We start from the raw sequence: 139,141 nt of genomic DNA, 5'->3' as shown, positions 1-139,141 counted from the left end.
AGAAAGGTTGAGTCAGGTGAAGAATAGAAGAAAGGTTATGTGATAAGTAGGGTTCTAGTTGGGGGGGGTGGAAGGGGAGGACGGGAGGGAGAGGGAACTGGGATTGTCATGTAAAACAATCTTGCTTCTAATTTAAATAAAAAAATCTGAAAAAAAAAGAAACCCTGAGGTGGCAGGATTTTGGGGACGATTGTGGTGGCAACTGACCTTTGAATACTCAGAGCTCAGTGGGCTGTCTGTGGGAGCCTGGGGATCAGAGTGCTAGGAACAGGGCTGGTAATGGAGGCCTGACTTGTGAAGCTACAGAGTTGAGAGCCCCTTAAAAACAACCAGGGCTTCCTGGGTTGATGATACACACCTTTAGTCCCAGGCAGAGGCAGGTGGGGTTCTGTGAGTTCAAGGCCAGCCTGCTCTACAGAGTGAGTTCCAAGAAGACAAAGACTATAGAGAGACCCTATTTCAACAAAAACAAAACAACAACAAGACTGTGGGGGATATTTGATATTGGAAGTAAGATTCCCTAGTTCTTCTCAGCAGGGGCTGCAGAGTCGGCTGTGATGGAGAAGAGACCAGCTTCGCTGAGGTGAAATCTTCTGGGAAGTGTTTTCTAAGAGTCAGCACACAGAAGCTGTGTATAGAGAAGCCCAAGGTGTATGCACCTCATGCTGGCAGCGGGACTTTGTAATGTGTAAGCATCACCCAGGTGGTGCTCGTTTTAAAGGCATGAGGGAGTCAAGGAGAGCAGCTGAGGCCTGGCACTGTGAGAGGCCAGGAGAGGCCGTCGGTGGAGGTGCAGCCTCAGTGTGGGCAGAATGGGATGTCAGTGCCATGGGATGGCCGCCCAAAACAGCAGCAGCAGAGGAATGGAGCCTTCCCCAACTTAGAAGACAGGCTGTGTGTGCTGCAGAGGGTGGAGCAGAAGTGACCCAAGCCTCTTAGAGGAACCCAGAGGTCCTGTGTGAATTCCAGTTATTGAACATTCAGTTATTTACACAGTTGGAGTTTGGTTTTGTTTTGTCCAGGTTGCTGACTGCACCCTGGTTCTTCCGTTTTGAAATAGGGAAGTATTTAGCTTGTTTTCAATTTTACAGGAGCCCACAGTTGAGAAACTAAAGATCTTAGACTTTAAACGAGATTTTGGAGCGTTAAAGAAACTAAGTTTTGCTGGGTGTTTAATCCCAGCACTTGGGAGGCAGAGGCAGGTGGATCTCTGTGAGTTCAAGGCCAGTCTGGTCTACAGAGCGAGTGCCAGGATAGGCTCCAAAGCTACACAGAGAAACCCTGTCTCAAAAATAAAAAAAAGAAAAGAAAAGAAAAGAAAAAAAGAAAAGAAAAGAAAGAAAGAAAAGAAAAGAAAGAAAAAGAAACTAAATTTTGAAAGTGGTTGTTGAATTTGTAAGTCTGTGGGACTTTTTTAAGTTTGCAAAAATGTTTTATATTGTGAGGTTGACATTAATGTATTATGATCTTGGGAATGAACAAAAAAAGGAAAAGTTGTGACTTAATAGTGATGTGTTAGTGTGTCAAGGTGACAAGGGGTCAATTGTGCTGGATGTCAACTTGACACAAGCTAAAATCATCTGAGAGGAGGGAACCTCTAAAGAGAAATGCCCCTGGAAGATCAGGCCACAGGCAAACCTGTGAGGGCAGGTTTTTAACTAGTAATTAATGAGGAAGACCCAGCCCACTGTGGGTGGGGCCATCCCTGGTCCTGGGTCCTGTAATGAAGCAGGCTGAGCAAGCCATGGGGAGCAAGCCAGTAAGCAGCACCCTCCTTGGCTTCTGCCTCAGCTCCTCCCTCCAGGTTCCTACCCAGCATGTGTTCCTGTCCTGACTTTCTTCAGTGATGGACGATGAATTGGAACTGTAAGCCAAAGAAACCCTTTCCTGCCCAAGTTGCTCCCAGTCTTGGAGGTTCATTGAGGCGGCAGAAACCCTAAGACAGGGAGGAAGGGTTCGTCTTGCTGACAGTTATTGGGAAGAGACTGCTATGGTGGGGAAATCAGGGCAGGAGCGAGTTGGCTGCTCACGCCAGGTCCACAGTGGAGCAGCAGAGAGAAGTGAACGCTGGCCTTGGGCTCACCTTCTCCGTTCCACTGAGGACCCCACCCGGGGGATGGTGCAACTCATATTCAGGGCAGGTCCTCTCCTTCGGTTAGCGCAATCTAGACAATCAGTGACAGACGTGATTAGAGGATTGTATCCATGGTGATTCTACATCCTGCTATGCCGATACTCTAGATTAATCCACACAAGTGCAGCCTGAGGGTGCTGGGCAGGGTTCAGAGGAGCACAGGGAGGTGCAGGGGATCCGAGGCAGGTTCAAGGGAGCCCATGGGGAAGTAAGACCATGAGTATCAGCTCTCACGAGTGAAAAGGCAACAAGCTGTTGCTGAGGAAACCAGTGAGACTCAAGTGTGTGAGAACTGAGAGTGGACATGCAAAAATGGGTGTGGACGAGATGCCTGACTGCTAAAAGCAGGTGTTGGGAGGAGGAGCACACCTTGCAAGTCGGGTGCTTTTGCTTTTCCTGGGGAGACTATTTCCACATCTCCTGGCAGATAATGGGGAGAATGAAGCACAAAAGATAAGGTCCCACCTGAGTCAAGTTCAGGGAACCAGTGAGTTTATCTGGGAGACGGAAGCATGGGTGAGGCTTCCTTACAGGAACCAAAGTGATTCAAAGATGCTTGTATCACCAAAATACCAGCTGAGCATGGGCTATGACCAGTGAAGGCTGGCACTCTTGGACTTCAGGCAGTTCCTGTGTGTGTGTGTGTGTGTGTGTGTGTGTGTGTGTGTGTGTGTCTGTGTGTGTGTGTGTGAGAGAGAGAGCGCGCGCTCGAGAGAGCACATACAAGTCTGTGTGTGTGTGTGTGTGTGAGAGAGAGAGAGAGAGAGAGAGAGAGAGACAGAGAGAGAGACAGAGAGAGAGACAGAGAGAGAGCACATACATGTCTGTGTGTGTGTGTGTAAGAGAGACAGAGAGAGAATGAGTGCAGGCCCGTGTGTGTGTGTGTGTGTGTGTGTGTGTGTGTGTGTGTGTGTCTGTGTCTGTGTGTGTGAGAGAGAGAGCGCGCGTGCTCGAGAGAGCACATACAAGTCTGTGTGTGTGTGTGTGTGTGTGTGTGAGAGAGAGAGAGAGAGAGACAGAGACAGAGAGAGAGACAGAGAGAGAGACAGAGAGAGAGAGCACATACATGTCTGTGTGTGTGTGTAAGAGAGACAGAGAGAGAATGAGTGCAGGCCCGTGTGTGTGTGTGTGTGTGTGTGTGTGTGTGTGTGTGTGAAAATGTGTGCATGTATCTGTGTGTACATGTCTGTGGAGGGCAGAGGCTCACATTAGCTATCTTCCTCAATGGCTCACAACACCACAATATTTTATATTTATTTTTACCTATGTGTGTCCTTACCAGTGTATGTATATGTGTGCCTGGTGCCTGGAGAAGTCAGGAGAGGAGGTGGAGTTATAGTTCAGTGTGAACTTCCAGACTACAACAGCCTTATGAACTTTGAACCAATGAACCCTAAACCCATCCTCCCCCTTTCATCTCCCCATCCTACCCTCACATCTCCCCATCCTCCCCTCACATCTCCCCATCCTCCCCCTTTCATCTCTCCATCCTCCCCCTCACATCTCCCCATCCTCCCCTCTCATCTCCCCATCCTCCCCCTCACATCTCTCCATCCTTCCCTCACATCTCCCCATCCTCCCCTCACATCTCCCCATCCTCCCCTGTCCCGCGCGCTATGTTCTCGCCGGCAAGAAACACACAGGACATTCGGATCCTTCTGCAGGAAAGCTTTAATGCATCTTGAGAGAGAGAGAACATAAGCTTACCAGAGCAGAGACCCCGAGCCAAGAATCCCGTCCCTTAATAAAGGCTGGCAGCGGCCGCCTGGGACGTGTTACCCTATGAATGGCTTCAGCTCCTCAGGCCAAATGAGCCACCGGATAGGCAGAGATCAAAGGAATGGAAATTACCCAGCACCTGTGAAATAATTTACATTCGGTGCCTGCAGGCACCATCATTGTAATGGAGAATGCAAGGACGGCTCCCTACACTCCCACTTTCATCTCTCCATCCTCCCCCTCACATCTCCCCATCCTCCCCTCACATCTCCCCATCCTCCCCTCACATCTCCCCATCCTCCCCCTCACATCTCCCCATCCTCCCCTCACATCTCCCCATCCTCCCCTCACATCTCCCCATCCTCCCCTCTCATCTCCCCATCCTCCCCTCACATCTCCCGATCCTCCCCTCACATCTCCCCATCCTCCCCCTCACATCTCTCCATCCTCCCCTCACATCTCTCCATCCTCCCCTCACATCTCCCCATCCTCCCCTCACATCTCCCCATCCTCCCCTCACATCTCCCCATCCTCCCCTCACATCTCCCCATCCTCCCCTCACATCTCCCCATCCTCCCCTCACATCTCCCCATCCTCCCCTCTCATCTCCCCATCCTCCCCTCACATCTCCCATCCTCCCCTCACATCTCCCCATCCTCCCCTCACATCTCCCATCCTCCCCTCATCCCATCACATCCTCTCTCTCCCCACATCTCCCCATCCTCCCCTCACTCCCCTCACATCCTCCATCCTCCCCTCACATCTCCCCATCCTCCCCTCTCATCTCCCCATCCTCCCCTCACATCTCCCATCCTCCCCTCACATCTCCCCATCCTCCCCTCACATCTCTCCATCCTCCCCTCACATCTCCCCATCCTCCCCTCACATCTCCCCATCCTCCCCTCACATCTCCCATCCTCCCCTCACATCTCCCGATCCTCCCCTCACATCTCTCCATCCTCCCCTCACACATCTCCCCATCCTCCCCTCACATCTCCCCATCCTCCCCTCACATCTCCCCATCCTCCCCTCATCTCCCCATCCTCCCCTCACATCTCCCATCCTCCCCTCACATCTCCCCATCCTCCCCTCTCATCTCCCCATCCTCCCCTCACATCTCCCGATCCTCCCCTCACATCTCCCCATCCTCCCCTCACATCTCCCCATCCTCCCCTCACATCTCTCCATCCTCCCCTCACATCTCCCCATCCTCCCCTCACATCTCCCCATCCTCCCCTCACATCTCCCGATCCTCCCCTCACATCTCCCCATCCTCCCCTCACACATCCTCCCCTCACATCTCCCCATCCTCCCCTCACATCTCCCCATCCTCCCCTCACATCTCCCGATCCTCCCCTCACATCTCCGATCCTCCCCTCACATCTCCCCATCCTCCCCTCACATCTCTCCATCCTCCCCTCACATCTCCCCATCCTCCCCTCTCATCTCTCCATCCTCCCCTCACATCTCCCCATCCTCCCCTCACATCTCCCCATCCTCCCCTCACATCTCCCCATCCTCCCCTCACATCTCCCCATCCTCCCCTCACATCTCCCCATCCTCCCCTCACATCTCCCCATCCTCCCCTCACATCTCCCCATCCTCCCCTCTCATCTCCCCATCCTCCCCTCACATCTCCCGATCCTCCCCTCACATCTCCCCATCCTCCCCCTCACATCTCTCCATCCTCCCCTCACATCTCCCCATCCTCCCCTCACATCTCCCCATCCTCCCCTCACATCTCCCGATCCTCCCCTCACATCTCCCGATCCTCCCCTCACATCTCCCCATCCTCCCCTCACATCTCCCCATCCTCCCCTCACATCTCCCCATCCTCCCCTCACATCTCCCCATCCTCCCCTCACATCTCCCCATCCTCCCCTCACATCTCTCCATCCTCCCCTCACATCTCCCCATCCTCCCCTCTCATCTCCCCATCCTCCCCTCACATCTCCCGATCCTCCCCTCACATCTCTCCATCCTCCCCTCACATCTCTCCATCCTCCCCTCACATCTCCCCATCCTCCCCCTCACATCTCCTCATCCTCCCCTCACATCTCCCCATCCTCCCCTTCACATCTCCCCATCCTCCCCTCACATCTCCCCATCCTCCCCTCTCATCTCCCCATCCTCCCCTCACATCTCCCGATCCTCCCCTCACATCTCCCCATCCTCCCACTCACATCTCTCCATCCTCCCCTCACATCTCCCCATCCTCCCCTCACATCTCCCCATCCTCCCCTCACATCTCCCGATGCTCCCCTCACATCTCCTGATCCTCCCCTCACATCTCCCCATCCTCCCCTCACATCTCTCCATCCTCCCCTCACATCTCCCCATCCTCCCCTCTCATCTCTCCATCCTCCCCCTCACATCTCCCCATCCTCCCCTCACATCTCCCCATCCTCCCCTCACATCTCTCCATCCTCCCCTCACATCTCCCCATCCTCCCCTCACATCTCCCCATCCTCCCCTCACATCTCCCCATCCTCCCCTCACATCTCCCCATCCTCCCCTCACATCTCCCCATCCTCCCCTCACATCTCCCCATCCTCCCCTCACATCTCCCCATCCTCCCCCTCACATCTCTCCATCCTCCCCCTCACATCTCCCCATCCTCCCCCTCACATCTTTCCATCCTCCTCTCACATCTCCCCATCCTCCCCTCACATCTCTCCAGCCTCCTCATTTTTTGACCCTGAGTTTCTGCAATGCTTATTCCCGGTTGAGAACTCCGGCTAATACAGTCCTCACCAAATACACCAATTCTTTAGACTGGCTGAGCAGTCTAGCTCCTATGGTGCTCCTGTCTCTACTACAGCTGGCGGGATGACAGACAAAGGAGCACCTGCCCAGCTTGACTATGGTGTTCGGGATTGAACTCTGGCCTTCCTGTGTGCCTAGCAAGCGCTCTACCAACTGAACCCTCTTCTCAGCCTCACCCCTGGTAATTTTAAATGTTCTATAATTATCTATTTATTTGTCAGTGTGTTTTAGTTACTTTTTGTTGCTGTAGTAAAACACAGAAAGACTGACATATTTTATGTCGATATTTGTAGATGCTAGCTTTGAGTTTCTAGATACATGTTTTATTTGAAACACTCATGGAAGCCAGGAAATTAGTGAGGGGCCACAGGCAGTGGGGAGGGCTTTCCAGGGACCAAGGAACAGGGACATGGGAACCATGGTACAAAGACTTACAGGGGTTTAGTGGAATGAGGAGGGGCATTCCGAGGTAGGGATGGAGGTTATTGTCAAGGAGAAAATATGGGAGGTATACATAAAAGGTGGTTGAAACGGTCCTGTGGAAACCTATGTACCTATGAACCTATGTTCATGCTTCATATACATATATGTGTGTCCTATAATAAATGGGGTGGCATCACTCCTTTAGATGCTACTGACTAACAAATAAAAAGCCCAATAACAGAAATGGCTTACTTCTTTTGGGGTTGCTGGCTAGTGAGGTCCATAGACCCCCAAACATCACATGCTAGTGTCAGTGCTTTTGGTTAACCCCAGGACTTCACAGTAAGAGCCCATTGCTGAAGACACAGTGTACTTGAGTCACAGAACATGGAGAAGTCAAGGTGATGTGCACTGGAAGCTTCATTCCTTTTGTATAGCTTTCACAACACTGGAAGGTTCTTTGTACTCCCCCAGAGGAGAAGAGTAACCTCCAGTCCTTCCCAGCTGTGAACCCTGAACAATCTGAAATGTTTTTGCACTTTTGCCTTTTCAGGCTTTTCTGAGGGACCCGCCACCCTGCTCCCAAATAAATCACACACGGAGTGTTATTATTACTTATGAATCCCAGCCCTACTTTGGCATGTTTCTAGCCAGCTTTTCTTATCTTAAATTAACCCATCTACCCTTTTCTCTCTGGGCTTTTATCCTTCTTAGTTCTGGATGTCTTACTTTCCCTTCTTACTGCATGGCTGTCTGGGTGGCTGGCCTCCACGGGATGAAGCCTGTACCTAGCAGGATTACCAGGCCAAGAGTCTGTGGCTTGACAGGTCATGTGACCAAGGAGAGACCCTACTACTGTTATTCTGCTAAAAGGACACAGTTTTGAATGGACCCCCTAATGACTCATTGTTATACCCTCAGATCACCGCAGTACTCCACTGACATCTGAGAAATTTCTATTCACATTAGTTGGTGATTAGCACAGAGACCATAACTGGCCAAGATGCAGAGAATAGGAGAATGAAGACTTTATCCCTAAGTGGAACATATATTCAGTACCCCTTCTTTCCAAGACTCAGGGGCCATTGCAGAAGAGGGAGCAGAATGACTGTAAGACCTGGATCCAGGTGAGTCAGCAGGTGTGTGTGTGTGTGTGTGTGTGTGCTCCAGGTGAGTCAGCAGGTGTGTATATGATGTGTCTGAGCTCCAGGTGAGTCATCAGGTGAGAGAGAGAGAGAGAGAGAGAGAGAGAGAGAGAGAGAGAGAGAGAGAGAGCTCCAGGTGAGTCAGCAGGTATGTTTGTGTGGGAGGAAGTTTGTGCTCCAGTAAGCCAGCAGGTATGGGGGGGTATATGAGCTCCAGGTGAGTCAGCAGGTGTGTGTATGATGTGTCTGAACCAGGTGAGTCAGCAGGTGTGTGTGTGTGTGAGCTCCAGGTGAGTCAGCAGGTGTGTATGATGTGTCTGAACCAGATGAGTCAGCAGGTGTGTGTGTGTGTGAGCTCTAGGTGAGTCAGCAGGTGTGTATGATGTGTCTGAACTCCAGGTGAGTCAGCAGGTGTGTGTGTGTGTGTGTGTGTGTGTGTGTGTGTGTGTGTGTGTGAGCTCCAGGTGAGTCAGCAGGTGTGCATGGTGTGTCTGAACTCCAGGTGAGTCAGCAGGTGTGTGCATGGTGTGTCTGAATTCCAGGTGAGTCAGCAAGTATGTGTGTGTGTGTGTGTGTGTGTGTGTGTGTGTGTGTGTGTGTGAGCTCCAGGTGAGTCAGCAGGTGTGCATGGTGTGTCTGAACTCCAGGTGAGTCAGCAGGTATGTGTGTGTGAGCTCTAGTTGAGTCAGCAGGTGTGTGTATGGTGTGTCTGAACTCCAGGTGAGTCAGCAGGTGTGTGTGTGAGCTCCAGGTGAGTCAGCAGGTGTGCATGGTGTGTCTGAACTCCAGGTGAGTCAGCAGGTGTGTGTGTGTGTGTGTGTGTGTGTGTGTGTGTGTGTGTGTGTGAGCTCCAGGTGAGTCAGCAGGTGTGCATGGTGTGTCTGAACTCCAGGTGAGTCAGCAGGTGTGTGTGTGTGAGCTCTAGGTGAGTCAGCAGGTGTGTGTATGGTGTGTCTGAACTCCAGGTGAGTCAGCAGGTGTGTATGATGTGTCTGAACTCCAGGTGAGTCAGCAGGTGTGTGTGTGCGTGTGTGTGTGTGTGTGTGTGTGTGTGTGTGTGTGTGTATGTGTGTGAGCTCCAGGGGAGTCAGCAGGTGTGTGTATGGTGTGTCTGAGCTCCAGGTGAATCAACAGGTGTGTATATGGTGTGTCTGAACTCCAGGGGAGTCAGCAGGCATGTGGTGGGTGTACCTGTAGAAACTCCAGAGTGGGCTAGGAGATAGTTGTTGAAATACTTGTTGTGTAGGTGTGAGAACTAGATGTCTGTCATCAGCCCATGTAATCCCAGCACAGAGAAACAGCCTAGCTGGTCAAGTGAGCCCCAGGTAAAAGAGAGAGACCCTATCTCACAAAACAAAGTGCAAAAGCTGGAGAAAAGGCTCAGTGGTTAAGAGCTCTTGCAGAGGAACCTGGCTGGGTTCCCAGCATCTATATTTTGTAGCTCACAACCACCTGTAACTCCAGCTCCAAACAATCTTCTGTCCTAGGTGGGTACTGCACACACACACACACACACACACACACACACACAGACACACACACACACACACACACACACACACACACACACACTTGCAGAGGACCCGGGTTTGGTTCTCAGCTCCCATATCAGGCAGCTCACCTGTAGCTCCAGCTCCCTTTCCTGGCCTCTGAGCACACCTGCAGTCATGTGACTCATATAAACAGTGTAGCACACATTAAATTGATACATATTTTGAAAATAAAATAAAAAAATACTAGATGCCAGCTGTGGTGGCCCACAATTTTAATCCCAGTCCTTGGGGGGTAGAAGTAGGCAGATCTCTGTGAGTTTGAGACCAGCCTGGTTTATGTAGTGAGTTCCAGGGCAGACAGGGAGGGCTACACGGAGAAACAAAAAAAGAAAAAAGGAAAGAATTTTGGTGTCCACATGTATATGCACACATGCACCTCACACAGAAACACATACACACACACACACACACACACAGATACACTCACACACACTCACACACACAGACACACACAGACAGACAGACACACAGACAGATACACAGACACACACTCACACACACACACAGAGACAGACACACACACTCACACACACTCACACACATTCACACACACACACACACACATGCATATGCACACACAGACAGACAGACACAGACACAGACACACACACTCACACACACACACACACACACACACACACGCACACACACAGACACAGACAGACACACAGACACAGACACAGACACAGACACAGACACAGACACACACACACACACACACACACACACACACACACACACACGACCACGACTCCAGACACTGGGAGGAGAGTGAAATACAGCTGAAGCTTTATTGGAGGGCTGGGCTGTGTTCAGTTGGGGCAGCCAAAGACCACCATGGTCTCTGTGAACGCCCCGAGGTTCTCGCACTGTTTCTGGTTCTCTGCATCCTGGCATTCTTCAGCCTCGGGCCAGAGCTCCACCCATGTGTCCTTCCCGATGATGTAGCTGGTGCTGGGGAAGGAAGAGCAGGTTAGGGCAGTTGGTAGGGTTACATACAGGGGCAGCCATGCGTGCGCGCATGCGCAGAGTGGGCACTTACTTGGGCTTTTCTCCCCAGAGGTCGGAGGACAGGCCCCAAATGAGGTAATGCTTCCCTTTCTGCAGCTTCAGGGCTTCTCTGCACTTGATGTGGCTGATGAACCTGCGTTCCTGCCCTGCCTGCACCTCATCTGAGCCTGTGGAGCAGGGGAGCGGAGGTTGAGCTCCCTCAGAGGGAGTGGAGGTGGGGAGGTAGGAAGACAGAGGGCTACGTACCTGACTTGATGACCTGCTCGATGGTCATGATGTACTCGTCAAAATCATCAGACAGCTCCGTCGTGACTAGCTTGGTCTTGTACACTGTGAGGGGAGGGGCAGTGAGGGCCGTGAGCAGGGCTGGCCATGGGGCTGTCACCAGTACATGCACCTGATGACACGCCCCCTCGCCTCCGAGCAGAGACAGGCTGAGTCAGAACTGTTGACACCGGTCTATCCCCTCCCAGGAATACACACAACCAGGCCATCCCACAGCCATGCTCAGACTCATTCATGGGGACCTGTGAGGCGTTAGAGCTACCTATAGGCACAGCCATCCATGGTAAAGTCTCCTGTGGCTGAGGCTACGGGCAGCTCCAGGCCAAAGAACCATGAGCGCATTCATAGCCACACATACCATGCACACGATTAGAGTTATAGGCAAGTAGTCATATACACAGAGGCAGCTAGTCTCGGCACAGTCGCCCCAATGACGGTATCATGCAACTATGGCAAGCTGCAAAATCACACCACACACACCATTAGAGCCGTGTGCAAGGACAGTCATTCTCTATGACTGCTATCCAAATCACACCACACACACCATTAGAGCCATGCGCAAGGACAGTCATTCTCATGGTGGCTATGACTGCTATCCAAAGTCACCCTTGACCACTGTAAACGTACAGCCATGCAAAGTCACTCACGGCTGTCACCATCGCACATGGCTCACAGTCAGCTATGTGCAATCACAATCACCACAGCACATGCAAAGCTGCAGCTGCTATGTGTGTGTGCTTGTGTATGTGTGAGCATGTCCATGTGTTATAGTATCAGTTGTCAACTTGACACACCTGGGAAGAGGGAATCCCAGCCCAGGAATTGCCTGTCAGCTTGACCAGTGGCCATGTGTAGGGGGCATTTTCTTGTTTGCTAACTGATAAGGCGTGTCCAGCCCACTGTGGGCAGTGCCATCTCTAGGCAGGAGGGCTTGGGCTGTGTAAGAAAGGTAGCTAAGCCAGGGGTAGGGGCAGCATTCCTCCATGGTCTCTGCTTCAGTTCCTCTCTTGATGAGACACTGTGAGCTGTAAAATGAAATAAACCTCTCCCTCCCCAGGTTGCTTTAGGTCGGTGTCTATCACAGCAAGGGAGAGGCTAACCGGAGCACATGTGTGCACGGTCATGTGTGTGGAGGTCAGAGGCCAGCTTTGTCCTTTTCTGTTTGATACTCCTGTCTGCATGAGAGTGCAGCATCCAGAGAAGACAAAGGGGGTGTTGGATCTTCTGGAGCTGAAGTTACAGGCATCTGATGTGGAATGCTTTCACATACAGAGCCGGCTCTGCAGCCAGCCCCATCCCTCATGAACCCCCTGGCTCTATCTCCCTAGTGCTCAAGTTAGGGAAATGTGCCACTATGCTGAGGGGTTTTTTTTTTTCCTTAGTGCGGGGGTTCAAACACAGGACCTGGTGCTCGGGCATGCAGAGCCACACCGACTGAACTAGCCCTATCCACATAACCATGACTACTTACAGGCTCCTGGCCAACCCCACACATAGTCACACCCACCTCCTCTCACTTGCTGGCGCATACTCAGGCCATTGAGTCTCTGCCGTTTAGCTATGTCCTTGTCACTGAAACCTCAAGTTCTGGAGGAAGGGCCCTTAAGACTTAGGAAATAAATGGAACTCACTCCAGGAACCCCTCACTCCAGCTCTTAAGAGTAACCCCAGTAACACAATGGTTCAGCAAGCTGGACTTAGGTGGTCTGTGCCTTATCTGGGGTGAATGTCTCCCCAGGGAACATCCCAAAACATAGACCTTCTCTACACATCTATGCATATCCCAAATGCAGCAGTCACACACAGCCACAGCCTGACAGAACATGTGTGCCATTGCTGTTCCCTGCTGGTCACACACTGTCTCACTACCCATCACCACCCAAGGCCACACTCACCGTAGTCCACTCCGGGCTCACAAGCCTTTTCCAGTCGCTCATTCAGGCTGACCTTCTCCTGTGCCTGATGCATGAAGCAGTTCTCTGCAGGGAGGGGTGGCACGGGCTCTTGAGTCCCTCTGTCTCTCCAGGACTCACTGTCTGTGTTGGGGCTGGTCCCAGAGAGGACGTCTATCCTGCTCCATGTCCCCCAGGTGAGGCTTTCAGACACATCACACCCCTCCCCCATGGGAGTGGAGAGTCTGTGTGGACGTGTCTTCCCACCCTTCACACCTCCTGGTACCCACCCTCGGCACACCGGCACATTTCATTGTGGCAGAGCTTGCTCAGCATTCCGTCCGCCTTGTCCAGATGGTAAAACTGGGTGCATGATTCATCTGTTGGGGGGGGGGAGTGATGGGAGGAGGTCAGAGGGCCCGGGACTACACCTCAGAGACCACGCCTGCTAGGAAGTGCCCAGTGAGTGAGTACCCAACCTCCGGCCCCCGTGACACTCAGACTCCAGGTTTTCTGATCTTTTTGGCCCTTCAGACTGTGGTGTCTTGAGTCCTCCATCTAGTCCCTGAGATGCTCAGATGTCAAAACTCTAGGTCCCTGGGGTTCTCAGGCCCTCCCAACTCCAGATCCTTGTGACCCTCAGGCCTCCAGCGTCTAGGTCTCTGGGACTCTCAAACCCCAACTTGCAAATCTTTGGACCCCAAGTCTTGTAATTCTTCAATTTCTAAGACTCAAAGAACCCCAGCGTATGGATCCCCAGTACCCCCAATGTTTTGACCTTCAGTGCTGCCAGCTCTGATACTCAGATCTCCAGGTTCCTTGAACACCTGGAACACTGAACATCCAGCCCTGCCTTGGCTGCTCACCCAGGTTGTAATAGGAGTAGACCTTCACAGAGCCGGGCTGGATCAGTCCCACATTAAAGAACTGGTGGACTTTGAAGGACAGACATTCTTCTTCTGAGTGTGAGATCTGAGGGGAAGGATGGAGCTGGTTAGTGAGTGTCACAGAGGGATCCCGGGACACAGTCTTGGCGTTTGGAGCCATCATGAAGAAACTGAGGGACCAGGCATGTTCTAGGATAGTAGTTCTCGATTTGTGAGTTGCAACCCCTTTGGGGTTGAAGGACCCTTTCACAGGGGTCATCTGAGACCATGGGAAGGTACAGATATTTACATTATCATCCATAAGACTAGTAAAATTACAGTTATGAAGTAGCAATGAAAAACACTTTCTGGCTGGGAATCATCATATCATGGGGAAGCACACTAAAGGGTCTCTGTGTCGGGAAGGTTGGGAACCAGAGTTCTAGAAGGTGTGGGATGCATCAGCAATGATGAATGTGCAGTCACTGACTATAACGTCCTCTTCTATCATGCTTGGAGCCAGACTGTTTGCAGCCTCACTCTGTTAGGAGCCCTGGCCAGTTGGTCACTGCCTCTCTGCTGTTGTTTGAATATGACTTCTCTTCATTCAGACTATAGCCTCAGAATAATGGCATTAAGTAGACAGAACCTTTAGGAGAGATGACTAGGTCATAGGGGATTGCCTTTGGAAGAGATTAATGCCTGTTTGGGAGGAGCGGGCCAGGTCTCAGCAGAGTGGATTTGTTACTGTGATGTGGGTCATATGAAAATGAGTGGACTTCCTGGGCTTCTTTTGAACCTGACTGCATTGTGCAGCCTTTCTCTTGTGCTCTTTCTAGCCATCATGCCTGGAGGCTTTTGTTAGAGGCTAAATAGTTGGTATCAACCAATCCTGGGTTGCTATTTTCCAAAAATGTGAGCTAAATCCCCCCCCCCTCTCTCTCTCTCTCTCTCTCTCTCTCTATATATATATATATATATATATATATATATATGTATGTATGTATGTATCACGTCACCTCAGGTGTTTTGTTAGAACAATATGAAAGCACTATGACAATGCTCATGAAAACATTACAGATAGCCAGGTATGGTGACATATGTCAATAATTCCAACACTCAGGAGGATGAGGCAGGAGGATTGTGCATTTGTTTGGGTCCTGGAGCATGGAGCGGAGAACTCTCTCTTACCTCCCACACCAATTAGACTATGGGGGGAGGAGGCAGTCTTAAGTTGGTCACCTTATTTTACAAACTCTTTCTCTGATCACCTCATAGAATGGATTCTGTATTCCCAAGCCTGGGGCTAGCCTGAGCTAGCTGTCAAGATGGAGAGAGAAACTCAGCTAGGAAGGGGAAGGAAGGAAGGCATGGAAACCTCCCTGGGACAGCAGTTACCTTTTCTAGGTAGATGATGAGGGTGCTCCTGGTGGAGTAGGCTTTGGTCATCTCATACTTGGAGATGTATCTGTCCACTCCACTGCTCAGCTGGAGAAGATCAGAGTCAGTGAAAATCCCTCCTTGTCTCCCCTCAGCCTCTTCTAGACCTCTAGACTCTTTCCCCGCACCCCAGACCCAAGCCTGCCTACCAGTTCCAGGTCGTTTGTGTCTGGAACAAATCCAGTCATCATGGAGATGTCCAGGATGGACATGGTTGCATCCACATCTCCCAGGTATCTGTATACGGCAGAATAAAGGGTTGTCAGCTTTCAGGATGAGGTCAGAACCCAGGGCCATTGCCTGGGTGAGGGGTCTCATTGGGACCCAGGCTTCTGTTTTCCACCTAGCCCCGAAGAGGGGTTGGTTTGGGAAAATACTTGACTGGGGGCAACATAAGTAGATACAGCCAGACATGGTGGTTCATGCTGCTGTCTCAGCACTGGGAGGCTGAGGTGGGGGACTATGAGCTGAGGCTAGCTTGGACTACTTAGTGAGTCATCCCAAGGCTCGTGTGACGGCGTATAGGGCTGGTGTGGTAGTGTGGAGGACTGGTATAACAGTGTAACAGGTTGGTGTGGCAGTGTGGAGGGCTCGTGTGACAGATTAATCAGTAAAGTGTTTGCTGTGCAAACATAAGAACCTGGGTTTGATCCCTCATTATCCATGTTAAAAAGGAAAACAAAACAAAACAAAAAACATATCAACCGTGGTCGCTAGTGCCATTAACCACTGAGCTGTCTCCTTGGTAAGAGCTTGTAGTTCCAGCCCTGGGGATACAAAGTCATGAGGATCTCTGGGCTCACTGCCTGGCTAGCCTAGTGTACTTAGCAAATTCCAGGCCAACCTGTCACAAAGAACAAGGTGAAGGGCCAGTGACATGGCTTGGTAGGTAAAATCACTTAGTGGGTAAAAAAATTGACAACCAGTTCAATACCTGGACCGGCATGATAGAAAGAGAGAGAAACAACTTCTGCAAGTTGTCTTCTGACCTCCACATGTAAGCTGTGGCATGAAAATACACACACACACACACACACACTCACATACATACATGTGCACACGCACACACAATCACAGAAAGAGGAAACTGGACAACAGAAATGATCACATAAGAAAAGTGAAAACTGGGCTGGACAGATGGCTCAGAGGTTAAGAGCACTGGCTGCTCTTCCAGAGGTCCTGAGTTCAATTCCTAGCTACCACATGGTGGCTCACAACCATCTATAACACTGTATGCATAATAAATAAATTTAAAAAACAGTGAAAATTGCCCTGGCAGTGAAATTTGAATGCAACATCAATGGCACTCTAGAAGGAGAGAAGGAGAGAAGATGGAGGCAATGTGAACCTTGGGTTATGTGAGATGTGCTGTGTGGCCAGAGGGGTGGCAGGCTTGTCAGCGTGGATGAAGAGGTGCTGTTAACAGAGGAGATGGAGATGGACTGTGGATGTAGCTCACACCTACAGCACTTGTGGCATGCACCAAGTGGGGGCCTACCACAATGACGAAGTCTTTCTAAAGAGACAGGGTGACCAGGTTGTTCCCCAAGAACCCAGAGTCTCACCTGGTGCAGATGTTAAGAATCTTAGTACTCTGGGCCTCCTGGGGCTTCTTGGCTACCAACAGAAACAGAAAGATGGGAGAAGGTGCCTTTGGGTCCTGGTTCAGGAGAAGGACAGGGAGGGACAGGAGTGGGGCTGGAAGGTGATGGAAGGGTCCTTATTCTTCTTACCTGTCTCAGGGGCTGGGTCTATGGAGACCCTGAGGTCAAACTTCTTGCATGGAACTTTGCCTTTGCCTTTGACTTTGGCGTGATACACTGTCACTACCTGGTGAGACGAGACAGAGTCCCATGGGAGCATAGGATGGCCGAGGACAAGGAGAGGGGGGCAGGAGAAAGTTGTGTGCTCAGCAGCTGTGAGTTCCCCTTCCTTACCGACAGTGTGCCTTGGCCTTTTCCTTTGGCTGTTAGAGAGAAGGCCTCGTTTTGTTTGGTCTGCATGGAGTTGGGGGAGGAAAGAAATTTGGAATGTTAAGAGTCAGCTTCAGGACCAGGGGGATAGCTCAGTAAGCAAAGTGCTTGCCTTATAAACATGAGAACCTGGGTTTGATCCCAAAAAACCATGTAAAACAAGTTGGGCATAGGTTTGAGATCCCAGAACTGGAGAGGCAGAGACAGGGGGATTCTTTGGGCTTGCTGGCAGCAGTCTATTCTATTTGGTGAATTTTAGCCCAGTGAGAGATTCTGTCTTGACAAATAAGGTGGACAGCACTTGAGGAATGACATTTAAGTTTGTACTCTGGCCTCTACACACACACACACACACACACACACACACACACACACGCACGCACGCACGCACGCACGCACGCACAAATGAGTCCACACCCGTAGGCAGTCATGCACACGTGTATGCCCACACAAGGCCAGCTCCCCTTGGCTCTGATGGCTCTGCCAAGCATCCGACCTCTCTCCTGCAGCCCTGGCTGGTACAGAAGGTGGAAGCAAGGGAAGTGAGGGTGAAGCCATACCTCTTCTGATCGTAGGAGGCTGCCGGCTTCCCAGTGCAGGCGGAACATGGTTGGGGAGCTGCGGCTGGGGAGGTGGAAGGACACGTCCATGTTCAAGTCCTTGTGGTCAGGGACGTCTGTTTGATATTGGGCCAAGGCTTGGAATACCATGAAGGTGGCCTAGAGCCCATGGGACAGAAAGATGGTTAGCTTTGCCTCCAAATTGGTGGTTAGTATGTGCTGGGGAGAGATAATGATGTATGGGTCAGAATTATGGCATCAGTACCACACACAGCACCTGTCAGAGACTGCACAGGTAAAGCTGGAAAGGGGAGGATGTCCCAGAGCTCCAAGTGAGAGAAGCTCAGGCTAGGGCTGGTCATCAGTCAGTCTGTGACCTCCAACCTATCTGAGTATGAAGGGAACAGTGCAGGTCACTGGACACTGAAGGCCTATCTAGAATTCTCCAAGGGAGCAAGCTTTTGTTCAGAAGTTACCAATGCTGAAACCATTCCAGGATCTACCAGAAAATCCAAGTGTAACTGTAGGGAGAAATCCTGATTAGCGGTACTGCTGACCACGCCCACTTGGGAGTGGTCAGAGTTATATAACAAGGGTTCCAGAAGGAGGGAGTGCATACCTGGCTCTCTTTGCCTGGCTGGGCTGACTAGGAAGCATTTTCAGGGTCAGTCCTGCTCAGGTGCAAACCTGGTCACTGGCTCCCTTGCGTGAGTACTTTCCCCCAATAAACTACCGGTTATCAACCTATCTCTGACTCTACTTTGTAAACATCTATATGTAACCTCTAGACTCATCAAGAGGAAGGAATCTTAGACTTCTGCTTAGGAAGCCAGAAATTAGTCTAGAACCATCTCATGAGAAAAAGAATAGAACTGGAGTGTGGAGGCACCAAACTCTAAAGGGATACTGAGGATGGAACACTGAGAAGTGATTGATAGCCCACAAGAAAAAAAGATGAAGCCAGAGCCTGCACTTGCCCTAAGTTGCTAAAACCATCATCTGGAAAGCTCTCGAGAAAGATGCACTGGGAAGCGCCCTTGTGTAAGTGAAAACTGAAATAGAATACACATGACAAATGGTGATAGTGACAATCTGGGTAGAATTGAGATCTTGGTCTAGAACTCACTGATAGGAGAGCATGACATTTGAGAACCCAATGGAATATAGAATGTGATCTAGAACCTGCACATGAGAAAGAGGGACATCGGGAGTCCCCTGGAATGAAGGAAGTCATCTAGAACCCTCCAGTGATAAGATGACACTGGGAGTCTAGTGAAACTATGAACACACACGAGAGAGGCAGACACTGGGAGCCTGGTCAAATTGAGACCATATTCTAGAACCTTCCAGTGATTTGGGGGGTATTGAGATCCTGGTGGAACTAGAAATGTGACCTAGAACCCTCCAGTTAGGGCAACATTGTGGGGAGCCTAGGAACATGATCTAGAACATTTTTATGAGGACGGGGGGACATTGGGAGCCTAGAAGAATGAAGAACATAGTGTCCAGCGAGCAAGGGTGCCATTGGGAGCCTAGTGGAACAAGGTATGCAATCTAGTTTCTCTGCTTGCCTGCAGTCTCCCGCACTGCTCACACAGAGTAGCTGCATGCCTGGGTTTTGGTATATCCTCCAGGGGACCTGGGAAGCAAGCATTGGAGCTGGAGGCCACTTGCCTGTGTGGAGCCATAGCCGCCTCCGTAGTATCTCTGCTCATTGAGCCAGCGGACCACAGGAGGCACAGAGTCGAAGTCTTTCAGCAGCAGCAGGGCCAGCAGGGCATAGGATGTGGCCTCCACATTGTAGAGCTTCTGGCCAGGCTCCTCCCAGCGGTTCCGCTCTGCACAGAGAACAGCAGCCCCTCAGCCACTGCCTGTAGCCTGAGAGTGGCTCAGGAGCTAGCTTTCCCCACGTCCAGGTGGCCATGCTTATGTTCAACATTCTTGTGTGGATCTCGGTGTGGATTGCCAATTTGAGTGACCTGGGAGACAATCCCCTGGCCTTGCCAGTGGGGCTCAGACTGACGGTGTTGACTGATGTGATTGTGGGTCGGATTATTCCCTGGGGTGGGGATACCAGACTGTGCAGGATGGAGAAATGAACCCTGCACTAATGTGCTGGTGTCCACCTCTGCTTCCCGATTAGTTCTCACTGCCTCGATTTCCCGGCTATGACAGACTACAACTTTGACCTGTGGGCCGAAATGAAACTTTTCTCCCATGAGTCACTGTCATCCGGGTATTTTATAATAGAAACAGGAAAAGAAATCAAGGCCATCTCCAGTCCACCAGTTCCCAACTCTCCTTCAGTTGCCCTTTGGACTTGGATGCCCAGTGTATGCCTGAATGAAAGACGCCCCAGGCCTCTTGTGTGATTCACATTGGAGAGTCAACAGACTTGAGAGGCCTCCAGTGCAGCTCAGTGTGGGGCCACCCATCCCACCCCTCAGCTAAGAACCATGCATCCTGGCTCAGTGTGTGTTTCTAGGACCCTCCTTCACCCGCAGCCAGGCACCCTTTCCCCTTGAGGTGACCCTCACTCCCCATTCACACACTGATGGGGGCTGTCCTTCTGTGTATGTTTCTCTTATTGGTTGATGAATAGAACACTGTTTGGCCAATAGAGGTCAAGATAGGCGGGACTAGGAGATGAGGAGAATTCTGGGAAAGGTAGGCAGAGAGAGTCTGCCAAGAAATGCCATGTAGCTGCCAAAGGAGAAACAGGTCCAGGCATTCTCCGGTAAGCCAAGACCACATGGATTTATAGATTTATAAAGATGGGTTAATAATTAAGACATAGCTAACCAATAAGAAGAAGCCCTAGACATCGGCCAAGAGTTTTATAATTAATTTAAGTCTTTGTGTGCTTATCTGGGGCTGAAGTGGCAGTGGGACCTGGCGGGATAAGAAACTCCAGCAACAACACATCCCTTCCCCTTGAGGTGACCTTCACCCCACACACAGACCTCTCCCCCTTGAGGTGACTCCTCCCCCCACACCCCTTCCTCTTGAGATGACCCACATACACCTTCCTCTTGAAGTGACCTCTCACCTGTGGCTGTGTTCAGAAACTTGGTGAGGTAAGGCTCCTCCAGTTTTCCCATCAGGGCCAGGGCATACGCAGCAATGGCCACCGTGTATGGTCTCTTCAGATTCAGGTAACTGGCTTCGATGTACTCCCCTGCCTTGTTAATGCTCCCGGGAAGACTCTGTGAGAGACACCAATTGGGATCTCACAAACATGACTTCTGGGCAAACAGGATAGCATCAATCCTGTGGGACTCCCCTGTATCCTATGTGTCTGGCTTTAAGAGTTCCCTAGTTATTGGGGTGCTCTTTTGCTGGCTGGAGCAGACTGTACATTAGGGGGTATAGAAGAGTGTGTGACTGTGGGTTCTTGAGTGGGCGAGTCCTGCTTCATAACAATGGTGGATTATGGTTATGTAAATACTCCCCTAGGGAGTCACTAAACAAAACCATGTCATAGAAGGTCCCAAATTGGCATAAGCTAGATCCAGCATGTCAGTCTGAGCCTATGTCAGCTTCCTTCTTCCATCATCACCACCATCATCATCACACCCTTTTTAGGGGCTTGTCATTTATTTATTGAACTTGGATGTGTAGCTGTTTGCTCTGAGTTGAAACATTCCCTCCAAGAGGGTGGGGATGGTTTGTAAAACTCAGAAAGACAGCAGGAGGAGACTTAGAGGCTTGAAAGCCTCCAAAAAAACTCACAAGGGCTTGGGACTCGTGCAAGGTCTGAGACACACAAAGCCCCTCCTGGTGGCTACAAATGCAGGAAGCAATCACTAGGGGAGGGAGTCTCTTTGGTGGACCTGCCCACATGCTGGGCTGGGGACTCCAGATGTGCAGTTTTGGGACTCATTGCCCATGCTGAGGTGGGCCTTTTGGCGATTCAGCTGCCCCTTAGTCACCCATGCTCCCATAAGTGACCCCAATAAACTTGATACAATGTTTACCAAGCTCAGTCATTTCTCTGGTCTGTTGTTGATGGCTATCTAGGGAGACAGATGTTTCTTCAGAAAAGTCACATACCAGACTTTATGAAAACTTTTGAGATCACAATGACACACAACAGGTGTCATGGCTTTTTCCTAAGACCATGTAGGTAGTGAGTAGAGAGGGCCAAACCTCCCAGCTCAAGGCAACACTGCTCCCCTGGTTAGCTTCCACTGTCAACCTGACACAGCCTGGAGTCTGAGCGGGGAAACTCGGTTGGTGAACTGCCTAGTTCAGGTCAACCTTTGGTCATGTCTGTGGAGGACTCTCTTCATTGTTAATAGATGTGGGAAGGCCATTGTGGGTGGCACCATTCCTAGACAGTTGATTCTGAACTGTCCAAGAAAGCTAGGCAAGGAATGGGCTCACTAGTGAGTTGAGTTACTTGGTCTGAGGCCATGCTGTGTAGAACAGCAAACATGTCTGGCTTCCAGTCCCTGCTTCAACTTCCCCCAGGGATGTCTGTGATCTGGAGATATAAGCTGAAAGAAACCCTTCTCTCCCTTAGGTTGCTTTTGGTCAGAGTGTTTGATCACAGAGACAAAGAAGAAACAAGAATACCCCTGCCCACAGCTGTGGGTGACACACACGATGGAGGGCTGACAAGACACTCACATTGATCTGCCCCTCACAGATTTCTCTGGCTTCCTGCAGTGCGATGAGGACGAAGGCTGTGAGGGATACATCAGCCTCTTTGGCGTTCCGGAGTCCACCCTGTGACGAGGAGCAGAAGTGGGTCTTTATGTGTCCCTACCTGGCTATCAAGTACCCAGAAGACTAGGGGAGTCGGGCTTAGCTCCTCCCCCAGTGTGAATCAATTGAATTGTCTGTTCATTCTGTATTGCTGCCCCTAGTTGAATGGCTGAGGAAAAGCACACATGGCCAACCCTCACAGGGCTTCTTGTCCAACAGGGAGGATGGACATGAGCCAGTCAACTACTCCACAGATGGGCTCCTTGATTTATGGTGGGGCTACCTCCCTGACAGGTCCACAGTAAATGGAAACTATCGTGAGTCAAAACACTTAGTAGAAGCTGGGGAGATGGCTCAAGCCTGAGAAACTGCATTTGATGTCCCAGAATTCACATTTTAAAAAAACTAAATATCTGGGTGTGGCGGCATGTTCTTATGACCCCTGTATTGGATAGGCAGGGATGGCCAGATCTCTGGGACTCAGGGACCAGCCAGCCTAGACGACTTGATGAGTCTTGAGACAGTGAGACCCTGTCTCAAAGGAAGAAAGAAAGAAAGACAGAAAGAAGGTGGACAGCTCTTGAGGACTGACACCCAAGGCTGACCTCTGGTCTCCACCCAAGCATGATACCACGCAAGCCTCTCCAATGGTTGTCTCTGCTGGCCTCTGGATTCTTGCAATACTTCGATTTTTCACAACTTTATTCACCCAACCTCCACCTCCACCAAGTGAAAAGGCAGATGGAGCATTGCTCTCTCCTCTCCTTTCTGGGACCCTCTACCCATTTCTGTCTGGAATCTCCCCTTACAATCATTTCTTGGTGAATCACGGGTCCATCCTCCTGAAAGACACCGTCTGGCTTCTGTTTCTCCAGAATCAGCCATTTAACAGCCCCACAAAGGACCTGAGAGTCGATGGCGATGAGGTTGGCAGCCAGAGAGAAGACCTTGACCACATAGGCTGTCAGCCTGGGAGTGGGAGGGATAGGGAGACACCAGGTGTGAGACAATCAGCTTTGGGAGACAGAGAATGGCATCCTCACCCACCAGTGAACAGAGAGGGGCAGTGGCGTAAGAAGCTGGTGCTTAAAGGAGTCTAAGGCTCATTCAGCCTTGACTGAAGACAGAGAGGGGCCGGACCACCTTCAGTGGGGATTCAGGCTTTGCTCATGTGGGTGTCAAGGCAGAGAAGGCGAAGCTGAGCATCTGAACTTACCAGGTGCTGGGTGGCCGATTGTTGAAGGCAGCATAGGCAAAGCTGGGCTGTTTGAAGGCCAGCTGCTGGGTGTATCCTGTGGAGAATAGACAGGGTCACCAAAGGAAGGGCTGGGCTGGGCCTGGACTGACCAGGTGGGTAGTGGGTACCCCAAGGGCAGGACAGGGATGCCATCTACTGGAGGTGGGATGAAGATTGGAAGAGGGTAGGACCAGGACCCTGGGGAGGGAGTGGGTCTTAAAGGAAGGCTTGAAGAGGAAAGCTCAGAGAGGAGGGACAGAGTGGAGTGTAGGCAGTGGGAACATGGTGGGGGAGGACCTCCCTGAGGAGAGTGAGGACAAGTGTGCTATATGGGGTGGGACAGATGTGGAGAGAGAGAAGAGGGCACAGATTCTGGAGAAAGGACTCAGTCGGGGTCCAAGGTTCAAACAGGAGGCAAACCATCTCTGAAGGACATGCGGGGGAGGAGCTTGGGAGAAGATTGGGTGGGGCTTTGGGAGGGTGGAGCTTCTAGGGGAGGGGCGGAGCCTTTGGAGGAGGAGAGGGTTTGGGGGTTTCCAGCACAGGCCCCACCTTTCTTGATGAGCTCCAGAGACTCTTGCCTCTTCTCCAGGCCAAACTTCTCCCACTGTTCTGTCTGGTCTAGGTAGTGTACCGCAATGACTGTGGGTGTCATGCCAATCATGTTCTGCTCCCCACAGCCTGAGGGGGTCACGATCAGGTGTTTCAGCCGCTCCCCATCCACAGCATCCTCGGTCATCTGAACCACTGGGGTCCCTGCAGCAGAAGGTGGAGGAAAAGGCCTGTTCAAACTGGTCTCTGACCAGAGGAAGCCTAGGGCTTGGGGACTGTGGGAGGGGGGTTTTACCCTGTCTTGGACATTTAATTTCACCATTACTTAAAATAATAGCAGCAGCCACAGATAGCTCTGGTTTAGAGTTCACTGCTAGTGTAGCTTGTCTAAGGGTTGCAATGCCCTCTTCTTTTCTTCCTGGATCCAGGCAAGAGGAACAGATACTCTGTACTTGGCAGGTGTGGCTTCTCATTTAAATATCTTTACCAGCAGATGCTGTTTGCTGAACTAACTTCTGCAGGAGGCTCCTGCGGGCAAACCCAAGCTGCACTGTTCAGGTGTAGTGGGGGATTGGAAGAACTATAGCTCAACCTTTACAGAAAACATGGCAGAGAGTGTCTGTGGTGTTTGAATGAGAATAGCCCAAAGAGGTGCCTATTTGAATTCTTGGTGCCCAGTTAATGGAACTGTTTGGGAAGGATTAGGAAGTGTGGCCTTATTGGAGGAAGTGTGTCACTGGGGTGGGCTTTGAGGTTTCAAAAGTCCACAGTGGGCCCAGCCTCACTCCTTCTCCCTCTGCCTGTGGATCAGGATGTAGCTCTCAGCTAAGGCTCCAGCGCTAAGCCTGTCTGCTCCCCACCATGAAGAACATGGATTAACCCTCTGAAGCTGTAAGCAAGCCCCAGTTAAATGCTTCCTTTTATAAGAGTTGCCGTGCTCACAGTGTCTCCTCACAGCTCTAGAAAAGTGACTAAGACACTATCATTGCCCTCATTTTTAATGGGGGAAACTGAGGCACAGGGAGGCATTATGTGAAGAAACAAGTCCCAGGTCAATCAAGTTGAAATGGCAGAGTCAAGATTTGAAGCCTACATCGTGGTTCAGCCCCCTCCCCCAGGAAAAGATGGAGCACTGTTAGCGAGCTCCCAGCTGCCCTGGCTCCTGCCTGGACCCTCATGCCAGGGAAGAGACCATCTTACCTTGCAGGAGAATTCTGGTCTCCGAGTCTGTGTCTGGCACTTGATCACTGAGGTCTGCAGCGGGTATATCCACCTTCTGCACTCCTCCTGCAGGGTGAGAGTGAAAGAGATTTGGATGGCACCAGCTCACTCTGCCCCTTTCCTGGTGCCCTATACCACCCTGCCCTCTCTGCCTGCCTCCTCACCTTTGCCGAGGTGCTCTGGATCCAGTGTGTGGATGGCTACGGTTTTGTTGACTCTCATTCCTTCTGGCTGTGAAGGAGGGTAGATAAAATAGCAAGAGATACATAAATGGTTAGCAGGATGCTGTTTGGAGAATAACTCCTTCAGAGAGCTCTGCCTCTTTTCCCTGTGAGACTGGGGAGCAGTTACTTAACCTCTCTGTGTCTCAACTTCTCTTCTAAAGAAGAGGGGATACAAGACCTACCTTATACTCTTGTGTGTGTGTGTGTGTGTGTGTGTGTGTATGAGTGTGCATGTATGTAAATGTAAGGTGTGCATGTATGTTTGTGTATGTGTGTGTTATACATGTGTGCATGTGTGCACACGTGAGTGTGCACGGATGTGTGAGTGTATGAATGTTCATGCATGCATACGTGGGTGTGAGCGTGTGCATGTCTGTGTGAATGCCTGTGCATATGTATGACTGTGAGGTGTGCATTTGTGCATGTGTAGTGTGTGTGCATGTGTGTGTACACGAGTGCACTATGTGCATGTGTGCAAGTATGTGTCCTTGTGTGTTGTGTGTGCAAGCATGTGAACGTGTCAATGCCATATGTCTTCTCCTATCCCTATCTTTTGAGACAGAACCTCTCAATGAATCAGCCGCTTCCACCGGCTTCTATTTGGGTGCTGGGGATCTGAACTCAGGCCTTCAGGCTTGTACAGCAATCTCGTTGCCAGGGGAGCTATCTCCCTAGGATTTTTTTTTTTTTTTTTTTTTTTTTTTTTTACTTTTTAACAAATCCAAGACAGGCTCTCATTAAGTTACCCCTGCTGTCCTCAAATTCATGATCCTCCTGCCCACACCTCCCCAGTGCTAGGATGAGAGGCCAAACCCCATTGGGGATGGAGCCCTGAGCTTTGCATGAACTAGTTGAGTGTTCTACACACTGAGACCTTGCCAGTTCTAATTTTTGCACCCTAAGATGATCCTTGGTGTCTCTGATCCCAGGTCAACAGCAGGAGATCTGAAGGCCAGGGGCAGCAGATGCCCCCAAGGACTCACCACGACCTTCAGTGTCTTCTTGATACCATCACTGATGAAGTGACCATAGACAGCAGCCTTGACCTCCACCTCCTGGAGGCCGGTCTTCAAGGGGACAATGACATAAGGCACAGCCACGGAGGACTTGGCAGGGATTTCGATAATCTGATAGTAGCGTTTCTTGGCAGTGGCCAGGCTGCAGAAGGCTGGGTTGTGCAACAGTTCCACCCTCACCTACAGGAGAGGGAGGGGCCAGGGCAGGTGAGGGAGGGGCCAGGGCAGGTGGCAGAACCAGGGCAGGTAAGGGGGAGACTGAGGTGGGTGAGGGGGAACCAGGGCAGGGTAAGTGAGGGAGGGGCTAGGGCAGGTGAGAGTAGGTTCGTGGGTCCTGTTCAACCTCTCAGAGCTGACTTGCTCCCACCTTGAGTTTGTCCTGCTCTCGGTAGTTGAAAAGCACCGCCCTGATCTCCACCTGCTCATTGCGCACCACTGAGTAGGGCAGCCTCAGGTCAATGAAGAAGTCCTGCATCACGGTGATCTCATAGGGATCCGCCACACAGATCCCTGTGGGCAGAGAGAACAGTGTGAAGGGTCCGGGTGGGAGGGCTGTGTAGGGATGCCTAGCCAGGCTCCTGGTTCAAGTTCCATAGCTGGCCATGGCTGATCCCATTCACAGAAGGTAGAGATTAAACACGCACATATGACTGACAAATCCCAGATGTGGTGGTATCACAGCCTCTGTGTCCAATCTCTGTGTGTTTACATGTGCACATACGTGCATGGATGCACATGCTTGTGGAGGCCAGAGGTTGACACTGGGTGTCGTCTTTAGCTACTCCTCCACCTTATTTAATTTTATGTATGTGCACATGTCTCTGTATTTGTGTGCATATCAGTGCAGTAGCCACAGAGGCCAGAAGGGGCATCAGATCCCCTGGAGCTGAAGGCAGTTGTGAACAGCCTGAAATGGGTGCTGGGAACCAAACTCTGGTCCTCTGCAAGATTAGCAAACACTTTTAACCATGAAGCTCTCAGGCTCTTTACCTTACTTTTTGACACAGGGTTACTGATCCTGGAACTCACTGATTGGCTAAGCTGGCTGGCCAGGAAGCCCCAGGGGCTTCCTGTTCCCATCTCCAAGCATTGGGGTTGCAAGCAGGTACCTATGTTAGTTCTGCAGATGAAGCTTGGGTTCTTATGCTTGGAGGGCAAGCACTTCACCACTGAGCCATCTCCCTGGCCCCTCCCTTACCTTTCTTGTCTGACAAGCTCACTGCCAGAATCTCCCAGGTGGTAATGGAGTCTTTGAGAAAGATGTTCATGACCTTTGTGGAGATTCTGGGTGGGGCAGAAGTTTAAAAATTAATTGGTAAGATTTATCAAGACAGAGAAGGATATGAAGATGGGGGTGGGGTGGGGGAGGTTAGAGACTAATTCTGGGTTGCACCTGTGGCTTTGCAGGTTCAGGGCATGCACCTCCATAGTAACTCCAGAGGAGACAGGAAGTTGGCAGGTGCAAACAAATGATATGCAAATGAGCTCATCTGGGAGGATACTTTCTGTCTTCAGGTAGATGTGGATGTGGAGTGGGGGTGTCCTAGCCTCACCTCCCTTTTAAAATACACTTACTGCATGTGTGTGTGTGTGTGTGTGTGTGTGTGTGTGTGTGAGAGAGAGAGAGAGAGAGAGAGAGAGAGAGAGAGAGAGAGAGAGACAGGGAGAGAGAGAGAGAGAGAGAGAGAGAGAGGCATCCTTCTGCCTGTGGAGGTCTGGGGACAACTTGTGAAAATTGGTTCTCTCCTTCCACATGGCAGTCTTGGTGGCCAGCATCTTTGACCACTGAACATCGAGCCATACCCATTTCTCTCTGGTTCTTTCAACTCCTCTATGGTCCACAACCAGCTCTCTGGAAATTGGGTTCGGGAGACGATATCTTCTTCGGGAATTATGTCTTCATCCATGTCGCCTGAGGATGGGTAGATATTGTTTGGGAAAAGACCCACTCTTGGGTGGCTTCCTTGTATACATCTCTGAGCTTTGTAAATGCGTTCACCCTGGGGTGAGGGTTTTCCACCAGACACCCTGGGGACTTGTGGGGATTCCTCTCTCCATCCAAGAAATAGAAACTAAAAATCATGTTCTACAGACATATTGGTATCAAGATGAGCATCATCCAAACTGGTTGGGAACTTATTAGGTAGCCCAGGCTGGCCCAGGACCTGCATTAAACTTCTTGCCTCAGACTCCTGAGTGCTGGAATGACAGGCATTTGCCACCATATCTAGCTTTAACATGGACTGATTGTAGAACTTATCTTCATTTTGCTGAAGAAAATTGGTTTGTGGGAGGGGGGCAAAACTAGTATGAGGAACACCTGGTCTCCCTTGTTCCCTTCCCTGAGCCAGCTCTTCCTCACTCCCTTAGTCTCTTTCTTTGCTGTGAAGCCCAGCTGGCCTCCATCCTCCTCCTTCTGTCCTCCCAGGGTTCAGGGCTGGAGTCACAGTCTTTGGGCCGCTCCTCCAGCAGACAGGTGCAGCCACCCCACCACCAGACAGCTGTGTCTTCCCCCTTTAGTCCCTACCCCTAGTGTCACCCCATGGGGTGCCACTCACTCCTGGCCAGGCCCAGCACTTGGTCTCTCTGGTGTTTCTGACGAAGCTCGGCCATGTAGTTGCAACAGTCTGTGAAAGCCTTCACACAGCTCTCCCCCTGGGTGATGAAGCGTGCCCGGCGCTGGCAGGATAACCTCATAGGGATATCACGCATGCCGTCCTCACAACACTTCCGCAGACCCTTGTCCGTGTACTGACCCACTGTGGGAGGCCCAGACCAGGTGTCAGCCTTAGCCATCAGGAGAGCATCAGAGCAGACCCCAGGTAGAACTTCCCAGGGTTAGAATAAGGGAGGCAACCCTCCCCCACCTCCCTTCGGATTCTAACAGGATGGGGGTGGGTGATGCGTGGAGATGGCACCAATGGCGGATTCCTAACCTTTGCCCATCCTCTTTTCCATCAACTGTACTGAGCGACGGCGGCGGGCAGCTGGCTTGGTACACTCAGGATCTGAGGAAGGGACAGGTGTGATTGTCAGCTTTTTGCAGTAAGGGGGGCTGAGGCTCAAGGAGCGGCAATGGAGGCTGGCAAAATGACGCAGTGGGTGAAGGGGCTGGCTGTTAATCCTGATGGCCTGAGTTTGATCCCCCAAGGCCCACATGGTGGAAGGTGAGAACTGACTGGCACAAGGTGTCTTCTGACCTCCACATGCATGCTGTGGTGTGAGTGTACACACACACTTACACTTGTGCACATCTACATGCACACCCACGCACATGTGTGCATGCACAGAAACACACACACACACACACACACACACACACACACACACACACTCACCACTTCAGCTGGTGGTGGTGGCGCAGCCTTTAATGCCAGCACTTAAGAGGCACGTGGATCTCTGTGAGTTTGAGGCCATCCTGATCTACAGAGTGAGTCCTGCTCTTACATGGGCAACTGGGGGTGAAAACATGTCTCTCCTTGTGTCTACCCCTGGTCCCTTTTCTCACCCTTTCTTTGCTCAGTCTGCAGGCCATCGCTTGTCTTGAAGGCCAGGCCTGCGTCCATGAAGACGCCCGCGTAGTCCTTCCCACTGCCTGGGGTGCAGCCGATGTCTGCCTTCTCGACCACATCCCAGATCTGCAAGTGGGATGAGATGGGGCAGGTGGTGGGGGTGGTGAGGAGAAGACAGGTCCGCAGAGCCTCATCTAAGCCACCGTGAAGTTCAACCCAGCTGTCCCTGTCCCTCCCATCCTGATATCCAGCCCATTGCACCACCGTTTCCCCGACTCTGCTGCAGGTGGTGCTCAGGGATGCTGGTACTCACTTTGCTCTGGGTGAGCTTGTTCTTCTTGTTCAGCACAAACACACCTTTGTCCACAGCCACCAGCCCCACTCGGGCTCCCTGGTTTCCCTCAATCCTGAGAGTCATTTGCTGCCCGGGTGCAGGCTGTCGGTTGTCTCTCTGGTCACCCTTCACCACTAGCTGTAGGAGGGTAGGGAAGCAAGATGGATGAGTCAACCCTTGAAGGACCACAGAGGGAGAGGGGAACGGAGGTAAGAGACAGAAGACAGAGTAGAGGGAAAGAGAAAAGGGGGAGAGTGGAGGGAAGAGATAAGCAAAAGTGAGAGAGGTGAGGAGAGCGTTGAAAAGAGGAGAAGATAAAAAGAGGAGATGCAAATGTGGGGGGGGGGCAAAAGCAGGAGGAACTCTATGAGCTCCAGGCCCAGCCTACCCGCATAATGAGTTTTAGGACAGTCAGGTTTATATAGTGAGACTATGTCTTAAAAAAAGAAATGAGAGGCCAAGCCGTGATGGCGCACACCTTTAATCCCAGCACTCGGGAGGCAGAGGCAGGCGGATCTCTGTGAGTTCCAGGCCAGCCTGGTCTACAGAGCAAGTTCCAGGACAGGCTCCAAAGCCACACAGAGAAGATCTGTCTTGAAAAACACAAAGGGGGGCGCAGGAGAGAGGAAGAGAGAGAGGAAGAGAGGGAGGGAGAGAGGGAGAAAGAGACAGGCTCACCGTGCCTACACAGGAATCCTTTACATCCACCCACACAGAGTCGGCCACCACCTCCCTCCGGCCACTGGCTCCAATCAGGGTGTAGTATGCCACCAAGCGGAAGGAGGGGATGAAATCTGGGGTGATGGGCAGGGACAAGACCACCAGGTCCTGACCAGGCTCCCGAATCTGGCGGCCTGCCTTCAGTAGCTTCCCCTTGTTCATAACCTGGAGGGATGATGGGTTGGATTGAAAACCAGGATGAGGCTAGGTGGAATGTGTAGGGGAGACCCAGGGTGGGCCAAGGATCCCTAAGATGAGTAGGAGAGACCTAGGGCTGGGCAGGGACACCTAGGATGGGTATGGGAGACCCTGGGGCTGGACAGGGATCATTAGGATGCTGGTGAGTCAGGGGCGGGGCTGAGGCTCCTGGTGGCCACGGACCAGGTAGGTGTAGTAGTGGATCTTGGCATCTTGGCCGGGGTCTGTGCGAAGGTGGAAGTTGACATTGAGGTTGTCCCCTGGTTTGAGCTCCACACGAGACACCGACAGGTGTAGGTAGTTGTTGGAGTTGTGCATAGTGCCATAGGGCTGTGCATTCATGGTGTTGGTCGCCTGCCGCGCCTCCGGGATACCTTCCTTCTTGGTGCGTACCTGGGTGAAGAAAGAGGGAGGCATGCCGGTTCCCAGAGCTGCCCAGGTTGGAATCCCCGGAGCTCACAACAGGCTCTGTGATGATTAATATTGACAGACAGCTTTACAGCATCCATCGACCAAGAGACCAGCTCTGAACACGCCCGTGAGGGGGTTTCTAGGTTAGATTGAATGGCAAGACCCACCCTATGTGTGGGTAGCACAGCCCTCCCCTGAGCTAGAAGACTGAATTGAATAAAAAGGAGAAGGCTAGCTGAATGGCAATGCTCATCTCTGCTGATATGTGAACAGCTACTTCAAGCTCCTGCCTCCACGCCTGCCCACCCATGATGCACTCATACTGTGAGCCAGGACACCTTCCTTCCTGAAGTGATGTGGGATCCTCTGGGTGACCTACAGAACCCATCACGAAGCCAGCAGAGCCACTAATATTCCCCTGGCTGTGGCGACGAATGCCTGGACACTCACCGTGATCTTCAGGGCATTGCGGTTGTTGGGCGTGTTGACGCTCAGCTTGGCTACACCATCATCTTGGGTGAGAGCCTGTGCGTCAGATCCCTGAGTGACTACTGGCACTCGGCGGGCTGGAGAGCCATCAGGGTTGGTCACAAACACCTGTGGACAGAGGCAGGCGGACAAGGGTCAGGTGGTGTGGTCGGAGTGACTGATAGTGGAAGTGGGGGCTGGCCCTGGGTCTTACCATGAGGTCGAAGGGCATGGCTGGCTTGAAGAATTTGGATGTCTTGGTGAAGTGTATCTCATAAGGAGAAGTAACGATTGGGATCCCAGTGCGCTCTGCCTCTACCATGTCACTGCCTGAGGGGATGGACGGTAACACTCAGGGCGGGCTCCCCAACAGCCCCTTCAGGGCCAGGCCTTCTCGCTCAGGCTGGCCTTGCTACCTGACTTCCTTCATCACAGCAGGCCTTACCTGAGTGCAGGATGACAGTGGCGGAGACATACAGGGACTTTCCCACCAGGGCATCAGCGTTGGAGGGCCGTACCCCATCCAGCAGCACCTGTCGTTTCAGCACTGCCTCCCCCAAACCGTCCTCGATCTGCAGAGGATCGGAGAGCAAAGAGCGTGAGAGAGGGGAGGAGGTCCCCAAGAGAGGAGGAGCTGGGGAGGGGAAGAGCTCAGAATGAATGGGTAGCTAGGTTCAGCAAGGCGAGGGACTGGGAGGGGCTAAGAGGTGGGAGGGGCTCAGGGGCGGGGTCGTGTCCTCGGGGGAGTGGTTGAGGTTCCAGGCTATTGCAGGTGGCCGGGCAGTACCATCACGCGTGTGAGGGAGTGGGCCAGAGAAATCTTCTTATCGCCATCCTGGACCCCAAAGATCACGAAGGCCATCCCGTCCACGTTTTTGCCGTACAGAAACCTGAGAGGCAAGGAGACTTGGGGTCCTGAAGACCTCTCTGGCTGTGGCTGGAGCCGAAGACCTCCTCCCCACAAGCATCACCCCAACCCTCACCTGGCTGTGATGGAAACTTCCAGGCCTTTCGGGTCATCGATGTAATAAAATTTCTCTGCAGGCTCCACCAGGACCTCGAAACTGGGCAGCACTGGGGTGGGGTGGGGTGTGAAGATGGTGAAGATGGCATTGGCAGGGTGGCCAGGGCATCACAGACGCAGTGGCCTCGTCCCCCAGGACTTACCATACTCCTTCACCTCAAACTCTGCGGTGAAGATCTTCTGTGGTGAGTGTTCGTAGAAGGCTCGGATCTTCCACTGCCCCATGCTGCAGGAAGATGAGGAGTGTGAGGGTCTCCAAGCAGCTCCCTGTCCCTCTCCTGGAATAGGGCAGTCCCGTTCCTGGAGACCCAGACTTACTTGACCAGTTCTGGGATGTTCCAAGACAAAGACAAGATGCCATACTGGTTGTGGGAAGACAGAGTGTCTCTCTTGATGGGCACGCCATCTGGAGTCTGTAAGGAGTCAGGAAAGGCATATGGGATACAGCAACTCTTAAGAGGCCCAACCACAGCATCTCCTATGTCTATTGAGGTGACAGTCAAGAACATAGACCTTGGTCATTCAACCTAGGTTCAAATCCCTACTGTGCCACTTACAAGCTGTGGCATCTCAGGCAAATGGCTCAATCTCTCTGTGCTGTGCATTCCTTGTATGTTTAGATGAAGGGTCCTGACCTCACTGGTGTCCGTGAAACAGAGGGAGCAAGAGACAGGGAGGGAGGAGGAAGGCAGGGAGAGAACTAGGCATGATGAGCAGGGCCCCATGTCCCGCAAGGAAGACTTGGGTTTTGAAGCTAAAGAAGTAGGAGCCGTGGAGGGTTTTAGGGAGAGGAGGGAGGGATCCTCACTGGGGCCTTCACAGGGGCCCTCTACTGGGTAGCATAGACTACGTAGAATCATGTCTAATGGTTGTCCCAATCTTCAGATGGGGAAACTGAGGCTAAGGGAATTTCTCTGGAGTCAGATTACTGGGTCTGTGACCCTCCTATGTGTCTTCCTAGGTTTCTGGTTTCTCTGCACTGGCTGTGCTGTGTAGTCATTTGCCCCTTTCCGAGGGTCTCTGGGAAACTCAGTAGCTAGTACCTCAATGGTGACGATGACTGTCCGGGCCACAGGCAGTAGCTTGTTGTCCACAGTGAAGATCCGATAGAGGACTGAGGCATGCGGGGGAGACCAGCATTAGATCCCATTAGACCTCAGGCTCTGGGAGGGCCTTCCAGCCCTGGTGTATGCAGCCACCCGCAACCACTTACCCGTGGAGCCCGGGGTATAGATGGTCTTGTCTGTCTGGATGAAGAGGTACCCACTCTGGAAGCTCACCAGCACCACTTTCTCCACTATCGTTGCCCCAAAGCTCGCCACCACTGTCACATACTTTTGCCCTTTATTTGACTGGAACTCCTTGCTGGCTGGAATCTGCACACAGGCCAGGGGGCAATCAGGAGTCTGCTGCAGTGTCTGGTGCCCAGAGAGCATCCCCTGTGCCTCTGGGCCTCCTTTGCACCTCCCCTCAGAGGGATGGGGCTCTGGGGGCGGGACTCAGAGGGGCGGGACTGAGGGGCGGGGCTCAGAGAGGAAGAGATTGGGGAGGGACTTAGAAGGTAGACTCTAAGGGGAGGAACTCGGAGGGGTGGCTCAGAAGGGAGGAGCTCAGGGGCAGGGACTCAGAGTGGGGACTCATGGGGAAGGAGACTCAGAGGGGAGCGTCTCTGTGGGTAGGGGACTCAGGCTGGACTGAAGGGGCTGTAGCTCTGCAGTCCCTCGCCCACCTTGATGGTGATGCTGCTCAAGTGTCCAGTGGCGCTTGTCAACACGGTCTTCTCGCTGGTCAGCACCTGCTTTTTTGGGAAGTCGTGCACAGTGACTGTGACTGGGACATCACCCTGTGCCTCATGGGCCTCCAGCACGATGGTCTCTTCACTCTCCAGCCGCAAGACATTGGGGGTGATGATAGAAAACCTGTCCAAGGGGTGTGGGAGCAGGTGTCACCTCAAGGTCGGAGACTACAGCCCTCACCCATCACTACCTGGTTGGCCCAGTCACTGGTCCTGGAGGGCGCCCCATGCCAGAAGATACCTAAGCATGGCCCACTGCCCCTCAGCCACCGGAAGCTGGCTTTCCCTGGTTTCAGCACTGGAAATCGCCCTAGACCTTGGATTATACTGAGCAAATGCTCTACCACTGAGCTACATCCAGTCTCTTCTCACTTTTCTATGTGGAGACAGCATCTCACTAAATTGCCCAGGTAGCCCTGAACTCACTCTGTAGACCAGGCTTGGCTAGAATGTGCACACCTTCTCGACCTCAGCCTCCAGAGTAGCTGGGATGACAGGTGGGAGTCAGCAGGCCTGATCTGAGCTTGGTTTTTGACAGTCCACACAGTCAAGGGCTACAGACTCCAACCATCCCCCAATTCTCAAATCTCAAACTCACCATTGCCTAAACTCTGAGATATCACAGACCCCCTAAATCTGCAGACCTTCTGTTCTATAAATAGGCATCCCAATGCTACAATAGGGGGATTCTATGAACGTGAGCCCGTGAACACCCTGACACTCAAGGAGGCCAAATTTTGTGTGTGTGCACACGCTCATCTGCATGCTCGTAACTGAGTATATGTGGGGGCCAGAGGAGGATGTCAGGTGTCCTGTTCTCTAACCCACACACCTTATTCTCTTGAGCCAAAGTCTCCTCTCTCCGAACCTGGCGCTGGGCTGGTGGCCAACTAGCCCCAACTATCCTATCTCCAGCCCCACACTGTGGGGCTTCAGGCACTGAGGCCACCCCTGGCTTTTCCGTGGGCACTGGGAGTTTAAACAAGAGTCATGTTCATACAACAAGAGTTTTTACCCACTGAGCCATCTTCCAGCCCCCAGCACAAATTCTTAACACCCCTATCTTGTACCTCAGAAATTCTACAAGGAACTGCCCCCCCAAACGGTAACTACTTACATGGGCCCCCCCAGAGCCAGGGGAGAGCCGGCCAGCAGCAGCAGCAGCAGCAGCAGCAGCTGGGGCCCTGTAGCTGGTCCCATAATGAAGGTAGAGGAGGGAGTGAGGGGCAGGGGTGAGCAGGAGTGAGCCCTGCTGTGGCAGCGCTGTCTCTTATGTGAACCTCCTCCTCCCGGCCCTCCCTGTTCCTGCACTCAGGGACTGCCCCAGATTTTGCAACATAGTTTTCTAAACTTTTCACAAGCCTGGGGCCAACATGTCTTGGGGTGAGTAACCTGAGGCACATTTCTCTGCTCAAGCACCTGCCTGGTTCAGGCTTCTCTTGGGATTAAAGCCAAATGCTGAACCTGGGCTGTTTCCTGCTGTACTTGGTTACAGTAGAAACATTTGCAGTCTAGGGTGATTCCTTCCACACTTAGCTGGGTTCACCCCCCTTCCCTCCCTCCTTGCTTTCCTCCCTCCCTCCCTCCCTCCTTCCCTCCCTCCTATAGGTCTTGCCAAACCAGCAGTTCTCAACCTGTGGGTCATGACCGAGCTGAGGGTTGCATACCAGATGATTACAGTACAATTCATAACAGTAACAAATTACAGCTATGAAGAAGCAGTGGAAATAATTCTATGGTTGGGGAAGGGGTCACCACAACTTGAAGAGCCATGATAAAGGGTCGCAGAGTCAGGAGGTTAAGAACCACTGTGCTAAATAGTCCTGAACTTCTGCCTTCAAGCAATCCTCCTGCCTCCACCTCCCCAGTTGTTGGGTATCACTAAGCCCAGCCTTTCCTATGAGGCAGATCAGGGGTGGGGGCAGCTCCGCACACACTGTCATCCCAGCTCTGTGGAGCGTTCTCTGTAGTGGGAAAGAATTCTGTTTCTTAGAGGATCCCGGGGGACTTCTTGGAGTTCACTCTCCAGGAGGTGTGCTAGAGAAAAGCACTTGCCCAGCGTTCATGAAAGGCTGGGTTCCTCAGGAGCACAGAGCTAATTCTGGTGGCAAAAGCCTGTCATCCCTTCTCTAGAAGGTGGAGGCAGGAGGATCAGGAGTTCAAGGTCAGCCTCTGCTACATAGCAAGTTAGAGGTCTGGGCTGCATGACACCATTTCTTTCCTCTGCTTTTTGTTTGTTTTTTATTTTTATATTGTTGGTTGTTTTTTGTTTGTTTGTTTTTGTTTTTTTGTTTTTTGTTTTTTTGAGGTAGGGTTTCACTGAGTAGCTCTGGCTGTCCTGGAACTCACTCTGTAAACCAGGCTAGCCTCGAACTCACAGAGATCTGCTTGCCTCCCAAGTGCTGGGATTCAAGGCGTGTGCCACCACCTCCAGGCTTTAAGAAACAAACAAACAAACAACAACAACAAAACAAAACAAAACAAAACTTATTTATTTTGGTTTTTCGAGACAGGGTTTCTCTGTGTAACAGACCTGGCTGTCCTGGAACTTGCTCTGTAGACAAGGATGGCCTCAAACTCACAGAGAACCACCTACCTCTGCCTCTCAAGCACTGGGATTAAAGACATGCGCCACCACTGCCCAGCTTAAATATTTATTTTATAGGTGAGTGTTTTGCCTGCATGCATGTGTGTGCAACATGTGCGTGCCTGAGGCCTGTGATGGAGGAAGACATCAGATACCTTGGAACTGGAATTGCAGGTGTTTGGGTGAGCACACAGATGGGTGCTGGGAATCAAACATGAATCCTCCAGAGAGATAACAAGTGCTGGTTGGGAACCAAGGAGCCATCTCTCCAGCCCCACAGACTCTTTCTAGAAAGGCCAATTACCAACCCACAGGTTCGCCAGTAACCATTAATTAGCTTCCTCTCCATGTTGTTCTTCTGACTTTCCTGAAAGGTGCCTTGTTTTCCTTGTGTGAAAGGCTTGCCTAAAAGACCATTCCAGATCAATGCTCAGAGAGCCCTTCTCCTCCTTCCTGCCAGCTGTCCTTGTGTGACAGCAACCACTCTATGCTGGTGATGGACAGATTGCATGGTCACCAGCCAACTCAGAGCCCAGACTCACTGGGAGCCGCTTCCTCTCTAAGTGGCTACTTGCCAGCCATGGGTGAGCCCTGGGCCTCAGTTTCTTCCTGCAGAGCACTGTTAACACAGCTGTCTTCTCCTGGGTTTGCTGTGGGTAATCTTGCTAGATCTTGCTAGCTCTCTGTCTTTGAGGGTTCTACAGATTTAGAGACTTGCTGGCTGGGTTGTAAAATTCAGGAAATGAATTGCCAATTTCCCTCAGGCCTGGCTGCCTGGCCATGTTTGCTGAATTTCAGATCTTTTGAGATAGGGTCCTTCTATGTAGTCTTGGCTGGCTGAGAATTTAGAGATTCTCCTGCCTCTGCCCCCAAAGTGCTAGATGGGATAAAGGTGTGGCCACCAACTCTAGCTGTTTTGTGTTTGCTTGTTTTATGAGAGTGTCTTCTGTAACCTGGGCTAGGTTTAAAGTCCCCGTGTAAAGAAAGATGACCTTTAACCCCTGTTCCTACTGCCTTACTTCCTGAGTGCTGGGGTGACAGGCAGTTCTCACCATGCCTGGTTTATGTGGTTCTGGGGATGGAACCCAGGACTTCATGTATGCTAGGCAAACCCTTGCAGCCAGCTCTGGGATCCTGAGGTGACAGGTGGCCACACCCACTTGCCTGGGAACTTTTTGAGAGTCTTGGATAGTAACTGGAATCTATCTGGAGTTATCTCTCTGCCTCTCCCTGTCACCCACCATCACCACCACCACCATGCTGTCCTCTGAGGCTGGGCCACAGACGGCTGTGGGGGAACACTGTGAACCAAGTTGGTGATGCCCAATTCAAGAACAGGTATTTGTGAACCTCCCTGAAGGGGTTAAGGGGATAGTTTTGCGAAGATTTCCTGTAATCCATTGTTTTCCTGGCCTCTTGGGGCACAGGGGTGGCTGAGAGTCAGAACAAACCTGGCTTGTCTTTTAGCTATGATTGCGACATCCTTTCTGTGGAAGGGAGGAGGGAGAAGAGGGGTGGGAGGAGGGAGGAGGGGTGGTGCACTCCTTAGCTTGCCTCCAAAACTGGGGCCCAACTTTTGAAACTGGATCGCCAAGTGTTCCCCTTTACTTCCTCTGCCTCTGCCCAGGCACTCAGTTTCTTGGTTTTGTTATATTTAACACATATTTTTAAAAACTGTACCTTATTTAATATTTATGATTGTATATACTCATGCACGTGTATGAGGTCAGAGGACAACTTGTGGGACTCCCTTCTCTCCTTCTACTATAAGTCCCTGAGATGGAACTCGGGTGGCCAGGCTTTGCAGCAAGTATCCACCCCACGTCCCGCCCACCCCCAGTCTTTTTCCTGGTCTCATTGTTTCACTCTTGCCTAAATTATGAGGGTTTTGTGATTTACCAGTGGTGGCTTCTTTCTGGCTAGCAGATTTGGTTTGTCCTTTGTGGATTTGTTTACCCTACTGGGTGGAGGTGGGTGACAGACAGGTCTGAATACAAAGGAACCACTCTGGGGGTGGGGGTGGGGGCACAGATGGAGAAAGATCAATTCTCAGCTTGATTAATTGTCATTCCTGCTTCTGGTCTGGCTGGGAATGTGGGAAGGGTCTGGGCCCAGTCTTGATCTCTGGGAAGTCACCAGACTGCAGCAATTAGTGCTGGGAGGCAACCAGGAAGCCAGGATTGGACCAGGGCCTGCTGGGAGGGAGAAAGTCAGTGAAGAGAGAGAGAGATGGGGAATTCTTGAACCCTGTGACTCTCCTCTAGGGAAATAAGAACTTGTGTCAGAACTTCAGGAGGGGGAGAGGGGGCCTGCTGAGCCAGCATTGCAGGAAGAATGTGAGGGAATTTCCACGGAGTGGGGGCCATGTGCCTCAAGGCTGTTTATAAGATCTGTGCAAAGTACTCGGCTAAAAAAAAAAAAAAAATGTACCTGCACACACACACACACACACACACAAAGTGGAGTTATGCCAGGTAAAGTGGTACCCACACTTAAGAAGCTGAGGAAGGAGGACTGTCACTTGAGAACAACCTGGGGTGTACATCAAGACCTGAGACATAGCTCAGTGGGTACAAAGCTAGTAACTTTGGCATTTTGGCATCCTGTGATAACCCCAGCAGGGGCAGAGGCAGGGATTCCCTGGGCCCTGGGCAAGCTGACTCGATGGACCAGAGGAAGCCAGGGCTCTGGGTTCAGTAAGAGGCCTTGGTGAATAAATGGAAATGCAGAGCAACTGTGGAGACACTGGACATCAACTTTGGGCCTACACACACACACACACACACTGGAGAGTAGCGCCAGTCGTGGTGGTATATCCTGCCATTCTTGAGCTGAAGCAGGAGGATTGCCACAAGTTCCAAGCCAGTCTGAGCAACATGAGAACCCGACCTAAAAGAAATAATTCAAATAAAATGCTCTTTGGGCAAACATACTTAAAAACTGAGAGAAATGCCCAGTGTGTGTGGTTGTGCAGACAGACATTCAGGGAGGCAAAGGAAGGCAGACCTCTGGGAGTTCCAGACTAGCCTGGTCTACACAGCAGGACCTAGTCTTAAACTATCAGTGCTGAGCTCCAGTGTCCAGAGAGGAAAGAAAGGTGTGGATTTGATTTCTGTGTGGAAGACACCTTCAACTCTGATTGTAGGGGTGTGGTTACCCCTGTGTACCGCCCCCCTTCCTGCACAGGCTTCCCTCCCTGCTTGGAAGCCCAGGTTCCCTTCTGCTTCCCCACTTTGAGGACAGGTCTCTGCTGCATGCCTTTCCTGGAACTGAGCTAGTACCCAGGCTGGCTGACCTCTCTTCCTACCTAGTAACTCTTTAACTCTCAGGGACCTTGACCCCTGCACCATCCACAGGGCCTGTGACAACAGATTCCTCCCTGAGCTCTGTGTGGGACACAAAACGAGGGGGCAGGGACAGAGTCCAGGCACAGGGCACTCCCCTCCCCCACTCCACCCACAGGAATTGAGTCTGAGCCTGGTCTGGAGAGACAGTGAAATTCACCTGACAAATAGAACACTCAGGTAGGTGTCCTATACCCATCTCCCTCAGCTTTCTTCCCTCCCCTCCCCTTTTTTTTTTTTTTTTTCTGGTTTTCTTTTTTGAGATAATTCTCATTGTACAAACTGGAAGCTCACACACTCCTGCTGGGACCTGAGAGCTGGGGGTGGGGAGAGACAGGTGTGAATGCTATGTGGTTCACTCCCCTGCTGTCCACTCTAGCTTACCTCTTCCCATTTATTATTTGTTTTTTGTGCATTGGTGTTTTGCCTGTGTGTGTATATCTGTGAGGGTGTTAGAACTCTGGAGCTGGAGTTATACAGTCTTGTGCTGCCATGTGGGTGCTGGGAATTGTACCCAGGTCCTCTGAGAGAGCAGCCAGTGCTCTTAACCCCTGAGCCATCTCTCCATCCCAGAATTTTTTTGTTGTTATTTAGAAACAAGGTTTCTCTGTGTAGCCTGGCAGTCCTGGAACTCACTCTGTAGACCAGGCTGGCCTTGAACTCATTGATATCCTCCAGCCTCTACCTCCTAAGTGCTGGTATTAAAGGCTTGTGCCACCACACCAGGCCCACTTCCCATTGTGAGCAATGTGAGGACGCTGGGCCCCACCAGAGTGCCCTCATTGGTGTCACCTTCAGATCTTCCCTTGCTCTGGTAGGGGACGCATTCACATTGGGGGAGGACAAGGGCTGAGGGCGTGCCCATCTTTGGAGTGGGAGAGCTATCACTGCGTCTACTTCCTCGTGCACAGCTGCACAGTGTCTTGGGTCAAAGCCTCAAGTCTGTTTTTAGGACTCTGCCTGCTGCTGCCGGCCAGGCCCTGCTCTGCTCGACACCCTCCCCAGCCTGCAGCTTCCGCTGGCTGGGCTATTTGTTCATCTGGGCTGCAGCTGGTCGCGCTTCCTTATTGTGGAGCCTTAACCCAGCCCCTCGCCCCTCTCCTACCCCTCCCCCCATGGTGTCTGTGCACACTAGACATTCTTGGATATCCTCAGGGGAAGGCAGAGAGGAGAGCCACCTTGAAGAGCTAACTCTAAGGGGGTCTCCAAGAGACCGGGCCAAGGCTGTTGCTGGATCCTTATGGCCATGACTATTCATTCTGCACTGACAGAATCTCACTCTTCAAACCCTAGTAACTCTCCTGCCTCGGCTTTCTGAATGTTGGACTTAGAGGCTTGAACTGCCATGCCCTGCTATTAGTTTTCTCTGTGGCCTAAAGTAGTTGTTAACCACTCTCTGCACACTGATTGTGTCTGCAGGTGTGACCGCCACAGGGGTGCCACCCACCTTAGTTTTGAAACAAGGTGTCTCAAGGGCCTGGGTGCAAGAAGTAGGTTAAGCTGGCTGAGCAGTCAGGGTCAGGGGTCTGCCCCTTTGCACCTCTCCAGTGCTAGGATTCCAAGCACACACGCATCTTCACCGAGGCTTTGGGGTCTGTACTTGGGTCATGGCATAGGCATAGCAAGCACTTCACCATTCCCACAGTCGGGTCTGTGCCGGGTCCCACAGTCGGGTCTGTCTTCGGAGGACATGGGTTCATCTTTTCTGTTCGGTTTACCTTCTAGACCTTTGTGGCTGGGTCATCCCTGTGTTACCCCCCTCCCCCATCCTCGTTCTGGTGACTTGCAAGACCCTTGAAGATTGGGATGGGAGGGGGCACTTGGTCACACTGCCCCCAGCAGCCAACACAGGGCCCAGCATAGCATCGCAGACCATCCTACCCTCAATGTGAATTCCGCTTTCTCTTTATTTTTATCTGTTTACTGACTGGCCCAAGGTTTCATGAGGATCCCCAGAGCAATAGGATGACAGATATGTGCCATCACGTAGACTGAGAATTCAGGATTCGAGATCATAAATGCAGCTTGCCTTAGGCACTCAAACCCCTTAACATCAAGAAACTTGATAAAAGGAAAAACAAAGAGCAGTCCTTATTGTACTGAAAGAGGCCGAAGTGTCCCCTGCTGAGGACATGGCTGCAGTGCTGGGAGAAGGGCATCTTTTTCTGAAAGGCTCCTTGGGGACCCACATCCTCGGTGCCTTGTTGGCACGGGGTCCCTAGGACTCTCTGCACACTTTGGGACAAGTGTAGGTGTGCGAGTGCAGAAGGTCTGAGGGGTGGCTGGCTGGACACTGGGAAGTCACAACAGTTCCCGGCCACTGGCTGTCTTGTTGACTTTGGACAGGCCTTCCCGGAACCCAGAGTCCGTCATCCTGGGAGAGACATACAGCAGAAGCAGAGTACAACAGCACCTTTAGTCCTTTTTGGCCCAGTCCACCCACAATCCTGCCTAGCCACATGCCCAGAAGCAGCCTAGGTCATACCCCATCCAGTGTAGCCTCTAACTTAGTATGGCCTCGCCCCCTCCCAGCCTCGCCCACCCCACCCCCCATCTGTGAGTTTGCTCACACTTGCTCCATCTGCACATCTTCCTCATCCTCCTGAGGCAGCTGCAGGTAAGGGTTGTCCCCAGCTGGCTGGAACTTGTAGCCGGTGAGCACAAAGAAGGCCAGTGTGGAACTCTCCACCAAGAGCTGAGGGCCAGGGAGGGCATGGGATGAGGTGGGGCTCCCTGGCCACCCACACTCCTGACCCACCCCCTGCCGGGGACCCCCTCTGCTCTGCTCACCTGGTACAGCCACTGCCACTGGAAGGGCACTGCCACACGCAGCAGGATGGCGATGATGCGAGTGAAGTAGATGTAGCAGATGACCTGGGGACGTGTGGGGCACGAGCAGAGGGTGAGGGAGGCTTAGGGCTCAGGGGCAGACGGCAGCAGGGAGACTCAGGCCTGGGGGTGGTGTGGAACTCCTACCATGATGTAGTAATGTCGGAACAGCTTCAGCTTGGCCAGGTTCACTGCCACTGTAGGTGGGCACAGAATGGTGGTCAGGGGAGTCACTGAAAGTGGCGGGAGGGGACAGGGCCTGGGGCATAGTTCCAGGGCAACAGGATGAATAGTAACAAGCACAACTGGCAAGGGGGACAGAGGTGACTGAGGGGGTAAAGCACAGCTATGTAGATACTGAGACCTGGCACCTGGTGTCAGACAGAAAGCAGGGCTGGGAAACCCTGGAGGAGGGGTCCTCACCCTTCCCATCAGTGCCAGATGCGTCCTGCAGATGCCGGATGGACCTGGAGCAGGACAAAGAATGTGGGAAGTGATCATGACCCCAGCCCAGAGCTCAGGAGTCTTTTGTGGGGTAGGTAGGGGCCTGGGTAGCACTGAGGGGCAGGGCACAGGGCCTGGGTGGGGCCGAGGGGCAGGTCAGGGTCCTCACCACACAACTGGGAAGAGGATGGCACCACAGCAGATAAGATCCACCAGGAACAAGATCTCCTTCCAGAGTCCATAGTCACTGGCACCCTCCTCACGGGATTCAATGACAATGTATGCCACATTAGACAGGACCTGTGGGGATGGCAAAGTGCCACCTGATTTTATTCCCATCCTCTTACCCCTGTCCACTGAAATAGAGCCACTACCAAATCCCCTACTAACATGGACTTCCTTCCCTGCTCCCCAACCCAGCATCCCTCCCTGTATCCAACCCCAGCGTCCCTCCCTGTATCCCATCCCAGCATCCCTCCCTGTACCCCACCCCAGCGTCCCTCCCTGTACCCCATCCCAGCATCCCTCCCTGTATCCCACCCCAGCATCCCTCCCTGTACCCCACCCCAGCATTCCTGTCTCTGATGTCTCCTGAGTCCCTTGCCCTCGCTGCACCTTCCTAGACCCCTATAGGAACCCCCACATACCTGCAGGGGGATCACAATTCCAAAAATCTTCTTCTCCTTGTCTGACAGCATATACTTCACGAAGGCCCAGCCTGAGCCGATCAAGGCAATAGTGATGAAGAGAAGGGCGCCTTTCAACCTGGGAAGCCAGGGTCGGGGAGGTCTGATGATGAGGTGGGGGGCCCACTCCCCCCACCTGCCTCCCCCACCTGTGTGCAGGACTGGGTGACTCACAAGTGTGTGATATAGTGCATGACGGCGAGGCCTTCGATGGGGTGGCCTTGGCTGTTGATGAAGTAGTAGTTGATCTGGAGGTGGGCAGATGGATGGGCAGTCAGAGAGAAGGATGAATGGGTGGGGACAGTTTAGGAACAGAGACTAAGTACAGAATGAGTGGGTGATGGGGGGGGAATGAAAACAGTCAGTCACCATGGATTCCTGCCACGATGATGGGGAGGGGGGGTTACAGTTGGGTGGGAGGATGGTTAGACAATGTGATGGACAGCCAGCGCTGGACCACTATAGATGGTCCTGGAGGGCAGGCGGCGAGAGCTGGGCTGAGTGTGAGAAGAGATGAGATGGACAAGGCACACAGGTGGACAGGTGTCCCGTCTCACCATCCCACCCCTGTTTCGCCAACGGGCCCTGTGTGCTCACGCTGTGGAAAAGCAGGGAGATGCTCTTGGTGAATGCCAGGGCGGCCATGAGCCAGTGGATCTTAAAGACACTGTATCTGCCGGAAGGAGAACGGGGTGGGGAGAGTACCACTGAGATTAGCATGTTTGGCCAGCAGAAGAGACAGGGGTGAGGGTAAGCGGGTAGGGAGGGGCTTTACGTATTCTTGCAGAGCACGGACACCCAGAAGATGCCTGCAGCCAGAAAGCAGGCAGACATGGTCAGGTAGAGCTTGAAGAGGGGGATTTCTGCCGCTGACAGGAAGCCTTCTGGATTCTTCTCTCGGATCATCACCTGTAAGGGCAGGGGTAGTCTTGCCCCTGTACCTCTAGCTCTGGGTTTCCCAGTCTCCAGCTCTTCCACTTTCTAGCCAGAGCCTCACTTGGTCCTATCTCTCAAATGGGTACACAGCCATACACCAGACTGGCATCAGGACCACAGGAGAACCAACACCCAGGGATGACCCAGTCTTTGTACAAAGTGACAAGTATATTCACAGGGCAAGTATATTCATTTCCAGAAGACTGGGAAAGGCTGGACAAAATGTAAACCAGGGACACAGAAGTGTTGCCTGGTGTTGGTTAGGGGCCACCCAGGAGACAAGTGACTTAGTACCCAATGTCCTCACATGTGAATGGATCATTTGGGCCAGTTCGTGGCCTTCCTGATACTGTGACCCTTTAGTACAGCTCCTCAAGTTGTCGTGACCCCTCCCCCCACCACGGAATTATCTTGTTGCTACTACATAACTGTAATTTTGCTACTGCTATGAATCAAAATGTGAGTATCTGATGGGCAAGATATCTGATATGTGACCCTCAAAGGGGTTAAGACCCATCACTGAATACTGTGTGATTCTCTTCCTATGTGTGTGGAGGCCAATGACAACTTCAGGTGGCCACCCTTGGAACACATTGCAGGTAGGAGACTCCAGCAAGTTGCCCTCTGACCTTCATATGCACTGCATACACATTCAAAAATAAATGTAAAACAATTTTAGAGGTTGCTCATGACAAGGCTGGGAAGGCAATGCAGTCGAGAAAGTGCTTGCCTTGAAATCATGAGAAGTGAAATTCAGATCCCAGAACCCACATTAAAGAAAAGCCAGGGGTGGTGGCATGGAGGTAGAGACAGGAGGATTCCTGTGGCTTGCTAGCCAGCCGGCCTGGCTGAATCTGTGAGCTCCAAGCCAGTCAGAGACCCTGTCTCAAAAAACAAGTTGGGTATGGTGGTGCACGCCTTTACTGGAAGCACTCAGGGGCAGAGGCAGGTGGATCTGGACTACAAAGTGAGACCCTGTCTCAAAACAAAACACGTCGCAAGTATCAAGATGGACAGCATCCCAAGGAACACCAGTGAGGGTTGACTGTGACTTCCATATGTACACCACACCACACAAGCTCCCCTGCACATACGAAACACACACACACACACACACACACACACACACACACACACACACACACACACTCTGTGCATACCGGAAACAGATACAATTTTGTCTTCCCTTAAATACTTCCAATCCGAGGACAGTTGAATACTCTAGCTTGAATGTCTCACCAAAGCCCAATGGAGGACTTTAAGAAGTTCATCCAGGGGCTGGCAAGAAGGCTCAGTGGGTGAAGAAGCTTGCTGCCAAGGCTGACGACCTGAGTTTGATCCCTGGGACCCACATGGTGGAAGGAGACAACTGACTCCTGAGAGCTGTCCTTTGACCTCCACACATGTGCTGTGGTACATGCCCCCAAATAAAGTGTGATGAAAAAGACAAAGACAAAGCTGCTGAGCAGGGTCACCTGTCCCTAGACACTCACAGTGAGGTCAAATGGCCTCTCCTTGCCGGGATCCGAGTTGTAACAGTTGTGGAAGTTCAGGCTGTACTGGCCTTCCTCAGCCCTGGAGCCGATCACCACGTGAAACTGGTCATGGGGAGAAGGAGGAGCCTCAGGAGGGTTTCCCAGCTGTGGCAGGGTTTGGGGGAGGTGGGGACCCTTGAGCAAGGCAGGTACTTACACTGAAGTTGTATGAGTTGTTGAGGTGGCCCAGCCCCAACACCATTTCCTCTTCTTTCCCGCTGGGGTCCCGAGTGGGCAGTTGCCTCTGTGGCTGGTCCTCTGTTGAGAGCCGGTGTACCCCTGGGTTAATTTTCTCTTCCGAAACTTGGGGTGCTCCAGGTTTTTCCTGATTCTCTTTGACTGCAGGGGTCTCTGTAGGAGATGGGTGACTCTCAAAAAAACAGATGGGCAGAAAATTGGGGTCTATCCCAGGACAGCTCTGCCCAGCCTCCTGGCCTTACCACTGTTCTGCTTGGGGGTGCCTTCAGGCTCTGGCTTCGGGAGGAGTGACTGGGCAGGGGCATCAGGGAGGAGGCCAGGGGAGATGAACAACTTCCTCTGCTCCCCATACTTTCGGACTTGAACCCTTGGGTGAGAGGAGGAATAAGGAAAGAGGACGGTGAAGTCAGTGGTCAGGTTTACAACATGTGCGGATGCCCTTCCTATGGGGCTGGAGAATCTCTCTGAGTCACTGGCCACCAAATCTTAGTGTCTGGCCACCACCTGTCCACGTAGCTTCCATGCTCATGGTTGTCTACTGGGAAGGGCAGATGATATGGCCTGGTCTGCAGGGTGAAAGGCCTGTGATCCAAGATACTTGGGAGGTAGAGACAGGAGGATTGCAAGTTCAATGTTAGTCTAGGTTACAGAGTTAGTTCGAAGCCCAAACTGGTAAAACTTACTGAGATCCTGTCTTAAAAAGTACAAAGGTGAAGTCTTGTCTAGAATCCCCAAATGAGGGGCTGGGGGTGTGGTTAGGGGTGGAACCCCTCCTAAAATACCTCAGTGAGGGGCTGAGGGTGTGGCCAGGGTGAAGCCCTCACCTAGAATTCCCCAGTGAGGAGCTGGAGGCATGGTCAGGGGTATAGCACTTGCCTATAATATGTAAGGCAGCAGGCTCAATTTCTAGTAGCCTGTGTGTGGACACACACACACACACACACACACACATACACACACACAATGTACCATGCAATGAAAGTGACAGGCTTTCTCCCTAGAGCTGTGATCTTTGGGGGTCCCCCGTCCCTACTCACTGCAGGTCCTTGATATCAATGAGGAAAAGGACCAGGAAGTTGCTGCTATTCCTCTCCAGAGGGCATTCCTGGGAGTTCCGGCTCTGGGGAGTGGACAAAAAGGACCTGGGTTACAACTGCCCATGGGTGTAGCCTTGTTCAGTGTGCTATCCATTCACCCAGGGCCTCTCCCTGCCCCTTCTTTGGAAAAGAACCCAGGGATATAGGCTCTACACAAAGAAGACAGGTCCTCCACACCACATCACTTCTCTGTCATCCCCCCGATACTCTCCTCTCCACTCACCGAGTAGGAATGGATACTGCCCGATCGAACTCGACTCAAGCTGAATCCCACCTGATGGTAAAGAGAAAACACCATCTGCAGCAGTAGGGATGCAACCAAGTTCCGTTCTGCTTTGAGACAGGGGCTTGCAGGTAGCCCTGGCTGGTAGGGTGGGTACTCACCATATTGCCCAGGTTGTGGCTGGATTTGCATCGGTCGCGCCCCCCCACCCCCCATTCTTGCAGGTATTGAACACCCACTGTGTGCTAGATGCTCAGTGATCTGTCCAGCCCCTCCCAATGCTCACGCAGAATGCACTTCCTCCGAGAGACTTTTCACAGCCTGATTAGCTTTATCCACCTACACTGCGAATGGTGCTGGGCAGGGTAGAACATGCAATTTCATGGGCTATGGAGACTGAGACAGGAGGGCCTTGACTTTGAGGCGAACCTGGACTATATGAGACCTTGGCTCAAAGCAAAGTGTCAAAATGAGGCTGCCAGGGCATAGTGGTGCATGCCTTTAATCCCAGTTCGCGGCAGGTGAGTTTGAGCAAATGTCCCCCCACCCCACCCCATCCCCCCACCAAAAAAAGGAAAGAAAAAAATAAGGCCATTATAAACCAGGCATCTATATCACACCTCTTTTACCAAGGGAACATTGCTGAAAAGGGGGAGGGAAGAGGCTAAGAGCCAGTGGTTGGGAAGGACCAGAAAGAAACAATGTCTTCTGGAGATAGTAGACTGCTGCTTATGAACTTACAGCAGCTTTGGTTGTCTGCACAGCACCAAGTCAGTCAGCATTCCAGCATGGAGGGAAGAGGGGTGTTTGAACCCCTACACCTAGCTGAGGAGCTATGGACAGCTGACGGATGCTGGGTGGGGGTGCCAGTTTTCTTTAAGCGTGTGGCCCCAGATGAAATAAGCATGTGGCCTCCAGTCTCTGCTGTGCAGAGGCTGGAGGTTCTCCGAGTCTGTAGCCAGTCTGGGTTATATAAAGAGTTTGAGGCCAGCTGAGGCTACATAGTGAGACCATGTCTTAAAAAAAAACAAAAGACGGGCTGGAGAGATGGTTCAGTTCTTCCAGAGGTCCTGAGTTCAATTCCCAGCAACCACATGGTGGCTCACAACCACCTTGAATGAGATCTAGTGCCCTCTGCTGGCGTGCAGGCAGAAGACTGTATACATAATAAATAAATAAAATCTTAAAAAAAAAAAAGACACGAAATTGGAGGAGTTTGGGAAGGTGGGGATGGATCTTGGAGGAGTTGGGGGGCACTGGGAGAAGTATGATCAAAATACATTCTATGCAAGTATATAGCGTTATATTACAAAGGACTGAGGTTTCGTGGGTGTGGCTCAGCAGTAGAGCACCTGTGGGGATCTCCCAGTCTGGGGCTGGGTAACCATCCTCCTGCTGCAGCCAGCAGGGATGCTAAGGTGACTTGATCTGTACCCTAAACATACAGACTGCATGAGGCACTGTATTCATTTCTAAGTGACAGCTGGGGAAACCGAGGCTCAAGAAGACTATGGGACCTGCCATGGGTGAGGGACAGGCTAGGATAGAATTCCACAACTTGTGCACTGAGCCCTGCCTTGAGACCTCTCACCTTCCGCTGCTTCTCTTCTGTCTCTTGGTGGCCCAGGCGAAGTAGGCTCAGCTCCACTTCCAGGGAACCATTGGTGTAGAATCCGAAGCTGTTCAGTTGGATGTCAGCTCGCTTCTCCCCCTGCAGGAAACCAGAGAGACAGTGTCAGCAAGGGAGCTTTCCCCACTAGCTCCCCTGAGAGACTCTGGACATTTTAAACTCAGGGCACAGCACTTGAGAAACCCTTCCTGGGTGCAGGGTAGTGGTGGCATTTCCCTGCTTCAGTCCCAGGCAGCTATGGGGGTGGGTCTGAGTGTCCCACTTCCATGGAAGGCCCCATGTTGATGTGCACTACCCCGAGAGTGGGTTACACATGCTGGTGTGACCAGCTCCATCTTCACAGATAACTTTTTAATTCTATCTGGGCTGAATTTTCAATTTAGTCTCCCAACCTCCCATCGAAGTGAATTCCAGAAGGATCATACCAGGTACCCCTCCGCCCAGGGGCCCTATGGTTGTTACCAAGGCCACACCCCCTCCCCCGTAATTTAAACGGCTAGGAGTCAGGGGTCCAGGGAGATGGAGCCCCGCCCCCTAAGCCAGGCCAACCCATTGCGAGCACGGGGCGGGGGGGCGGGACAAGACCACTCGCGGCCTGCAGTGGGGGGTGCGGCCGTTCCAGAAGAAGCTGTGGGGGGAGGATGGCGAGGGCAAGCCCGCGGGGCTCACTGTGAGCGCCAGACGGTGGATGCGGCCTGAGCAGCCGCCCAGCATCAGCACCAGCAGCGACAAGCATCCCCATCTGCATTGCGCTGGGCTCCCGCCGCCGAGCCCCCTCCTCTCGCTCACTGCCATTTCTGGGGCTGCGGCGGCCCCACAACACCGCCTCTGACGCCTGATAAGACCCGCCTACTTCTGAGCCAATCGTTGCACGACGTGGCCGAATCGCCCAATTATCAACTAAGATGCTTTTGATGGACACAAGTCCTTCCAAATGGACGTGCTTAGTCTTTTCAGCCCCTCTTTCATGTTCTCCAATCCCTAGACAGATCGTCCCGGATGCAGTTTGATGGACAGGACGACTCACCAATGATCTAGGAACCCATATCCGTTCCTTAAAGCGGAATTCCTTCTTCAACTCTTAACGGTCCAAGACTACATTACCCAAGAACGCAGAGGAAGCATATCCGCGCAACAAGGCAGCACGCAAACTACATTTCCCAGTATGCCCAGGGACTCACCCCGCCCCCAACCCGGGACGTGGCTCCCGGCCAGAAGTAAAGCTTTTGGTAAACATAAGCATCTGTTGAGGCTTGCCCTGTTCCAACTTTCCTGGGCCAGCGAGAAGTCTACAATTCTTGACCCTATGCTGACTTCTGATCCCAGGCTGAGGGCCTTTTTAGGTCCCACCTGCAGACTCCGCCCCAGGCTTAACTCCTTTGCTGAAATCCCGATCTCTCCTCCACATTCCGATCCTAGGCACCTCACCCTATTTTACACGCCTAATCTTTTTTTTTGATTATCTTTATTATTTTATGTGCATCGGTGTTTTGTCTGCATGTATGTCTTTGTGAGGGTGTCAGATGCTGAAGTTACAGACAGTTGTGAGGGCTGGGACTTGAACCGGGGTTCTCTGGTAAAGCCGTCGGTGCTCTTAAACCACTGAGCCATTTCTCCAGCCCCCCCCCCCCCCCCCCCCGCCCATCTTCTACTGAGCCCCCAGATCTGGAAGAGTCCCAGCTTCTGGACCCCAGCTGTAGATAGTCTTCAACTCTTAACTAAATAGCTGATCCCGCCGCTAAACTCGCCACCCCAGTCTGATAGCTTATTCTCATCAGACCTCGGACCCCTCCTCCACCCCCTCTCCCCAACCCCCACTCGGCTTTGCGTGTGCGAGCTTATCCTTCAAGCTGCCAGCAGGTGGGGCTAATGCTCACCGGAGCCTCCGTTCCAGTGGGGTCTCCAGGGCATTTTTCCTCAAAAGTCCGGACTGCGCTTCTCTTCCAGATAAAGCAGCAGAGGGGTGTTTAGGTATTTCTGCAGTAACGGAGAAAGCACCTACGGCCCAGGAGAGCGGGGGTGGGAGCCACCAGGGCCTTTTTTTCTTTTCCATCTGGGAGCCTCAAGGGGATTTACAAGGTGTGAAAGGACCTTTATGATTGGGAGGACCGAATTTCTGAGCCCCAGGGCCCCAGGGTCTACGCTAGGGCGGGGGTGGGATGGGGTGGGGTGGGCGCGGGAGCCACCTAAGAATCTGGTACGCAGTACTGATTGGGCCTCAGAAAATGGGGCTGGGAAATGGGCAGTCAGGTGCAAGTGCGAGCTGTGTGTGTGTGTGTGTGTGTGTGTGTGTGTGTGTGTGTGTGTGTGTGTGTGTGTGTTTAGTCCAGAACTGGGGCCCCAAGGGCAGCCTGTCCTCAGTTTCTCAAAGGAGGTTCTGGCGGGGAGGAAGGGAAGTCAGGATGCGGTGGGGGTGCGCTAATGGACCTGGCATTAGCTGGAGGTGCGTCCAGGGCTGGATCGAAATCATCCCATCTGCTCTGTGGCCGGAGGGAACCAGACCATTAGTGAAACGAAATGGAGATTTCTGGAGCCTAGGTGGCCCCCGCAAGAGCCTAGTGACCGACCGCAGGTTTTCCCTGCCATGTGGTGGGGAGGAGTGGGTTTGGGATTTTGATATTTTGATCCTTTGTAAGAAATGCGAAGTTAAATGGAAAGGATGAATAGTTTGGGATGGCAGAGGAGAGTAATATCAGGGTACAGACTGGAAAGTAAATCGAGGCATCTTTTAAGGAGGTCCAGAGCCCTTTAAGAGAGGGCGGAACATTCGCTGAGCTCCGCCTCATTGGGTTCCTCCCTTAGGGCTCCCCGCTCCAGGCTCGGCGGGGCAGGGGCGTGGCAAAGCGCTAAGGGGCGTGGCGCACTGGTTGAGTGGGCGTGGTCTGGTGGCGGGGCGGGGCGGGGTTGGGCACACCGCCCTGGGGCTGAGTTTGGTGGAGGGTGGCGGGGACCCCGGCAGGAGGTGGTGGCGTCCCCGGCGGCAGGACGAGCATGGATTGGGGCACCGAGTTGTGGGTGAGTCCTTTCTTCCCAGCTCACACGGTTCTCCCTTGCTGGGGTCCTGGCCTCTCCGCTCTTTGTCCCCTATGTACCTTTGCCGGGACTCTGTGGTTTCCCTCGCAGCTGATCCTGCGGGTCCCCGCCTTCTGCCTTCAGCACTCTCTCAAAAGTTCCTTGGGGACTTTCTAGATGCTCAGAGGGCCCTAGGGATACTTTGCCTAGGACCCGTATAGGGAAACTGAGTCACAGAGTTGAGAGTGAGGCCATCACAAGAAGTCCCTAGACCAGGCCAGGAAGGGGGGGGGCAGCTGGGCGAGGTCACCTATTTTGAGCGCCCTGGCCTGGCTTGGAGGCTAATCTTACGGCCCCTGGGTCCCTGCCCGCCGCCCGGCTGGGAGGGGGAGGGGGGCCCCTTGGTCACCTTCTCTCCCACGTGGGGCCTCACTCGGTTGCTTCCCCGCTTGCAATTGCCCTAAAGGGCTTGGGACGCTGAGGGGGAGGGGAAGGGGGCTGCAGGACTCGGCTGGGCGGAGCCACCCCTTACCCGCCACTTAACCTCACCCAGGAAGCCCTAGAAGTTTCCCTGAATCCTTGTTGGACTATTGACCCCTCCTCTTTCTGGAGGCGGTGGAGTCTTCGGGTGTAGTGGAGGCAAGCCACTGTAGTGGAGGCATCACAGAAGCGGGGGAAACTGAGTCACACCCCGGGGATCGTGGCAAATGGGGAAATCTGGCCATTGAGGTTCCCTCCTTCCACGCACTTTGAGCTGCACAAACCCTTCCCTTCTGTGCCTGTCTTATGTGCCAAGCCCGCTTGATTTTCCGGAATTTGGGGGATTAGAGGGTTCGGAGGGAGCTGGAGTAGCTTAGCCTCCTCCCACACCCTCGTTGGCCACCCGGATTCCAAGAGACCCCGCCGTCCGGTTTGGGGCCCTGGCGCTGTTGTCCAGGCCCTTCCCGGGAGGAGGAGATGGGGGTTCCCGCCAGCTTCCTGCCTCCCCCTGCGCCACGCCGGGGCGGCGCCTGGGGAAGCCAGCCAGTCCTTGCTGGAACCGCCGAGCCACGAGGTTGTGTCGAGGTTGTGCCGTGTCCCACCCCCTGCCTGTGCGCCCCCACCCTCTCGTGCATCTGGTCTCTGGGGCTTCGGTGCTCCCTCCAGGTGACCCTGACCTCCCCAATCACTCCCCTGGAATCAGGATCAGTTTGAGGTGCTGGAACGCCACACGCAGTGGGGGCTGGATCTGTTGGACAAATACGTGAAGTTCGTGAAAGAACGCGCAGAGGTGGAGCAGGCTTATGCCAAGCAACTCCGGTGAGCGCTAGGGTGGGTGCTTGCTGGGGCTCCGCGGTGATCCGGCAGGTTCTCAAGCCTCCCTGCCTCTGTCCCCACCCTTAGGAGCCTGGTGAAAAAGTACCTTCCCAAGAGACCTACCAAAGATGACCCCGAAGTCAAGTAAGAATGGGATAAGACTCGGAAAGGGGCGGTGCGGGAGCTGGGCATGGGTCCCTCTCCTTCCCAGAGGACTCCATTTCCGCACCTCCAGTCCCATCTCCCATTAAAAGTCTGGGTGACCTGGGGTGAAATTTACTCCCAGCAGAGCATCCTTTTGGGTTTATAAATTGTCAACTTAGCACAGTTATTGGGGGAGAGTGGCTTTTTACTTTTACTATTTATTTAATTTTGAGAGCGAGGTGCACCTACATATGCCACGGGGCATTTTCCAAAGCCAGATGATAGCTTGCTAGAGTCGGTTCTCTCCTCACGATGTGGGTCCCAGGCCAAACTCAGGTCACCGTGCTTAGCTGCAAGCGCCCTTTACCTGTCCCCTTTATCTGTCAAACCGTCTCGTTGGCCCTAGTTTCTATCTTTGAGACATGGTTTTGGCTGTTCTGTTACTCCCTCTGTAGCCAGGACTGATCACTAATGAGGCAGCCCTTGTGCCTGGACTCCCAAGAGCTGGACTGACCAGCATGTATCATTAAGCCAGGCTTGGGCCAGTGACTTTTAATTATCTCTGTTCTAATCTGCAAAATGGGTCTGATGGTGGTGGTCCCTATTCTTGCTGGTGTGTACAAAGATGAACTGAGTTTATTTGTCTAAAAGCACCGGGCATGTTGGTGCACACCTGTGATCCTAGCACCCTTGGGTTCTAGGCTGGCCTCAGCTATGTAGTTAAGTTTGAGGGTAGCCTGGGCTGTATGATAGATACCCTGTCTCAGATTTCTAAATGAACAAACTGGTAACCAGTCTGTAGTTATTTCCAGGAACTTTAAACTGCATTCTGAACCCTTCCCCTTAAAATCTAAAAGGTGAGCTGGGTATGGTGGCAAGTACTTATTATCCCAGCACTCTGGAGGCCAAGACCCAGAGGTTGTGAGTTCCAGGCTGGTGTGGGCTACATAGTGAGACTATATTTTTAGTAAAAATGTAAAAAAAAAAAAAGTTTTAATCCAAAAGTTCCAAATTTAATCCCAAAACTCACAATATAAAAATTAAGAGTTGTCTTTCTGCTCTTTCCTGCTCTTCTTTCCTGTCTCCCTCTTCTCTTCTGTTCTCCCCCTGTGTCTTTACCTCTTTTCTCTTTCATTCCCCCTCCCTCCCCTGTCTAATAAAACTTTCACTCAAAAAAAAAAATTAAGAGAGTTATTTGTGATAGCTGGATAGATTGGTGGCTTGGTGTGAGTGATACTCCACTTAGGGTGGTCAGGGTTTTTGAGGGTTGAAAAGTGTGTGTGTGGGGGGGGAGGGGGGATATCTCAGGTAGCCCAGGCTGTTCTCAAACTCACAATCTAGGTCAGGACTGATTTCGCTGCCTCAGCCTCCAGACTGCTTGTTTATGCTAGGGGTAGAACTAGGGCCTCATGCATGCTAGGAGGGCTTTCTACCCACTCAGTACCTCCAGCCCCAGTGCCTGAGGACTGAAAATGCTCTAACAAACCCCAAAATTGTTCCTTTCTGGAACATAAGATTTTTTTGGTCATTCTGTTTAAATTGTATGGGGTTCCCTGAATCATCTAGGGAGGGTCTGTGCAAACCTTGTTGTTGCATAGAAAACCTTAAGCATCTTTTACGTTGGTACCCTCTAGCAACACTAGAAATGGTTGCCATATACTGAATGATTACTGTATTCATGCCTCTCACTGTAAAATTTAATGAGGGGTGATGGCATGGTGGCTCAGTTCTGTGATCTCTGTAGTCGGGAGGCTGAGGCAGAAAAATCAAGGGTTCTGGGCTAGTTTGGGTTATGTAGCCAGATAGTGCCTAAAACCTAAACAAACAAAAACAAAAACTTGATTCTAGGATTCTGCCACCAGCCCTGGGGGAGTAACACATAGAAAATGTTATCAGGGCTGAGCTTAGAGGTACACAGCTTTAATCCCAGCCTCAGGAGGCAGAGACTGACAGATCTCTACGAGTTACAGACTGGCCAGGTCTATGTAGTGAGATCCTGTCTCAACAACAAAGAGGTTGTAAGCATTGTGTATCCAAAAATTTGATTTGCAAAATATATCTGAACTAAGGGCTGGAGGTTAGAGACACAGACTTAACTCTCCTTGGGAACGAATATAGTTCAAGACTTCCATTTTTTTTCTTTCTCCTCTCTTTGTCTCTTTTCCCTCCCTCTCTCCTTTTCTCTCTTCTGAGGGTCTCAAGTAGCCAAGGCTGGCCTCAAGCTCTCCATCCCCCTGCTGCCCTGGGATGACAGGCTTGCGTCACTGTGCCAGGCAGAGTTCACGCTTGCCCCTCTCTGGACCTGACCCCTGCTTGTCCCCTTTGGCCAGGTTCAGCCAGCAACAATCATTCGTGCAGCTTCTCCAGGAGGTCAATGATTTTGCAGGCCAGAGAGAGCTGGTGGCTGAGAGTCTGGGCATCCGGGTATGTCTGGAGCTGGCTAAGTACTCACAGGAGATGAAGCAGGAGAGGAAGATGGTGAGTCCCCTCCCACCCATGCTTGCTAAGGGCTCTGTTGGAACCTCTCTGAGGGTCTCCATTTGTTTGCACAGCATTTCCAGGAAGGCCGTCGGGCTCAGCAGCAGCTGGAAAATGGCTTCAAACAGTTGGAGACTGTGAGTATGCATAGGGGCAGCTGGTGGCTAAGGCCCAGAAGGGCTGGGGTGTAGTGGTTGTTCATGTGTGACCAGACCCCCTTTCCTCAGGGGTACGCAGCACACTTATTGTGCCCACACCTTTTATTTGAGGTGGGCTCTCGTGTAGCCCGTGCTGGCCTGGCCTTGAACTCTGTTGTTTGTGTGTGTGGAGGGGAGGTGTGCATGCCATGAGGTAGGTGTGTGTGTGTGTGTGTGTGTGTGTGTGTGTGTGTGTGTGACTCCAGGACAGCTCTCTGGAGTCAGTTCTCTCATTCCACCTCTGGGGGTTTCTGGGGAATTGAACTCAGGTAGCTAGGCTTTCTTGACAAGTACCTATTACCCGGTACTTTCTGGTCCTGTTTTGGTTTTTGAGACAATGTCTCATGTGGTGGTCCAGGTTGGCCTTGAATTCCCGATCCTCCTGCCTCCCCTCCAGTTATCCCTAGTGTTGGGTGACTGGTGTGTGCCACCCCAACAGTAAACCTTGGCCTCCCCACTCTGCTCCTGGGGGAAGGCAGGTCCTTCATTCCACTTCTTTCTCCTGTGTAGAGCAAGCGGAAGTTTGAGAGAGACTGCCGGGAGGCTGAGAAAGCGGCTCACACAGCTGAGAGGCTGGATCAGGACATTAATGCCACCAAGGCGGATGTGGAGAAGGTGTGTACGGGGTAGAGTCTGTGACAGGCTGGTGCCATCGGAGTGGGGTAAAGCCGGTACCTGACCACGAACTCTACCTTGCAATCCCACTGCCCAGGCCAAGCAGCAAGCCCACCTTCGGAACCACATGGCGGAAGAGAGCAAGAATGAGTACGCAGCCCAGCTGCAACGCTTCAACCGCGACCAGGCGCACTTCTACTTCTCCCAGATGCCCCAGATATTCGATGTGAGCGCTTTAAGCTTGATGACAAAGCCCCTCCGAGTTAGTCAACTCCCACGCTGGTGTCAGCACCCTAGAACACCTGTAGCCAGCCGGGTCTACATAGCAAGTTCCAGGACAGCCTGTCTCAGAAGGGAGGGAAGGAAGAGTGGGGAAGCAATGGACAGATACCATTCTTTGGTTTTAAAACTGCTAGTCATCCTTCTAAGCCCGAGCTCTAACAGCCTCCAGGTCTCAAAATTTCCCCAACTTTTTTCCAGACTCTGTCCCAACCCTGGTGTTAGGATTGTCTGTGTTGCACGTACTTGTTATTTTAAAGCTCTGACTCATTACAACCTCTTTTGTGAGAAGACTTTTCTGGACCCCTGGCCCTGCATCTTTTACTCCTGCCCCTGCGTCTCTCAACCCTGCCTCTCCCGCCTCCCTGGTTGGGGAGGGGGTCATGAGGACGGATCTGATTCTGTCCGCTTGGGGGCTGATGCCTTCAGTCTGGAGATGTTTGCAGGGTTGACTCACCTGTGCTCTCTCCTCGGCTCTACAGAAGCTGCAGGACATGGATGAACGCCGAGCCACCCGCCTGGGGGCTGGGTATGGGCTCTTATCAGAGGCTGAACTGCAGGTGGTTCCCATTATTGGCAAATGCTTGGAGGGTATGAAGGTGGCCGCGGAGTCCGTGGATGCTAAGAACGTGGGTGCTTGACATGGGCCCAGTGGGGTGGAGTGTGGGCTAAGGGAGGGTGGCTTCCTAAAAGTAGCTCCTTGAACCAGCCGCTGGTTGTCTCTCATTCCCTGTCTCTTCCCACAGGACTCACAAGTCCTCATCGAACTACACAAGTCAGGGTTCGCCCGCCCGGGTGACTTGGAATTTGAAGACTTTAGCCAAGTCATGAACCGAGTGCCTTCGGACAGCAGCCTGGGCACCCCGGACTGCAGGCCTGAGCTCCGAGCAGCCTCCAGCCGTAGCCGTGCCAAGCGCTGGCCTTTTGGGAAAAAGAACAAGGTGGGGTCCGGAGCTCTTGGGGTGAGGAGTGGGTGGGAAAGGGGGGACAGTCAGCCGAGGACCTCACTGAGTCAGCTCCAGCCACATGGAACGCCGAGTCCTGGGGCAGGAATTTTCCTCTTGGCTGTGGGCCCAGGCTAGAGGGAAGGAAAAAGAGGAAGGCGGGCCTACTAGCCCACTGGCTGGCTTGGGAGTCCCTCTGAGGATGAGAGGGCATAGGGTAGGGGCCCTGTGGCATCTTCTGCTGTATCCTGAGACCCTTGAAGAGCTCATGTTGGCCTGACAGCTGTGACATTGCCCCCCAGTCCCTAGGAGTCCCCTGTCCCCATCTCTATTCTCTGCATTTCTGGGTATCCTATACCTCCTATGCATTTTTTCCTTGGGAGTTTGACTTTTAGGGTCCCGTGTATACCTTGACATCCCTCGGTTTATCATTCTACAGCCGTTCCTTCTTCTAGCCTTCCTTCCAGTTGGTTTATCCTTTCCATCCCACTTAGACTGAGACCCCTCTTACCCACCACCTGCCACCCCTCCTCTCAAGCCTGGACTTCCCAGGGGTAGGCAAGCACTGGATATCCCCACCTCTCATCCCCTGTCTGTCCCCTTTAGCCTCTGTGTCTGACCACCCTGGTTCTTTAAAAAAAAAAAATGTTACATTTATTTATTTATGTGTATCAAATGTATTTATGTGTTTGTGCACATGAGGACTTTTAGGACTCAGGTCTCTCCGGGATCCCAGGGACCAAACTTGGGTCATCATGCTTGATGGTAGCAAGCATTTTTGCATACTGAGTCATCTCTCTGTGCCCAGCCTTTGCTTCCCACTTTTTCCCTACATTATAGACTGTAAGCCCAGAAAGCCAAGCAGAGAGGGTATGGGCACCTGACCTCCTGGGGTGCTTCATGAGTCCCTAAGACTCGAGGAACAGCAGAGCTTAGGAAGTGGGTGTGGCACCTGCCTCAGTCTTTTTTAACTTACTAGATTTTTGTTTATGTATACCTTGGGGGCATGTGGAGGTCAGGGAATAGCTCATGGAAATCAGTTCTCTCCTTCTGTCCTGTGGGTCCTGGGATAGAACTCAGGGCTTGGCGGCAAACACCTTTCCCTGCTGAGCCCTCTGGCTGGCCCTGGCTCCCCATCTCCTGTCTTCCCTGGCACCTCCCAGGTCTTCCCTCGTTGCTTTTACAGGTGTTTTCTGTGTGATCTTACAATTCAGTTGTGATTTTCTTATCATTATTTTTCCCTCTTTCTCCATTTTGTTTTTCCTGTTTCCTGTGTCCCGTCCGTCCATCTTCCTTGCGTCCATCCATCCTCCGACTACATCCTCGCGCCTCCATCCCTGACCCATCCCCCCACTTCCCTGGCCCCCACCGGTAGCCACGTCCCCCATCCCTGTCCCTCCTGGGGGGTCACCTACCCTCCACATTGTCTGATGGACCCCCATCCCCCCGTTCTGGCCGTGACCCCTTGGCCATACTGAGCGAGATCAGTAAGTCGGTCAAACCGCGGCTAGCATCCTTCCGCAGCCTCCGAGGTGGCCGTGGGGTAAGTTGAGGCCGGATGATGGGACCCTGGGCTCTTTTCCTGCCGCCTGCTGGGTCTCCCCAGATTCCAGCTTTGCTGTATGCATGGCCTCGCTCCCCAAAAGCCCTGCCAGGGGAGGAAGGTGGACCTGGTATCTCAGGAGCGAGAGAGGCGCTTGGGAAACTTAGGGTTGCAAATCCCAAACTCAGCCCTTGTCTCACCTTCCAGACGGTGGTCACCGAAGATTTCAGTCACCTGCCCCCAGAGCAGCAGAGAAAGCGACTCCAGCAACAGCTGGAAGAGAGGAACCGGGAGTTGCAGAAGGAGGAGGACCAGAGGTGGGCATGTGTGGTGGAGGAGGCTGGAGAGGAACGTGAAACTAAACTCCAGGGCTGGGGATGTGCTCCGTGGTGGAGCACTTGCCTGGATACTTGACATCCTTCTTGGGTCCCATCTGCTGCTACCATGTTTCAGTGGTACACAAGGATTTCCCAACACATCCTGGGCTCTGTAGGTCTCTGCTTGTGGAGGTTGCCTGCTTTGTTTCTGTCTTGTGGGTGTGTGTATTAGTGTAAGAGCTGTGTTGGGCCAGAGGAGGAGATTAGCATCCTCTTCACTCTGTCTGTGAGGCATGGTCTCTCCTCAAACTGGGTCTTTGTGTCTTGTTGGCTAGGCTGGCAGCCAACAATCCTGGCTGTCCTGTCTGCCCACTGAGGTTGCAGGTGGTGTGTGGCTGTACCCATCTTGCTACGTGTGTATAGGAATTAGAACTCTGGTCCTCAAGGTTGCTCAGTAGGTGCTCTTAACCACTGAGCAGACTCTCCAGCCCCTTACCTTGTCCTTTTTGTTTGTCTGTTTTTGGTTTTTTGAGACAAGTCTCACTATGTGTCTCTGGCTGGCTTGGAACTCGCTATGAAGATCAGGCTGGTCTTGAAATCACAGAGATCTCAAGTGATGGTATTAAGGACATACATCACCACACTGGCTTCACATGACTTTCTTTTGAGACATGGTCTCACAGGAACTTGACTTGCTGAGTGGCCTAGGCTGGCCAGCCAGTGAGACCTGGGGGTGGGGTGGGGGTTGTCCCCTATCTCTGCCTCTCTACTGCTGGGATTCAGGCATGAGGTTTCATGCTGGGCTTTGTCCATGGGAGCTGGAGGTTGAGGTCAGGTCACTGTGCCCATGTGGTGACCACTATTTAGAGGAGATTCCTGTCTCATAGCTGAGTGTGATGGAGGCCTGTCTGTGATCTCAGCATTCAGGAGGCTGAGGCAGGAGGATCATAAATTTGAAGCCAGCCTGGGCTTCTTGAGACTCAAAACAGCCATGAAGAACTGAAATGTAAAAGCAGGAAAGAATCTGTTACTTTCCACTTTCTGTAAGTGACTCCAGCAGATGGAAATATGAGTGCTTGCGCAGTCTCCCTTCCCAGAAAAATCACTGGCTCCTTCTACTCCCCTTCTACTCTCAAAAACACCCTGAATGGGCGGACTCAATAGCTAAAGGCACTTGCCACCCAAGCTGGAAGACTTCATTTCAGTCTCAAATAGTAGAAGGAGAGAACCCACTCCCACAAGTTGTCCTCTGACTTCCAAACAGGTGTGGTGTTTGTTCACAGGCATGTAAGTTCACACATTGCATTAGTGATAAGAAAAATAAGTAAACAGATAAATTAAAGAATAGCTACTGAGCCAGGTTAGGTTAAGGTATATTTTGCTACAACAAACGTTTTTGTAGTTTCTGAGATAGGGTTGTCCTCTGTAGGCCTGGAACTACCCCAAGCAATGGGGGATTCTAGGCAGGGTTCCACCTCTGGCCATGCCCATCCTCTCCCTGGGGGATTCTAACTGGAGCTCAATCCCTACACAACCTCCATCTCCTCCCTGGGGGCTTCTAGGTGGGGCTCCACCCCTGACCACACCCCTAGCCCTCTTTTTTTACTTCTTATTTTGAGACTAGGTCTGGGTATGTTGCCCGGGCTGCTCTGGAACTTTCAATTCTCCTGCCTGTCTTCCAAGTAGCTGGAATTACAAAACCGACACCTAGGCTCAGTTTCAAATATTTTGGTAGACTGGAAAACAGTCCAGTCCGTGGAGTCTTACCTCATTAATGCCGAGACAGCTCACCCTCAGGAACTCTGTCAGTCTTGAGTCACCATCATGATAGGAGGAAAGGAAAGCTGAGTTATCTAATGCCGAAAGACAGAATATTAACATGCAAAAAAGTCTGCCAGACAAGAAAATCTTTAGTCATTCTTTCCAAGCACAAAATCCTCTCCCCAGCCCATTACATAATAGGGATGATGCTGGCCACTTGTTAGCAGGTGACCGGCCAGATTCTATTTGGCTGTTCACATGTGGCCTTCTCTACAGAATGGAAATCATGGGACAAAAGCCACGCTTGGAGCGACATGCAGCCTGGGCATGCGTTTCTAGTGGTGTGAAGCATCTGCCTGCTTAGAGTCAAAAGGCTGGCTTTTTAGTTTATTTACTTTTTTAAATTTTGTTTTTATTTATTTGTTTATTTTGTGTATGGACTTACTTATGCCACAGTTTCTGTGTAGAGGTCAAGAGTACAACTCGCTGTAGTCGGTACTCTCCTTCAACCACATGGGTCCTCGGGGATTGAATTCAGGTTGTTAGGCTTGGTGGCAAGTGCCTTTATCTGCTGAGCTTTTTCACTGACCCTTATTTTTATGTTTTGTTTTGAGACTGAGTCCTGCTATGTTTTCCAGGTTGACTTGGATCTTTAGTGTACTACCATTCCTGGTTTGTTTATTTCATGTGTGTGGTCATGTGTGTGTTTGCTTTTGGCTACTACAAGACAACCTTGAATGTTGTTCCTCAGGTGTGGTTCAGATAGTTTTCTGTATATATGTGTTTGTGTGCAGCCATGCACACACGTGCAGTCATGTACAACCCTGCACACACGGAAGCCAGAGGATCTCACATGGTGGCTGCTCTGTGTGTGTGTGTGTGTGTGTGTGTGTGTGTACACAGCTCGGCAAAGTCCTGCATGCACAGAGAGAGAGAGAGAGAGAGGCCGGAGGATCTCACATTCTCACATGGTGGCTGTTCTATCTTTTATTCCCTAGAGATAAAGTCTCTTGCTGAACTAGCAGTTGGGCTGCCAGCCAGCAGGTTCTAGTCTTCACCTCTATCTATCTCTTTCCCTCACAGTGCTTGAGTTACTGGCGCTTATAGGAGCCACACCCAGATTTTTATATGGGTGCTGGGGATTCAAACTCATGTCCTTAGGCTGGTCCTCTTACCATTGAGCCATCTCCCCGGTCTTCCTTGTTTCTTGAGACAGGGTCTTTAACTGATCTGCAGCTCAAATTCAGTTAGACGGACTGGGCAGCAAGTTCCAGGAATCTTCCTGTTTCTTCCTCCCCAATGCTGGGATTACAAGCATACGCCACCATGTCTGGCTTTTATGTAGGCTCTGGGGATGGAACTCATGTCCTCACATGAGCAAGCACGTTACCCACTGAGTAATCTCTACAACCCCATTTTGAATTTTTTGAGATAGGACTCACTTAAGATGCCCAGGTTAGTCAAGGCTGGCCTTGAACCTGCTATCTTCCGGCTTCAGCATGTGCCATTGTGTATAGGCACATTGGAGTCCATCATCAGTGTCTTGCCTCTCCTTGAGCTTGGTTTTTACTTGTTAAATCATAGGAGTGTGTGTTTTCCTGTCTGTCTGTCTGTCTGTCTGTGTGTGTGTCTGTCTTAGGGAGGCCCTGAAGAAGATGAAAGATGTGTATGAGAAAACGCCGCAGATGGGAGACCCTGCCAGCTTAGAGCCCCGCATTGCAGAGACCCTGGGCAACATTGAGAGACTGAAGCTAGAAGTGCAGAAGTATGAGGTCAGAGGGAAGCCCTGGGGAGGGGTGGGGGGAGGGGGGAGGGTGAGCTGTGTGAGTCACTGCAGGGTGGGGGAAGGGGATAGAACCTAACCCTTCCGTCTAAGTTTTGGGTGTGCATGGGTGATGTCAGGAAATGTCTCCAGTCCAAGAGTGGGCTGACCTCAATGCTTGCCCTGGAAGTCATGCTGTGATCCCTAACCAACCCTAGGCTTGGTTGGCAGAAGCTGAAAGCCGGGTCCTCAGTAACCGAGGGGATAGCCTGAGTCGTCACTCCAGGCCGCCTGATCCCCCAGCTACTGCCCCACCAGATAGCAGCAGTAGTAGCAACAATAGTGGATCCCAGGATAATAAGGAGAGGTAAGTGGGGAAGCCCGAAGCAGGATTGGCCCATAATCCCCTAGTGAGGGGCTGGGGGTGTGGTCAGGGTGGAGCCCCCCCTTGGAACTCCCCAGTAAGGGACTGGGGCAGAGTCAGGGGTGGAGCCCCACCTAGAACCCACCAGTGAGGAGATGGGGCGGGGTTTAGAGACCCTGGAGGGTGAGGCGCTCACCTTTCTTCCATTTCCAAGCAGCTCTGAAGAGCCCCCTTCAGAAGAAGGCCAGGACACCCCTATCTATACCGAGTTCGATGAGGACTTTGAAGAGCCTGCATCCCCTATCGGCCAGTGTGTAGCTATCTACCACTTCGAAGGTGGGCCTAGTACATGAGTTACCTTTCTTAATCTTGACAAAAAGAGCTCAACGTGAGAGCTGTAGCTCCGTGGTAGGTAGCATTCAGGAGGCTGAGGTTCAGTTCCCATTACTGACTAAAGGAGGGACCTGGGGGGTCAACTTAAGGAAGGGCTATTTTATCTTTTATTTTAAACATTTTTAGTGTGAGAGAGATCAGAGGACAATGTCCAGGAGTGGGCGCCCTCTTCCCATGTGTGTCCTGGGGACGGAACTCTGGCTGTCAGACATGGCAGAGTACCCAGGCTCTTGATTTCTCGGTTTTATTCAGTCCGGGATCCCAGCCTGTGGGATGCTGCTGTCCACATTCTCAGTGGGACGACCCATCTAAATTTGCCCAATCTAGAATCTCCCTCACAGACATCCAAGAGGTTTGTCCCAAAGGTGGGAGACATTCTTGAGGCCGAAGCTGACAGTGCTAACCCTCACATCAGGGCATGTAGCAGTTGGCTTGGAGCTGTGACTTCGGGTCAAATTCACCAAATCTTCCCTGTACCTCCCCCCATTCCCCAACAGGATCCAGTGAGGGAACCATCTCCATGTCAGAGGGGGAAGACCTCAGTCTGATGGAGGAAGACAAGGGTGATGGATGGACACGGGTCAGGCGGAAACAGGGAGGTGAGGGCTATGTGCCCACCTCATACCTCCGAGTCACACTCAACTGAACCCCATCAGAGCGGGGGACGAGGGGGCAGGGCTGTCAGCTGCTGCTTCTGGGCCACAGGGGGCCCACAAGATCTTGCACTTTATTCCTGCCCTTGTGGCTTTTGGCTGAGACCTGTGTAACCTGCTGTCCCCCTCTCCCACCCCGCCTGTCACCCTCTAGGGACCCACTTGTGCCTTCCCGCGTGGTTGTACATAATTGTCATTTAAGACCTTTCTTCCTGCCGCTCGGCTTGGGCCAAGTTTTGTTTTATATTAAAAAGTATATATATATATATATACATATATATATATATATAATTATATAATATTCTTGGAGTCTGTGGCCCTAACGATGGGAATGGACCCTCAAAATGTACCTCTGTGGAGGCAGTGGGTGTTGGCTGCTCTCTCAGAGGATCCGGAGTTGCTTTTGAACAGCAATATTGCATCTCACAACTATCCAAGCCTGTGCCCCCTTTGACCAACTCTGGCAACTGTACTCATACCCGCATAACTTTTTTGTAAGATTTATTTATTATGGATACAACATTCTGCTTCCATGTATTTCTGCAGGCCAGAAGAGGACACCAGATCTCATTATTATAAATGGTTGTGAGCTACCATGTGGTTGCTGGGAATTGAACTCAGGACCTCTGGAAGAGCAGCCAGAGCTCTGAGCCATCTCTCCAGCCCACAAAGCCACCTTTCTTATGAGCCACACAGGGAATATGTAGAGGTGAACCTAGGTTCACCCTGGCACGCCCTCCTTGTGTGTGCTGCCAGTGCTTATGACCCACCTACTGTATACCAGGCATCAGCTTTTATTCTGGCCACATTTCCCTAGAGTGCACAGAGAGGTCAAGTGGATTGCTGGGAGTCACATGGCATTTAAGAGGTAGAGTCAGATTTGAACTTCGATACCAAATCTGTAAGGTGTTTTTATTTAGCAAAGTCACACGTTTACCACGTGGTTGCTTTCTGGGTATCCCACACAATATGCATGGATGAATAAGGGGTATATATGAGAGTGTGAGGGTTGAGTAGGTATTTTGAAAAACAGGAGGCAGCTATTACACCCCAATCTTGGGGTCCATTTTAAGAGAGATTCTTGTAAACTTTGACCCCCGAAGCATCATATTTTTAATTTTTTCCCCCATAATTTTCATAGAGCCCAAGCTGGCCTCAATCTTATGAGGCTGAGGCTGGCCTTGAACTCCTAATCCTCCCATCTTCACTTCCCAAGTGCTGGAGTTATGGGTGTAGACCGCTTCACCAAGTTTATCTCATAACCTCTTGAATAGCTGGGAGCAGCAGCATCCTTGGGGTCTCTCAAGTCAAAAATGGGGGCCCGGCTCTCAGTCCTGAGGCTCTAGTTGTTCGGACAGGATGCTGAGGACACGATGGAACTTCTCCAGGCGGTGGGCTCTAGTGGCCTGGGCGCCCTTGCTCCCCCAGAGTAGGCGGCGCAGGAAGCTGGTGGTCAATGCCTCCCATAGTTCTGGGTTGGGCCTGAATCCTGTAGGCAGAGTCAGGTGCATTGGGGTTTGGCTCAGGCCTCTCCCTATACCTGTCTTTTAATGCTAGGAACTTTGATCCATAGGAGCCAGTGGGGAGTGCCTGGGCAGAGGTTGCAGAGAAAGGGGGCCCCTTGATCTCTTCAGGGGTGAGAGCAGGGTGCAGAACAACTCCAGGCATGAGGGTGGCCAGTCCAGGTGTACTATTCACGGAGCCCTGCATTAGACCCTATGCCTGGAGGTGGTATTGAAGGATATGGCCATCCAGCTTGGCAAACCTTGGGCTGAGCCTGTCCCTTTGGAGGGTGGGGACACCTAGGGTCTCAGAAATTACCCAGAATAAGGGTCTTGGAGGTTGGGCTGGACTCAGGTGGGAGGGAGGTGTGACTCTGGGGAAGTGGTCATGTTGGAGGGGACCCCAATGGGCCTAGATCTTCCCAAGCCAGAAATTGGGGTGGCACACAATGGGTGTAGTTCTGCTGGGCTCAGCGGTCCCTTTTATAGTGGTTATGATTATATTATATTTGTGGTTCATGATTAGGGTTAGACCCTCCTCCGGGGTGTGGCGTCCCAGTTGGAACTTTGGAAAGCTAAGACCAGGTGGCCTCTAAGGGGCTCTTGCTCACCTTGCAGGCGCTGGGCTGCCGCCCTGCGGAACCGGGGTGCATCACGGGCCACCTGTCGCGCCCCAAGCAGGGTGCGCATCAGTCGGTCACATGACTCGTCCAGCGGCCCAGAGGTCTCCTCGCCCTCCATCAGGCGCGCTACCGGTGCCACGTGTGGCAGGGCCACTTCTCCTGGGTTACAGGGTCCTGTAGGAAGGGTGAAATCTGCTGGAGTAGAGCCTAGGTGGTAACAGGGACGTGGCCAAAGGCAGGGGAGGAGGGGCCAGGCCGGGGGCCTAGGGTACCGAAGGTGCTTATGATTGGGGAAGGATTTAGTTAAAGAGGAGGGGCCTAACCACAGGGCGGGGGAGGAGTGTAGGACTTAGCGCAGAAGAAAAGCCTCGGATGGAGCAGGCGTACGGCAGGAGAGGATCCTGGAGTTGAAAAGGAGGCTGCCGAGGCAAAGAGCACATGGCATAGGAGGCAGCCTAGACCAGAAAGCCTAAAACCGGGAGAAGTGAAATTTAGGGCAGGGAGGGGAGCATGGGGCAGGCATGAACCTAGGGCTGGGAGGGATCCTGAGTCAGGCAAGGCCCAGCCCAGGCCCTCTCTTACCTGTACTTTCATCCAGAGCCCGCATCAGAGGCTTTAGCTCTTGTTCAAACACCAGTGCAGCCTCCGTGTGGCTCCTTCGTAGATGATGCCAAGTGCTCTCTAACCTGGATACCTGGACACAGAGACAGGAGCCCCAACTAGTCCTCTGTTTCCTGTCATCTGCACCCAGGCTTCCGCCCCATCCCCGTTCCCAACGCACCTGGGGCATGAGCAGGGCGCCCATGACCCCAGCCAGACCCAGCAGGTCCCCGGTCTCTCCTGGCCTCAGAGCCAACGCCAGCTCCACCAGGCCTTTCAGAGCAGCTGTGCGCTCCTCCAGGGGCCCCAAGCATCCCAGCACAGCCAGGGCCCCGGCCAGCGCCAGGGTCTCAATCCTGCAGAGGTGGAATGCAAGGGTCTGGGGGCAGTAGGAGAATTTGTGATGGGAGTGGGGGCAGGAAATGGGTTTCCCAATCCCCTCCTTCCACCATGGGGAACGTTAGTAGAAACTGGGTTAGGAAGTCACACCCCCCCACACACACCTCACCTCTCTAGCACCTCCAACCTCAGGCGATGACCATGAGGAAGTGTGAGTAGCTCTAGACCGGAGGCAACACCCATGGCACTCCTCTGACTCTTGTTCACCCCCAGCAGGCCTACAGCCTTGACAAGAGAACACAAAGCAAGGTGAAACAGACTAAGCATGGGATGATCCCTTGGAGCCGGCTTCTGTTCCCCTGGTGAAGCCATTTCCTCCTAACAGAAACACTCCATCCTGACAGAATAGGGAAGCTCCTAGGATGAGAGGGAACGGACAAGGCCAGGGAAGTAGAGGAAACCTGGAAGTCTCAGGCAGTCTCTGAAGTTCACAAGGTTCACAAGACTCATAAGCAGTGACAATTTTTGGAGCTGCCTGCAGGGGGCGCTGGGGATGCGGTGTTTGTGAGTGGTTACCCATGCTAGCCTTGGGCTTTTTATGTAATGCAGCCTTTGAGTCACCATAATCCTGTGACTGACCTCCCACCTCTACTCCAGGAAGTAACCCCATAAACTTTCCAGTTCACCGACTCAGGTGGAATCATTTCCTTCTGCTGCCAGTGCCCTAGCTATGGTGAATAGACATTTGTTCACAATTCTCCAGGAAAAGCCACAGATAGCTTAGTCCCTTGCTGGTAGAGGACTCTAGCAGGTGACCCACCTGGCAATCCACCAACAGCAGGTGTAGAGCAGTGCTCCCGGGATGGTGTGCCACAAACAAGCTTCGGAGAGTACTCAGAACTGTAGGGTCCATGGGCCGATTCTGGGGACCCAGCAGGCGGGAGGGGTGGCCAGGGATGCAAAATGAGACCTCAGCGTGTGGTCTTACAAAGCATCTGTCCCCATCTTCCTCTTCCTCCTCCACTTCCCACCAGCAGGCATCTGGCTCTGGACAGCTTGGTCTAGGAGTCGTTCTCTGAGCACTGGACACTCGGGGGTGGAGTTCGCAGTATGTTGAGGAGTGTCCAGAGGCCAAGGAGGGTGTCCGGAGGGGCTTGGAGAGAGCTTTTGCGTGAAGCCGTCCATCAGAGGCTCTGAGACTGCCCGCCATAGTTCCCATGTGAGGCAGGGCCTTCAGCAATGTGGGTTCGCTGCCTGTCCTGTGCAGGGCCGATCCAAAAGTAGGGGGCGCTCCTGAGACAAGGAGGGATATGGGTGTGCTTAGAGACCACAGCTTGGCAGAGTGGGATGGAAGTGAGACTTAAAGTCTCTGGCTCGTCTGCTTCAGCTACTGGTTCAGCCCAGTAACTGAGGATCCCTCCCTAACCTCCCAACCTCACTTGGGGAATGTTCTGAATTCTGGGTGCTACATTTAACATTTGAATGTGTGTGATCATGTGTATGTGGTTATGCGTGCACAAACATACGGATGCCAGCATGGATGCCAGCGGATGACCTTAGGTGTTGTCCCCCAGGCATCATCGACTTGATTATTTGATCAGGATTTGTGCCACTGGCCTGAGACTCCTGACTGTGTCAGGCTGTTGGCCCAGTGAGCCTCAAGGATTTCCTGTCTCCACCTCCCCAGCATTAGATAAAAACATGCATCACCATGCTTGGCTTTTTAAAACATGGGTTCTGGGGATTTGAACTCAGGTCCTCAGGCTTGTGTGGCAAGCACTTTGCCCACTGCACCATCTCCCCTTCCCCCATATCCCCTCCCCTCCCACCTTTTCCTGAGAGAGGGTCTCAGTGGGTAGTCTACATTGCCTTGAGTTGAAGATCCTCCTGTCTGGGATTCTCAAGTAGCTGAGCTGACACACACATACACACTTATGACTCAGTACTGTATTCACAAACATGTGAACACTCACTTATGACGTAGGCCTGACACACCACACACACACACACACACACACACACACACACACACACACACACACACTTATGACCCTATATCAGTATCAAAGGGCTCTCAACTGACTGGAGCAAGAAACCAGGGGCCTGAGGTAGATCCAGGGGCCTGAGCTCACTCGGGGGAGAATGGTAGCACCAATCTCACAGCTACCATGGCCCTGGGGGCCCTCACCTGCTCCAGCTCCATCTTCTTCTGCAGGCTGGTTGGAACTCCACTTCCTGGGCCTAGGAGACAGAGGTGCAAAGGGTTGTGGGTCCAGCTTGTGTAGAGAAAATGCTACCAACCAGTTCTATCAACCTGCCAGCCACTTCAGCAATGGTTCTGCTCTTAATTCTTAGTTCTTAATTCTGCGGCTAGGCTGGCAGAAGTAGAGGGCAGGAGGATCCGCAGTTCGGGGGCATCCTCCACTACACAGTGAGTTTGAGCCCAGCCTGGGCTACATGAGACCTTGCCTGAAATTGTCGGTCAGAAGAAGCCTCAACACTGAGTACCTGAGAGTCCTGGTGGCAGCCAGGCTGTCTGTGAGCACATTCTCACTGAAGCTGCGTGTCAGTGGCCTCTGACGACTCACGGGCCTGGAGGCCACAGCTCCTGTGGCCTGAGACAGTGGCTGTCCGAGGGTCATGTAACTGTGGACCAGGGCAGACATGCTGGCAAACCTTTCATCTTCTAGCTGAAAGAGGGCCTGTGGGCGACCAGGTCTGGGCCGCAGTGCCACTCGGAACACCTCAAAATGTAGGGTCTTGCCTCGCCAACGGCAGGAGATCACTGGGGAGTGGCCTTGGGACTCTGAGATACGAACAAGGAAGTCTCCATCTTGTCGTAGAAGGGCTTCAGCTCCCTGAGGATGCAGAATAGGTGACATGTTTCCAGAACCTTACCCTCCCACAGCGGACAAAAGCCACCATAAAGGAGGGGCTCCACCCTGACCATGCCCTCAGCCCCTCATGGGGATTCTAGGCGGGGCTCCACCCTGACCATGCCCACAGCCCCTCACTGGGGGATTCTAGGCAGGGGCTCCACCCTGACCACGCCCTCAGCCCCTCACTGGGGGATTTCAGGCCAGTGTTCTACTTCTGGGTCAGGACCCCAGAACTACTGATTTTTTTTTTTTTTGAGATAAACTCTGACTATGTAATCCAGAGTGGCCTTAAACTGCACAGCTTCCCGAGTGTTAGGGCTGTAGTTGTTTATCATGCTACTTGGCTCTAAGAAGTATTGTATTTCTTACTTTGACAGGGTCTTTCTATGTAGCCCTGGCTGGTCTGGAACTCACTGTGTAGCCCAGGCTGGGCTTTAACCCACAAGATCTATCTTCCTCCCGAGTGCTGGATTTACAGGCGTGCTCCACCACACCAAATTGAGAGGAATTGTTTTGATTCCCCACTCTATAGATTGGTAAACTGAGTCTCAGAGAGTTCAAATACATTGTCCATAGTCCCAGAGACTGTAAATCGTAGGGCTAGAATCTGGACCCAGCATGTCTGATTGCTGGGCAATCACTTAGCTTTCTGTTTGCCACAATTTTACTGTGTTTCAGTGTTTAGGGGCTCTTGAGTATGTGACACTAAGGAGATAGAGGCAAGGTGGCTCAGCTTCAAAGGGAAGTGCCAGGGAGAGATGGGGCCAGAGGGGGAGACAGACAGGGGCAAGAGAGGACACAGGGGGTCTGTTCAACCTCTGTTACCATCCTCAGCAGTATCCCAGGGATGGTTTCAATTCATCTGACAGTTCCCACTTAGCCAAGCTTCAAAAGTGTCTCTGGTCCTCCAGCAGCCCAACTGCCCCCAATAGACCCTGGCTCTAAGTTGCTCATTTGAGATCCAGGATTTCCCACATTGGTGTGGGAAAGCCTTCCCACCAGCCTGCAAGGTTCATACCTGTCGAGACAGCTGACCGTGGTACCAGGGCTGGCAGGCAAGATCATCTCTGTCCTGTGGCACCTGCATGGAGGTCTTGGTGGAGGCAATCAGGGCTGAGATCTGCACATTCACCCAGCCTCAGTCTTTTACATCTGCAAAATGGGAGCAATGAGTCCTGCACACTGAGGGCCTGGGTCTTATTCTTTCATCCTTATCTTATTTTTGAAAGTGGCCATCCCATTCATTCATTCATTCATTCATTCATTCATTCATTCATTCATTCATTCTAGTTTTGCTCTAGTCAGCTTTAATTATCAACTTTACACAGCATAGAGTCACCTTGGAAAGGAGTCTCAGGTGAGGGCTCGTTGTCGTGTGATCATATTTACACGTGTGTATGCCTGTGGGGATTGTCTTCATTGTTAATTGTGTAGAAGGGCTCAGCCCCCTGTGGGTGGCACAATTCAGCCCCTGGGAAGGTGGTGCTGGGCTATGTGAGGAAGCTAGCTAACATGGGTCTGTGTGCGAGCCAGCAAGCAATGTTCCTCCATCTTTTTCCCCCCACAAGCTCCTGCTTGTGTTTCTGCCCTCGCTTCCTTCAGTGAGGGATTGTGACTGGGAAGCTGTAGTAAAGCCCCAACTGCTCCTGAGCTGCTTTTGGCCCATGTCTTACCCCATCAACAGAGACGCAGCGGGAATGAAGCTAGAACAAGCCCATATTCAGCACATACAACAGTGGGTTTTGTCATGACATCTTCATACCTGTTTAAAACATGTTCTGCTCATACCCACCCCATTACCTTCTCTATTATTTAAACATTTATGTACATGTGATGTGTGCACGCATGTGTGTGCAGGTGTTTGCACCCTTAGGCACGTGTTGAGGCCAGAGGAGGATGTTGAGTATCTATTTCTGTCTCCAGTATAACTTGAGTTGGGGTCCCACAGTCAATCAGAAGATTGCCACTTTGGCTAGGCTCCCTGTCTCTGCCTGCCCAAAACTGGGCTTACTGCAATGTGTGGCCATGACCAGGATTTTACTTGGGGGCAGGGGACACTTGTGCAAGCACCCTTTCTCATGGAATCATGTCTCCAGCTCATTACTCTCTCCTGTCTGCACACCCCCATTGTGCTGGTCTTTTTCATGTCATGTATGTGCCTGTGTGTATATATCAGTACTTGGTTATATGTCTTTTACATGTGACAGAAAACATAGCATTTCTCTAGCTCTGGCTTATTTTAGTTAACATGATATTCCCCAGTCCCATCAATTTTTCTGCAAATGACATATTTTTAATAACTGCATAATATTCCATTGTATAAACACAACAGACCCCCCTTTTATTCTTCTCCAATTTTTTTTTCTTTTTGGAGATCTTATAGCCCAGTTGGCCTTAAAGTCCTGCCTCTATTTCTTGAGTGCTGGGTCAAATATCTTTCTCATCCATGTGTGGATGGACTTCTAGGCTGATTCTACACTGCCTCTTGTGAAGAGTCCACATTGTATCACAGCTCAAATGACACTATAGATAACATACATACATATAAACACACATACATACGTAGATATAAATAATATAAGCCCATGTGATAAATTAAACAAGCAATCTGCAACCATATTTACATGCATATACACACACACACACACACACACACACACACACACACACACACACACCACACATTGTGCAGCCCTGGTTGGCCTGGAACTGGCTATGCATTCCAGACTGGCCTAGAAATCACAGAGATCTTCCAGCTTCTGCCTCCTGGGTGTTGCAATTAAATGTGTGTGCCAGTCTGCACAGCTAGTGTGTGTGTGTGTGTGTGTGTGTGTGTGTGTGTGTGTGTTGCTGGGGTTTGAACCTGAGACCTCCCAGGTGCCCTACAGGTACAGACATTGAGCTACTACCCAGCCTTAAATATCTCAGTATTAATAGTGTAAGCCTCATTTTACAAGCATGAGTTCTATTACTGAACTACAGCTTCCAGCTCAGATGAGAAATTTTGTATACAAATAAACACAATACACTTATTTATAAGTAAGTATATATTACATAAAACAAAACAATATATATTTCCCCTGGTTTGATATTCTGTTGCTGTGAGAAAACACTGATCACAAGCAACTTGGGGGAGGAGAGGATTCAGTTGGGTTACACTTCCATGTCACACTCCATTCCCGACGGAAGTCAAGACAGGAACTCAGTCAGAGGGTCCAGCAGTCAAGAGTGCAGACTGCTTTTGCACAGGACCTGAGTTCAGATCCCAGCATCCACACTGCAACCCACAACAGCCTGCAACCTCAGCCCCAGGGAATTCTACAACTTCTGACATCCACACACATCTGAATCCCCATCCCTACATGGAGTACATTTAGTTACACAGACACAGACACACAGACAGGCAGACACACACATCCATGCCCCCCATAACATACATTTGGTCACAGAGACACACATATCCACATCCTCTGCCCATGTGTCATACATTCAGCAAACAGACAGACAGACAGACACAGACATACACCCCACACATTTATATATACAGTAACTGAAGCGGAAACCACATAGACTGGTTACTGGCTTGCCCACTGGTTTTCTGTTAGCTTCTTAAGCAGCACAGGTCTAGGGTGGCACTGCCCACTGTGGGCTGACATTCACACACATGTAAAGGAAAACACTGTATATGTAGAAATAACAGAAATGTATCCATAAAATTGGCCATAAGTAACTTCTTACTTTAGTTACCATCATTTAAATTGGGTACGGCTGCATTTGTCTGTAAACTCAGTACTCTGGAGGCTGGGGTAGGAGGGTCATGAGTCAAAGCTAGCCTGGGCTACAGAGTGAGACCCAATCTGAAAAAAATTTCCAAATAGTAAAAATAAAATCAAATAGTAAAGTTAGAGTCATCTCACACTGACAACTGCACATTTGAGGGCTCCTTATCAAAGTGCAATATGTCAGAAATATATATGTTCCAGCAGAACACAATGTTGGTTTGTTTTGATGATCTCAAGTAGCCCAGGCTGGCCCGGAACTCACTATATAGCCCAGGATGATTTTGAGCTCCTGATCCTCCTGTCTCCACCTCTCCAGTGCTGGGGTGTACGCCTGAACCCCCAGGCTGGGTTTATTTGTGCTGAGTGCTCTCAGCACCACCCTCCTGCGCAGTCTTCATGATGGTTTAAAAGTCTAACTTAGAGACTGATCTGCAAAAGGCGATTTTACATTTTACATTTAGAGTTTCTCCTTGTATTTGGGAACTCAGCTATTTTGTTAGTATATTATGGTTAGATTTTAGATCTCAGACATTATTCCACAGGCCCCAGCTTGTGCCTCAAATATCTGTCACACAAATCACCTTGGGTGAGAGAGAGAGGGCTATCCTCTCTCTCTCTCTCTCTTTCTCTCTCTCTCTCTCTCTCTCTCTCTCTCTCTCTTTCTCTCTCTCTCCATCCACCCATCCAACGATTGTCTGTCTGTCTGTCTGTCTGTCTGTCTGTCTGTCTGTCTGTCTGTCTGTCTCCAAAGTCTGGAGCCTAGAAGTGGCCCTCCCTGGCCGAAGCTTCAGAGAGGTATGCAGCAGGATTCTTGCCTCCTGAGTCACCGCTTCCAGGAAAGGGGGCGGGGCACCCTTAGCTGCGTGGTCAGCTGAGACCTGGGGCCCTAGGGTCCCGGAGAGAGCTGCCTCAGGCATTGTACACCTGAAGCCAGGTGTGCTCCAGAACGTGCACATTTCCTGTTTGTCACCTGGGTGGGGTCCGCAACTATGGTCGTGAACTTCACGACTCACAAATTCCTGTTTCTCCAGTCACCTTGACAGGAATGGAGGCCAGGGAGGACCAAGCTCCTCTGGTGCAAGTTGGGAGAGCCTAAGGAGGGCACAGATCCACCCCAGGTCAATGAAGCTGTCCTCTGGGTCTTTTGGGGGATAATTTATTTTGACAGGGGAGGGGAACCGGAGAAACGGCTAGGCAAACTTGAGTGAGGTCTGTGGGTCTTCTGTGTCTGTGTAAAGCTGCACACACATTTAGGGGTGCACTTAATCAGCAGGGGAAGTTGGGGTTCTGGGGTCTCACCTTCGACCCTGAACTGATATGGTGATTTAAGACCTGCTGTGGAGCAGCCTGTCCTAGACTCTGAACTCCCAATTACTCCATCCCCAGCTACAACCAACAACCAACAGATGAACGAAGATCATTTCTAAGGGTCCCTGGTGCAAGTAGTGAAGCGGTAAGATATTGTAGCGGTAAGGAAGGCTGGAGGTGCAGGGATCTTTTAAAAATTTTATTGTGTGCCGGAGTGCTAAGGTTCGAGGGTGGAGGTTAGAGAACAAGTCAGTGGCCACGGTTCTCTCCTCTGTCTTCATGTGGGTTCCAGAACGGAACTCAGGCTAGTAGGTTGCAGGGACAAGCGCCTTTATCAGCAGAGCCATCTCGTCGGGGGGGGGGGCTGGTGTTCTTTTAAATATGAAAGACCCTTTCTAGAAGGCGAGGACCTGGGAGCTGAGACCTAGGTTTGGACTGAGGCAACAAGGCAGAGTTCGGGATGCCTGGTGTGGTGAGCTGAGGGTGAGGCAGTTAGTTAGCCGGGTTGCTTTTTGATGTTTTCACAGGACCAAGGTGCTGATGTGAACCAGGAGGGACCAGAGGGTAAGAAAAGGAGTCCTGGAGGGGAAACCTCACAGTAAGGGGAGCACCCCATTTTAAACCAGAGATCACAGGCCCGACTTTAGGAAGGGTTTGGAGCCAGCCAGCCAGGGAGGGGCAGATCCGGATTTGCGCTGGCGCACACGAAAGTGGAAGCCTAGAGTGTTTCCGCAGAGAGCAGGAAACACACTGGGAGCTGTGCGAGGGCCACCCAAGGCACACCCGGGTTCCCGGACACGCATGACGCTCAGCCACTCACTTGGAGACTTCTTCCGTCCCTCCCCCTCTCCCCCCGCAGATTCTCTTGGATGGATCTTGGGGTTCTCCCTGAGAGCTGACGGCTCCACCCCGATCAGTAGGGACCCTGGATCTACCAAAGACCACCCCCTCACTCACCTGGGCCGGACTCTGGGAGGATCCGACGGGACTCAATCTGGAGGCTCAGCGGTTGAGGAGCGCAGTGTCCACGCCCCAGCCGGGTCCAGCCTCGCCAGCACTCCACCTGGCTGGAGCCCAGCCCTAGCACCTGGCCCCGCCCCTTCAGCCCGGCACACCTTCCCCGCCCCTTCAGGCTCCGCCTCCAAAGGAACCTCCCAGGTGCTCTCCCCGTCCCCTTGGAACTTGTCCGCCTGCAGCGGCATCCGTGTGCGTCCGTCCGTGAGTGTGAGTGTGTGCGTCTGTTCTCAATAGACTCCCCGTCCTTGGCAACTCCAAATAGCCCCGCTCTTTAGACAGGCGCCCCACCTCCTCACGGCCACGCCCCACTTAGTACCATTCTTTGGGATTTTTCTCTTTCCTTTTCTTCTTTCTCTGCCCCCCCCCCCTTTTTACAGAATTCAGCTATCTCTCCGAGGATGACCTTGGACTCCTGGTCCTCCTTCCTCCATCTCCCGCGTGCTGGAACGGCGGGTGTGAGCTGCCATGCGCGGTGCCGGGGACTGAACCTCCCGGCTTTGTGCACGCTGGAGAGCGCTCAACCCACTGAGGCCTAGAATGACTTTTCCCACATACCATGTCTCCATAGGACCGGGCGGTGTCTCTCCAAATCCCCAGGGATCCAAATCAGTTCAGGGCAGTCCTAGCCTGTGGCAACAAACCTGCTGCTTCCTCCAGGCCATCCTCACCCTGCTGGGGATGAGAGTTGAGAGACTTGTGGGGAAGTAGACAGCCTCCATCAAAGACGGAGCTGGGCGGGAGTTTGGGACCAGGATGAAGACTGAGGGTTCGGATGGTTTCTCAGGTTGGGGGTGGGGTTCCATCCTGATGCCCAGAGACGAGGCAGAGGAAGTTGGGGGTTGCAAATCTGCGGCAAGAGAGGCGATATGCACTTGTTAAAAGGCCACGTTTATTCAAAGCTCACTAGTAAGTCAGGCTGTGGCGGGTGTTCAGTGGGTAGAGCGCTGGCCCAGCATGCACGAACCAACTGCAGCACTCGAGAGGAGGAGGCAGGAGGATCAAGACTTCAGTCAGCCTTAGCTACACTGCGAAGTTCAAGGCCAGTCTGGGCTATATGAGATTCTTTAAAGTATTCCATATAATAGCGGCAACGCTTATTGAACACCTACTGGATACTAAGACAATTCAGCTTGCTAGTCCTGACCCTACGGGTTAATTTTGACTCACTCCAGGAATGAGACAGGTGCTATTCACGTCACCCACCCCACCCCACCCCATTTTCCCAGTGGAGAAACTGAGGCACAGGGGTGAAGGAGCTAAGTCATTCGTGCAAATGTACCGCAGCCTGGGAGTGGTAGGGATGGATTTTGAATTTAGAGCCCTAGTTGATGCTTTCCAGCCTACCTCGTTTTTTTTCACAGCCTGGCCTCCCCCTGTAATCTTCGACCCTGACCGTGAGCAGAGAAAGTAAATTGTTACCCAGTTTACAGAAGAGGGAGAGGATGCGTAGGAAGTCACAGATGTCAAAAATAGGGGATGGAAACTGTCCTCGCTTGCAGAGTTGCAAAAGGGAGGGTTTCCAGGCTGTGCCCACCTCTTCCCCCATCTCCCCGCTATGTAAATCAGACTCACGGTGGTCCAGGGAAGCGGTCTAGCACCGCCTAGTGGCCATAAGGATGAAAAGGCAGAGTGGGAGGGGAGCTACTTGGAAACTGGTGAGCTAAATCTTGAGAAGGGCTTCCAGGCAAAGGGAATTTTAGCTCCTAATAATAGTAGCTAAATTATAAGTAAGTAGGAAGGCAGTAAATATTTGTTAAGCAAACTAATTCGTGAATGACAGGGGAGGGTGATGGTGGCTTTGACTCAAAGGGGAACTCAACAGCTGGAAAGGTGGGCTATATAATTGTCAGGTTTATTGGGTATCAGAGTTTATAGAGAGGGAAAGGACAGGAAAGGGTGGAGGAGGGCTGTGATTTGAAATTTTGGAAGACCTCAGAAAAAATGACATTTGGAGGCTCAAGAGACTGCTCAGTCAAGTGTGCGCTATAGGATTGAGAGGCCCTGAGTTCAAATCCCTGGCATACACTTAAAGCAGGAGGAGGTAGTCTAGGCTCTTTATTCTCTATGCTCCTAGGATGTGATGGGAAGCAGAGACAGTTGTGGAAGCTCAGGGACCAGCTATCCAGGAACAGAGAGAGAAAGAGAGAGAGAGAGAGAGAGAGAGAGAGAGAGAGAGAGAGAGAGAGGCTGCCTTAAGCAGTATGGAGGAGAAGACCTTCATTGAGGTTGTCCTGTGACTTCAACACATCTGTCAGTGTGTTGAAGCACCCACACTCCACACACAAACATGCACAAACACATGCTATTCACAGCACAAGATCAAAAAGAAAGAAAGAAGAAAAGAAAGAAAAAAAAGGGTGGTGAGAGGGCTCAGTGGGCAAAGGTGATTGCTGCAAGCCTGAAGATCTGAGTTCAATCCCTGGAACTGACATGGTGGAAGAAGAGAACAGACTCCTTCCCTCATGTCCTCTGACCTCCACACATAAACTATGCCCCACAAGTGTCTTCACACGCATACACAGATATGACATATATACATATATATGCCAAATAAATGTAATAAAAATGAAAAAGAAAAAATGACTGTAAAAGCAGAACACCTCTTCTACTGTGTATTTATATGATATTATTTGACAGTTTCCCACATGTTCCCACCCTCAACTCCCTCTTACTCCCCCAGGCACTCCCAACGAGTCCTGGACCCCTTTCCATTCTCTCCACTTATTTGCTCTTTTTAAACCCACTGCATCCATTACTGTTGCCTGTGGGGATGTTGGCTCATGCTCCTGGCTTGACTTCATGAGCACAGCTCTCATGCCATGACTGGGAGAGCATGTCACAGACCTCCCCATTCCCCAGTTTTTCACCCTTTCTCTCTCCAGACTTGAGGCAGTGGCGATATAGATGTCCCGCCGCCCCACCCCCCGTAGCTGAGCACTCATTAGTCAAAAAGTAGCACATAGGCAGCGATGTATGTAGTCAGTCATTATCTTAACGCAGGGTGGTGGGCACAAGGGCCAAGGGTCAGGGGCAGGATGGAGGTCAGTGTGGCTTGAGCACAGGGGGAGAGAGGACAGGGAGGCTGGGAGGGGTGGGGGCAGGGTGATCAGGGCCATGTGAGGTTCAGGGAACACTTGGGTTTTGACCCCGTGGAAGAAGGAAGTCGGAGCCATAAAAGGCTATGGGTAGAGGAGGAATGGTTGAGACTTAACACTGTGCTCAAGGGTGCCCTTTGGGGGCTGCAGCGGGGACAGACTATGAGAGACCAGGGCCTTACACAGGGCACCAGGAGGAGCCAGAGGAGGTGACAGCTTATGTGCCAATAGGCAGGATGAGGTCGTGTCTGTTTAGTCCTGCAGGTGCCCGGGTTGCTCAGTGTGGGTGGAGAGAGGCAAGGTCACACCAGTGCGTGGAAGGCCTGGGGGCGGAACTGCAGGTGCTCCCCTCCGCCCCACAGCTCCTCCCTACCCCCCACCCCCAGGGCGACAGTTACAGTCACAGAAGAGGAAGTGGTGTTGTAGTTGTCCCCACTGGGGCAGGCAGCGGCAGTGGTGGTGGAGGCGCGAGGGTGCACGGGGGCCTCCCCGAGGGGGAGGCAGGCAGCCACTATGGAGCTCTGGCGACAGTGCACTCACTGGCTGATCCAGTGTCGGGTGCTGCCTCCCAGCCACCGTGTGACATGGGAGGGGGCCCAGGTGTGTGAGCTGGCACAGGCACTTCGGGATGGTGTCCTCTTGTGTCAACTGCTTAACAACCTGCTTCCCCAAGCTATCAACCTGCGGGAGGTTAACCTACGGCCCCAGATGTCTCAGGTGAGCCTGCTGGGTGATGCCAGGGCAGGGCTGGGTTGGGGGAGCGCCTCTCTAGGCCTGGGTCTGGCTAAGGGGTGGTGCTGAGTAGAGCAGGGCTCTGGGTGGGTTTACAGACTCTATATTGGCTTGCATCTGCCTTGGCAAACTAGGGGGAACCCCCCCAACCCCAGGCTAACTGTTGAGACCCATCTAGAGGGGCCCGAGGGGTACGCGGGTGCCTTGTGGATAGCCAAGAGTGCGCATGAGGTTGGAGCCACCAGATGCAGGCCTTGAAGAGAGAGGCCTTCAGTTGTTTCTCCCCCACCTGTGGCTCCTCCTCTTCCGCCTCTTTTTGCCCCCCCTTCCTCCTCACATCTTCCTTCACCTCCACTTCCTGCCGGGGCTCTGGGCTGTGTGTCATGGAGGGTGGGGGTCTGCAATGTTATCCCACGAAGGGCCCATTGAATGCAGGGCCGAGGCCAGGGATTCTGAGAAGGGCCAGGGTGACTCAGAGTCTGGTGCTTCTCCACCTCCCACCCTTCCAGGGGAGGCATGCTCAGATGTGCTTAGGAAATGTATTCAAATTTTTATTTGAATGTGATTGGGGTGGTGGGGAAATGTGACTGGTGGCTTTGTGCTCTCTTCCCTGCTTCTCCAGGGATGCTGGGTTTTGAGGGGGTCTGATAGTCCTAGGAAAGGAAGATATAGGTTCAAGTCAGAGGGGTTCATAGCCTTACCATGGAGGATGAGGGGTATGAGCTGTATCTAAGGGAACATGACCTTGCCCTGGGGTCTGAAGGACACAGCCCTGGTGTAGGGGGCATCTACCATCTTGCCTTCAGTCTTTGAGACCAGCACAGCCAGTTCTTTCAAGTCCCAGGGTGCCATCCCTGGAAATGATGAACAGTGGTTGTCGGGGGCCTGGTCTCTTCCCTCATGTGAGGGGCCCCATGTAGTTGTCAGTGGGTGAGGTAGTGGCCCCTGGTTCCACCACAAGTTCTCTGAGGGGAACAGGGAACACAAAACCCACAGTCCTCCATGAACCTGGCTGGCTACAGGCCATCAGAGATTTGCCTACATTTGCTTGAACTCCAGTAGCTTTAAGAGCTTGAGGAAGTGGCCATGGGACATGTTGGGCCCCAGATCTGGTAGGACTCTGGGTGCCCTACGATGTGGCAATCGCAGCTGTTGGGAAAACGGAGTTAAGGATGAACTTCCACCCTGTGCATCATAGCTAAGGCTGATTTTCTGAAGGGCAAGTGTGCATGGTGTTAATCCCCACAGGACCTGCTTTGTTCCAACAATAGTCCTAATATGTACCAGGCAATGGTGGGAACTTGGCTCTGGCCCACAAAGAGCTCTTAAACACAAGGAGACAGAAAAAGATATGTCCCAGGCCTGTGTGCTCTGGGGACGTGGGCAGGACACTGCCTGGGAGAATTAGGCCTTATGAAAAGAGGGATACTTAGGCTGGGTTTTGAAGAGTCAGTAGGAGTTTTCCCATTGTTCTGGCTTCCAATATCCTCTTGTATGGAGCTTCAGGCTGGGCTAGGGTTCACCTTAACCTTCTCCATCTCTCTTCTCTGTGGCTTCCAGCCTCAGTTCTTTCTGCCTTCCTTGGAAATTCTGTTTCTGGAGGAGATGTGTGTGAGAACCAATGGGCTATGCACAATATGCCAGAGGGAGGTGCCCTACGGAGGTCACCTCTGGGCCTTTGGGACATTGTTAGCCGAATGCAGCCAGGGACAGAGTGGCCTGTGGGATGTAGAAGGCAGAAATGACAGGGAAAGAGTGACTTATGGAAGCAGAGATAAAGGTGTAGAGGTTGGAATGAGAAGACTACTTAGTTCCTCCACTTCTTCATCACTCTCCTTTTTCCAGCAAATAGGGAAGAAATAATATATATACCACCCATCTACCTTCCATCCATCCCATCCATCCATCCATCCATCCATCCATCCATCCATCCATCCCTCCATCCATCCACTCACCCATCCATCAAATAGTTACTGTGCAGGGCAAGCCCCATCCTTCGTGCTGGGGACTATGGGAGTCGGACACACGTGTTCATGATTTAACACACCATATTCTGAAGAAGGGAAATACATTGATGAGAAAACAAAGACAGGGTGTACATTTTTAGGCAGTGGCTCATACTTTGAAGAAATTCTTGGAAAGGGTGCTTGGTGACATTTTTGAGTAGGGAGTCTAGAAAGCCTTGCTAGAGCAAAAGCCTGCGGGTAGCGAAAGATGAGCACTCTGCTTGTGGGGATGGTGACCCCAGCAGGGGGTTCTGCCTGTATGAAGGTCCTGAGGTGGGGTAGGCCTATATGCTCAGGGTAGTGGCTATCCCAGCTCTGGTGGTAGAGGTCAGATTGGAGCATTTTCAGACTGGTCAGTGCCCATAAGGTCTAAGGCCCACAGAAACAGAGGCCCCAGACATCACAAATGTGCACTTCTCTCTTCTGTGGCTAAAAGCCTGAAGAGAAAGAGGTGGGTTTTGGGAAAGGATGTGAGACTCATTAAACTCCAGGAAAAGCAGGAGTTGGGGTAAAAGACATTGCTGAGCCTCCAGCCCCAGCAAACCTTTCATGTGGGCATGAGGGCGTGTACCTGTGCACATTGGTAGAGCCCTTGGGTGGCATGCCTGAACTGAAAAATAAAAGCTAGCAGGGTGATTGGCTTGAATTTAATGGCTTGCTATACAAACGTGGGTCTGCACATACATTAAAAAGCCAGGTATGGCTGTGAGCCCCTCTCTGTAACCCCAGGGCTGTGGGCTTGCTGGCTGCCAGCCTAGCTCCAGGTTCAGTTAGAGACTGACTCAATCAGGTGGGTAGTGATAGCACAGGGCATCTGCCATTCATGTCTGTCCTCTGATGCATGCACAGGTGTACATACGCACACACAATTGAGTCAGGAGCGTGGAAACAGTGCAGCACAGAGTGGGGTGCTGTCTTTGGTGTGATAGACAGGGTTTGGAGGCTGGCAAACACAACAGAACCTTCTAGACAGTCAGGTGTTTGGTTAAATGATACATTTGTGTGATTGAAATCCTGTAACGATGCATGGAAATGGAACTCCCAACGCCATCGCTCAGCTATGGCCTCTGTCATTTATCAAGTCTCCCTGAGTGTATGAGTGCAAACAGCAATTTGGAATTCAGGCGGTTAGCGGCAGGAGTGTGGGTGACCCCAAAGCAGACATACTAGAAGGTCTGTACCCCTTGTGGATGACAGCTTTGCTCTGGCTGTGCAGATGGAGCCCTTTTCCGACTCCTTCTTAGTTGTGTCCGTCCTGTGATTCCAAGGCCACATACACTTAGGGCAGAGTTGCATACAGTGGCAGGGGCCAGTGGCTGGATGCTCATGTGAGGTCCCATGACCTGTTCTGGTCCTTCTCCTACAAGGGAACAGTCTGTAAGAAGCTGCAGCCGAGCTCATGAGGAGCATGGTAGTTGGGTTCAGATGATAGTCCTGTACCACATTCTATCTTCTGTGTGCCAGGATGACAGGTGTGCCACCATACCTGGTTTATGTGGTGCTGGGGATGGGCCCAGGGCCTCGTGTATGCTAGGCCTACTCACCAAGGCCCAGAATCAGCATGGGGTCTTAACCCTAGGTATATGTGAGTGCAAGGTAGGCACAGGTCTCCTCTGAGGGGGCTTTTGGTGGCACCTGGGTGGAGAATGAAGAGCTGTCACTATCTACAGTGTACAAGCCAAGGATGCTGTTGAGTATACAGTGATCGGTACCTCATCTCCCAGATTTCAATCCAGGCTCAGTGGAGGAACACAGTGTGGGGCCCTGAAGTCGGCGGTCTGGTACACCCTGAGTTCCAATTCCAACGGCAGGATCTTGGGGACGTGTCTTAGTTACTTTTCTGTTGCTGGGATAAAACACCATCATCAAGGCGACTTATAGAAGGATTGATTTGGGCTTCTGGTTCAGAGGGGATAGGAGTCCACACCATCAAAAGGTGGGAGTCGTGATGCAGGAAAAGTTGGGGGCTCCTTCCTCAAGCAGTGAGCAGGAAGCAAGTTCAAGCATTGGCAGCCTCCTCCACTGGTACACTTTCTCTAACAGGGCCACACCTCCTAAACCTTGCCAGACAGTGCCTTCAGTAGGGGGCCATGAGTTCAAATGCCACAAGAATATGTGGGACAGTTTTTCATTCAAAACATCTCAGGAAGGAAGGGCTATTCAGGCTCAAAATCTCAGGGTACAGACTGTACTGCAGGGGAGGCATGGTGGCAGGAGTTGACACAGCTGGTCACATCACATCTACAGTCAGGAAGCAGAGACATGAATGCTGGCTTCATTCAGTCCAGGCCCCCAGGCCACAGGATGGTGAGGCCTACAGTTATGATGTGTCTTTCTATCTCAACCCTATCTAGATAATCCCCCACAGGCAGGCACAGAGGTTAAATAATCTCTCATAGGTGTGTTTGGATGCTTGGCTCTTAGCCAACCCCGGATCCAGTCAAGTTGATGACACTAAACATTACAGGAAGTTACTGAAAATCTCCATGACTCAGTTCCCTATTTATATTTCTCTTTGTCTCAACTGCAAGGGAACTTAAGACTTCCTCAGCTAGAACAGTGTTCTACCACTGAGAGATGCCTCTAGCCCCTCACTGGGCCGTTCCAGGCAGGGCTCCACCCCTGACCACGCCCCCAGCTCCTCACTGGGGTATTCTAGGCAGGGCTCTACCCTTGACCACGCCCCCAACCTCTCACTGGGGATTCTAGGCGGAGCTCCATCCTGACCATGCCCCCAGCCCATCAATGGAAATCTAGTTATTCAGACATTGTTGCTTTCCTCTCAAGGACAAAAGTCAAGGTTAGGTGCTGTGGTGACAATTTCATTGTGTTTGTTTCACAGATCTTAGCTTTGGTTCCTCAAACACCTGGTTCAATCTCTCCTCCACGCTCCTCTGGCAGCCTACACTAGGCACGGTCCTGCCTCAGGTGTTTGGCGCCGACTGTTTCCTCTGCCTGGAACGCTGTTGTTCATGCGGGTATCCACCTGGCTGCCCCCTCACCTCCTTCAAGCCTTTGCTTAAACATCAATGTTTCAACAAGGCTTCCAACAAGTCACCAAAATCCCCCCTTTCCTGGCACTGTTCAACCCATTGCCTTTTTCCTTTTTGTCTGTGCGCCCGTGTGTATGCAGGCTTGTACACGTGCCGGTGGAGGCACTGTGTCTTCCTCAAGTGCTCTTCTGCTGCCTCAAATATATTTTTAAGGTTTTCCATCGCGAGTGCGGGTCTCTGTGAGGACATGTGCGTTTGTGTGCAGGAGCCAGCTAAAGCCCAGGCACTGCATCCCCTGGAGCTGGAGTTACCGGCAGCTGGACTTGGGTCCGCTAAAGAAACTGGCTCTTAAACATTTTGCCATCTCTCCAACCCCACTATCTTTTTTGAGACTGGCCTGTGATTGCCAGGGTTCTTCCTTACTGTATCGCCCCAGGGCTGGGATTAGAGGCGTCCCCGCTATGCCCAGCTCTTAGGTTGGTGCTTTGGATTCAAACTCATATCCTCATGCTTGCACAGCAAATGCTTGACCTACCCTAGCCCACCATCTTCTGACAAGTTGTATGTTGTCCCTTGGTACATGAGAGACTAGCTTTATGGAGTCCAAAATCAGCCTATGATTTGATCTCTTGTAGGAAATGGTGTGCCGTTTTGATAGGACCTGCTTGTCCTGCCTTTGGTTTTTAAGTCATCTATAGGTGACTCTCCTCAGTTGGTAGAACTTGTATGCTATGGAACGAGCCACTCTATTGCTTAACCATCCTGTGTATAGCAATCTATCTATCTATCTATCTATCTATCTATCTATCTATCTATCTATCTATATCCACCATCACCACCACCAACAAAAAACAACCCAAAACTCTTGAGACAGTCTTACGTAGCCCAGGTTGCCCTTGACTTCACTGTGTAGCCAAGGATTTTATTTTTATTTATTTAAAACCTTTTTTTTGTTTCATTTTTCAAGACAGGGTTTCTCTTTGTAACAGTCCTGGGTGTCCCGAAGCTCCCTTTGTAGATTAAGCTAGCTTTGAACTCAGATCTGCCTGCCTCTGCCTCTTTAGTGCTGGGATTAAAGGCATGTGCCATCATGTCTGGCTGTTTTTTTTTTTTTTTAATAAAAATAAGACAGAGAGCAACCAAGGAAAGAAGACACCCAATGCTGACTTCTTTTGGCCTACACACATGCATGCGTGTGTGTATACACACACATGTGCACACTTGCACCATACTGTGCTGACACGCATGCAAAATCATGCATACATGCACACTGACACGCTGCACTCCCCCCATCCCCAAGAGATTAAAATTAATTTAAAAAGGAAGCAGCAGAAAGGAAGAAGGCAGGAAGGAAGTAGCTGCAGCTTGCTCGGCTGTGTCCTGAAATCAGCAGTCTAGTAAAAGACCCAGAGCATCACAGGGACAAGGGGTGGGTATGGGATAACGGGAGGGAGTGAAGCCACCACTAATAAGTAATGCGAAACGCTGTTCTTACTTTTGTTCCTCTGATAAGAAATACCCCAAATCAGAGGGGAATAGGTACAGCGATGCAAATCAATCTTTCTTAGAGCTGCGAGGGATTTAAAACTGCTCCTGGCAGGGAAGAGCACACAGGCCCCCGCTCATCCAGCCATCTCTTCACTGATTCAAACCTTATTGAGTACGTCCCAGGTCTGGGTACCGGGTACACAGCTGGAAGAAAAAAAATGAATGTGTCAGTGCCCTTGAGAGGGTGACACCGTGCTAGCTAGGGAAAGAGACAAAAAACGCAAGGGCCAGGAGTTGGTTTGGTGGGTAAAGTCACTTGCTGCTAAGCCTGAACACCCAAGTTTTATTCCTGAATGCCACATGGTGCAAGGAAGAAATGACTTCCACACACACAAATGAAATGTAAAATGAATAAATGAATGATTCTTTTCTTCCCCCATATCTGACTGTGCTATATCTGTGAGCTTAACCAACCATGGCTCAGAGATGTCCACATTTTAAGAAGTGTGGCTTAGGAGATGGCTCCATCAGTGCCTTGGAAGTGCTAGGATCTGAGTTTGAATCTCCAGCACCCAGGAGAAAAAAAAGCCAGGTGTGGTGTCCACCTTTTAGCTCAGCACTGGGGAGGTAGAGACAGTGATCCTGGGGTTCACTGCTCAGCAAGCCTAGCTGAGCCTACGAGGTCTAGCCAATGAGAGACCCTGTCTCAAAACACAAGGCTCTTGAGGAAGGATGTTCAAGCTTGTCATCTGGCTTCCACATGCACAGCAAACTGGATGAAAGCCTGCTGTGTTGGTCATCATGACTGTCTAGCTTGTTTTCCCTCAGCTCTCTCCACAGCACTTTCATTCTGTCAGCTGAGATAAGTCACCAAGGAGGATGTGCAGGTTTGATGCAGAGAAGGGTCTAGAATGGATGGGGACACTGGTATACTTTCATTACTGAGGTGATGGGGTCGTCCTGGAAACAGTCTGCTTGCAGATATCGCCCCAGCCCTGGGGCGATACAGTAAGGAAGAACACTGGCAATCACAGGCCAGTCTCAAAAAAGATAGTGGGGTTGGAGAGATGGCAAAATGTTTAAGAGCCAGTTTCTTTAGCGGACCCAAGTACAGTGGTAGCTGTTCTTTTTAAAACAGGAGTGTGGGGGCCAGGAGGTGGCTGATGGGGTGAAGTGTTTGCCATGCAACCATGGCGACCTGAGGATGGTGGAGCAGAGCATGTCTGTAACCCTCATATTGGGAAGGTTGAGATACGAGGATTGCTACCGTTCTCTGACCACCAGCCCAGCCTAATGGGCCAGCTCCAAGTTGAGAAAGAGACTTGCCGAAAAATAAGGTGGGGGATGAAGAGATGACTCAGGGGATTAGAGCTCAGAGGACCCAAGTTCAGTTCCCAGCAACCACATCATGTCCCTCACAACCATTTGTACCTCCAGTTTCAGAGGATCCAGCGCCCTCTTCTGGCCTTCTCTGGTACCTGCAGTCATGTGCACATGTCTTCATGCACACACCTTCACCCGGAAAATCTAGGTGGGAGCTCCACCTCTGACCATACCCCCAGCTCCTCACTAGAGGATTCTAGGTGGGGGTTCCACCCCGACCACTCCCCCAGCCCCTCACTGGAGGATTCTAGACAGGAGCTCCGTCTCTGACCACGCCCCCAGCCCTTCACTGGCGGATTCTAGGCAGGGGCTCCATCCATGAGCCACACCCCAACCACCCCTTAGGCATTTTTATTTTTTGAGTAGAGCTTGTCGGGAGTATAGGTTGCGCAGCTGTGCGTGTCTTGCTGTAGAAGTTGGAAGACTTTTAAAAGTGGATGCACCTGTACTGTTGAAGGTCACGCTGTCCAGCTTTCCTCCCCCAGTGCCCATCCCTTTCTGTCTAGCGATGGCTGCAGCTGAGCCCTGCGTTCCCATCCACTACCCCGATGTTGTACAGTTGCCTGTTCTTGTCACTTCGTGCCTCAGCTGACTGCACTTCATACCACACACTCACCAGCCTTGTCACCAACCCATATCCGGATCGCTTGTGAGAGTCCCTCCTGTTAATCTACCCTTCTCTCCAGGTTACAAGCATTGTGGCATCGGGGCCCGTTTTCCTTATCTACTACTGGGTTCCAGTGCTAGGTAAACAGTAAACACTTAATGTATGCTTGCTGAGTCAATTACTGAGTGGGTTTTGTAGGTCAGGCTTTGTGTTAGTTATCAGTTCTGGAGTGGAGAGGTGGCTCTCTGGCTCTCTCCCTTCTCTCTCTTGCTCATCTCTCCCCCTTTTCTTCTCCTTCCCTTCCTCTCTTCTTCCAATCCCTCCATTTTCACCCATCTCCTCCTCTTTCCATTCCTTCTCTTCATTGTGCGACATTCTTCTGGGAGAACCATGAACACATGTCCGTGCACCCCAGACAGGGAGCTGACAGCAGAGAAAAGCCAGGACGCCACCAAAGTCCAGCTTGCTGAACCAATGAGTGTCACCGGGGCTGCTTTCAGGAATGGGAGTGAGGGTCACTTCCAGGAACAGAAATGACTCAGAGACATCACCGAGGTCCGGCATGGAGGCACTTACTGGAAACCCGGAGAGCGCTGCACAGCCTGCAATCAGGGCAGCCTCTTCCAGGTGCCCTGTCCTGCCTGTCTGAACCTCTTCTGGGCAGTTCAGCCACCAGCAGTCCTTACAGCTTGTGCTTGGGGAGGTGAGGGAGGGGCCTAGAGAATCTCATCTGTTTTAGGGACTTCCTGTTGTTTATTTCCTGAGCTTGACACGCTTCTCCGTAGGATGGAGTGTATCGGTGGAGTGTATCGCTTCCTCTTAGCACATTCTGTGTCTTAATGAGCTTCCTTCCAAAGTGGAAGGTTTCATCTTAGAGGAAATTGCTACACAACACCCTCCTCTCTCCTTCTTTCCCCTCTCTCCCCTCCCCTGTCCCCGAGCCCTCTCCCCTCCCTTCTCTCTTTCCCTTGTTTTCCCGCATTTTGATACAAGGTCTCTATGCAGAACCCTGGCCAGCCTGGAACTAATTCATCACGTAGTCCAGGCTAATCAGTTATAGCCATCCCCCTGCCTCAGCTTCCCAAATGCTGAGATTACAGGTGTATATACCACCACACTGTGATTTCATTCCTGATTTTCTGTTGGGGAACCCAAAGCATGAAGGTTAAGATGACCTGCCCAGGTCCCCTGCTACCTATAGTGACCTCACACCTCCTCCTAGGTAGGAGACAAAGGGCTGGCTGGGGTGTGAGGAGGGGCGAGAGGAAACGCAGCCTTACTCCCAGAATGCTGCAGACTCATGTTGAACAGTGTGTCATCAGCGCCTCCACGTCAAAGCTCTGGATAGGATGCACAGCATGACCACCCTCTCTGGGCAGCCTCAGGGAGACAGGAAGAGCCTCGAAGATGTCATCCCTCCACTGTTTTCTATCTTCCCCAGTCAGGCACAGTAAGGCGTTTCCTGTTTCCGGCAGTCTCCCTGGGTTGGGGTTGTGGGTGTGGAAAGCACGGAAGACAGAATTTGTGTAGAGTCTGGGTGGCTTTTCCCCAGCCCCCAGTAGAGGCCTCTACCACGGAGTGCCACTTCCTTGCACAAAACTCTCTATTTTGGGCAGAAGCACCAAAGAGCCGACTTCCGACTTGACGACAATGCCTGGCTCTTGATTTACCCAAGGCCTTATTGCTCCCCCAACGCCATGGCCCTCTTTCATCCTGGAGAATGAGGGAAGTGGAGGGGCTGTCCCCACAAAACAAGGAAGAGTTCTTCCACATACCTCCTACAGCAAGCGGCTTCCTGTCCTTCATCACCTTTTAACATACCTCATGATACTGGGAAGTTCTTCTAGCGGTCTAACCGCAGTCACTGCTGCTTTCTGAAGGAGCCCTGTTCTCTAACTGTCCACTCTGAAGCTGTGGAAAGGGTGATGAATCATACTCCTTCTGGAGGGGTCATGCGACAGGAGGGGAGGCAGTCTTAAAGCTCAGCTGATCCTCTGAGGTTAGGAGGGGGTTTCCTGTTTTAGGCCAGACAGATACCTCTCACCTCTGGTGGCCCGCTGGCTCTGTCTGGCTGTCTGGGGTTAGTCTAGGGTCCGTAGGACTTCTGGGTGGTGTCTATAATTTCTGTGATATGCTGGCTCCTAGTATGTCCCTGTGAGGGCTGCGGGAAGGGAGTGTGATGTCTCAGTGTGGCTCACAGAGCCAGGGAGGAGCTGGGGCAGCGCTTGACTTTTATGCTCTGTGGTTTCTCCACACCCCTCCTTTTCACATGTGTGACTCTGGGCAGGTGGTGTCCCTTTGACAAGCCTCAGTTATCCCACCTGTCAGACAGAAGTCATTTGTTCAGCCATTTTCTTTGTTTTGTTTTGTTTTGTTTTGTTTTTCGAGACAGGGTTTCTCTGTGCAGCTTTGGAGCCTATCCTGGCACTCGCTCTGGAGACCAGGCTGGTCTGGAACTCACAGAGATCCGCCTGCCTCTGCCTCCTGAGTGCTGAGATTAAAGGCGTGCGCCACCAACGCCCGGCTTGTTCAGCCATTTTTATCTTTGGTGCTTGTGGGAGTCTTTGTATGTATTTTGCATGTGTTTATGTTTGCTTGCACTTGTGAAGGTGTGTTTGGAGGCCAGAAGACAACCTGTGATGTCTTCCTGAGTCAGTTTCACGGTGTATTAAAAGAAAGCTTTAACTTTATTATTACTATTATCACATTGTGTGTGTGTGTGTGTGTGTGTGTGTGTGTGTGTGTGTGAGTGTGTGTGTGTGAGTGTGTGTGTGTGTGTGTGTGAGTGTGTGTGTGTGTGTGAGTGTGTGTGTGTGAGTGTGTGTGTGTGAGTGTGTGTGAGTGTGTGTGTGAGTGTGTGTGTGAGTGTGTGTGTGTCTGTGTGTGTGAGTGTGTGTGTGTGTCTGTGTGTGTGTGTGAGTGTGTGTATGTGTGAGTGTGTGTGTGTGTGTGAGTGTGTGTGTGTGTACATGAGTGCAGATGCCTGAAGATGCTAGAGAGGGCACCAGATCCCCCAGAGCTGGAGTCACAAATAGTTGTGACATGGGCTAGGATCCAAACTTGGGTCCTCTGAAGATGCTCTTGACTGCTGAGCCATTTCTCTAGCCCCTCCACGTTAGATCTTAGCACAGGGACTCTCACTTTTATCAGCTCAGCAAGGCTGGCTAGACAGTGATCCCCAGGGATCCTCCTGTCTCCACCTCCCCAGTGCTGGGATTGCTAGAGTCCAGTGCACATGGGCACTTTCCTGGCTTTTAGGCAATAAACCCAGGTCCTTGCTTTACCAACTAAGCTGACTCCCAGATTTCCTTCAATAACTTAGAAGTTAAGATGTATTCTTTGACGGTTTGATACATGTATGTGTGCGTTGATCATGTCTGCTCTGTCACTGGCTCTTAGACCCCACTGGATCCTTCCTTCTCATCCAGTCTTGCTTCTACTTTGGAATAATTTATTTTCTTTTTCCTGACCCAGTGAGTTCAATCAGAGTTTCTGACAGGAATGGGGGGTCGCCGAGGGGCCATGTATCAATGACTGCGATGCCGAAGGAAATGTCTCTCCCTTCCCCAGAAGCCGTTAGCTGCTTAGAGCTCCCCAGAAGGGGCGGGGTCCTCATGAGACGCCCCCTTCCTTTAACACAACAATTTCTGTTGAGCCCCCCTACAAAGCCCCAGGTCTTTAAATAGATGTCCAAATCTTGAGTGACTTGTGGACCTCAGGCAATGGTGAAGTGTCCATGTTGGGTTGTTGCAATTGTTACACAATCCTCTGTGGGGTGTTGCTGGTGGGGAGGCTGTGCATGTGAGGACAGCTCAAAAAATAGTCTAGATCTTGGGCTGTGTCTAGAACACTTGTCCGGCACGCATGGAGTCCTGGGTACCACTCTCAGCACCACAAAAACCCAACCCCGGGGTGTGCTTCTGTCATTCCCAGCTCACCAACAGGTGGAGGCAGGAGGATCAGGACCACATCCTCATTCTTGGCTACACAGTGAACTTGAGGTCATCCTGGGCTATATGAGAACCTGTCTCACAAACAGGAAGAAGGACTTTAGAGAGATGGCTCAAAGAGGAAAGTGTGCAGACTGGAGTTTGCTTCCTAGAACCCAATGGAGAGTCAGAAGTGGAAGTGAGGCCCTGGGATGAGATGAGCGGTGGAGACAGGGGAGCCCCTGGAGGCTCACAGGCACCGAACAACAGGGAAACCCTGACTCAAGCAAGGTATAAGTTAAGTCCCAACACTGAGGTTGTCCCCAGCTTCCACACGCGCACACATGTGTACCTGCACTAACACACACACACACACACACACACACACACACACACACACACACACACACAAAGCCTAAGCATAGGAGAGTTAAGACTTCTCTAGGCAAAGAGCAAATGGGCTTAGCTTCACTAGCTACTCAATAGGTTTGTAATGAGATAATAGCCACACCCCTTCCTTCCACCATTTTACACTGCCGGCATTGGGTCCAGGAGCTGGGGAGCAAGGGCTGTGGAGACCTGATCTCTGCTCTCATGATGAGCAGTGAGTTCACTGGGATTCCACCATCAGTACATACGATTGCAACACGATGTGATCAATACCATGCATTCATTAGCAGAGGCTTCGACATTGGAGCAGCAGACTGATGGTGAGAGAGCTGTGTGTACATGGTGGGGATTGTGGTGGTGGTGATAGATGGTGATGGTATTGTGATAGTTGCTGATGGTGGTAATGATGATGGTGGTTATGGTGCTGGTATGGTATCGATGGTGATGGTGGTGATGATGGTGATGATGGTGATGCTGAGGATAGTGGTGATGATGGTAATAACGATGATGGCGGTGACCGTCACAATGAGAATAGTGATGGTAGCAATAGCAATGATGGTTAATGATGAGGGTGGTGCTGACGGTGATAACGATGAAGATGATGATGGTGGTAATTATGGTACTGGTTTTGATGGCGTTGGTGATGATGGTGGTGATGTTCATGACTGTGATGACAATGACAATAATTTCCAGATACCCAGGGCTCACACCAGGTCAAGCTCTTTGAATGGTCTTATCACTGAATCACAAGATGCTGTAGACATAGCCCTCCCTGCATTTTTTCTTCTCTCCATTTACCTGCTTATCAGTGTATGACAAGTGATTCTGTGGCTCCATAGTACGATTCTCATAGGCTTTTTGGGTCAGGAGTTCTGAAGTGGCTTAGCTGGGCAGTTCACCTTTGAGGTTTTTTTGTGAGGCCACAGTCAAATGTTGGATGAGGCACTGTCATTTGACTTTACACTTCTCAGGTGATTCAGTCATACAGAATCTCAGATCTCTTCCACAGCACTGATTGGGTAGCCTTACAACATGACTGTGGCCAAATGATGCAAGAAGTCAAAGAGAACCCGCAAGGCCACTGTGCCCGCTTTTGAAGAATTCCTTATCATTACTTTCACTAATACTCTTAGCCACACAGGGCCCGTTGCTTCAGCATTGGAGGGGATTACAGGAGAGATTCCTGAAGTTTCTGCATAGACACTGGGAACTGGGCATCACGATGGCCATCTTGGAGCCCGGCAGCCATATTGGAGCCTGGTGGTCATTATCACACTGTTGGAATTGCTGTAGACTTTGATAATAATTCTTGGGGACAGGGGAGATAGCTCAGTAGGTAAAGTGCTTGCTTTACAAGTATGAGGGCCTGAGCTTGGATCCCCAGGACCCACATAGAAAGTGGGGGATATACCTGTAATCTCCCAGCATTGGGAGGTGGAGTCAGCCAGCCAGCCTAGGCTATTCAGAGAGCTGTGGTTTACTGAGAGACTTTGTTTCAGTAAAGAAATTGGGGAGTGTCAAACAACTCTCCACTAGCACACCCATTGCACCTGCACACACATACAAACACATCCAACAATTCTGATAATTTTTAATGTCTTGCAAGGCCAGCAGCTCCACATTAATTTGACATTGTCAGAACATCTGTTTATGATTCTATGATTTTCTACACTATCTTATGAGTCACGTGCCAAGTGTAATAATTTAAAAAATGATTTTGGTAGAAATTCGCATGGAATTTATGGCTCAATCTTTGAAACTGTTGAAATAGTCTTCCCCCACTCCGAGGCTCAAGGAAAGAGGAGGTGGGAAGAATGTAAGAGCCAGGGAGGGATGCTGTGAAATGGTTTGTCTGACCACAGCTGTGGGTACCTGCTCAAAGTCAGCCAGCACACACAGGTGGGTGGATGGTGCTTGGCTCCACCCCCTAGAGGAGCTATTGATGGCACACAGTTTCTAGGGGTGAAGACTCTTTTTTTTTTTTTTTTGCCGAGAGTATGGCCACTGATCCAGTGAATGCCCTACACTCACACACACGGGCAGCACACATAGGACTTACTGGACTGTAAAAAAAAGGACATGAAGTTGTGAGGGGACCATGTTGGGGATATTTGGAGGGATACACAGGGTGTTCACAATCATATTCCATTGTATACATGTATGAAATTCTCAAGCCTAAAGAAAAAATTATTAATTAGAGAAAAAGAAGGGTTTGGCAAACACTTCCTTATTCTTGATATTAAAATATTGGCTTTGTTTTATGTGACTGAGTGTGTGTCTGTCTGTGTGTAATGAGCATGCCTGAGGCCCATGAAGGACATCAGGTCCCCTGAGACTGTGATCTATCATATGTTGCTCTACAAGAGCAACGAGTGCTCTTAGCCACTGATCATCTCTCCAGCCCTGATTCTTGAGGATTTTAAAAATGGGTACAATGAGATATGATCACACCTCCATCAGCGCTTCCTACTCCTACTATATCCCATCCAATACATTTCCTCCCAACTATATGCTGTTTTTATAATCCGCTATACCTGGTTAGTGCTGCCCATGTGTGAGGCATCCACTGGAGCCCAGGAATCCCACTAATGACCATACCTCAGTAAAGAATGATTCTCTCACTCCAGAATGCCAAGCTCCTTAGCAGAGGTGGGGCTTAGGTCATCTACCAGTCTGTGCTGGGGTCAGGCTGGCTTGATAGCATGCAGGCACCCACAATTGCAGTCAGTTCCCAAGTGACTCCTGTGTCACACCCAGCAGACACCATCACACAACATTGCTCCCCATCCTCTGGTTCTCATGGTCTTTCCACCCTCCAACCCCACCATGGCATTCCCTGAGCCTCGGCTGGGATGGGTTAATGTAGATGTCTCATTTAGGGCTGAGCACTCAGTTTTTTTTTCTTAGCTCAGAGTCCAATTTTCCTATAAGACGCTCAAGTCTTTGGTTTCTCCACACAATCACTTCTCGTTACTGCAAGCCCTCCTGCAGCCCACATCCTTCCCGAGATAAAGAATGTGTCCATCCTTTGTGCCTTTCTGAGTCTATCCCCACCCTCCCTGCCTGATGCAACTGCTGATAAGTCCCACCACCACCCCTTGAGCTTGCTCTAGGATTTTGGCAAACATTTTATTTTAAAAACATTTTCAGGGCCCAGCTAGGTGGCTCAGGGGTAAGTTAGCTTGCCACTAACCCCGATGATCTGATTTGATCCCCTGAACCCACATGGTGGAAGGGAGGAACCAACTCCTACAAACTGTCCTCTGACCTCCAGTGTGGACTTGTTTACACGTAAATATGTGTAATAAGAATATAACATTTGCTAGCTGTGAATGGTGACGCATCCAGGCTCTCATTACTACCTGGAGGCAGGAGGATTATGTAATGATAGCCGGGGCTACATAGGGAATTCAAGGCTGGCACAGTCTTTGTTTGTTATTATTATTATTATCATTGTCATTGTGGGTGTGGCTGTGCATGCATGGGCCACAGTACATGTATGAAGGTCAAAGGACAGCTTTGTGGATCTATACTCTCCTCTGTCTTTGTGTGGTTTCTGGAGCTTGAGCTCAGGCCCTCGGGATTGCACAGCAAGTACATTTCACCTGCTGAGCCATTCTGTTGGCCCTATTTTATTTTTATTTACAAATGGATTTAATTTTTATCTGTATTTTCTGGTTTGCCTGTGTGTGTGTGTGTGTATGTGTATGTGTGTCTGTCTGTCTGTATGCACACATGCCATGGCGTGTCCCTAGCCTCATTTCTCTTCCCTATAGTTCCTTTGTCTTAAGAACATCCGAACCTTCCTGTCTACCTGCTGTGAGAAGTTCGGCCTCAAGCGCAGTGAACTCTTTGAGGCCTTCGACCTCTTTGATGTACAGGACTTTGGAAAGGTGAGTTGGATTCCCAGTGCCCTAGATTGGACCTTAATTTGCTTCCATTACTACCTGTGTGTGTGTGTGTGTGTGTGTGTGTGTGTGTGTGTGTGTGTGTGTGTGTGTGTCTGTGTGTGTGTGTGTGTGTGCCCACTGGGTGAGCCAGGTTGGCCTTCCAGGATGTTGCCCGAAGCATGGGCTTGGTGCATGTAGGATGAGTTCAAGGATCTGCCCACTTGCTTCCTGTGTGATCTGAGTGGTTCTGCCTCTCCGGTCCCCCAATCACTCCCATGTAACAAATTATTGCCTTGCTCTGCCTGAGTGATCATGTGGACCCGATAGTGGGGAGGTTTTGTTTGCAGTGAAGGGACTCAGGGGAGATGCCAAGCTATGCTTCCCAAAGTCTCAAGGGATAGCTTCCATGCTGGGAGCCTGAGGGGTGGGTGAGTCTGGAGGGGGGTTTTGAGCAGCTATACCCTTATCGCAGGTCATCTACACCCTGTCTGCTCTGTCATGGACACCCATTGCACAGAACAAAGGAATCATGTGAGTAGCAGTCAGGACTGTGGGTCTGGGGCCTCCTTGAAGCTCCTGCCCATTGTCCCACTGCCCTGCTTATACCTTTCTGTCCCCCAGGCCCTTCCCAACAGACGACAGCGCCATGGGCGATGAAGATATCTACAGTGGTCTTTCAGACCAGATTGAGTGAGTATTGGGGCCTGATATGTGCAGGGTTTGTGGGACACAGTGAAGATTGGAGCCTGAGGTGACGTGGATCTGTCCCGGGGTCTGAAGGACATGGATTTGTCCCAGAGTCTGAGGGGCATGGATCTGTCCCAGAGTCTGAAGGGCATGGATCTGTCCCGGGGGTCTGAAGGACATGGATTTGTCCCAGAGTCTGAGGTGACATGGATCTGTCCCGGGGTCTGAAAGGACATGGATCTGTCCTGGGGTCTGAGGGTCATGGATCTGTCCCCGGGTCAGAGGGACAGGAATCTGTCCCAGGGTCTGAAAGGACATGTGTCTGTCCCGGAGTCTGAGGGGACACACTGAAGGACTTAGGGGCATTGTGAATTCAGCTCTGATTCTGAAGGGGTCTGATGGTCCCTGGCTTGGGGACACTACCTGAATCTGTCCCCCAGTGACACTGCTGAGGAAGATGAGGACCTTTATGACTGCGTGGAGAATGAGGAGGCAGAGGGGGATGAGATCTATGAGGACCTCATGCGCTCGGAATCAGTGTCCACGCCGGTGCGTTGGTCTGGGAAGGGCTGGGCAGGTGGGAAGGGTGGGGACAGCTGCAGAACGCTTCACCAGCCTCTGTGGTCTCCGTTCACAGCCCAAGATGACTGAGTATGACAAGCGCTGCTGCTGCCTGAGGGAGATCCAGCAGACTGAAGAGAAGTACACAGACACGCTGGGCTCTATCCATCAGGTGTGCTGCGCCCACTGTCCCTGCCAGGGGTGTCTCCTCTCTTCCTCCTCACAGGGGAGTCTTCCTGTGTAGTCCAGGCTGCCCTTAAACTTACAATTCTCCTGCCTCAGCTTCCAGAGTGCTGGGATGACAAGCATGTGCCACCACACCTGGCTCCATTGTTTAAAAAACCCCAGCTTAATAGAGATGGATAAATACACTTAACAGGCAGCCCAGTTGTTAAATCCAGTGATTGGGCATCCAATGCCACATCTAATCACAGAACATGCTACTGTTCTGGACAGACACACTGTATACCTCAGCTGTCATCTTCCAATTTTCCATTCTCCCCAACCCTCAGACCCACGAATCCACTTTCTGTCTCTGGATTCCTCTCTTCTGGACTTTTTCTGTTGAGAGCCCCACACTGTGTGTGGTCTTGTTCTGTGTCTGGTTCTGCCACTCATCGAAATGCCCTTGGGATCCTATCACGTGTGCCAGAGCCTGTTCATTGTGGAGTAGTATTCTAGCACATGGAAGGACCATACTGGGTCTGTTACTTATTGGTGGACTTCGATGGTGTCCATTTTGGAATGATAGGTGGTAACTCTGCTTTGGGAAAGTCAGAGACATTTTTTGTATGGAGATTCCCTTTCTCTTGATTCTCCTTTAAGTTTCTTTTCTTTTCTTTTCTTTTTTTTTTTTTTTTTTTGAGACAGGGTTTCTCTGTATTGCTTTGGAGGTTGTCCTGGAACTCGCTCTTGTAGACCAGGCTGGCCTTGAACTCACAGAGATCCACCTGCCTCTGCCTCCCCAGTGCTGGGATTAAAGGCGTGCGCCACCAATGCCCGACTCCTTTAATTTTTTAACATTGAACTTATTCATTTTAAGTGTGAGTGTTTTACCTGCATACATGTATGGGCACCGTGTGAGGGTCTGGGGCCTGGAGAGGTTAGAAGAGGGCATCAGATCCCCTAGAACTGGAGTTACAGAGTTTGAGAACAACCATGTAGGTGCTGGGAATTGAACTGGGTCCTTTGCAAGACCACTGAGTCATCTCTTCATCCCTCAGTTTCTTGTTTTGAGATATATGCTTACTATGTAGCCCAGCTGGCCTTGAAGCAGTGGCATAGCCGGCATGTGTCACCATGCCTGGGACCCCATTTCTTTTGTATCTCTGTCTCTTTCTTTTTTTTTTTTTAATCTGTCTTTCTTTTGCTTGCATCTTAATTTCTAATTCTCTGATTCTGCCCATCTCTATTTCTCTGTCATTCTTTAACTGTCTCTCCACAATGCCCCCTCTCTTTGCATCTCTGCCTCTATTCTATCTCTATGTTAGTATCTGTATCTTTCTGTAGTATCTCTGTTTCTGTCTCTATCTCTGTCAGTCTGTCTTTTTCTTCCTTGCTGTTTCTGTCTGTCTTATTGCTCTCTTTCTGTGTCTGTTTCTCAGCCCCTAGCTGTCTGTGTGCCCCACCCTCATCCTTTTTCTGTCCCTCTGGGTGAGTTGGATAGAGGGTCCTCTTCGTCTTACTCTCTCTTGGCTCTCCTCAGCACTTCATGAAGCCCTTACAAAGATTCCTCAAGCCTCAAGAGATCGAGACCATCTTTGTCAACATCGAGGTGAGCCAGCAGGTCCTCAGACCTCTTTTCCTCTTTCCAAGGAGATAATCTCCTACTGTCTCTGATCTGCTCTGGAGCATGTATGCAACTCTTTCCTCTCGTGTGATCTGTCTGTGTCTGTGCCCAGGCTCTAGCCCCATCTCTTCCTTCCTCTTTCCCTTGGGGTAGGAGCTGCTTTCCGTGCACACCCACTTCCTGAAGGAGCTGAAGGATGCCCTGGCTGCCCCGGGAGCAGCCATGCTGTACCAGGTCTTCATCAAGTATAAGGAGAGGTGAGACATGGTTGGCCAGACCATGGAGGTCACAGTCATGCCAGAGTGGTGGCATGAGAGACATTAGAGAACACTGGGCAGGGTTCTTCATTGAGAGAGGGATATAGGCTGAGTGAATCCAGGACTTGGGGGATTCCAGGTGGGGCCTCTATTCCTGACCATGCCCCTAGCCCCTTACTCAGGGATTCTTGACAGGGGCTCCACCACTGAGCCACACCCCAGTCCCTCACTTGGGGATTCTAGACAAGTACTCCACCCCTGAGCCACACTGCAGCCGGCTTTCCCAGCTCTTGTTTAATTTTTACTTCTGCTACTGCTTTCTCATCTATGATTTGGCATGTTCAGGGTTACAGTGAGGATTGAATAAACCATTGTATAAAGTGCTTAGCACAGGGGCTGACACACAGTTGGTGCTTAATAATTGTTTGTTAAGTCAGCAACCATTGGTCACAGACTGCATGCGACAGTCTGGTAAGAGCGTCAGCTGTACTCTGTCTGCTGTTCACGGTTATAGTAACCCTCTGGGAGGCACTGTTGCCTGGCCCGAGTTTCAGGTGGGGAAACTGTGGCTCAGGGTTGTGCATTTGGGATGAATGAGGCCAGAATGTATGCATAGATATCCCTGACCTTATACTCGCCCTTCCATGGTGTTTCATCCTGGCCCACAGGTTCCTTGTTTATGGCCGTTACTGCAGTCAGGTGGAGTCGGCCAGCAAGCACTTGGATCAAGTGGCCACAGCGAGGGAGGATGTGCAGATGAAGCTGGAGGTAGGGCTGTGCTACCCTTGAGGGCTCCCCCTCTGTTTCATGGGTCTTGGGGAGCAGGGGACAGGTGGAGTTGGGTCCACTTTGCAGTTTACAATCTTTTGTGCATGGGATGTGCACATGCATGTGTGTCTGTTCATCCGTGCGTGCGTGCATGTGGGAGTGTGTGTGTGTGTGTGTGCGTGTGTGTGTGTGTGTGTGTGTGTGTGTGTGTGTGTGTGTGTGTATTGGTTGGTACTTGGTGCCCTCCATTATACTTCTCTCCATCTTATATTTTGAGACACAGTCTCTCCCTAACCCCGACGCTCACTGATTGGTTGGGCTGTGGTGAAAGGCACGGGGATGGAAAGCTACTCAGATATGTATCTATTCAAAGCGTGCGTATGCATGTGCACACGTGTTCATGCTCATGTAGTAGCCAGAAGTCAACACTGGGCATCTTCCCCTATCACATTCCACCTTTATTTTCAACTTTTTTCTGTTTTTATGCATATGTGAGTTTTGCCTGCGTGTATGTCCATGGGCACCACTTGCAGGGCAGTGCCTGTGGATGCCAGGAGATGGCATCAGATCCCCTGGAACTGGAGTTAACGGATGGTGTGAGTCTCAGTGTGGGCGCTGAGAATGTGGGTGCTGTGTGGGTCCACTGCAAGAGCAGCCAGTGCCCTTAACCACCGAGCCATCTCTCCAGTCCTCTTTTACATTTGTTTATTTACTCTCTCTGTGCGCACAGCATGCCGGGGGTGGGGGGTGGGGGGAGGGGTGTGTGTGCCAGGGATTGAACTCAGATTGTCAGGTTTGGTGGCAAGCCTCTTTACCTGCTGAGCCATCTCACCAGCCCCTGCACCTTGCTTTTCAGACAGGGTCTCTCACTGGGACCTGCAGCTTGCTCGTTTGGTTAGGCTGACTGGCATTGAGCACCAGGGGGCAATCTGTCTCTGCCTCCCCAGCACGAGCTCACAGCTGTCTACACCAGCATGCACAGCTTATTTCATTTTATTTGTTTTAACTGTGGGCTCTGGGGATGAGCTTCAGTTCTGTGTGCTGATATGGCAAGCCCTCTACAGACTGTTGTCTGTTTGTCTGTACCCCGCTTCCCCTCCCCTGCCCAGTCTCCTTCTCCTCTGCCTCCCCCTTCTCCCCTTTCCTCCTCTCTCCTCCCTGCATCTATCTGGTTCCCATGATGCTCCATTTTCTGCCCTGCCAGGAATGTTCTCAAAGAGCCAACAACGGCCGATTCACCCTGCGGGATCTGCTGATGGTGCCCATGCAGCGGGTCCTGAAATACCACCTCCTCCTTCAGGTGCCAGCACAAGGCGGGGTCGCTGGCTGTGGCTGGGTGCTGTCTAGCCTCCTTTCTCTTGCTGAGATAAGAACGCCCAGACAAAAGCAACCATAAGGCAGAAAGTGCTTAGTCAGCTCACTTTCCAGGCTAGAGTCTACCATCTTGGGAAGTCAAGGCAGGAACTGGAAGCAGCTATAACCACATCCACAGTCAAGTGCAGAGCCAACCAAATCCGTGCTCCCTCTTTTGTGCATGGCACAATCTCCATACTAACACAGGTCCACTCGCAAGAGACCTGTTTTCCGGTCTCCCCCTACTTGACGCCCACAGGCCAACCCCATCTAGACAGTCGCTCACTCAGACTCTTCCCAGGTGACTCTCGACTGTCAACATGACAATTAAAATGAATTATTACAACATCCTAAGCTGTGCCAAGAGGATAGGGGAGGGCTTGCTTTGAGGGTTGTATGCATCAGCTTTTGGGTCATGCCCCAACCTCTAGGAGGACCTGGTGGCTCAATATCAGTTGGAAGTTCTTCTGGGGGATAGGGACAGGCCCAGGTGACATCTGACTCTTTGGTCCACACAGGAGCTAGTGAAACACACACAGGATGCTACAGAAAAGGAGAACTTGCGGTTGGCCTTGGACGCCATGAGGGTGAGGGATTGGGTGATGTTGGTTGGGTACCCAAGCTGGCAGCAACCTCTCTGTCTCTCGATGGGGGCTGATCCTCTACTGGAAGGGATTGGGCTAGGGGTATAGGCAAGAAAGCCTGTCTTACTGTTTCCCTCCCGCAGGACTTGGCACAGTGTGTGAATGAGGTCAAGAGGGACAACGAGACCCTGAGACAGATCACAAACTTCCAGCTGTCCATCGAGAACCTGGTGAGAGGTGGAGTCAAGGGGCCCATGGGCAGGGTGCTGATCTTCTTCTGGGGACCTGTGGTTAAACTCCACTGTACCTACTGTGCAGGACCAGTCTCTGGCCAACTATGGCCGGCCTAAGATTGACGGTGAGCTCAAGATTGCATCAGTGGAACGTCGCTCCAAGACAGACAGGTGGGTGGAGCCAACTTAAACCAAGGGAGGAGCAGAGGTTGTGGGCGGGGCCAGTGCTTAGGTGGAAGGTGGAGCGGAGTCAACTTGAATCTGGGACGAGGCTTGAGCAGTAAGTATCTGATTTCTAGATAGGTGGGCGGAGTCAACATAGATTGGAGGTGAACCTGTGTGGGGACAGGGTCTCTCATTTGCGAGAGAGGGTCTCACTAGGTAGCTCTGGCTGGCCTTGAACTCACGGAGATCCACCTGCCTCTGCCTCCTGAGTGCTGTAATTAAAGTCAAGAGACAACATGCCTACATGAGGCCAGATATTTAGACAGGCAAGTAGGTAGGGTCAACATGATTCCCGGGTAAAGTCTGGCAAGGGGGCGTGGCTAGATGCCTAGAGAGACAGATGAGTGGAGCCAAGATACCCGAAGGATTCTTGGTGGGGCCAGGTTATCGAACAGTCGTGTGGTGAAGTGCCTAGATTTGGAGAGGAGCCTGGGTCAAATGGTGGTGGTGGGGCTGATTCGTAGATGGAAAGGTTGGTGGAGTCACCTTAACTGTAACGGGGAGAAGCCTTGATGGATATGCGGTTGAGCTAAGTCGGACAGGGCTGCCCTAACTCAACCCCGGTCATGTGGGCAACATTAGGATGCACAGTTGAACTTGACTGAGTTGGTCAAGGTCACGGTGAGACTCCACTTCTGGGAGAGGACCGGGAAATGGGGGGGGGGCGCTGAAAGGGGTCAGACTCGGGCCCCTGACCTGGATAGAGGCTTGCAGATATGCTTTCCTGCTGGACAAAGCGCTGCTCATCTGTAAGCGCCGTGGGGACTCCTACGACCTCAAGGTCTCAGTGAACCTGCACAGCTTCCAAGTTCGGGATGACTCCTCTGGGGAGCGAGACAACAAGAAGGTGAGCTCTGTCACCAGGACTCGCGCTGGGGCACTTACTTGGCCTTGGGGTTGCCCACGTGTGGGTGCGAGAGAGAGTATCTATCTACTTGCTCTTTAATTTTTTCATTTAAAAGTTCTATTTTGTGTGTGAGTTGTTGTGCAGAGGCAAGCTCAGGTGTCATTCCTCAGAAGCTGCCCTTTCCCTCTTTTCTTCACTGAACCTGGGACTTGCCCCTTAGGCTGGACTGGCTGACCAGAGAGACTGAGTCACCCATCTCTGCTTCCTTACCTCTGGGATTACAAGCACAAGCACATGACATCACTCCTGCTACAAACACACACACACACACACACACACACATACACACACACTTTATTTATTTATTTACTTTTGAGATGGGGTTTCTCTGTGTAACAGCCCTGGCTGTCCTGGAACTCACTCTTTAGACAAGGCTGGCCTTGAATTCACAGAGATCTGCCTGCCTTTGTCTCCCAAATGCTGGGATTAAAAGTGTGCACCGCCACCATTTGGCCACTCCTGATTTTTTAATGTAGATTCTGGGCTTTGAACTCATTTTATTGACTGAGCCATTGCCCCAACCCAACACTCTTCTAGGTACTAAGGTTGAAACAGATATGGTGGTGCTTGGTGGTGCAGGCTTGTAATCTTAGCTACTTGAGGGTGGAGGACTCCAAATTCAAGTCCCACCTGGTTTGCAGAGTGAGTTCAAAGCCAGTCTGAGCAACTTAGTGAGACCCTATCTCAAAATAAAAAGTAAAAAAGAATTTTAGGATGAGCTCAGTGGTTGAATGATTGCAGGAAGCCCTGGGCTCAGTTTCTATACCGCAAAAACAATAGCAACTACAAACTAGAATCAAAAACCTCAAAAGACAAAACAAAAAACAAACAACAACAACAAAAAAGCAAAAAATCCAGGCATTGTCCCCTCTGCCATTACACTTACATGGTAGGAATTAAGGATAAAAAAGGAATAGATTCTACAAAGAAAGTAATGCAGGGCTCCAGACAGTGATGGTTGTTGGAGGGAGGGAGGTGGGCTGTTTACAAGGTTCCATTGGTCAGAGTGTGGACATGATGTTTGAGTTGTATACCAGGCCTTTTCTTTTGTGCCACCAACCAGCTCCTAAATCATGACACGGAGGCTTATTATTCATTTTGAATGCTTGGCTTTAGTTTATCTCGTTTCTAGCTAGTTCTTTTAAGTAAAACTTTTTCTCTTTATGTATGTTTTGCCTTGGGGCATTTTACCTTTTCTTGCTTGCTGTCTTTTTGTCTGTTTGGCAATGGCTGCCTGGCTTTGGTCCCAAGTATCTACTTCATTCTTTCCTCTCTTCTTCTCTCATTCCTCTTTCTCTCTAGTCTTGATTTCTCTTTCTATTTATTGTCTCTGCCTGCCAGCTCTGCCTATCCTTTCTTCTGCCTAGCCATTGGCCATTCAGCTCTTTATTAGACCAGTTAGGTGCCTTAGGCAGGCAAGGTGAAACAGCAACACATCTTTACATAACTAAACACACATCCATACATCATTAAACAAATACAGCATAAACAAATGTAACACACCTTTGCCCAGTTAAAATAATATTCCGTAACAGAGTTGAAATCTCCCTCTTTGATCAGCCCTCTCTTCCTTTCCTCTCTCTCCTCCCTCCTCTCTTCACTCTATCCCTTGGAGAAGGCTGTGTGTGGCTTCTGGGTTTGTGGATGTGTGTTTGGATGGACTAGATGGCCCTGTGTGAACACACCCATGCACGTGTCCAGCAGCAGGAGTGATTTATTACCCTGGGGGATGAGGTTCAGGTGGGATGTGGTCAATCTGAGATCTGTTTCTCTACATACAGTGGAGCCATATGTTCCTTCTGATTGAGGATCAAGGTGCCCAGGGCTATGAGCTGTTCTTCAAGACTAGGGAGCTGAAGAAGAAGTGGATGGAGCAGTTTGAAATGGCCATGTGAGTCCCCTTCTCCTGTTGCTGGCTTCAATTTTCACACTGCAAAAACAACAGCAACAATAAACTAAAAACAAAACAAAACAGAAAACCCAAAACATAAGGACAAAAACCTTAAAACAATAGCAACAACAAACTAAAAACAGAAGGACAAAAAATGCAACACCTCTGGGCTGGAGAGATGGCTCAGAGGTTAAGAGCACTGACTGCTCTTCCAGAGGTCCTGAGTTCAATTCCCAGCAACCACATGGTGGCTCACAACCATCCGTTATGAGATCTGGTGCCCTCTTCTGGTGTGCAGATAGACATGGAAGCAGAATGTTGTATACATAATAAATAAATAAAATCTTTAAAAAAAATGCAACACCTCATTGTGTTTCTTCTCTACCTTTTCCTTCATTCCCTACTTTCTCTTCTTCCATCCTCTGTTTCTCCCTCCATGTACAAGTTTCCACCCATTTTTACATTTGTTTCTCTTTCTGCCTCTTTCTCTTCCTCCACCTGCTCTTCATTCTATTGAGGTGAAAGTTACATAACAAAACCCCAAACATCTCATAGCTACAATTCCCTGGCACTTAATGCATTTGACACATGTAATTATCACCTCTAAGCTCAACACCCTTTCATCTCCCTCAAAGGAGAATCTGTACCCATTTAGCCACCACTCCCCACTCTTCTCCTAGCCTTTGGTCCCTTCCTCTCTATGTTGAAGGTGGATGCAGTTCAAACATCCATGCATGGATGCCAAGATTTACTGTAATACCTTTATTCTGTAGAATGCTCTTTGTCCATGTACAGGGTGACACATTGGTTCTTTGCTTCCAATTTCTTTCTCCAGCTCCAACATCTACCCAGAGAATGCCACAGCCAATGGGCATGACTTTCAGATGTTCTCCTTTGAGGAGACCACTTCCTGCAAGGCCTGCCAGATGTTACTCAGGTGGGTATGTGGGAGATCCTAAGCCTTGGGCTTGTGCAGACTTTCCTCCGTTGACAGAGACCCCTCACTGGTCACCTGCTCCAGAGAAGGGAAGCCCTACTATGATCTGTTACTCTTCTTCCACCTGTCTCCCTTCTCCTCTTCCCTCTCATCCTTCTTTTGGAGAGTGCTTCCCTCTGTAGCCCAGGCTAGACTTGGATGTACCATCTGCTTCATCTTTCCAATGCTGGGATGACAGGTGTGTATCACCACACTCAGCCTTTGCTTTCTTTCAAAGGACATGCGTTGGTGGTTAGGGTACCAGTAACACCCCATCACTCCCCTTTATTTCTCCTGCATTCCAGAGGCACATTCTATCAGGGATATCGCTGTCATAGGTGCAGGGCACCTGCCCACAAGGAGTGTCTGGGGAGAGTGCCTCCATGTGGCCGCCATGGGCAAGGTATTTCTAGGTCAATGCGAGGGAGGTGGGCTTGCTTCTCGGTGGGGGGGAATTTTCCTTCTGAACTATGGATTTTTCCCTTCTGCAGATTTCTCAGGAACTGTGAAGAAGGTAAGATCCGATTTCTCTCTGTGCTTGGGAAATCATAGATGCTCATGAGAGAGGAACCGGAGACGCTAGAAATGGGCATCACCCATCCTTGGCTGGTCAAGGACGGTGAAGGGCTTAGGAATCATCTCGCTGGGAACAGGTGCCTACTTTCCTCATCTCTCCCTCCAGGACAAGCTACATCGAAGGGCCCAGGAAAAGAAAAGGAATGAACTGGGTGAGTGTGCAGAGTGCTATGAAGGAGGCAACTGGGTGCTGCTCCAGGAGAGGGAGGGGCTCCATTCTGACCACACCTCCAGCTGCTCACTGGGTGAACTAGGAGGGGCTTCTACTCCTGACAAGGTCCCCAGACTCTCAAAGGGCGATTCTCGGCGGGGCTCCACCCCGACCAGACCCCCAGCCCCTCACTTGGGAATTCTAGGGGTGGCTGTACTTTTAGGCAGCCCTGTGTAAATGCCTAGTATGTACACTGCAGTGGGATTGCTGGGATCCAGGGTAGACACACTTAAGTAGATGCTGCTTAACTTGGCTTCTAGTTTCTAATTGCCTTCATCACCACTTGGCATTATCAGTCTTTTCCATCTTAGATGCGGCTTTGAGTGTTCCATCAGCCATGCTGTTCCATCTCCTTCTACCTCCAGGTCTGCCTAAGATGGAAGTGTTTCAGGAGTACTATGGGATCCCTCCCCCACCTGGAGCCTTTGGAACTTTTTTGCGGCTCAACCCTGGGGACATTGTGGAGCTCACTAAGGCCGAGGCTGAACACAACTGGTGGGAGGTATGGACTGTGGCTGTAGGAGCCCGGGGCAAGGCAGGAGTGTGAAGTTATAAGTACAAGTGACATGGAGGGGTCGGTATGCGACCTCATGAGGCCCTTGAGATGCTTCCTACGGAGTACAAGTGTAGATAAGGTCATCGTTATGGGTGTGGGGAATCTGAGGGAGTGGGGTCACAGTCTCATGAGGTTCTGGATGGGTCTCTGTGGGACCGGTATGTGAGTGGAGATACTCAGGGATGGCCACCTTCCCGGGAGCCTGGTACTCTTTGGCAGCTCTAAAGGCCACTACAATTTCTTTAATTCTATGGATGCGATTTTTTATCTTGTGGTGCTGGGATGGATCTCAGGGCCTCAAGAGTGCTAAGCAACTTTATCTGCTGAGTCATATGCTAGCCTCTCACTGGGGGATTCCAGGTAGTGGCTCCACCCCTGACTACACTCCCAGCCCCTCACTGGGGAATTCTAGGCAGTGACTCCCCTCCTGACCATACTTCCAGCCCCTCACTGGGGGATTTTAGGTGGGGGCTCTACCCCTGACCACACCCCAGCCCCTTACTTGGGGATTCTAGGCAGGCCTCTACCTCTGAAACATGTCACTAGTTCCTCATGGTGAGTGAGAGATGACTAAACTTAGCATCCTTCGAGAGGAGAAATGGATGTATGCATGCAGGTGAATGCATAGTCTCTCTCTCTCTCTCTCTCTCTCTCTCTCTCTCTCTCTCTCTCTCTCACACACACACACACACACACACACACACACACACACACACACACATGCAGATGGATACTTATAAATTCTGCTCATGCTTTTGTCTCCTGAATCTTTAGGGAAGAAATACTGCTACCAATGAAGTCGGCTGGTTCCCCTGTAACAGAGTGCGTCCCTATGTCCACGTGAGTGCCTCAGTTTTGGATTGTGAGGGTCAAGGGTTCAGATAGCGGCCTGGAAGACATGGCTAACCAGGGAGATAACCTTGAGACTCCCTCATGGATCATCCATGTTTCTGTCACGTCCCTACCCGTTTTGTTCATCATGGCAGGTCACACCATGCTAAACCCAGGCTTTGTCTGCTCCACTGAGCCACCTTGGAATCAGCATGTCATTGCTGATTGTGGAAGCTTCTTGCTTTTCCTTTGAAACAACTTGCATTTTTCTTGGAGTGCTGTATGGGGCAGGCAGAGGCCCAGAAAGTGGGCCAATCCCTGACTTCTTTCCCAAACACTGAACCGAGTAATGTGAGGTATCGTAGCCCCCTTCTTCCTGGCTATGCTCCTGATGGACAGATATGTCATTTCCTCCTTGGGGGGGTCCTTGTTCATCATTATTTTGTCTTTTTCTTCTAAAAATACAATTAAAAATCAATTCTTGGAGCATTTTGTACATGCATATAATATATTCTGATCATATTCACCCACCATTCATCCCCTTAGTTCCTCTCAGTCCCACTCTCATCCCAAGCAACTTTGTGTTCTTTTTGTTTTTTTCTTTTAAACATAACCCAGAGTCCAGTTTGTGCTGCCCAATGGTGTGAGGCCATTTACTGGAGCTTGCTTCATCTACCAGGGGCAGATCCTTCAAGTTCAGTAGTTTTGATTCACCTTGAAAATGCTTTATGCCACACTCGTTTATCCTGTGTGTGTACATTACATGTGGAGCTCAAAGGACGACTTGTGGAAGCCATGTCTCCCCTGGGGTTTGAACTTGGGGTCAGATCTGGGGGCCAGAACCTTTACTCACTGACTCTTGCTGGCCCTAAATTAACTTCCAGTTAACATCAAAACAATGGGCTTCCTAATGACAGTTTTATGTTTATAGCCTTGTCTTCTGTTCACATTCACTTTCTCCCCCTCTTCCTGTTCCCCATCCTCTTACTGAAAAGCTCCTCTTTACTTTCATGCCACATATATATGCCCTCTGTGTGAATTTTTCTCTAGTGTCAAATTTTGTTGTGAGTTTCAAACTCCATCATTCCTTCCTAATTGGGCAATACTTATTGATCATCTTAAGGTCTAGGGAATGGTCAGGGTGGAGCCCCTGCCTAGAATGCCCCAGTGAGGGGCTGGGGGTGTGGTCAGGTTAAACAGAGGCAGAGCTTTCCTTTTGTCTTGAGAGCCTGGTCCCAAATAAACTAATTAGACAAAAGGAAGAAATGTTGTGGAATAATCCTCTTGTACACTCTAAAGATTTGTCACTTGAATTGATATAATAAAATGCTGATTTCCAGTAGCCAGGGAAGAAGTATAGGCGGGGTGACCAAACTAAGGATGAAGGGAGGGAGAAGGGCTGGGTCAAGAGTTGCCAGCAGATGCAGAGGAAGCAAGACGAGAATGCCATACTGACAGAAGGTACCAAGGCACGTGGCTAAGTATTATGGGTTAATTTAAGTGTAAGAATCAGCTGGTAATAAGCCTGAGCTATCAGCTGAGCATTTATAATTTATATTAATCCTCAAGTCAATTATTTGGGAAGTGGCTGCCAGGTATTTGGGAACAGGCAGGTGGGAGAGAAATGTCTGACTACAGTCAGGGGTGGAGCCCTTGATCTGAATCCCCTAGTGAGGGGCTGAGACATAGTTAGGGGTTAGAGTGCTTGCTTTTTGTGTACAAGGTCCTGAACCCCATCATTCCCAATATATCCTTAATAATAACACAAATATACATCATTTGAAGTTGAGAATGTAGTTGAGTGATGGACAGCTTGACTAGGAAGCACTGTCCTTTTTCTCTATCTACATAGCCATGATGGGTCCACCTGTCACCTGCCTACCCACCATTGCAGGAAGGCATGATTTCTATTATCTACACAGGTCAGGAAATCTTTCTTGAATATAATGTGATGATGGTGGTGAATATTCATTGTGTGCAGCCATGGACTTCATAAAGCCATCGTCATATGTGTGTGTCATGCTGTTTGACTGTTTTCACCACTCCCTCCCTCTCTCCCTCCTTCAGCCCTACCTCTCTCCCTCCCACCTGCTCCTCAGTCTTGTTATTTCCACCCTTTCCTCCAGGATTTCTTGCTCCTACTCTCTCATCGTGTGTGGATTTTGCCCATCATTGAAGGAAATAAATACCATTCCTGATGTCCTAGTTTTATTTCTGTTGCTGTGATAAAATAACCTTGACAGAAAGCAACTTGAGGAAGAAATCAGCTTATGATTCCAGGTTACAGCCAATCATTATAGAAGACAATCCAGGAACTTCCAACAGCTGCTCACATTACATTAACAGTCAAGATCAGAGAAAAATGACCATGTGCATTGTCACCTGCTCACTTGCTTGTGCTCAGCTCAGTTTATCCTCTCTTATGTGGTTCAGGACCACTGTCTATGGAATGATCCGCCCACAGTGGGCTGGTTTTCCTACATCAGTTAACATAACTAAGAAAATCTCTCCCAGACACACATCCATGGCAGCTGATCTACATGGTCCTTCCTTGAGACTGTCTTCCTAGTGATTCTAGTTTGGGTCTTGCTGGAAAGGTAGCTATCACATTTGGCTTGAGGTTAATATATGCGCATTGCATATGATGTACAGACACGAGGGAAGCCAAGTGGGTCCTAGGGTTGTTTTCCCATGCAGAGCACAGTGCCTGGAACATGGTACTCATTCAGCAGATGCTAGTGGAGTGGATATGAGTGGGGGTGTCAAGTCTTCCAGGCAAGGGCTTCTTCTCTGAGTCCGGGATTTTGTCTGTGTTCTCAGGGCCCTCCTCAGGACCTGTCTATGCACATCTGGTGAGTACAATTATGTTTCCTTATTTTAGAATGGTGGTGGTGGTGGTTGTGTATTTGTGTGGGACTGAGACTGAAAATGGAGGCTTTCAGAATAATCAATAATTTATTATTTGGATCCCAAGCACTTCTGAGTTTACCCTGATCTAAGAGTTGCTGGGGAGGGACCGGGAAAGGAAGGTGACTGGGCAATTATGAAAGTCACAGTGATGGCCATGATGGTGGTGGTGGTGATGCTGGTGATGATGATGATGATGATGATGGTGGTGATGGTGGTGATGATGGAGATGATGCTGGTGGTGACAGTGATGGTGGTAAGGAGAATGGTATTGCTGCTGCTGCTGCTGGTGATGGTGATGGTGGTGATGATGGTAGAGAGGAGAGTATGATTGTGGTGAATGTGATAGTGGTGATGGTAGTTCCGGAGAGAGTGATGGTGACAGTAGTGGAGATGATAGTGACGGTGATGGTGATGACGGTGATGGTGATGAAGGTGATGGTGATGACGGTGATGATGATGATGGTGATGGTGATGAAGGTGATGGTGATGATGGTGATGGTGATGACGGTGGTGGTGATGATGGTGATGGTGATGATGGTGATGGTGATGACGGTGATGGTGATGACGGTGATGGTGATGAAGGTGATGGTGATGACGGTGATGGTGATGACGGTGATGGTGATGACGGTGATGGTGATGAAGGTGATGGTGATGATGGTGATGGTGATGAAGGTGATGATGATGATGGTGATGGTGATGATGGTGATGGTGATGACGGTGGTGGTGATGACGGTGATGGTGATGACGGTGATGGTGATGACGGTGATGGTGATGATGGTGATGGTGATGAAGGTGATGGTGATGACGGTGATGGTGATGACGGTGATGGTGATGACGGTGATGGTGATGAAGGTGATGGTGATGACGGTGATGGTGATGAAGGTGATGGTGATGATGGTGATGGTGATGAAGGTGATGGTGATGATGGTGATGGTGATGAAGGTGATGGTGATGATGGTGATGGTGATGAAGGTGATGGTGATGATGGTGATGGTGATGAAGGTGATGGTGATGACGGTGATGGTGATGAAGGTGATGGTGATGACGGTGATGGTGATGACGGTGGTGGTGATGAAGGTGGTGGTGATGACGGTGATGGTGATGAAGGTGATGGTGATGACGGTGATGGTGATGACGGTGATGGTGATGAAGGTGATGGTGATGACGGTGATGGTGATGACGGTGATGGTGATGAAGGTGATGGTGATGAAGGTGATGGTGATGACGGTGATGGTGATGAAGGTGATGGTGATGATGGTGATGGTGATGAAGGTGATGGTGATGAAGGTGGTGGTGATGATGGTGGTGGTGATGACGGTGGTGGTGATGACGGTGGTGGTGATGACGGTGATGGTGATGAAGGTGATGGTGATGACGGTGATGGTGATGAAGGTGGTGGTGATGAAGGTGGTGGTGATGACGGTGATGGTGATGACGGTGATGGTGATGAAGGTGATGGTGATGAAGGTGATGGTGATGACGGTGATGGTGATGACGGTGATGGTGATGAAGGTGATGGTGATGAAGGTGATGGTGATGACGGTGATGGTGATGACGGTGATGGTGATGACGGTGGTGGTGATGACGGTGGTGGTGATGACGGTGGTGGTGATGATGCGATTATATAGACGTAGGTTACATTATGTATATACCCACAATATATAAAATGCAGTTATATATGTGTGACTATACATTACATATAACTGTATTATTCATGCTGCACATATCATCATAATACACTCTTCATGTAGTTACGCATATAAACATGGATACTTCAGCATCTGTTATGCAATGAGACAGACATGGCTCGTGAAACAGCTCAGTGGATAAAAGCGCTGGCTGCTAAGCTGGGGGACCGAGTTCAGGGAACAAAACAAACCTTTGTGTCCCTGGAGGGAGGCTAGGACTGATGCCAACCTCCACATGCAGCATTAACAGCAATAAAGAAATTCAAAGCACACAGATACATCGTATCACAATATATTTACGTTTACATGTGTATCCAAAATAACAGTAATAAAGAGATCCAAAGGGCATGAAAACATCACAATATACTCATACTTACATTGGTATTCAGTATGTTTTAGTGCATTTAGAATGGACTGTAGCCATTGCCCCTAGCTCCAGAACCTTCTACCCATTCCCCAGTCCCATTCCTACAGGAGGGATCCTCCTGACCAGCCCAGCACCTATAGATTTGCTCCCTGTCTCTGGAGGCTTCTGCTGTGGACATTTCCCATGAGGAGTCCCCCGATGTGTGGCCTTTGGTGTCTGGTTCTTACACTGAGCCTGGTGTGGCTTCATTCCTTTTTCAGTTGACTTCATTTTCCTGTTTTTTTAAACATCGCATCAAATACTATTAATTTATATTAGGGCTTCCCTTTACTTAAATGTTTTTTTTTACACTTATTGTGCAGGTGTGTGAGTGTTTTGTGTGTGTGTATGCATGTGTGTGTGCATGTGTGCGTGTGTGTATGTGCGTGTGTCCGTGTGTGTATAGGTCAAAGGACAACTTGTGGGAGTTGGTTCTGGTTTCATTCAGTGGATCCCCTGGATTGAACCCAAGTCCTGAGGCTTAGCGGCAAGCTCCTTTACCTCTGAGCCCTCTCGACAGCCTTTTCCTTAACCTTTGCATATGAGGCTGACACCTCACTGGGTTTCTACCCTGGTGCTCACAGAGATGAGTGTCTAGAGTGAGCTCAGGAAAAAGTCCGTCAAAGCAAAGGGCCAAATTCCAGGAACCTGAGCAGAACCCCAGCCCTACACCCCTTGGCATGACTAACTCAGGTGTGTCCCTGCAGGTATGCGGGTCCCATGGAGAGAGCAGGAGCCGAGGGCATCCTCATCAACCGCTCTGACGGGACCTACCTGGTGCGGCAGAGGGTGAAAGATACAGAGGAATTCGCCATCAGCATTAAGTAACTTCTCCCTCCCTGACCACGCCCCTCTGACCCGGGCTCCTCCTCCTCTAATCAGACCCCCTCTGACCTGGGCTTCTTTTTCCATAATCACACCCCTCTGACCTGGGCTCCTCCCTCTTTGACCACGCCCTTCTGATCTGGGCTCTTCCTTCTCTGATCCTGCTTCTTCTTGGGCTTGACAAGGATGTCTAGGCTTTTACAGTATAAAAGTGTACAGTGTCCACACGCACCTTTTATTGAACTACTGCTTTCTGCCAAGCCTCTTCTTCCCCTTACCTTGTCTGCTCTTCGTTTCCCCTCCCCTTGCTTTTTTTTTTTTTTTTTTTGCCTCTATTTGAGGCCAACACTTTTAGTGTTAGAAGCTGTGGTATTGGTGTATTTGTGGTATATTTGTCTTCCTGTGTCTGCCTAATTCCGCTTCATACCATCCACCACTTCCTCCATGTTGTAAATGACAGCGTGCCATCCTTTCGATGGCCAGATGATATTTCACTGCGTGTGTCTATCACAGTTTCTTCATCTACAGACACTTCAGTTGATTCTGTGTCCTGGGTGTTGTTGACAGTTCTGCAGTGAACACAGTCTTGTTGGTATCACATGGATATGCTGACCTCCTGTCCTTGGAATATAAAACCTAGCTGCCTCATGACAGATCTCCTGATCTCCATACTGTACTAACTTACTTCCCACCATTGAATTGTGTCTTTTACTTGCATTATTTATTGTTTGTGGACTTACTTGCATTATTTATTGTTTGTGGACATGTATGTGGGCATTTACCCATGTGCCCACATGTGGAGGCTGCAGACCGATGTCAAGTATTTTTTTTTTTTTTTGTTTTTTGAGACAGGATTTCTCTGTGTAGCTTTGGAGCCTATCCTGGCACTTGCTCTGGAGACCATGCTGGCCTGGAACTCACAGAGATCCACCTGCCTCTGCCTCCCGAGTGCTGGGATTAAAGGCGTGCGCCACCAACGCCTGGTCGATGTCAAGTATTTTTAAGAAATTAAAAAATACACTTATTTATTTATTTGTGTGTGTGAGTGCATGTGTGCCACAGTATGCATATGGTGGGTGATGACAATTTCAGGAGTCAGGTCTCTCCTTCTACCATGCAAGTCATAGGGATTGAACTCACGATGTTAGGCTTGTGGAAACAGTCTTTATGCATTGATCCATCAACATCTCCACCTTGAGGTTCCCCACTTGAGACAGGGTTTCTCTGTGTAGTCCTAACTGTCCCAGAACTCACTCTGTAGACCAGGCTGGCCTCTAGAGATCCACCTACCCCTTCCTCCCGAGTCCTGGGATTACAGTTTGCTACTATGTCCTGGCTCTACCTTGAGTTTTGAAGCATTATTTTTCACTGAGAATAGGCTATGCTGGCTGGCCAGTGAACTCTGGGGACCCATCTGCCTCTGCTCCCCCTATGACTGGGGTTACAAGTGTTACCCCACCTTGGTCTTCTTAAGTGGGTGCTGAGAATTGAATTGGGTCCTCATTGCTTTAGCAACAAATCCTCTACTGACTGAGCCACCTCCCCTGCCCCTACGGATAACATCTCCTTGAGTTGAGGGGCGGAGATTTTCTAGCTTAGATTTTATCACGTGTTTATGATCCTAGCAGGCTAAGCACAGGGTCGGATCCTCTCCAGAATTTTGGCTGTGCATTTTCTTGGTGACAGATGTAATGACTGGGGTCAGATGGAACCTCAATGTGTTCCAATTGCATCTGCACAATAGTTCCAAAAAAGTTCCCCATGTCAGGCGCTGGGGAGATGGCTCTGGTTGAAAAATGCCTTCTGCACTAGCTTCCTGGCCTCTGTTTGATTTCTCAGCAGCCACTTAAAGCCAGTTCTGGTTGTGACTGTGACTCCAGGCACCAGGATTGCAGGACCTTGCTGGTCAGCCTCACCTAATCCCTGAGCTCCAGGTCATTGGAGCATGGAAAGTGCTCGTGCTCATGGAGGGGATGCATGAAGCTTGGGGAAAGTGACTGCCAGGACCCACTCCACCTGAGCATGTGACTGCCAGGCATACCTGTGCACATGACCACCTGGTACAGCCGCTTTGGGTGCCAAGCCCGGCGAAGCCACTGGGGAGTTAACTTGTGCCAGTCACTCTGTCCCCGTTTCCACCTTTATTTTTAGCTTTTGGGGTTTTCCCTTCTTTTTGTGAGAGCTCAGCAATTTAAAAACGCTTATTTCCTGTGTGTGTGCATGTACCATGGTGCACTGTGGAGACATTCCAACATGAGAGTCCCCGGGGTTGTAGTTGTCAGGCTTTGTGGCAAGCACCTTTACCTGCAGAGTCATCTCAGTGACCCCCCTCAACAACAACAAAAGAGCATTGCTAGGGGTTTTAGCTTCCCATGCTGGCAAAAATGCCTACCTTTTCACTATATCCACCTGCCTCTGTCTCCAGAGTGCTGGGATGAAAGGAGTGTGCCACCATCGCCTGGCATCTCTTCCCATGCTAACAAAGCCCCCCTTTCCTTCCATCCTTCCGATGCCACCAGCTTTTATGTCGTATAGCAGAGTCTTTCCTCTCTATTCAAGGACAATGTCTTCTTTGCAGGCTCTTCCTGGCTTCCCAACTCAGCCTGAGGTAGTGGATTTACTTGTCACATGGCTGTGACAAAATCCTGACAAAAGCAACTTCATGGAGCAAGGGTTTTTCCAGCTCACATTTAGATAGAACCTGGGGAAGGCACCGTGGCAGGAGTGTGGGGCAGCTGGTCACATTGCATCCACACTCAGGGAGCAGAGAGAATACCTTAGGGTCTCTATTGCTGCGATAAACACCATGACAAAAAGCAACTTGGGGAGGAAAGTTTATTTCAGCTCACAGTTCCACCTCATAGTCCATCACTGAGGGAAGTCAGAGCAGGAACCTGGAGGCAGGAGCTGAGGCAGAGGCCATGGAGGGTGCCGCTTACTGACTTGCTCCCCGTTGCTTGTTCAGCCTGCTTTCTTATAGAACCCAGGACCAGCAGCCCAGGGATGGCCCCACCCACAATGGGCTGGGTCCTCCCCCATCGATCACTAATTAAGGGAATGCTCCCCCCCCCCACAGGCCAAGCTGGTGGGGTCCTTTTCTCAACTGGGGTTCCCTCTTCCCAAATGACTCTAGCTTGTGTCAAGTTGATGTAAAACTAGCCAGCACAAAGATGAATGCTGGGTATCTGGCTCACTTTCTCCTTTTTCAGTTTAGAATGTCAGTCCCTGGGAGGCTGTCATCCACATTCTGGGTGAGGCTTGGCCTGTCAGTTAACTCCCTCACAGATATGCCCAGAGGTGGTAGTTCTAGAGCTACCTCAGGGAAAAAAGAAAACTTCTATATAAGATGAAGTATGGAAGGCTTACAATAGCAGAGACCCTGGAGAGGCATGGGTTGGGCACTGTTCTGGTCTGAACCGCAGGGCTCCCCTTCCTGGAAGGAGTCCAGCTTGATTCTCCCATCCTTGGGACTTGTAGCCTGGGTGGAGGCATGGTAGAGATACTCAGACTAGGCACTCAACCGTCTGATTCTCTCTCTCCAGGTATAACGTCGAGGTCAAACATATTAAAATCATGACATCAGAGGGGCTATACCGGATCACGGAGAAAAAGGCTTTCCGGGGCCTTCAGGTAAGGTCCTCTGTGCCCCTACTCCCCCGAAGAAGCTGCTCAGAGCCCATGAAGCCTTGTCTGCACCTGTGTCTTAGTATCCTCACTTTATATTTAGAGGAGCCCTTCCCAGGGAGCCACTGACCAACGGTGTGGAAAAGACAGTTAGGATAATAGTGCTAGGTGCTCACAGAGTTGTTTGTTGATGACAAACAGGCTGAGCTGGGGAGAAGCCTCATGGATAAAGTACCCGAGGGCCTGAGTTCAATCTCTAGAACCTATGAAAAAGCCCAGTGTGGTGATGCACGCCTGTAACCCCAGCAGCCCTGGGAGCTGAAGACAAGTGGAGCTCCAGGCTTAGTGAGAGGCCCTGCCTCAAAATATAAGGTGGAGTGTGATAGAAGAGGACACCTGAAGTCAACCTCTGGTTTCTACACGCATGCACACCCGCACACAGCCGTGAGCACACTTACAGCTCCCTACTACAGTCAGGCCACCTTCTGCCTTCCCATTTCACAGGCTACCAGAGCCCACGTGGTTACAGGTCTCCAAACTGGCTCCTCTAGACCCAAGCAACTGCTGTCTGGTTGAGAATTTAGGAGCGTTTAGCTAGTGTTTGATGTGCCATTAATTCTTTTTATCTTGCTCTAGGTATTTAAAACTGATTGGTGTATGCAAGTCACATGGGCCTTACCCATACTCGGTAGACCTTTGAAGAAACTGAGGACACTGATCAAAATTCATAACTTAAAAATTACATTTTATTTATTATTGTGTGTGTGAGTGTGAGTGTGTGTGCACACACACTCACTACAGTAGACCTGTGAAAGTCAGGAAACTCTGTTGAGTCAGGTCTATCCTTTCCTTCCACTGTTACATGTGTTCTGGGTACTGGGGACAGAATGTGACCCACTCAACCATCTTAACTGCCCTATCCCCAGTATTTTTAAAAATGATATTGGCATTTTTTTTAGCTTGAAGTTCTTGAATGGGGCACTTTGTTTGTGGGACACTGTTGAATTTGGCTCTAACTGATTCTTTGTCATCAGTGTGAGCCATTTGTGGGTCTGACAAACTGGCAAGTTGAAATCAAATCTAAAGTCTTTTACAGAGGCCAGATCTGAGCTACTAGTCTTAGCTGTGGCTCATGATCATCTTGTCCCCACAGTGTGACCTGGGCAGAGAACTTAGTGTCCCTGTGTTTCTCTTTATAAAATGAGAGAGGGCTGGCAAGATGGCCCAGTGGGTAGAGGTGATGATCACCAACTCTGAGGACCCGAGTGACATCCGTGGAACCCACGTGGTTTAAGATGACAACTGAGTCCTGCACGTTGACCTTTGACCTTCACATGCATTCTGTAACATTCACCCCCAAATAATAAATAAATAAATAAATAAATGTAAAATGGGAGAATTGTGAACTTCCTCAACACTTGGGGTTCCCTGGAGGCCTTGGTAATGTGTGCTGTGCACACTGGCCGGTGCTTACATGATTATTAGCTATAAAGGCATGGGCACTGATGGGAGGCCTTGAATTTGGTGAGCCTATTTGGTAAACTTGGCAGGAAGTAAAATGAATTGGCTGTTTGGAGAACTGGCCTCAGCCTATGGTCATTTATTGTTTACTTTGTTCATTGCTGTGACCAAGCACCTGGCAAAGCAGCTTAAAGAGGGATGGACAGGTTCCTCCAGCTCACTGCTGGAGGCTAGAGACTGTCATGGAGGGAGGCATGGTGGCAGGAGCATGAGGCAGTGGTCACATTGCATCTATAGTCAGAGAGCAGAGAGATATGGATTTTGGTACCTAACATACTTTCTTCTTTTTATGTTGCCTGGGACAGCAGCCATGAATAGAGCCATCCACATTCAGGTGGCTTGTCCTACCTCACCTAACATAATGCAGCCATGCCCAGAGGTTTGTGTCCTGTGGTGAGTCTAGGTCCTTCAAGGTGACAGACAGTCAATATTAACCACTGCAAGTCCCTTCTTCAGAGAATCCTTGTTGTTCCAGTAGAGGAAGGAGTTCCCTATCATAGGGAGCAGCCAAGAAGCTGTTTGGAGTGCAGACAAGGGCCTGAACTTTGCCTTGCTGGACTGGCCAGCTGGGATAACAACTGCTTTGCGGTTATTTTTCTAGGAGCTGGTGGAGTTTTATCAGCAGAATTCTCTCAAAGATTGCTTCAAGTCACTGGACACCACCTTGCAGTTCCCTTACAAGGAACCTGAGAGGAGAGCCATCAGCAAGCCACCAGGTAGGAGGACATCCCAGGCTGGAGGGCTACTTAGCACCTTCTCTGAGTAGAGAGAGAGCTAGAGGTGCTATGCCTGCCTGCACTTTTGGTTTTAGTAACTGCTTTTTAAATGATTATTTATGTGACATTGTATGATGTTGGAGATTTCTCCTTTTACTTGTTAAAGGTGTGTGTGTGTGTGTGTGTGTGTGTGTGTGTGTGTGTGAGAGAGAGAGAGAGAGAGAGAGAGAGAGAGAGAGAGAGAGAGAGAGAAGTGCTGCTTTAGTTAGGGTTTCTATTCTTGTGAAGAGACACCCATGACCACAGCAACTCTTATAAGGAAAACATTTAATTGGGGTGGCTCACTTACATTTTCAGAGGTTCAGTACATTATCATCATGGCAGGGAGCCTGGTGGCATGCAGGCAGACATGTTACTGGCTGCATCTTGATCAGATATAGCAGCAGGAAGTAGACTGAGGCACTGGGCATGGCTTGAGCATGTATAAAACCTCAAAGCCTGCCCCCACAGTGACATACTTCCTCCAACAAGGCCATACCCACTCCAACAAAACCACACTTCCTAATAGTGCCACTCCTTATGAGCTCATGGGGGCCAATTTTATTCAAACTACCACATTCTACTCCCTGGTTCCCATAAGTTTATAACAATATCATAATACAAAATACATTTAGTCCAACTTCAAAGTCCTCATAGTCTATCACAGTCTCAACAATGTTTAAAAGTTCAAAGTTCAAAGTCTCTTCTGAGATTCATGCAGTCTCTTAACTGTAATCTCTTGTAACATCAAAATAAAAAACAGATCACATACTTCTAACATATAATGGCACAGGATATATGTTACCATTCCAAACACAGGAAAGGAGCACAGTGAGGAAACACTGGACTAAAGAAAGACCAAAACCAGCTGGGCAAACTCCAAACTCTGCATCTCCATGTCTGATGTCAAAACACTCTTCAGATCTCCAACTCCATTCAGCTTTGTTGACTGTAACACACTTCTTTTTCTTGGGTGGTCCCACTCCCTGTTAGCAGCTCTCCTCAGAAGGTATCCTATGAATCTGACATCTCCAATATCTTGGGTTCTCCAAGGCAATCTAGGATTCAACTTCAAAGCTTCACACAGTGGCCTCTCTGGGCTTTTTTTATTCAGGGATATCCCTGACACATGCCTGGCCTTGGATGTTTTCTTTAGGCATTGAGGCAAATTCCGTAATCTGTTTCTTCTAACCTTGATTTTAAAGCCAGAAACATGTGTTGTTGGATTTTCTGACCCAGCTGGTCCCACCACTTCAGCCCCAAATAAATACACTGATGCCTGTCAAAGCCAGGCAGTGGTAGTACATGCCTTTAATCCCAGCACTTGGGAGGCAGAGGCAGGTGGATCTCTGTGAGTTTGAGACAAGCCTGGTCTACAGCACAAGTTCCAGGGCAGCCTCCAAAGCCAGAGAAACCCTGTCTTGAAAAACCCAAAAACCAACCAACCAAACAAAAACCAAACCAAACCAAACCAACCAACCAACCAAACATCTCCCCTCCCCAAAACAAAACAAAACAAAACAAACAAACAAACTATTGACTGGTGGCTAGGGCTTCTTATTGGCTAGCTTTGTCTTAATTATTAACCCATATCAAGTAATCAATGTATTACTGTGAGGCTGTGACTTACCGGGTAATGCCCCGGCATGTTTTTACTCCTTTAGCAGCATCGAGACTCTGCCTGCCTTTCCCAGAGTTCTTGTCTTCTAGTCTTGCCTATCTTCCTGTCTCATTGGCTGAACAGTGTTTTATTCATCAACCAATAAGAGAAACATATACACAGAAGGACGTCCCCCATCACATGTGGACAAAGCTGTTAAGTTCTGTTGCTTGCTGAAGCTAGAACATGGCCCCCTTGTTCCAGTACACTGTCACCAGTTTTCTGTCTTTCACTGCCTAAGCTTGGCTCCCCTGGAACTCAATCTGTAGACCAGGCTGGCCTCAAACTCAAGAGACCGGCTTGCCTCTGCCTTCTGAGTGCTGGGATTAAAGTATGCCCATCACACCTGAATCTAAGCTTTTTTTTTTTCATTTTTTTCATTTCTTTTAACAAGTTGGAAACTTATCTGGGTGGGATCTTGACCTGAGGTCACCACTTACTTCATTTAATTTCTTAATCTGTTTATCTTCTTGAATTTAAGATTTAGCTCTATTCTACTTCTTGGTGCCCCTTTTCTCAATCTGTACATTTTGTGTTTTTATTTGCTCAGCTTGCTCCATTTCATTATAAATCTTCATTAGAGCTAACACTAGTATCCACACAAGAGTCTATACTAGGCTGTTTTGAGATTTCTTCTGCCAACAGAATTAATCTAAAACTTTTCACTTTAGCCTCAGGCAGACTCTTTGGACAAGGGAAAAACAAACAAACAAACAAACAAACAAACAAACAGAAAAACAAAACAGCCACATTCTTCACCAAAATTCCATGAGAATAATCTCTAGGCAACATGCTAAAATTCTTCCCCTCTGAAACCTTTTGGCTCCACCGCCAATAGTTCAAACAACTCTTAGCACCACTGTCTTCCATGCTTCTACTAGTGTGGCCCATTAGGCAGTGCTTAAAGCTTTCCCCTGCTTTCCTATCCCAAACTCCCAAAGTCCAAATTCCTCAAAACAGAAATATGGTCCAGCCTATCACAGCAATACCCCAGTTCCTGGTACCAACTCTGTGTTAGTTTGGGGTTCTATTGCTGTGAAGAGACACCATGATCATGGCAACTCTTGTAAGGGAAATAAATAATTGGGGTGACTTGCTTACAATTTCAGAGGTTCAGTCCATTATCATCATGGCAGGGTTCATGGCGGCATCCAGGAAGACATGGTGCTGGTTACATCTTGATCAGAAGGCAACAGGAAGTGAACTGAGGCACTGGGCATGGCTTGGGCATGTATGAGACTTCAAAGCCTGTACCCACAGTGACACACTTCCTCTAACAAGGCCATACCCACTCCAACAAAACCACACCTCCTAATAGTACCACTCCTCATGAGCTTATGGGGGCCAATTACGTTTAGGCTACCACAAGAGCAGTTTCTGCAGTGTAGATGCACTGTGTCCCTTGGAGCTGGAGTTACAGGTGGTTGTGAGCTGTCCAGTGTGGGTGCTGGGAACTGAACTCAGGTCCTCTGGAAGAGCAGCAAGTGTTATTAATCACTGAACCATCTCTCCGGCCCCTATTTTAAATTTTTGATCATGTATGTACATGTGTGTCTGTGCATGTCTCTGTGCACTTGAGTGCAATGTCCACTGAATTCAGAAGAGAGCAGGAACTGGAGTCACAGGTGGTTTGGAGCCTTCATGTGGATGCTGGGAATTGGGCCCTTGAACCACCTCTCCAGCCCCCCCTTAATAATGACTTTTAAAATATATAGTCAACTCTCTCTGTGTATCTGGGGTTAAATATGAAGGTTAAGGACTCACAGATGTACAGAAACTGACTGTACATAAAGCACTACTAAAGTTATTGAAAACTTGGTCTCATAGGTATGATGGTGCTTGTAATCCCAGCACTCAGGAGGCTGAGGCAGGAGGATGACAAGTTTGGGCTCAGCGTGGGCTACATAGTGAATTGGAAGAAACCTTACTTAAAATATTTAAATTTCCTAAGTTTGGCTTTAGAGGACAGTGTTGGGGGGTAGGGTTGTGTGCCTCCAGTATGGAGGGCGCCCAGTACTGTGGATGCTCTAGTTTCGTGTCTGTTGCTGTGCTAAAATACCATGACTAAAAGCAACACAGGGGAGAAAGGGATTATTGTAGTTCACAGTTCCAGGTTACTGTCCATCCTTGTGGGGAGACACAGAGGCAGGAGCCTGAGGCAGCTGGTCACATCCCATCAACAGTCAGGGGCAGAGAGACACGAATGCGAGCTTGCTCACTTTGTCCACTCTTATTCAGCCCAAGGCCCTCTCCCCACCCAGGGAATGCTGCTACTCCCAGTGGGTTGGGTCTTCCACACCAATTCACTTCATTAACACAACCCTCCCCCCCCCAAGAATGTCCACAGCCCAGCACAGGGCAGACAATCCCTCTCTGAGACTCTGTGCTTGGGTTATTCTAGGCTGGATCTAGCTGACAATTGAAGCTATCCATGACAGAAGCCCTTCAACTAGGTGTCACCATCCAGAGAGCATGTCCCCTCTCTACACTGTCCCCCACATGATGGTTGGTATTTATCTCAGATGCTTAGGCTTCTCACTTTCTCTTCACAGCTGGAAGCACCAAGTATTTTGGCACTGCCAAAGCCCGCTATGACTTCTGTGCCCGGGACCGATCGGAACTGTCCCTTAAGGAGGGTGACATCATCAAGATCCTCAACAAGAAGGGACAGCAAGGCTGGTGGCGTGGGGAGATCTATGGCCGGGTAAGGCAGGAGGGACGGCCAGTTGGGTGGGGTGTGCAGTGTGTGACTTGGCTGTGGTGGGTTGCAGTGTGGCTCCCATGAAGGTCACCTCTAGTCAGAGAAGCAAAAGGACAATGAAATTTAACACATTTTCCCCACCCCACATTTATTGAGAACCTACTATGACCTGGAGATTCTTCTTTGTACAAAGGAAGCATTGTCCAATTGCTATCTTTGTGAAACAATGTGTAGTGAGATTATGTGGACCTCTAACCAGGCAGTTGCACCAGGGAGTGGTAATAGGACCCTGAGGGAGCGTCTCACCCATGTTTCCAGAGGTTAGGGTGATGAGAGGCTAGGTTGATAAGGAATACAAAGGTTAAATGGATAAAATGACTGCCAGTGGGGCCAGAGAGGTTCTCAGCTGGTAAAGTGCTTGCATTACAGACTTGAAGACTGGGTTCAGTCCCCCAGAACCCACCCATCCATCAGTTCATCCATTCCTTAGAACCCTCCTATTCATCCACACAGCTACTCATCAATCCATCCATGAGTACATCCATTGGTCCACCCATCCATCTATCCGCTCACTCATCAACCCACTCATTCATTCATCTATGTGTACATCCATCCATTGGCCCACCCTCCCCTCCACCTCCCACCCACTCATCATTCACATAAAAAGAAAATCAGTATGTGGCATCCACATGTAATCTCAGTGCTGAGAAGGCAAAGATAGACAGATAACTGAACAGCTAGCCTCACTTAATTGGTGAGTTCCAGTCTGATAAGAGATCCTGTCTCAGAATACAAGGTGGCTAGTAGCCCACTTTGACCTTTAGCCTACACACACACACACACACACACACACACACACACACACACACACACCACACCACACCACACCACACACTAAAAAGTATCAGCAAGTGTCTTAGTCAGGGTCACTATTGCTGTGATGAAACACCATGGCCAAAACAAGTTGGGGAGGAAAGGGTTTATTTCACTCACAGCTCCATTTAACAGTTCATCATCAAAAGCAGGGAAGGCTGAATCCTGGGGGTGGGAACTGATGATGAAGAAGCCATGGAAGGTGCTGCTTACTGGCTTGCCCCCAATGGCTTGCTCAGCCTGCTTTCTTATAGCACCCAGCCCCACCAGCCCAGGAATGGCACCATCCACAGTGGGTGGGCCCTCCCATCAGTCACTAATTGAGAAAACGCCTCCCAGCCAGATCTTATAGAGGCATTTTTCAGTTGAGGCTCCCTCCTTTCAGATAACTCATGCTGTGTCAAGCTGACAAAGAACTAGCCAGTACAGTAAGGTTAGGGACAATACAGAAATCCCCCAGTGTATGCCGAGGCCCTGGGATGAGAAGGTGAGTGACAAGTATGAACGATGCAAAGGAAGGATCTGTGAAGATCAGTGCTGTGCCACATGGCTTGGTACATAGTAGATGCTCAGTAACTGTTGAATGCATGGAGAGGCAGACTTGGGTCGAACTACAGTGCCCTTTGCTTGCTCTGTTTCTAGCTAGAAGGAGAAAGATGTTCCTGTAGATGCTCCAGGCCAGCTTGCTTTGGCTGAGTTACTACTTTGTACTGTATAGATGGAGACCCTTCTCCATGTCATCCCCTGATGAATTTGAGCATCTAGCACTCTTCCATGCTTGAAAGGTTTCTCAGTATTTGTTGAGTGAAGATAAGGACACTGGTTAGAACTTCTGTTCTATTGGGGAAAACATGTTACAGAGCTCCCATGATTTAGAGAAATGCTTAGACATGATAAACACATTTGTTGTCATATTTAGTGAGTTATGGTGGACAGCTAGGGGTTGAAAGAGTCATTTAGAGTGTTTAAAAACATCTGGGGGCAGACAGGGTTCATCCAAGCATCCATTTGCAAGTCACCCATCCCTGTGCAACCATCCTCTCTGTTTATGTCTCTCCACCCACTCATCCATCAAGCTATCCACCCACCATCCATGTATCTGTTCATGTATCCATCAATCATCTATCCATTTGTCCATCTATCTCCCCGCTATTTACTCATCATCCACCCACCCATCCATCCATCCATTATCCATCCATCCCATCGACTTATGTATCTATGCACCATTCATTCACCCACCCATCTATTTATCTACTAGTTTATCCATCCATCCATCAATTGCCCATCCATCCATCTACCCATCCATCTGCTCATCTATCTATCTATCTATCTATCTATCTATCTATCTATCTATCTATCTATCCAACATTCACCCAACCACCCACCCATCTATCCATCCGTCTACTCAACATTCCAAGGAATATTAATAAAGTATTTACTGAACACTAGGACCTGTTTTAGGCTCTTGGGAGTCTGGTGAGTAGGAGACAACACCCCCCTCCCTTTGTCAACCTCATGTTGTGATAGGGGAGGGGAGCTGGCTTAGCAATTAATCCTGTCAATAAGCAGAATCTGTGATGGTTCACGAAAACATCGTGATAAAGTGTAGACATGTATGGAGTAGGTGGGGCTTACTATGTTAAGCAAGGTGACTGGAAGGTTTTTCTGACAAGGTGATACATGAACAGAGACTTTTGGAAGGCATAGGAGCAACAGCAGGTGTGAAGGCCCCAAGGCAGGAGGGGTCCATCCGGCTGTGATGAGGAGTGACAATGACAGAGGTTTTCCTCATGGGGCTCTTTTCTCTCTCCAGATTGGCTGGTTCCCTTCCAACTACGTGGAGGAAGACTATTCTGAATACTGCTGAGCCTGGTGCCCTGCAGGACAGAGAAAGAGAGAGGCAGATGTAGGCTGAACCCAGGACGCCGGCAGGGTTGAGGGGCCATGAGCGGTCCTCGATGGCAGAGTATCAGGATGGACAGCAGATGGCTGGTGGCCAGCTGGCAGGGTTCCCAGGATGAAGCCCAGAGAGTTAATTTATAACACATTGGTCGTCTCAAGTCCCCCAGGAAAGATGGGGCTTGAGGCAACTGCTTCTAATAAAAGGCCGAGAGTAGGAATTGGTATTCTCCAGACCGTTTGTAATGGAAGCCACAGGGAGGGTGTACACTGACAAAAGTTCATTCAGCACTGCTGCAGTGAGGTCACCTTTCTCTGACTTTTATGGTACAGATTGAAGGAAAACTGGGATTCCTACCTAGCAGGAGGGAGATCAATCTACACCTCTCCCTCCCTTTTCTGTTCTCTGCGCTGAAGGTGGACCTCACAGGCTCCACCATGATAGGTAGATACACTACTGCTGAGCCCCTCCCTGGAGATTCTAGGTGGGGCTCCACCCCGACCATGCCCCTCACTGGGGGATTGTAGGTGGGGCTCCACCCCGACCATGCCCCTCCCTGGAGATTCTAGGTGGGGCTCCACCCCGACCATGCCCCTCCCTGGGGGATTGTAGGTGGGGCTCCACCCCGACCATGCCCCTCCCTGGAGATTCTAGGTGGGGCTCCACCCCGACCATGCCCCTCCCTGGAGATTCTAGGTGGGGCTCCACCCCGACCATGCCCCTCCCTGGAGATTCTAGGTGGGGCTCCACCCCGACCATGCCCCTCCCTGGGGGATTGTAGGTGGGGCTCCACCCCGACCATGCCCCTCACTGGGGGATTGTAGGTGGGGCTCCACCCCGACCATGCCCCTCACTGGGGGATTGTAGGTGGGGCTCCACCCCGACCATGCCCCTCACTGGGGGATTGTAGGTGGGGCTCCACCCCGACCATGCCCCTCACTGGGGGATTGTAGGTGGGGCTCCACCCCGACCATGCCCCTCACTGGGGGATTGTAGGTGGGGCTCCACCCCGACCATGCCCCTCACTGGGGGATTGTAGGTGGGGCTCCACCCCGACCATGCCCCTCACTGGAGATTCTAGGTGGGGCTCCACCCCGACCATGCCCCTCCCTGGGGGATTGTAGGTGGGGCTCCACCCCGACCATGCCCCTCACTGGGGGATTCTAGGTGGGGCTCCACCCCGACCATGCCCCTCCCTGGGGGATTGTAGGTGGGGCTCCACCCCGACCATGCCCCTCACTGGGGGATTGTAGGTGGGGCTCCACCCCTGACCACTCCCCCAACCCCTCACTGGGGGATTCAAGGAGTGGGGTCCACTGCTGTGCCACAACCTCAGTCACTTTAAAGTCAGGGTCTTGCTCTATAGACCAGACTGGCCTTGAATTCATTCTAGCCCAGGTCATGGCCTTCAACCCATGGGTCATGACCTCCCATCCCTCAGTCATGGCCTCCCAGCCAAGGTCTTTTGATCAGGGTTACAGTCCTAGGCAGGAAATTGCTCCTGTGGAAGGAACCTTAATTTTCTTTTACTTATTTTGTTATTGTTTGTTTTGGGGACAAGGTCCTATGAGACTCACACTGGCTATGGACTCAATATACAACCGAGGATGACCTTGAACTTCTGATCCTCCTGTCTCTGCTTCTCAAGTGCTGGGATGACAGGCATGTGTCACCATGCCTGGTTTACTGTGTGCTGGGGATAGAAACCAAGACCTCCTGCATGCCGGGAGAGAGCTCTACCCACTGAGCCGCAGCCTCACCCAGCCCAGAGGAATCTCTTTTCTCATGGGGCCTTGTTTGGACTGTGGGTGGATTTGTGGGTCTCATCTCTTTATCACCTCAGGCTGTAGCTCATTTTCTCCTGTCTGTCTGTCTGTCTGTCTGTCTGTCTGTCCCCTTGGCTTCAGGCTCCTATTTATTTTCAGATGTAATCGTGGGCTTTGCTAGGACATTTCCCTACATTTATGATGTATTTTGGTTGTATCCTCCATTATCCTCCTTGTCCCCACCCACTCCTGCTGATCCCCTCCTCTTCCCACCCAGTCCCCCTTCTGCTTCCATGTCTGTTTTTGATGGAACACTGAATTCCATCTGGGTTGAGATGAGAAACTGTTGAGATGAGGCGTGTAGGCCCCTGACCTGCGGCTGCACCCCTGAAGAAATGCTTATCTTTCCCCAGGCTACCCCGACTTTCTATCAACCCCAAGAAGGGGCGGGACCTTACCTGTCCCTCCCCTCCCAACTGTTAACTCCATCAGTCATTAGGAAGGGGCGGGGCATCACTAGCCCCTCCCCAACCGTTAACTGCATCAGTCATCAGGAAGGGGCGGAGCCTCACTAACCCCTCCCCCTCTGCCCTGTTGGTTATATTTGAGAAAAGGCCTGGGCATCAGACCGATTCTCTTCAACATATATTATTCATGCCTTGGCAACTCTTTCTTATCGAATAGACTTTATTTTTAAGGTTGTGGTTAGACACAGCATGCATTCTGCCATCCCCGCAATTCTGAGCATTTTAACCATTGCTAAGTATATTCCTGCCTCCAGCACCAACACCCACCTTCCAGAACTTTCTCATTACTTGCATTACATAACCCACTGCCCTCTGCCCCCAGGTCTTGGCGGTTCCTATCTGGTTAGATTTTATCCACAGTACTTTAGACTATGGCAAGAGCCAAACATTGCCTTTTGGGGTGGATGTCTTTCTATCAGCTGGGATCACTCTTACCAAGCACAAGTAAGAGAAGGGTTAGCATGGGTGGCCAGGGATGTGACAGGACCTCAGAGTGTACATCAAGCAGGAAGATGCCACCATATAGATCACCTTCGTGGTCCAATGCTAGATCCAGCTTTGTGCGCAGTGGAAAGTGGTGGTGGAGACTCAGAGGTTGTCTCACCTCCTGGGAAATTAGCTGAACATTTGGGGGATGACTGTGCCCGTCTGTACCAGAGAGACAGGGACATACCGGGGAGATGGCTCAGAGGTTGAGAGCTCTTGTTGCACAAACACGAGGACCTGAGTTTGAATCCCTGGCACATAAGTAAAAAACTGGGCTTGGCCATATGCACCTGTAACACCAGCCCTCAGGGGGTGGAGGCAGGGGGATTTCTGGGGCTTGCTGGCTGTCAGCTGAGCTCTGGGTTCAGCAAGAGACCATGTGTCAGAGGAATAAATGGGGAGTGATAGACACCTGTGTCCTGCACAGTGAGGGTGTGAACACCTGCATATACATGTGTGAATATCTCACACACACACACACACACATACACACTCTCACACACACATACACACACACTCACACACACATACACACACACTCACACACTCACACACTCATACTCACACACACATACACACACTCATACATGCACACACACTCACACACCTACACATTCTCACACACATATACACACACCACACATACATACACTCACACACACACACTCACACACACACACATACACTCACACACTCACACACTCTCTCATACACACACACTCACAACTCTCTCATACTCATACACACTCATACACACATATTCACACACACACACATACACTCACACACTCACAGGGTGCACTCACATGGGAGGGTGTCTGTAACCATGAATGCACACACATGCATGTGTGTAGCTGGTGAATACAGCCACAAAGGCACGAACCTACTCATTCTAATTTCATTCTGTGTCTGTGAAATCATAGTCCCTCACTGAGGGAAGTGAAGGCAGGAACCGGGCCAGGAACCATGGAGGAAGGCTGCTCCCTGGCTCGCCCCCTCCCTCCGGGGAGCTTCATTACACATCCCAGGCTCAACTTCCTAGGGGTGGTGCTGCCCACAGGGGGTGGGGGCCCTCTTGCATCAATCAGAAATCCAAACAACTTCTCATATTCAGGCCCACAGGTCGATTCAATCTGGTAATTCCTCAGTCAAGGCTTCTCATGACTCTAGGCTGCATCAGGTTGACAAGGAAAGGTACAGGAACGCTTTTCACTCATGATAACCACAAAACGTGTCCATCTCGTTGTTCCCAGAGACATACACACAGACTACTTTGTGATGCCCAGTCTTAATTATCAACTTGACCCAACCTAGAATCGCCTGGGAAGAGTCTCCCGAGGGACTGTCCTCACTGGCTTGGCCTGCGGCTTGTCTGGCGGGGGAGGGCATTGTGTTAACTGATGTGGGAAGGCCCAGCCCACTGTGGCCCAGCACCATTCATTCCTAGGCATGGGGTCCTGAACTGTGAAGGAGGCAGCACGCAGGCCTTCATTTCTCTACTCTTGACTGTGGTCACCATGTGATCAGCTGTTTGAGGTATCTGTCTTGACTGCACGACAACGACCCGGCTGTAATCTGGAATTGTAAAATCAAATAACCTCTTCCTTTTCAAATTCCTCCCCCCTCCCTTTTTTGGGGTGGGGGGGTCTGGATATTTTATCACAACAACTAGGCCAATTCTCAAAATACTTTCCCTTACCTGCTCTATGGACTTTAAAACATGGATGAAGACGTGGGAAATCGGTCACAGACTTCAAATGCGGAGGCAGCAATCAAACCCAGGCAGGACCCGTCCAAGGCTGACAGCAGGAAATTAAAGGCACGATCGCCCCCTGGTGTACATCGCAGTAACTGCGATGTCTGCGAAAGGCGGTGGCTCGCAAAGGGGAGAGGGAAGAAATCGCGCGTGTCTGTGGGTGTGCACTAGTGTGTTTGCTCACAAGTCTGTGCATGTGAGCCCAGAGAGGCCACCAGAAAGGGATCCCGGTACTTCTGGCGCCTCCATTTGTCCTTCTAGAGGGGACAGCAGCACTACTGTGTGGTGTCTTCAACTTACTTTAAAAGTTTATTAAATTTATTTGACTTGTGGGCGCTCGCGAGAGTGTGGGCAGCACGTGGAGGTCAGAGGTCAGTTCTCACTTTCCACCACGTAGGTCCTGGGGATGTAACTCAGGTCATCAGGTTTGGTGGCAAGCTCCTTTACTCGCCGAGCCATCCCACCCCCCGCCCCCAAATATTTTATGATTACATAGTTAAAAAAATGCTTAAAACTTTTTTTTTTATCTCCAGTGATTTCTAGGCAGATCTGAGCTTTGATTGTTGAACTGGTGCCCTGGACAATTTTACTTTTTTAAAGAGAAATGTATTTATGAAAGGAGTGGTCCCTGTGATGGTGAATTCCGTGAGACGGAGTCAGGCACGGGGTTGGCTTGTCCCTAGGACACCAGCAGGCTGAGTTCTCTCCCCCCTCCCAGTGCTTGAGAGGCCCTGGTTTCATGAACACGGAGGTTTCTAACCCCACACGGCTCACTTGCAGTCCTGTGCTGACATCTAGCGTCCATGAGTGGTTTGGCGCCTGGGTTCAAGTTTGCCCCACAACTCCTCCTAGACTCTCTCTCAAGCCCACCTTCTCTCTCTCTCTCTTCCTCCCTCCCTCCGTCAGGGTGTGGTCATGAGCCCCTCCTCCTCCATGCTTGCAAGGCTGACTAGCCTGATCCGGTGCAGCAACCACAGCTGCTTCGTCCCTCAGTGTTGGGGTCCTGTCCTGTCCAAAGGACACCGGTCTGCTCTGGTTCTGTCTGACCTCGGGCTCTTACAGTCTTCCTGTCTTCTGAGTCTCACCGAGAGGGTTTCACTTTATTTTTTAAGATAGGTTCTTCCATGGGCTTGGCATTCAGTACTTAGGTTGACTGAACAGTGGGCCTCTGGGATCCACCACCTCCCCTTCCCCAGGACTGGATTACAAAGTCGCATTCCAGAGCCTGGATTTTTAAATGATGACCTGCAGAGGACACAGGATCCACCAGCCTCCCTGGGACTGGATTACAGAGTCGAATTCCAGAGCCTGGGTATTTAATGCAGAGCACACCCAGGTTCCACGCTTACTGACTGAACCCGACTCCCCAGATGCCCCCTTACCCTTTTATCTTGAGCCTGGGCCTCGTTAGCTAGACAATCAAGGCTGGTTTTGCACTTCTAACCCTCCTGCTTCAGCCTCTGAGCACCTGGGATTACAAATTTGTACCATGAGGGTGGGCTAATGGGAGCTTTACACATGTTAATAAAAACTTGGGCTGGGGGAGGTGACACACACACACACACACACACACACACACACACACACACACACTTAAAAATTGTGTTGAGTCCGGCCCTGTGGCGCATGCCTTTAATCCCAGCATTTGGGAGGCAGTGGTAGGCAGGCTTCTGTGAGTTTGAGAGCAACCTGGGCTACAGAGCAGGTTCCAGGACAGCCCTGGGCTCCACAGAGAGACTCTGTCTCTAAAGGGCTTTGGTCATGTGGGGCGATGGCACAGGAGAAAAAGGCATTGCTGGCAATTCTGATGACCTGAATTGGACTTCCGAAGAAGGCAAGAACCAACTCTTGCAAGTCGTCCTCTGACCTCCACATGCACACTGTGTATGGCACATTAAAAAAAACCAAAAACCAAAAACCAAAAATCAAAACAAAACAGCCGTTGAAGTGGGTGGGGATGCTAACTTCTGTAAGTTTCCGTCATTTCACACTGAATATGCATGCCAAATTATGGTTTGCACCATACAATGGAAAAAAACAAAACAAAAGCAGAATAGCCACACAACCTGTGTAGTTTGGAGTGGCATTGGCAAGGAGGGAGAGAGACAGATGGTGGGATCTTGGATCTTTTTGAAGTCCGAATTAGGAGCCAGCATCTCTCTGGAGGCTGTGCTTTTCCTCAGGGTTCTTGGATAAAAGAACCAAATGGGGACAGAGAATTGGCCCAGCCTATCCAGTGCTTGCTCCACAAACTTGAGGACCCATATCTTTACTTGAGTTCTTGGCTGGTGAGAGACCCTGTCTTAGGGAAACACACCCGTGCGTATGTGAGCAGTGCAAGTGAGACGTGGACAGTCAGGGATGACAACCAACAAGGAGGCCACTGAGTGGGTAAGGGTAGGTGGATGTGGGGGCAGAATACATTGTATGAATGTGGGAAATTCTGAAAGACTAATAAAAGAACACACACACACAGTAACACGGCCCACAGAATCAACTAGGCTGGGCTCACAGGGGCTCATGCAGACTGAAGCAGCAGTCATGGAGCCTGCATGGGTCTGTACTATGTCTTCTGCGTTTAAATTATGGTTGTTAGCATGGTATTCCTGGGAGACTCCCAACACTGTGAGTGGGGGTGTCTCTGGCTCCTTTGCCTGCTCCCTCAGGACTCTTTTTCTCCTACTGGGTCACCTTGTCGAGCCTTGATGTGAGGGTTTGTGCCTAGTCTTATTGTAACTTGTTATGCTGTGTTTGGCTGATATCCCTGGGAGGTCTGCCCTTTTCTGAGGGGAAACGGAGGAGCGAATCTGGGAGGAGAGGGCAGGTGTGGGGGGCTGGGAGGAGTGGAGGGAGGGGAAACTCTGGCTGGGTGTATTGGAAAAAATTTAAAATTACAATAAAATAGCCCAAGTGGATGGTGCTCGATGGAAGCCATTAAGCTGATGTTACCCTGCACATGCCCGCGCATGTTTGAGAGCTCCGCCCCGCCCCCCGCCCCTTCCCCGCCTCCCCTCCCCCCCTCCCCGCTGCCCCGTCCCTCACACTGAAAAGGATGAGCTTTATTTCATTTTCCAAGTCCTTTCTGATTCTTAGAAGCTTTACCTCATCATGGGTCATGGCCTTCTGCCTCACTCTGACAAAGATAAAAAGCAGTAAACAGGACTTGCAGACTTATTCTGAGTTCCCGGTAACCACGGCAACTGTGGTTCCAAGTAAAGGGACAGCTTACTCCCAGAACTCAGGATGGCCCCCTTTTCCTGGGTTGGTTCTCATGATTATTTTCTAATTGATTCCTCAAGAATTTCATTTATGTATTTTTCAACGTTTTTTTTTAGAAATTATTTTTTTATTTTATGAGTGTTTTACTTACATGTATGTGCATGTATATTACTTGGCGCCTATGGAGTTCAGAAGAAGGCATCAGATCTCCCGAACTGGAGTTACGGATGGTTGTGAGCTGCCATGTGGGTGCTGGAAATTGAGCCCCAGTAGTTTGGAAGAGCAGTGAGTGCTCTTAACCTTGGGGTCGCCTCTCCACCCTCTGTGCTATGTTCTTTATCATATTCTCGTCCCTCAGACCTCTCACCCACCCTTGCCCAACTTGCTCTCGTAACCCATCGCCTCCAACTTGAGCTGTCCATGTAGTGCTTGATCTATCTCGAATCACATCCCGCTAGCTGCCTCTCAGTCAGGGGTGTGGTCATGAGCCCCCTCTCCATGCTGCAAGGCTGACTGGTCTGATCTTGTGCAGCAGCCACAGCTGCTGTGTGTTCCTGTGTTGGGAAGACACCAGTTTGCTCTGGTCCTGTCTGGCCCTGGGCTCTCACAGTCTTCCTGTCCCTTGTTCTTATCAGCCCCCTGGGGTTTTACCCTGTGCCTCTCCTTGGTCACCATCATCTCCTGGCATAATGTCTCATTTTGTGTCCTGTCTAGCCATTTCCAGCTCATCTTGTGATCTCTCTATGATCCTGCATCCTTAGGCTTCTTCTCTCTCTCCCTCCCTCCCTCCCTCCCTCCCTCCCCTCCTCCCTCCCTCCCTTCAGATTCTGGAGTATTTATTAGCATTTATTTACTAGCCTATTTCATTATAATACTGGGTTTACCACATGCTCACACACATGTACAATGCATTTGAATCATATTCATCCCTGTCACCCCTCTTGTTCCCCGACAACTTGTGCAGCTCCTGTCTTCTCAACCAGCCCCCTCTCTGCTTTCATGTCTTGTCTTCAGTGACCCGATGATTTTCACTGGGGTCATTTAGTAGTGTGACCACCTCAACAATGACTACACCACTGAAGAAAACATCTCTCCCTGCC

The 139,141-nt window shown here is 50.7% G+C and overlaps 5 protein-coding genes and 1 long non-coding RNA gene across 15 annotated transcripts; 3 read left to right on the top strand and 3 right to left on the bottom strand.

Annotated features, from left to right (window-relative positions):
* Nucleotides 1–10,506: 10,506 nt before the first annotated feature.
* On the bottom strand, nucleotides 10,507–36,389 carry C3 (complement C3). The gene is made up of 41 exons (XM_027416790.2): nucleotides 36,307–36,389; nucleotides 35,124–35,313; nucleotides 34,608–34,770; nucleotides 34,438–34,508; nucleotides 33,713–33,807; nucleotides 33,538–33,620; nucleotides 33,354–33,444; nucleotides 33,158–33,260; nucleotides 32,816–32,942; nucleotides 32,585–32,700; nucleotides 32,353–32,499; nucleotides 31,675–31,884; nucleotides 31,252–31,458; nucleotides 30,553–30,711; nucleotides 30,236–30,365; nucleotides 29,664–29,735; nucleotides 29,286–29,486; nucleotides 28,531–28,639; nucleotides 27,926–28,011; nucleotides 27,095–27,237; nucleotides 26,695–26,907; nucleotides 25,652–25,718; nucleotides 25,467–25,553; nucleotides 24,267–24,470; nucleotides 23,694–23,769; nucleotides 23,287–23,446; nucleotides 22,400–22,498; nucleotides 20,817–20,973; nucleotides 19,442–19,605; nucleotides 17,768–17,926; nucleotides 17,172–17,231; nucleotides 16,968–17,064; nucleotides 16,800–16,851; nucleotides 15,384–15,471; nucleotides 15,193–15,282; nucleotides 13,795–13,900; nucleotides 13,219–13,308; nucleotides 12,932–13,015; nucleotides 10,998–11,081; nucleotides 10,783–10,918; nucleotides 10,507–10,694 (listed from the first exon to the last, which is right to left on the bottom strand). Exons 1-41 carry the CDS (start codon nucleotides 36,387–36,389, stop codon nucleotides 10,553–10,555), a joined length of 5,001 nt encoding a protein of 1,666 aa, XP_027272591.1. The 3' UTR covers nucleotides 10,507–10,552.
* A 6,614-nt stretch (nucleotides 36,390–43,003) lies between these two features.
* Nucleotides 43,004–51,532, bottom strand: Gpr108 (G protein-coupled receptor 108). Of its 2 annotated transcripts, none has more exons than XM_027416789.2 (17): nucleotides 51,368–51,532; nucleotides 50,660–50,779; nucleotides 49,069–49,119; nucleotides 48,786–48,868; nucleotides 47,991–48,115; nucleotides 47,708–47,901; nucleotides 47,509–47,613; nucleotides 45,855–45,988; nucleotides 45,677–45,752; nucleotides 45,254–45,327; nucleotides 45,041–45,158; nucleotides 44,563–44,693; nucleotides 44,321–44,416; nucleotides 44,097–44,146; nucleotides 43,911–43,994; nucleotides 43,691–43,815; nucleotides 43,004–43,494 (listed from the first exon to the last, which is right to left on the bottom strand). In XM_027416789.2, the coding sequence occupies exons 1-16, from the start codon at nucleotides 51,491–51,493 to the stop codon at nucleotides 43,715–43,717; spliced, it is 1,668 nt and encodes a 555-aa protein (XP_027272590.1). In that variant the 5' UTR covers nucleotides 51,494–51,532; the 3' UTR covers nucleotides 43,004–43,494; nucleotides 43,691–43,714. The 2 variants fall into 2 exon arrangements, with proteins under 2 accessions (XP_027272590.1, XP_027272589.1); XM_027416788.2 differs by having other exon boundaries at nucleotides 44,373–44,416; nucleotides 51,368–51,531.
* Nucleotides 51,533–53,566: 2,034 nt separating this feature from the next.
* On the top strand, nucleotides 53,567–66,757 carry Trip10 (thyroid hormone receptor interactor 10). 5 transcript variants are annotated; one of them, XM_035445171.1, is made up of 15 exons: nucleotides 53,567–53,713; nucleotides 54,894–55,009; nucleotides 55,094–55,150; nucleotides 57,481–57,628; nucleotides 57,703–57,765; nucleotides 58,336–58,440; nucleotides 58,538–58,666; nucleotides 59,202–59,279; nucleotides 59,466–59,660; nucleotides 61,039–61,206; nucleotides 61,414–61,523; nucleotides 64,924–65,056; nucleotides 65,265–65,413; nucleotides 65,625–65,746; nucleotides 66,301–66,757. In XM_035445171.1, the coding sequence occupies exons 1-15, from the start codon at nucleotides 53,690–53,692 to the stop codon at nucleotides 66,447–66,449; spliced, it is 1,746 nt and encodes a 581-aa protein (XP_035301062.1). In that variant the 5' UTR covers nucleotides 53,567–53,689; the 3' UTR covers nucleotides 66,450–66,757. The 5 variants fall into 5 exon arrangements, with proteins under 5 accessions (XP_035301062.1, XP_027272582.1, XP_027272583.1 ...); XM_027416781.2 differs by having other exon boundaries at nucleotides 59,202–59,348; nucleotides 66,301–66,678; XM_027416782.2 differs by having other exon boundaries at nucleotides 59,202–59,348; nucleotides 65,628–65,746; nucleotides 66,301–66,673.
* Nucleotides 66,758–67,349: 592 nt separating this feature from the next.
* Nucleotides 67,350–73,486, bottom strand: Sh2d3a (SH2 domain containing 3A). Its single transcript, XM_035445172.1, has 9 exons — nucleotides 73,418–73,486; nucleotides 72,029–72,378; nucleotides 71,688–71,761; nucleotides 70,341–70,813; nucleotides 69,690–69,805; nucleotides 69,363–69,537; nucleotides 69,164–69,275; nucleotides 68,570–68,755; nucleotides 67,350–67,945 (listed from the first exon to the last, which is right to left on the bottom strand). Exons 1-9 carry the CDS (start codon nucleotides 73,484–73,486, stop codon nucleotides 67,785–67,787), a joined length of 1,716 nt encoding a protein of 571 aa, XP_035301063.1. The 3' UTR covers nucleotides 67,350–67,784.
* A 3,453-nt stretch (nucleotides 73,487–76,939) lies between these two features.
* LOC118239023 lies at nucleotides 76,940–81,048 on the top strand. The gene is made up of 3 exons (XR_004770373.1): nucleotides 76,940–77,634; nucleotides 78,017–78,053; nucleotides 78,349–81,048. It is a non-coding gene; the product is annotated as an uncharacterized LOC118239023 (long non-coding RNA).
* A 1,066-nt stretch (nucleotides 81,049–82,114) lies between these two features.
* Vav1 (vav guanine nucleotide exchange factor 1) lies at nucleotides 82,115–130,442 on the top strand. Of its 5 annotated transcripts, XM_035445426.1 has the most exons (28): nucleotides 82,115–82,205; nucleotides 82,275–82,318; nucleotides 98,906–99,022; nucleotides 99,492–99,550; nucleotides 99,641–99,709; nucleotides 100,147–100,255; nucleotides 100,344–100,439; nucleotides 101,973–102,041; nucleotides 102,210–102,313; nucleotides 102,982–103,081; nucleotides 104,286–104,381; nucleotides 104,953–105,021; nucleotides 105,162–105,248; nucleotides 105,337–105,422; nucleotides 106,191–106,323; nucleotides 108,165–108,274; nucleotides 109,110–109,211; nucleotides 109,556–109,653; nucleotides 109,742–109,764; nucleotides 109,933–109,978; nucleotides 110,403–110,539; nucleotides 111,368–111,433; nucleotides 114,245–114,276; nucleotides 117,136–117,252; nucleotides 120,796–120,883; nucleotides 123,000–123,114; nucleotides 127,366–127,517; nucleotides 130,201–130,442. In XM_035445426.1, exons 1-28 carry the CDS (start codon nucleotides 82,115–82,117, stop codon nucleotides 130,252–130,254), a joined length of 2,469 nt encoding a protein of 822 aa, XP_035301317.1. In that variant the 3' UTR covers nucleotides 130,255–130,442. The 5 variants fall into 5 exon arrangements, with proteins under 5 accessions (XP_035301317.1, XP_027272581.1, XP_035301318.1 ...); XM_027416780.2 differs by having other exon boundaries at nucleotides 82,115–82,318; XM_035445427.1 differs by lacking the exon at nucleotides 100,344–100,439 and having other exon boundaries at nucleotides 82,115–82,318.
* Nucleotides 130,443–139,141: the final 8,699 nt, after the last annotated feature.

Source organism: Cricetulus griseus, chromosome 5 (assembly GCF_003668045.3).
Source record: "Cricetulus griseus strain 17A/GY chromosome 5, alternate assembly CriGri-PICRH-1.0, whole genome shotgun sequence".
NCBI lineage: Eukaryota > Metazoa > Chordata > Mammalia > Rodentia > Cricetidae > Cricetulus > Cricetulus griseus.
The sequence above is the reverse complement of the archived record's forward strand: the minus strand, read 5'-3'. Positions and strand labels throughout refer to the sequence as shown.

Bases quoted from the DNA above. Each gene is read 5' to 3' on its own strand.
- C3 (XM_027416790.2), bottom strand. From the start codon at position 36,389: ATGGGACCAGCTACAGGGCCCCAGCTGCTGCTGCTGCTGCTGCTGCTG. The intron at 33,808-34,437 runs GTACTAGCTACT...GACTCCTTACAG, and splicing joins CAGTCATCGTCACCATTGAG to ACTCCAGATGGCGTGCCCAT. The intron at 10,919-10,997 runs GTACGTAGCCCT...CCTGCTCCACAG, and splicing joins CGAGCAGGTCATCAAGTCAG to GCTCAGATGAGGTGCAGGCA.
- Gpr108 (XM_027416788.2), bottom strand. From the start codon at position 51,493: ATGGCAGTGAGCGAGAGGAGGGGGCTCGGCGGCGGGAGCCCAGCGCAA. The intron at 49,120-50,659 runs GTGAGAGGTCTC...CTTTACCATCAG, and splicing joins CAGAAGAGAAGCAGCGGAAG to GTGGGATTCAGCTTGAGTCG. The intron at 44,417-44,562 runs GTGAGGACCCTG...GTCCTGCTCCAG, and splicing joins ATCCTCTTCCCAGTTGTGTG to GTCCATCCGGCATCTGCAGG.
- Trip10 (XM_027416781.2), top strand. From the start codon at position 53,690: ATGGATTGGGGCACCGAGTTGTGG. The intron at 55,151-57,480 runs GTAAGAATGGGA...CCCTTTGGCCAG, and splicing joins AAAGATGACCCCGAAGTCAA to GTTCAGCCAGCAACAATCAT. The intron at 65,057-65,264 runs GTCAGAGGGAAG...AACCAACCCTAG, and splicing joins TAGAAGTGCAGAAGTATGAG to GCTTGGTTGGCAGAAGCTGA.
- Sh2d3a (XM_035445172.1), bottom strand. From the start codon at position 73,486: ATGCAGGTGCCACAGGACAGAGATGATCTTGCCTGCCAGCCCTGGTAC. The intron at 69,276-69,362 runs GTGCGTTGGGAA...CTCTGTGTCCAG, and splicing joins GCGCCCTGCTCATGCCCCAG to GTATCCAGGTTAGAGAGCAC. The intron at 68,756-69,163 runs GTAAGAGAGGGC...CCCTTCCTACAG, and splicing joins GGCTCTGGATGAAAGTACAG to GACCCTGTAACCCAGGAGAA.
- Vav1 (XM_027416780.2), top strand. From the start codon at position 82,115: ATGGAGCTCTGGCGACAGTGCACTCACTGGCTGATCCAGTGTCGGGTG. The intron at 104,382-104,952 runs GTGCCAGCACAA...TGGTCCACACAG, and splicing joins AATACCACCTCCTCCTTCAG to GAGCTAGTGAAACACACACA. The intron at 114,277-117,135 runs GTGAGTACAATT...GTGTCCCTGCAG, and splicing joins GACCTGTCTATGCACATCTG to GTATGCGGGTCCCATGGAGA.